Source organism: Balaenoptera physalus, assembly GCF_965194825.1.
Source record: "Balaenoptera physalus genome assembly, chromosome: 9".
NCBI classification, from domain to species: Eukaryota; Metazoa; Chordata; class Mammalia; order Artiodactyla; family Balaenopteridae; genus Balaenoptera; species Balaenoptera physalus.
The window spans coordinates 9,522,001-9,666,179 of record NC_138888.1 but is presented as its reverse complement, the minus strand read 5'-3'; the positions used below and the strand labels follow the sequence as shown (position 1 = coordinate 9,666,179).

Genomic DNA, 144,179 nt, shown 5'->3' with positions numbered 1-144,179 from the left:
ATTTTTCTTGTATTTTACTCTGAAAAATCAGTTTTACTTTTATCTAATTTTGCCTTTTTTTTTTTTAATGAGGAAACTTCTCTGAGGAATGAATGAGAAAAGTCTTAATTCTGAGAGAAGGCCATTACACTTAAAGATTTATAATAAAAGAGAGTTTCTTTTTCGGACCCAGATGAACTTTGCAAACATGAAAAACATAAAACTAAGTCATACATCCTCCAAAATTTTGCTCTTACTCTCTAGCTCCATAGTAGCTATTTTCAATGATTTACTTTAGAACAATAGTGTTTGGCTAGTATATATATATATATATATATTTTTAAAGACCAGGTATATTGAGATACTTAAAAAAGATGCTAGATTTTCCCAGATGCAAGGTGAGAATATTGTCTTGCTCAAACTTCCCCCACCAAAAAAAAGAAAAAAAAAGAAAAAAAAAAGATTTGGCAAAGTAGAATTAGAAAAATAGAAGAAAAGTAAAAGGAAATAAATCAAGATAAATTTTTAAATAAAGTAAATTAGCAGAGACTAGAAGCTGAACAATCAAATGCAATATGTGACCTAGTTTAGATCCCAAATCAAACTAAATATAAAATGAAATATAAAAATACATCTTGGGTACACTTGGGATAATTTGCATTTGGGCTGGGTATTAGATATTATGAAGGAATATTGTTATTTTTTACAGATGTGCAGTGAAATATTTAAGGGTGAAATATTGGGGGGACGAAAAAGTTTTCATTTTTTTTTTGGAGACTGGTTTTTAAATACTTTAGCAAAGGGAAAAAAATAAATAAAGCACGCATGACAAAATGTTTACTGCAAAATCGAACTGACAGTTTTAGGAGAATTTGTTATATTATTCTCTCTACTTTTATACATAAAATTGTTATAATAAGTTTTCATATGAATAATGTTAAAAAGCACATTAGATGAAGGAAATCGCCTTCCTAATTCAACCTTAAATACCATTTCAGTGTTGGGACAACTTTTGGTATTAGCATAACAGTAAAAATATCTTTAATGTGGAAATACTAAGCTAACTGGTTGCTGGACAAAAGTTGTACTTCTCACCTTCCTTTCAGTGGAAAAGATGTTAGAACTTAAAACAAAAACAACAAAAATAATACTATGAACAAAATCAGTATTTTCTTTAAAGAGGAAGTGTGACGTGGAGGATTGGCATAGTAGGAAGACAGGAAGTTATATATGAAATCACTGTCAAAAATGATTCAGAGGAGATTACAAGGCAAGTAGCTCTGCCGGTATGCCTTGAATTTCAGGAATTCCAGCCCTCTTTTTTTTTTTTAAACCGATGCTCCTGTGCTCCTGAATGCTCCCTTTTTTCCCTGAATATCCTTGCAACAGTGTTTCTATGAATAAATCTCACAACTGGCATTTTCTCACACTGACAACTCAATTGTGTTTGAACTATTCGTTGAGAATATAAATTGGGAATATAACGTTTTTTTCTATTTAACTTGTAACTCTGAAACTAGGAAAGAGAGATATAAGTCAGGATAGGCAAGATTATGCTGCAGAAATAAGTTAACCTCAAAATCTCAGTGGCTTCAAAGGTTCATTTCTCACAAAAGATCTCCTGTGGGTCAGCAAAGCAGTGGGGGGTGAAGGGGAGCTAGAACTGGGTGCAAGAAGCTTCCCAGCCTTGTAGCTTTGCCATCTGGAACTTGGCCTCTGCAGGATAAGAGTGACCAGGGCAAACCACAGGGGCTTTTCACCAGTCACTTCTGCTCACATTCCTTTAACCAGAACTGGTCACAGGATTCCAAGGGGGCAGGGGAGGGTGGCTTTCTAGATGTCAGCGAAGGAAAAGAGGCTGTGTTTCGGTGAACACTGTTTCTACCTCATTATCACTCATGCTTTGTAGTCGTACAGATTGTTCATTCACCCGTGCAAAAGCCACTGCTTGACTACCTGCTATGTGCAGGCACCATGCTAGGCATTGGTGATGTTCAGAGAGTTAATTAAATGACCACACTCCTGGGGCTTCCCTGGTGGTGCAGTGGTTAGGAATCCGCCTGCCAATGCAGGGGACACGGGTTCGAGCCCTGGTCCAGGAAGATCCCACATTCCATAGAACAATTAAACCCCTGCGCCACAGCTACTGAGCCTGCGCTCTAGAGCCTGCGCTCTAGAGCCCGTGCTCCACAACAAAGAAAAGCCACCGCAATGAGGAGCCCGCGTATTGCAACAAAGACTCAATGCAGCCAAAAATTTTTAAAAATAATAAATAAAATAAAATTTTAAAACATTTATAAAAAATAAATAAGTAAATGACTACACTCCATGAAGGAATTCTGTTATCTTGAGAAGACATTAAGCTCTGCTTTTTTTTATTGCTACCAGAATATAAAATATAAACTCAAAGAACAGAAATAAGACTGTTTCACGACATGTACCTAGAAGGTGTTATATATTGGAAATACTTAACTTTTTTTTTTTTAAATTAATTTATTTATTTATATTTTTGGCTGTGTTGGGTCTTCGTTTCTGTGTGAGGGCTTTCTCTAGTTGTGGCAAGCGGGGGCCACTCTTCATCGCGGTGCACGGGCCTCTCACTATCGCGGCTTCTCTTGTTGCGGAGCACAGGCTCCAGACGCGCAGGCTCAGTAGTTGTGGCTCACGGGCCCAGCTGCTCCGCGGCATGTGGGATCTTCCCAGACCAGGGCTCGAACCCGTGTCCCCTGCATCGGCAGGCAGACTCCCAACCACTGCGCCACCAGGGAAGCCCCGAAAACACTTAACTTTTAAAAAATTTGTATCGAGGATGATCTTTGGAGTGCTACACATTAGGTTCTCTCCTAGCAGTTTCACCCACCGTGAAACTCTCTAAGCCTCAGTTGCCTCCTTTGTAAAATGAATAAAAGAATAATATCATGTACCTCAGAGAATGGTTGCAAGGATTAAATGAGCTGTTGGGTCTAAGTGCACACAGTATCTGGCACACCGCAGGTGCTCTGTAGTGTGAAGCACATAAATAATATCTAATGAAAGTTAAATAATTTTAAATGACACAAAAAATGGAATTAAAATTGTTAGGAAGCCTCCTCTCTGTTTATCTCGTTCCAGCTTTCCTTCCTGAATGATTTGGTATGAAAGTCACTACGTGGGGGGCAAGCAAGGCAGCCCTCCATGTCTGGGAGCCTGGAGCCCAGGCAGGATGAAGAATGGAACTAGGGGGTAGCAAGTTGTTACTTACGGAGAACATTGATGCGATAAGTAAACATTTTGAGGAGAATGGGAGCCAGGTTTCACACTGTGAGAGAAGGAAGTTACAAATATAGAAAATAAACTAGAATGAACTGAGGTGTTGGATCTGGAATTGGAAGTATTCATATGAACTCATGGTTTGTATCATATAGAGATAAAGAAATATATATAAATGTAAATATCTGATATATACATGGTGTGTGTGTGTAGATAGCTAGATAGACGATAGATAGGTAGATAGAGATAGAGCCCTAGCTCTGTCTAAAAGCAGTGATACCCCATTAACAATGTGCAAACCTAGAGTCTAGATCCTGGTTTCTAAATACCATTCTCTACTAAGAGGAATCAAGGATTCTTGGAGAAATGGCTGATTCCAGGATTGGGGCAGGGAAAGTACAAGATGGGCCTAAAATATCTTGTGCCACAAAATCAGGAAGGGCTCAATGAACGATAGGGATATTTTAAAAAGACATAGAAACCAGTTCAGTGGACCTCACACTGGATAAATCCAGGACAAAATAAAAAATTTGGCATCAAAATAAGTAATTATGGTAAGTGATGATAAGCCCCTTGAAAAAATAGGCATCCATGAGTCTATACTGATACAATGAAATTGCATAATAAGTTAATGGGGTGGGAAAAAAAAGCTTTTCCTTATAGTGAAGTGCAAACTAATAAATGTACAAGGAATGATGGAATTAGAAAATCACTGCTTGACAACATAGTAAGTATTAATGCAGGCAGCAGACATTAATGGATACTAAAACCAGTGGGTGAAAATTTGACGAGGAATGGAACATTTTCATAATCTCAAAGTATCTCCTCACAAAAGGCTTATTGATTGCAGAAGAAAAAAGAAGAACTCTACCTTGGAGAAACCTGGAAGACAACATTTTAATCAAATGATCAAAATTAACGCCGTCCATAATGAAATGAATTGCAATGTTGTATCATGTGAGAGGGTACAATGAGAAAAATTCATCATGACTTGTGTAATATCCCTGCCAAAAAGCATAGCCTGAATCTCATTGTGAGGCAACACTGGACAAACAAATTGAGGGACATTCTAGAAAATAACTGGCTTGTAATCTGTGAAAATGTCAAGATCCCGAAAATCAAGGATAAACTGAGAAACTGATTGACCAAGACTAAATGGACAGATGAGATAGTTGCCCTTTCCTGCTTTCTGGCACAAGACGTTCCAGGTCCATCTTGTACTTTCCCTGCCCCGACTAAACACAGTGACTCATCCTAGACTGGGTCCTTTTCTATAAAGGATATTATTGGAACCATTAGTGAAACCTGTATGGGGTCCAAGGACTAGACGTTGGTGCATGGTCAATGTCAATCTCCTGATTTTGATGGTTGTGTTGGGGTTATTTAGGAGAATGTCCTTGTTCTTAGGAATTTCACACCAAAGTATTCAGGGGTGATAGGATATTATAGCAGCAACTTACTTAACTTACTCTTAAATGGTTCAGGAGAAAAAGTTCTTTGTGCTATTTTTACAACTTTTCTCTAAATTTAAATAAATCTCAAATATAAAAAAGCTAGAGACGGATGGTGGTGATGGTTGCACAACAATGTGAATGTCCTTAATACCACTGAACTGTACACTTACAACAGGTAACTTTTATGTTATATGTATTTTATCATATTTTTTTTTAAAGCTAGGAAAATGGTAAATGAAAAATAGAGACTAAAATGTTTGCTCAGGCCACACACTGGGAACTAGTTTGTCCTCCACACCAAAATTGCACGTGTGTGTGTGTGTGTGTGTGTAAGGATTTGTTCACGCTGGTGCTTGCCGGTGTCCTACAGAAGGGAATTAAATCAACTCCCCTACATAGTGGTTATCCTTGGAGCAGCATCACACTTGAGGGCTGTTTGGAATTTTGTGGAGACGTTTTTCTGTTGTCACTATTACTGGGGAAGGGGTGCACTACCAGCATTCAGGAGGGAGGGCTGGAGATGCTAGACTTCCTGCCGTGCGGGGACCACACCCTGAAATAAAGAATTGCCCCCATGTCTCCGTGAATCTCAAGTGTCCCACCAGATGTTCATGAGGGGAAAAAAGCTTTTTGTAAATATCTGAGCCTAGAACTCCATTTTGCACATAAACACAAAGTACTTTTTCCCCACAGTTTCCACATTCACTGAATTTTCCAGTAATGCATCCACCGTATAAATTAAGAGAAGACTGTGCATGTTTTGTTTGAAACTTTACCAAGAAGCTGCTTGCTATTTGGGAAAAATGAAGTCACCTATATCAATGCTGCCTGCCCATGGTATTGGAGTAGCCAATATACACACCTCCATCACTCTGCTTTTGCCATTTTCATATGCAGCTATGTCACTGAGCTGTCTTGAGTCTCCTTTTAACTGCCTTACAACCAAAGCATTATTAAATGAGAGACATTAATTCAAAGATCTGGTTTAATTTCTCTAAAAGAATTCTTTTAGAATATTTCATGTGATTTTTATCATATGTATTTTGATTTTTTTTCACTCAGTGATAATAAACACACTGTGAATTTGCATACTGAGATTATTTATTCTTTAGCTGCCCATATTTTTCAGTCTCCCTCTCCCACTGTCCCCAGGGGTCTACCTCAGGGCCTCTCTGTCCCCTCTACTGCTTCTCTTTCCAATCCAGTCTCCCTACCCGTTGTCTACTGAAGCCTGAGTTCTCCAAGGCTCAGTTACTACAGAGTGAATTTTTTTTGAAGTATAATTGATTCACAATGTTGTGTTAGTTTTAGGTGTACAGCAAAGTGATTCAGTTACATATATATATATATATATATTCTTTTTCAGATTCTTTTCCATTACAGGTTATTATAAGATATTGAATATAGAACCCTGTGCTATACAGTAGGATACCTTGTTTATCTCTTTTTTATAAAGTAGTGTGTATCTGTTAATCCCAAACTCCTAATTTATCCCTCCCCCCTCCTTTCCCCTTTGGTAACAATGTTTCCTTTCTATGTCCTACAGAGCAAATTTAAGGAGATCAAAATAGGAGATTTGTTTTTGGCAATTCACTGTCCCATGTCAAAAGGCAGGACTTTATTTTGATAGTACACTTACAGGCAAATTCACAGCTTGCCTGTGAGATTATCATACTTCCTCATTTTCACCTGTCTATAATTTGTTATGCCACATATCATGACTTTAAATAAGGCTTTTCCCTCTTTCTTTCATCATATTTAAATAATTTTGGCCTTTATTTGTCTAGTGCATTCTTGTCCCTTTACTTTTTCATTTTCTGTACTTGTTCTGCAGAGGGTCTTCTAATCTTCTCACTCCTTATGAATACAAACACTGATTATAAGCAGGTGCAAATAACCATTTCATTATGTCTTCTAATGTAGCTATGCCTGAATATGTACATGTTATTCTTTCAAAAATTGCTTTCCTTTTATTCCTCCTTAATTTTAATTTAAGTAGGACATTATATTTGTTTTAATTATGTGTGTAGATAGCTGCATATATATATTCATATATACATCTGTATATTATATATATACAGATGTATATATGAACTTTATTTCTTGAGAGTAGGGGAGGTGTTACAAAATATTTGTGGTGAGAAGGAGGTGGGTATTGGGTCTGATAAAGATCAGATTTTGTGCTCTACCATAAATAACTGATTGTCACATCAAAGATGGCTCACACGATCTGAGGCACATTGTTAAGATGGGAAGCAGGATGATGGGGACACTTAAAAAACTGGGGGGACAGTTGAGGGAATTGAGGGTGCCTAATCCAAAGCAGCCACAACATTGGATCCTCAAATACATCAAAGGTAGTTGCGCAGACTGAGGTTTAGATGGGCTCAGGGTGGCCGCAGGGGACAGAAGACTGACCAGTGGGAAAACTGTCAGAGGCAGATTTGAGCCCAATATACAGAATGATTTGCTTAGTTAAGGCTGCCCAAATGGGATCACCTTCCCCCTCCAGCCACATCTGAAGATGTTCACATAGATGCTGGAGGCCGTAGCGAGGGTGACCCCTGAGACATCGTCTTAATCTGGATGACTGAGTATGGTACAGGTTAGGGGTATCAGCTCTGGAACCAGGCTGCTGAGGTCCAGATTCTGTGCCTGCAACCTCCAAATGGGGTGACAATGGGACAACTTAACTTCTGTCTCAGTTTCCTCATAGGTATAGTGTAGATGATAAAAAATAACTTTCTCCAAGGGCTCTTGTAGCATAGACTAAGTAATCAGTAGACATCAACAATTTCTATTAATCTTTATGAATCACTGCATCGAGAAATAGAAATAAGAAACGGAGAGTCCTAAGAACTCTCCAGTTCCGTATTAAAACCCAGTTACCTTTTTACTCTTGGGTTCCATGAAACTCCTGTATTCTATGATAGTTCCTTTTTTTTGTTGTTTATGCTAAGTCAAGTTAGTTTTAGTTACCTGCAACCAAAGAAGCTTGACTAATACAGATGAAGAAAGTCTAAGAATCTAAAATAGCCTCTGAAAATAAGGCTAAGAAATTCAGAAAAGCGGACTAACACAGTGACAGCAGTTGGGGGCAATATGGTGGCAGATCCCAGTGCTTACTTGTGAGACCCTTTCTGAACTTCCCACTAGAATATTTATGAATGTACCCAAAAATATGTGAACTGGCAACACCACTGGACATTAAGGGAGAAAACCATGGGCCAGATGTGGGGGAATTTCCACTATCTTCAGAGTGGATGAGGTTGGGTTGAAAATTACCCCTTTGAATCATACCTCTGTGGCCTCTAAACCAGCACAGTAACGGATGGCTGGAAAAAAAGTGGGGAGGGTCTGACTCACCTCCATTAGGAGTTCCTATTAATAGCTTGAGAACATTTCTCTGAGCAAGCCAGCTTGTCATTCCTGTGTGAAAGTAGCAAAGGTGGCCTCCAATAGACGCGGGCTCAAGAAATACACTATCACATACCTTCCTGAAAACATCATTCAAGGAACATACATCAGTATTGGGGTAAGACTCTTAAGTGTCTGCGGTAATAGACACCCAGCTCACTGGTAGTCTGTGAGTTGAAATTTGTGATGTAAACATTTTATTGGAACTCCACACACACAAAATTAATAAAGGCATGTTTATCTCTTTCGTCTGACAATTAAGACAGATAAACAGCCAAAACAGTGTGGGCCTAAAATTGAGCTACTCTGTAACTATTCATCATTTTCAAAAGAAAAAAACAAAAGGCATCTCTTTCTCTTGGCTTCCTTTTCTGCTCAGTGTGGTAAATCCATCATGTAGGCTTTTTTCTGTCTCCTTATTTTCATTTCTCCATTTCTACATATGCCCTAGGTTACTGAGTCACTTGTCTTCAACAGATGTAGCCGTTACTCAAGCTCTCCAAAATATCTGATAATTGTGGAGACAAGCACATTTGTGAAACATTATTCCATGGGTATAATCTTGACTGTGTGACTTTTAGAGGGAAAAATAAAGAAAATATCCTAAAGTTTCTGTCTAGACACCCAACAATCTCCCTTTTGGAAATATAAAGCAAACCAAACATCCATCTCTACTAAATATTCTTTTTTTTTTTTTTTACATTTTTTATTTCTTTAATGTTGTATCTATTTTATTTATTTATTTTTGGCTGCATTGGGCCTTTGTTGCTACGTGCGGGCTTTCTCTAGTTGCAGAGAATGGGGACTACTCTTCGTTGCGGTGCGCAGGTTTCTCATTGCGGTGGCTTCTCTTGTTGTGGAGCACGGACTCTAGGTGTGCAGGCTTAAGTAGTTGTGGCATGTGGGCTTAGTAGTTGTGGCGCACGTGCTTAGTTGCTCTGTGGCATGTGGGATCTTCCCAGACCAGGGCTTGAACCCGTGTCCCCTACATTGGCAGCCGGATTCTTAACCACTCTGCCACCAGGGAAGCCCCTCTACTAAATATTCTTAAAATCAAGTGAAAAATGGCAGCTGGTAGCAACTACACCAACACTTTGTTTGTTTTGATGTAGTCGGAAGTGGATTATTTGAATCAGTTGCCAAACATTTATTTTCTTTCTGAAATTTAAACTCAGATTGTGATGGCAACAGAACATTTGGATGATCTGAAAATTGGGACAACTAAATTTTTGGACCCAATTGCCTTCATATGTTAATCTAAACAAAACATCCTTTTTGTCTTCTGCACTGGCAGAGCCCAGTACAATGTTTGCAAAAATGTTGTTAATAATCACCAACAATGAGAATTTCTATAGAGAATTAAACAGCCTTTCCAATCGGGTTCCTTTACGGTTGTTCCAAATACGTTCCACTGCTCCCTGCTTTCCCCCTTGTATGGTCAGGCTATTCAAGATGGCTGTTTTCTTGCGCTCTGTCTGTCCTGCCTGAAGCAGTGCCTACTTCACCTACACCTACTCACATGACTGATCTTCTCACATATTTGCCCCAAGCCCCAGCTAATGATTGTTCTAGCTTTAGATCAGAACATCTCCACTATGATAGCTTATCAAAGGGGTGGTGAGGGGCATACCCCTCTGCTGGTTTCCCTGGTAACTAATGAGCCAACTTGACATCAATTCCCCTTATAACTGATAACTTTCCACCCCCCACCCCCTACCAACTTTCCAGAATCCTTCTCACTGGAATTTACAATACCTCCATTGTGTGGGAATTTCCATGCTAAATTTTTAGTATGAAAATTAGTCTCAGACTGGTTAAATCTCCAGTTGCCTAGAAGAAGAAATACAAACTGCTCTCCAGGGATATTTTCTTAGTCAAAAATGCAAGTGACATCATTAGAAACAAAATCTTAAAGAAATGAACTCATAAACAAAAATTATAAACCACAGGAGGAAATGACTCACCACAGACATGGATATCCTCATGACATAGCAGCTGGAATCCAAAAGAGAGAGAGAGAGCTATAGAGCATCCAAGATGGAAGCCACAGACTTTTTATAACCTAACTGTCATGGTGGCATCTATCCCTTTGGTCCTCTTCTGTTCAGTAAAAGCAAATCAATAAATTCAGCCCACATTCAAGGGGAGGGGATTATACAGGGGAATGAACACTAGGAGGAGGGGATCACTGGGGGCTATTTTAGAGGTCTAGTGGATTCTCCATGAATATGTGTTCAATGAATGAACAAGGTAGGAAATAGAGAAAGGGGAGTAAAATTGGGAGAAATTTTTGTAAGATGGGTTATGTATTCAGTTTTGGCATATACTATTTTGGTCCCAGTGTGTGATTATGACAGAGGCTATGAGTTTACCAAACCCATTTCCTTTTTCCTTGGGCACACAGCTAGACTGCATTTCCAGCCTTGCTTGCAATTACATGAGGCCAAGTGCTTGAATTTGGCCAATATAAAGTGGGTGTAAATGTTTTCCCTCCTCCCCCTACATGCCAGGCAGATGCAGAGGACCCGGTGGGTATGGTAAAACCAATCAGTTGAAGAGCCTGAGTCCCTGACAGACTATGAAGAAGAGATGCGCCCCAAACTCCCAACTAACCCATATCTTGGTGAGTGGGGAAAGTAAACTGTGTTAATCCACTGAAATTTGGGGGTTATTTGCTACAATAGATGAGATGATATTGTAAAAATAGAGTAGCTAAGACAATGTGGCATTGAAATAGAGGTAGAAAGTACACCAAGAGAATGGAATAGAGAAGCCAGAAACACACCCATGCATGTAGTGTGATGGAGCTGGCACTGCAGATCAGAGCGGAAATGATCTCCTAGTCAATGAATGGTGATTAACCATATTTAAGAAATTGAAAATGAATTCCTGCCACCATGCACAAAAGCAATCCCACAATGACCTAAATGTTAGCACAGCTATTGTTTGTTAGGGATCACAATGATCTGTGTGCTCATCTACTCTTCCAAGTCTTCCTTGCAATTAGATAGACCATATAATTATTTCTGGCCAATGGAACATGAGCAGAAGTAATATGTCACTCCTAACAAGATGGTTGAGTATTTGGTGGGCATCCCCAACAATTGTTCTCCCCATCAATTAGATGGATGATAGTGACCTCAAAGCGACAAGACGGAGAAACCCCGATATGAGAGCAGCCTGGGTCCCTGAGTCACACTTTGAGCAGATATGCCTTGGAGAGCTAGCCAATCAGGAACTTTCACACTGGGCTTTGGGTGAGCAATACATAAACTTTTATTGTGGTAAATGCCTAAAATATTGGGGCTTATTTGTTATTACAGTGGAGCATAGGCTACCCTGACAAACACAAATATGAGAGGCAAAACTTTAAAGCTTTTAGGAGAAAGTACAAATTATGACCTCAGAGTAAGGAAGAATTTCTCAAACAAGACACAAAAATCATAAACTGTAAATGAAAAAGCCAGATAATTGGAGCACATTAAAATTAAGAAATTTTATTCAAACACGGGTATAGAGTGAGAAACAAGCCCACCTTGGGACGAGATCTGTAACACATGTGACTAAGAAATGATTCCCAGAATAGAAAGATCTAGTATGAATCAATAAGAAAAAAGCAAATATCCCAGCAGAAAAATGGGCCAAAGATATAAACAGGAATTTCACAGAAGAGAAAATATGAATGGCCCATAAACAAATAAAAAACATGGTTATCCTGATTTGTATGAGGGAAAAATTAAAAACACAGTTATAATACTGTATTACACCTATCACATTGACAAAAATCAAGTAACTGGACAATACTAAGTGTCAGAGGCAATAAGAACTCATACAATCCTTTTCAGAAAAAAAATTATTTCCTGGTAAAATTGAAAATATACATATTCTGGAACCCAACAGTACCAGGCCTAAGTATATACATGTACAAGAAAGTTCAAAATAGTACTGTTTATTACAGCAAAAACTAGAGACAACCCTTGTCCATTCACAGTAAAGTTAATAAGTACATTGCGGTATATTCAATGGAACAGCATATAGTAGTGAAAATGAATAAGATATAGCTATGAATGAATTTTAAAAACATGTTAAAAAAATAGTCACATTAGAAAACATATATTTCATTTATTTAAAGTACAAAAACCAGGCAAAACTAAACAATATATTGTTTAGAGATACCTACATAGAGTGAGACTATAAAAAGCACACATGTTTACAAAATTGAGGAGAGTGGTCACCCCAGAGAGGGAAAGCAGAGGATGTACTTGGGATGAAGCACATAGCTTCAGAGTGCTGGGAACGCTCTGTTCTTAAGCTGCATGGTGTTAGCTTTTAAGCATTTTTTAATTTCCTTTTTTTTATTGTGGCAAAATACACATAACATAGAATTAGCTGTCTTAATCATTTTTAATTGTACAGTTCAGTGCTATTAAACACATTCACATTGTTGTGCAACCACCACTGCCATTCATTTCCATAACTCTTTAGGTTTTTAAAATATTTTAAATTAAAATGCACATACATATTATACTCACTCTTTTGCATACTGACATGGTTCTCATTTTTAAAAGGCAAAAAAAAAAATCATTGTAGAACTATATTTATTGTTCTGAAACTACCTCCATTGTATATTCTAAAGATAAAATGGAATGATGTGGTGGTATATACATACAATAAAATGTTATCCAGCCATAAAAAAGAATGAAATTCTGATACGCACTATAACTTGGGCAGACCTTAAAAATATTACGCTGAGTGAAATAAACCAGACACAAAAGGACAAATATTGTATAATAACTACACTTATATAAAATATCTAGAATAGGCAAATGTATAGAGACAGAAAGTAGATAAGCATTTACAAGGGTCTGAGGGGGAGAAGAAAATGTGGAGAGATTGCTTAATGGGTACAGTTTCTCTTTAAGGTTAGGAAAGGGTTTTGTAAACAGATAGTGGTGATGGTTGCACAGCATTGTGAATGTAATTGATGACACTGAATCAAACAAGTAAAAATAGTTAAAATGGAAATATTATACTATACAGTATTGCTGCTGGGTATTGAATTCTGTTTTAACAGGAGATTTCTTTGCCACTTTAAAAATGGCACTCCACTGATAGCTGTCTTATTCATGTTGAGACCTTAGGTATCAGCTTTTTTCTTGTTTATTTACCCTCCGTAGTCTCTAAAGTCCTTCTTGTTATCTTCGATTTTTAGACCATAGTTTGTGTAGCTCATTACTGTTTCCTGTGTATTTACTTTGCTTAGGGGATGCTGAGTTACTTGAATCTGTGGATTGATGTCTTTCATCAGTTTGGACCATGCTTGTGATTTTCACTTCTAATATCAAATGCTCTCTACAGTCTCTCTACTGCCTTTTTAATCACATCCCACTTTTCTTTTAAATCTGTCCTGAATTTTCTGATGTTGTTCACCCTGTGCTTTTGTTGAGAGATTTGCTCTTTTTTTTTTAGCTTTATTTTTAAATTAAAATTTTTTTCCCAGCTTTATTGAGGTGTAATTGACAAATAGAAATTATTTACATTTAGGATGTACAACATAATGATTTAATATATGTATACATTGTGAATTAGTGCTGCAATCAAGTTAATTAACACATTCATCACCCCACACAGTTACCATTTGTGTGTGTGTGTTGAGAACACTTAAGATCTACTCTATTTGCAAATTTCAAGTATACAATACAGTATCATTAACTGTAGTCACCATGCTGTACATTAGATCACAACAGAACACATTCATCTTATAACTAAAACATCTCCTCATTCTCCATCCCAACCCCTCCCCAGCCCCTGGCAACCACCATTTTACTCTGTGGTTCTATGAGCTCAACTTTGTTAGATTCCACATGTAAGTGAGATCATACAGTATTTTTTTTCTGTGTCTGGCTTATTTTACATAGTATAATGTCCTCCAAGTTCATCCATGTTGTTGCACATGTCAGGGTTTCCTTCTTTTTTATGGCTGAATAATATTCCTTCATATCACATTTCACATGTCAAAGAACATTTGGGTTATTTTCATATCTTGGTTATTTAGAATAATGCTACAATGAACATGGAAGTGCAGATATCTCTTTGGGATCGTGATTTCATTTCCTCTGAATATATATTCAGAAGTGGGATTGCTGGATCACATGGTAGTTCTAATTTTAATTTTTTGAGGTGCTTCCATACCATTTCACATAATGGCTGAACCAATTTACAGTCTCATCAACAGTGCACAAGGGTTCCCTTTTCTTTACACCTTCACCAGCAGTTGTTATTTCTTATCTTTTTGATAATAGCCACCCTAAACAGTGTGAGGTGATATCTCATTGCAGTTTTGATTTAAATTTACCCAATGATTAGCAATGCTGAACACCTTTGCATATACCTGTTGGCCACTTGTATGTCTTCTTTGGAAAAATGTCTATTTAGATCCTTTGTCCATTTTAAAATCAGGTTATTTGGATTTTTGCTATTGAGTTGCATGAATTCCTTATATATTTTGAATATTAACCCCTTATCAGATATGTACAGTTTGCAAATATTTTCTCCCATTTCATAGGTTGCCTTTTTCATTTTGTTGGTAGATTCCTTGGCTGTACAGAGCTTTTCAGTTTGATATAGTCCCTGTTCTTTATTTTATTTTATTTTATTTTTTTGGCCATGCCGCAAAGCTTGTGGGATTTTAGTTCCCCAACCAGGGACTGAACCCACGCCCCCTGCATTGGAAGTGTGGAGTCTTAACCACTGGACCGCCAGGGAAGTCCCTCTTTTGAAATTCATAATCATTTTTGAACATTTTCCTTTTGATCTTGGACCTGCAAATTATGTAGCCAGGCCTGAGAACAGTGCCCACTGAGAAAGAATTTGGATCCCTGTTTCAGGTGACCCGGTCCTGCTCAGAGCACAGACGCCTGATTTCTAGCAGAGTTACTAACCATGTTACAAAATCATTCACTTCCCCTTCATTTAAATGAATTCTATCCACTGAATATTTATCAGGTTGGTTTTACCCAAGTTACCAATAGTTCCTTAATCCTCCCCCAAAACAATTATATTTTCAAAACAACGTGCTAAATTAGTCCCAGTGGGAGACATTTGAGACAGGGGATGATTGCAAAGCACACCAGCCCTGGAGTGAGAGTATTAGGGTTTGAGGTCGGAGCAGTGTGGTTTGACTGACTCCCCTAAATTGTTCTGCTTTTCACAACTTTTCCCCTCTTTTTACTTCTGAAACCACAGCTTCTCTAAAACACAGGCATTTCTCCCAGTGGTTCTCATGGCAATAACATGAGAGTTTTGTTTCTAGGAAGGAGCAGAGGACATATGTCCAGTAAGAGAGAATAGAGAGCCGGGACTATGTTAGGGCCTCAAGAGTGTGGTAGCACTTGTGATATTTCTTGTGGTGTATCCTTGTGGTATTTCAAATTCTAGGGGAGCACAAAATGCATTTTCCATAACTTTGAGTTTATCTACCTCAGCTCTTTGCACATAGCTCTCAATAAATATTTTGTGAATGAAATAAAAAGCAGCTAATAGACCAAACTAGCTCTAAAAAGAGCCACTGCTTCTTGAACACCTAGCATGTGCCATGCACTGGGCCGGGCCTCTTGTGTGCATTACTCCAGTCAACGACCTGACAATCGCCCCCTGAAAGCCACACCGTTACTTTACAGATGTTGGCATGGACAGGTGGCCGGTAGATAGCGACTATTTATGAGAACCACATGTGTTTCCGAACAATTCTTTATTTAATACTTAAAAAATTTAAGCTTGGAATGTCTCCATTCCTACAAAGTATAACATAAAACTGGTTACTTATTTTGAAACTAATGCAGAGCTTATAAGAATTGTTTTTCTGTGCACTTATTTACTTAAAAGAATATTTTGCATTTTGACATTTCCTGGCTTAACCAGAGATTAATGATCTTAAGAAGCAGAAAATTGCTGAGGTGCCTGTAAAAATTCTGAGAAACTAGGGTAGAGATGCTAGACACAGTAGGGAAGAGATTAAATGTATCCCATGACTAAGTGAAACACAGTGAGGATGAAGAAAGAGGATGCTGAAGAAAGAGAAGAATGACGGGGAAGGCAAAGGAGACAGAAGTGCCATAGGGGTAGACAAAGACAGGTACTGGATGTGACTGATAAAACAGCCGTAATCATTGTGGGTCAGCGTATTAGAGTATTTGTTATAGATCTGAGAACCACAGTAAGAAATTGACACCCAGGAGTGAAGCCCACCAAATGCATAGGTATTGATAACTATTCCACGGAATCTGCTAAGTAAGCCGCAGGGCAGTAACAGTATAAATGAGAAAATTCAGGATCAAGATGAAATAACCTGCTCAAAGTCACACAGCTAGTGAGCAGCAGAAATGAGCTTCAAGCCAAGGACTGTCCAAGTCCAGGGCCATGGGCTCACCATTCAGCACTCAGCAGCGGTGGCCTTTCTGGTCAAAGGCCTGGGGGAGAACAGGACTCCGAGGGACAGAGGCTGTAATTCACAGTACCCGACTCTAAATAAGGGTAGTAGTGGCAAATGTCCTGCACTCGTGTCTCACAACCACTGTCACTAGAGTTGCCTTTCACAAAGAAGGAATATAAGAGTGTGTGTTTGTGTGTGCTAGCGTGTTAGGTGGGACTTTAGCTTTAAAGTAACTAAAGTAACTCTGCATAGCCCGTGATTTGAGCAATGACACATGAGCTAGCAAAATGTCCTTTGCCACCCAGCTCTTCCTCCTCCCACTATTGTCCACTTTGCGCCCAGTCACTGAGCGTAAGTGTGTTTCTGAGGATTCACGCAAGAGTCTGTGTGTAACAGGTCAGAAAATCAAAGCGACATCCTAGGGTAAGGTTTTAGGGAACACCATTGATGCTGGAGGCTAGGAGCTCATTTGGGAAGCCAACTGGTTCGCCAGTCTTACCATTACTACCCTGATTTCATTCTTCTGTCCCAACCTTCCTTCTGGGAATCAGAGCTACCCAAACTGAGCAAACAGTCTTTTATAGATCCCAGAGCAAACAGTCCCTGCTGCGGCCCAACCCTGGCTGCCCGTGCCACCCCTGCCACCTGTGCAGCCTCACCGACCTCCAGCCTCTTCCCGCCATTACCTCCCGCCCTTTCCTGCCTGCTCAGATCTTAGCAATCCGATTCCCGCTAAATCTTCAGTTCTGGACACTATGTCCCATTATTATAGCATGGATTGAGTCTTCCGAACAGTGAAGAGACAGAAGTGACGTAGTCAAAATGAAACAAAAATTAAAACCAACCAATCAGCCAACCAGCCAAAACAAAAACCCCAACATTTTTATTCATACCTTGGGCTACCCTAACACCAAAGGAAAGCCTTCTATCAATGTAGAATAACCTCTCCCACTTCTCTTTATACCCTTGCCTGGCTTGCTGTTTCTTCAAAGGACTTGCTAAAGCACCTGACATGTTGTATACTTATTTGTAGTTTACTGTTTTCCCCGACCCTCTGCAGACTGTAAGTTCTAAGGGAGCAGGGACTTTTATCTCTAACACCTGTAGCAGTGCCCAATGCTGGGTACAAGGCGAAGGCTTAAAACATTTATTGTGATTGGAAAAGCACCTGTTGCACCCCTTTCTGCTGTTTATTTTCAAGGCCACCCCTGAGGTTCACTTGAACCTCATTTAACTCATAAAGCGGGAGAAGATATACCCGTGTGCCGGACCCAGGCTGACTCTGCGGTCCGTACTATTCTCCACTCATCCCACTCTTCCTCCAACATGCATAGTAGGTCACCATCCTGTTCACATTACTTTTCACAGTTTCATATTCCCACATTAGTTTCACATGATTTGACTGTCGGCTGAAGAAAATTGCACAACCAGAAAGTTGTGAGTTAAGTTTTATTTGGGACCTTACTGAGGACAATAGCCTGGAAGAGAGCCTCTCAGATAGATCTGAGGAACTGCTCCGAAGAGGTAAGAGAGGCGCTGGGACGGAACCGAGCAGAACCCTGTGCCCCTCCCCCCACGAGTACAAAGGCCCTCCGTGTCCCCTGCCTCTTGTCTGTAGAAAAGCTGAAGCCTCCCAGGCCTCCCTGAGTCACAAAGGAGCAGGCTCAAGCAGCTAATGATTAGGACAATAGAGTCACAGACTCAGTGTCTGATGCACACTCCTGAGCTGTTTTATAGATACTGTAACTGCCACCACAGGAAAATAACTAACTGCATGATGACCAGACTGCAGCCATGACATAAGCTGCTCCATCTTGAGCAGTACTGAGTCTATGGGTAGCACAATTCCAAGAACTGGCCTTAAGAGGATGGGATTGGGCTTCCCTCGTGGCGCAGTGGTTAAGAATGCACCTGCCAATGCAGGGGACACGGGTTCAACCCCTGGTCCGGGAAGATCCCACATGCCGTGGAGCAACTAAGCGCGTGCACCACAACTACTGAGTCCGTGAGCCACAACTATTGAGCCCACGTGCCACAACTACTGAAGCCCACATGCCTAGAGTCCGTGCTCTGCAACAAGAGAAGCCACCGCAGTGAGAAGCCCACGCACCGCAATGAAGAGTAGCCCCCGCTCACCACAACTAGAGAAAGCCCGCACGCAGCAATGAAGACCCAACTCAGCCAAAAATTGATTAATTAATTTTTTTAAAAAAGAGTATGGGATTAACACTATTGCTCATAATAATCTCTTTGTGAGCATCAAAGTAATTGTAGCTTGTTCTGCCTGTATTTGTAAGCAAGCAGGCAACTAAAACTGTCGGCAAAGAGATGCTTCAACTCCATTTCTATATCTCACTCTGAGACCTCCACGCTCTTTCTCAGCATGAAGCAGTTACAGAAGAGGGACCTTCATCCCTAATCCCAGAGAAATGGAATGATATCTGATGGGGGGGATTTGTAAGCAGCTCTTTGCAGGAAACCGCTCTCAGAAGGAAGCCCCTTTTCTTGTCACTTCAGCAAAGCTATATTGTAACTAGCCTCAAACCAGGCGCTCCCGTGCTCTGCTCATCTCTGGCCCAAGCACACTTTTCAAATATTATGATCACACAATACCTTGCCTAACCTGTTGGTCCTTTCCGTAGATCAAAGAAGTAGAAGTGAAGAATAAGTAATTAACAGATGACCAGATCTCTTCCCTAGCTTCCCCTTCAGTAATATCAGGAACAGACTGTGTGAACAAGGTAACATCTAAAGAAACATCCTGAGGAGTCGACAAGCCCGCACGCAGTGGGAGATGGCTAGGAGTCTAATCCCCCGTCTCACTGATTAACTGAGATTACTTCCCCTTTCCCATTTAAAAACTTTCATGGCTCAGCAGAATCTTCAGAGTTGGTTTTTGGGGGACATGAGTCTGCCTTCTCCTCAGATTGTTGGCTTTCTGGTTAAAAGCAACTTTCCTTTCTACCAACATTTGTCCCTCAGGTATTGATTTTTGAGTGGCGAGCGGCTGGACCTGAGTTCGGTTACAAGGATATATAGGAGTTTTTGCTGGGAAAAAAAAATGTAGTCAAACATCAAAAGATAACTGCCAAAAAGAAAAAAAATTACTGCTAATCACAAATAACAGATGTTAATAATTAACATCTGTTAATCAAGTTAATGATTTTAGTGCTTTTCTGTGTATGGGAAGATGCAAGAGTCTGGATTCATTGAAATTATTCCTTAGATATGTGTCTTATCTAGGGCCAGTATCCAGGGCATAGAATGCTTCCTGTTGTTCTCCATCCTGAATTCCCACCAGGGCGCACTGTGGAGGGGTGAGGGCAGCTGCAGTGGCTGAAGGCTTGATGGCGGTAACATTCCTTGTTTAGTGGAAGGGCAGGCAACATTCTTTGTTTACTGGAATGGCAGGCAACATTCCCTTTCCACATGACCTAGCACTTAATTGGGCTCTGAGCTATTGGAACATAAGGACAATCTAATTATGACTTAAGAAAGAAACAAGAAGAATTATAACTAACATTTCTTGAGAGCTTATCCTGCTAAGTCCTATGAGCTCATCAGCTAGTTTAACCCACACAACAAAGCCATGCAGTAGGTACTACTATTACCCCCATTTTATAGTTCAGGAAACTGAGGATGAGAGAAGTTAAGTAATGTACCTAAGGTCACACGGTGTGTAAGTAACAGAATCCAGATCTGTTGACACCGAAGTCTGGGGTTCTAAGGAAAAAAGAGAGGAGGGAAGTGGGATGGGGACTGTACTTCTGGTTTGCTGAATCATCATAGTTGTATCTAAGAAACTTGAAGTTCTTGAAAGATTAATTTTAAAAACAATCGTTTCAATGTGAAAAACAATGAGTTTGGGGCTAGAGAGTTTCTGAGCCTCAACAAGGAAATTAATATTAATTTCTGCAGTTAAAACAAAGTGCTTTAACTTCCTAAGTGTATAGTCATAACATACAACCGTTACTGAACAAACCCATCACCACCAGCTGTGTCACTAGCACAGGCTTCCCAGGAATACTTATCACTCCCTTTTCCTGGGCATAATAAAAAGAGTGCAAAGCCCAAACAGAGCGGCTCTGTTACTCTGGCTACAGCTCTTTTTTCTTTCGATAGTGCAATCTAGTTATAACTGAAAGCGTCTGCAGATGCAAATCAAATTTCTTAACTAATCAATTGTGTTCTCATCCATAGGAGTAGAGGAAATAACTGAACTTGGCTGTAAAGGAAATAACTGAACTTGGCCTGTGCCAGGCTCAACGCCAGGGTTCTGGGATCTGAGGGCCAGGATGTAAGGCACCACCTCTGAGGAAGCTTGTCTAGGGAGGAGGAAGGGAGAGAAGAAAGAGGTATGAATGGGTGATCAAGGTAAGCAGAAGAGGAAACCACCTACTTCCCAACTTGGCCCAGGGCTCTTCATGATGATCCTGAGTGAAGTCAGCTTTCTAGTTTGGGAGAAGCCCCTGTTCCACTGGGTGGCTGGGCTCCACGAGATGAGAGGAAAAGATGCCACACCTCCTCTGTCCTTCTAGTGTGGGTGGGTGGCTCCTACCACAGCTCAGGACAGGAGTCCTTGTCCTGTTATTAGCAGTGACTGTCTTGACTGTCACAAAACGCCCTTCAAACGTCTTACCTAAAATATTTTTAATTTGAAAATGACACGTTTTGGAGACCTGTGATAAGAGAATTGGGCTCTTGTCTCCGCTCTGGCTTAATTTGTGGCCATGGGTAAGTCATTTAACCACGATGGTCTCATTTTTACACCCATAAGTGAGAGGATTGCCATTTTATCATTTCATGTACGTGGTAATTACATCCAAGACAAATGCCAAGCAATAACTAGAAAGTACACAGGAGATGTGCACTTCAATGATGTCACACTAAAGAGTATCTAAAGAGTATTATCTTGAATACAATTTAATCTTTATTTATTGCATTTTAAATAATGAATTGGGTACTCAATCTCCAGTAAATACTACTAAATTTAGCATTTTCATTTTCAGTTATAGCAATCAAAATCAACATTACCTCATAAAACATTGTCGTAGAGGAATAACACTTCTGAAGAGTATTTTTTCTTTTTCTTTTTTTTAATGAATTTATTTATTTTATTTATTTTTATTTTTGGCTATGTTGGCTCTTCACTGCTGCACACGGGCTTTCTCTAGTTGTGAGGAGAGGGGGCTGCTCTTCGTTGCGGTGTGCGGGCTTCTCATTGCAGTGGCTTCTCTTGTTGCGGAGCATGGGCTCTAGGTGTGTAGGCTTCAGTAGTTGTAGTGCATGGGCTCAGTAGTTGTGGCATGCGGGCTCTAGAGCGCAGGCTCAGTAGTTGTGGCGCATGGGCTTAGCTGCTCCGCGGCATGTGGGATCTTCCCGGACCAGGGCTCGAACCCATGTCCCCTGCATTGGCAGGTGGATTCTTAACCACTGTGCCACCAGGGAAGCCCTATTTTTTCAAAAAACACGATATCGAGTAATAAAACTTTCAGAAAACTTGTATCGTGTAATGTTTCACATTAACTTAGGTAATGATAGAGATGGTGGTTTTCAAACATGTTTCGCAGAATTCTGAGTTGCTTGAAAGTAAATGCAGGCAAATGGTATACTGCTTAATTTGTGATTTGCAACCCCTCTCATCCATTCATTTATTCATTCATTTCACAAAGTATTAGTGGGGGCTTACTCTGAGCTTGCTGTGATGCTAGAGGCAGGTGCAAGACAGGGGCACAGGGCCTCCTCTCCTTAACTTACAGTCTGATGGGGGAGGCAGGCAAATGGTCGCTCTAATGAATTACAGACTGAGATGTTTCCAAAGGCAAGGAAACCAGTACCATGAAAACTTATATCAGAAAACTTATATCAACAGAACTTAACTTAGACTTGGGACAGGGAAGATGTCCCTGACAAATTTTAACTGCTGTGACAGTTCTGGGGAGCTCTGAAGGATGAGTGGAAGGCTAGCAAGGCGTGTGGGTGTGGGGGAGGGGGAGTGGATGGTGGGTGGGTGGCAGGTATTTCAGACAAAGAAACAACATCAGCAACATAATCTGAGAGTCCCAGTGCAAAATGAAAATGTGAAGCCCCTTGTTCAAAACTATTAAGAATTTAAAGATGGCACAGGCAGAGCATTAAAGCAAGGATGGGGCCCTGCGAGACGGCACAGGTCACACGCCCCAAAGCCAGTCCTGGTCCTCTCCGTGGAAGGGAGTGTGAAGATCAGGAGTCAGGAGGAAGTGAGAGGCCAGTGCGTTGGAGCAGAGCCCCAGGAGGGTGGTATGAGATGGAGCTGGAGATCAGGTTCACTTGAGGATTACGTCAGTGACTACACCTCAGTAACACAGGTAGTGATCTCACCTTTATTTAAATACTTACATTAATTTGCATTGGTCATTCTGAGTTTGATGTCAACCTGGTTACTTCTAAAAATGAAGCCGGGGTTACAGAAATTGTTCAAGTAGGGAAAGCTTGGACTCTGCTCCTGCTTTCTTTCTTTCTTTTTCTTTTCTTTTTTTTTTTTGCCGCACCACGTGCAGCATGTGGGATCGTAGTTCCCAGCCAGGGATCAAACCCTGGCCCCCTGCATTGGAAGCTCAGAGCTTTAACCACTGGACCGCCAGGGATGTCCCTGGTCCTGCTTTCTTGGTGCTGGGTGCCTAGGCTGACTGGTTGTCTAGAACTTGCATGCAGAAAGGCATAGGTCACAGGAGTGAACCTGACTTCGCACCTTCCTATCAAAATATGCATTGTTGAACTGCTGCAGGGAGCTGTAGCCAGCTTTCAAATGTAAAAGAATAAGGAAAATTCATTACTTACACTATTACCCAAGTTCAGATCCTGGCTTTCCCACATACCACTGTGTACTCTTAGTCAAGATATCTATTTAGTTGTTAAAATATAAACTTGTTTTTTAAGATAAAGTAACACATATACATATTCAAAAATTCTGACATTAGCTTCTGGTCAATCTTTTCAGCAATTTCCTAGGCATATACAATGTATTTTCATATGTTTTACACCAATGGATTGTACTATACCTAATGTTCTTTTTACTTTTATTAATACCTCTTAAAATATTAGCATTTTTATGGACTTCCTAGTATTTTACTTGTATGGATATACCATATTTATTGAAACAGTCAGATTAATAAACATATAGGTTACTTTCTGATTGGGGTTATTACAGAACAATGCTTTACTGAAAGCACCTTTGCTTACTTAGACAAGTGTGCTGGCAGAATAAATTCCTAGAAGTAGAGCTGCTAGTTCCAAGGTTATGGTCATTTCTAATTTTGTTAAGTATTACCAAATCAGCCAAGTTATTTAAGTGAGCCTTGATTTCTTCATGTCTGTAAATAGTGGCCAACAACGACTTTCTCAAAGGTTTCCTATAAGGATCAAGTGAGATTAAGGCATGTTAAAAGCCTACTACATAGCAAGTAGGTTGTCAATGAATGTCAGTCTGCAACTTTACTTTTACTTAGAAAGACAACTATTTATGAATATTAGGATGATTATAGCTGTGGCCCTCAGCTCAGCAAACAAAAATTCACAGAAAACACTGTAGTATCATATCCATTTTAAACCCCATTGTTGAACATAACCAGTGAAATCTCTGGAAGTCAGAGTATTTTCGAGAGGACACAATTTGACATTAAATACCGCTTTCCTGGCCTGAAGTTGAATTTTGATAGTTGCCTATTTAAAAAAATATATATATATATTCCTGATGATAAAAACAAGATTTACTGTGCTAATATATCCATCAAGATATGTCTTCCAGTCATGGCTTTTGTACTTGAGTGAAAATCTTGCTGCTCAATTTAAGTCATTCATTTATTAATAAAGCCCATACATCCAACTCTGAAGAAAAACCTTTTGATAAGAAAATGGAAAATTTTAGACCTCTCGTTTCCATTTCGAGAAACCTGTTGTGTCTCCCCCAAACCTCTGGGGCCCGGAGACGTTTTTAAATTTATCAAGAGCCCAGAAGGAGGTTAATGGGGCGCCTCAGAACGATATCCCCAAGCGTCCGGGCCCAGCAGCCCCAGCCGGGACCACAGCCCGCGGTCAACTCCAGGCTGGAGGCAGATCCTCCTCGGAGGGCCAGTCGGACCAGGAAGCCATTGCTCCGCTCCGTGCCGGCTGTTTATTGAACACTCCACTTAGCCCAGAGCTCGACCGGCCCCACGGCCATCCCGACGCGGGACAAAGATCCCGTCGGTGACTCGTGCCCGCCGGGGGACGCAGAGCTCTGGTCGCACCCCCGTGCATCTCGCACCGAAACTTCAGCCGCGGCGGACGGCTGGAGGCGGTCGGGACTCGGCTCCCCGGGCAGGCGTTCCCTCAAAGCGTGTCCCCAGTCCCCTTCACCGTCCCCACGGGCGGCCAGGCGGGAAGCGGCCGGGGGCCGTGACCCGGCCGCCGACCCCCGGCCCCGGCCGCCACTCGCGGACGCGGCCCGGAGTGCTGCAACAAAGAGCGCCCGGAGGCGCGGCCCGGGGCGGAGGCTCCGGGCGGGGGCGGAAAGTGGGAGAGGAGGCCGGGCCGGCCGAGGGCACCGGGCGCGCTTCCGCCGGCCGCGCCGCGCACGCCGCGGTAAATGGGAGGCTCGGCCGGCGGGGGCGGGGGCCGCGCAGCCGGGGAGTTTCAGGAACTGGAGGAGCGGGCGGCGGCTGGAGTCGCCCAGAGCCGAGACTCGGGGCCCAGGCGGAGCCGCCGCCGCCGCCGCCGCCGCCGCGCCGGGGCCCAGCCGTAACCGCCGCCGCCTTCGCCCTCGTCCGGCCGACTCGGGCCGACAGACGCGGCGCGGGAGAGGAGCCGGCCGTCCCGGGCCAGGGATCCGCCCGCCATGGCCACCAAGGTGAGGGGCGCGCGGCCCAGGCCCGGCCGGCCGCTCGGCCCAGCAGCGGCGCGGGGAGGGTCGGGCCCGGGGGCGCGGGCGGCGGCGCCGCCGGGGAGGCCGAGGGGTCGCGCCGGGGCCCACCCGGCCCCCGCAGGGCTCGGGTTACGCGGAGCGGGCGGGTGGCCGGGGCTCGGGCCGGGGGCTCGGCTGGCGGCGCGGGAGGGTCTCGGGGCGGGACCCCGGCCGCTCGCGGCTCCGTCTGCAAAGTTTGCGCCTGAGCGTGGGCCGCGGCCGCCGGGAGAGAGAGGAGAAGTTCCCGCAGCCCCGGCGCCCGCTCCGAGGAGCCGCCTGACCGCCGGGAGCCCCGACTCTTTCCCGAGTGGAGTCCACTCCTCACCTCCCCGCGCGTCCGGCCGCTGCGGGAGCAGCGTCCCCTCCTTCCGCAGAGGGTGGGACCCCGGCGCCACGGGCCGCTTTCGGGGGCCCGACCCCCGCCGGGGAGGACTGAGAATTTAAAATCCAGGCCTGTGAACGAGGGTTCCCGGGGAGGGAAAACGCCAGTGGAACGCCCCGCTCCTCCACTTCCCTCAGTTTTCCTGTTTTTTTCTTTTGTTTTGCTACCTTTTTGGTTTGAATGTTATTTCCAGCATGAATAAAATGCAAAGAGGGAAATGACTCTGCTTTCAATTACGTGTTTGCTTAAAAAAAGGTCCAGGCCCGAATTACGTGGTGGAACTTTGACTCGCGCTTGGTAATTGGCCAGGAGTGGTGATTTGCTTATTTTACAGTATTGTCGGTGGAATTAGCGGTCACCCTTTGCTACCTGAGTCTGCAGGAGCCTCCATCTCCCTCTCCCTGGGGTGGGGCGTTTTCTTTAGTTCTAGATGTCACCTAGTAATGGGAAGGCCACGCTCTCCTCCACGAGCCAGGGATGGGGTTTGAGTTGACTTTTTTATTTGATTGATGTTTGCAAATAGTTTTAGTAGTGTCCCCTTTATAAACATCAGCACCCTCTACCATATTTACTTTTGAAACCTCGAAGCTTCTCTTGGGTTGGTGAAAACCTTAGATTGTTGTTGTTGGGTTTTTGTTTTTGGTAGAAAGAGAACTTTGAAAACTGAGAAATTTCAAATCCCTTTGAAAGATCAGATTGATATTTCAGTCCGTGAAATTTTGTGTTCTGTATCTGCCTAGGTGTAGTGTTTATTTTTTTAAAAAGTGGAGATTCTTCAGGGAACCTGTTGCCTGCTGTTACTGAAATAATTACCTTCTTGTTAATATATTATTGGCTGCGCTCTTCCTTGGTTTATATTAGGTGTGATAGAACTTTGCTACCTTTTTAGCATATATCATTTTGTGTTGATCTTTTTAAAAACAAAACTTAAGCCAGGCATTTCTAAGGAAATTTGATTTTGAGGTTTGTTGCCAAACATTCCAGAAATTACCAGTTACACGTCCTATTTTATACTCATCTTGCAACCTTAAAAGCTGTTGTGGTCGATACCTATTCAGAGGTGGTCAGCGTTTTGGTATTTTGCACCGTGATCTACCGATGCATGTTAGATATACTGTCTTTTAAGTGGGACCCAGCTTAGCAACTAGTGCTGGTATATTTAATGAAAATTTTATCTGATACTTAAACCTGAACTTAGTTTTTCTATAAAATTAGAAAGGAGAATAGTTCTTGTACTAAACTTGAATTGCGTCTGTCCTCACTAAGCACAAGCCTTAAAGCGTGTGTAAGCACTTCCTACTTTATTGTCTACCCCTCCGAAGGCAAATTCCAGTAATTCTGAGTCTTGGTTTCTTTCACCTTTCCAATGACTATTCCACACAGTACTCCTTTCCATGTTTACATTGTGACAAACCACTTCTGTTTTAAAAAAAAAAAAGGAAGAGCAGAGAAGCACTTATATAGGAACCTTCCTCAGTTCTCTGGTTTTCCTACTTCCTGATGATTCTTACATCAAACCAAAGTCTCATTTTTTAAATTGTTCCCAGAGAGTAAATTTGTCCTTGTTTTGTTACACACCCACCCCCCACTTCCCACCCATGCCCTTACCAACATCTGAGTAGTTTGGGGTTTTTTCTTTCCTTTAATTTAATCGGGTAGGTACTTTTTAGTAAGAGAGGATATACATATAGTAAGTAATAACATCTAACTTTTTTTAAAATTGAAGACTCCTATGGCACTCAGGCTCCTGCTACAAGCATTAAGTGATAAGAAATAAATACAATATCTGGATATTTTATGTAGTGTTTGTTGGGTTTCCCTTTGAATTGACCAGAAAATACCTTCAGTTCTCTTCAGATATAATTTTCTTATGTATTGCTCTTACATATTTTCTTAAGATGCAGTTATCTTTGAACTATCATCCTTTTTAAAAAACTGCACTGGTATATTCACAATAGAAAGAAATGACCTTTTAGAAGAAAAATGAATTAGGTAGTTCTTCACTGCCAAAGAAAGTTAATCAGTAACTGCACATTTTAAAGAAATTATCTGTTCTTTGTTTCTAATCATTACTCAGGAGAATGCTGAATTCGCTTTGAGTCCCAGTCTTGTCTCATTTAGTAAATACAACAAAAGCCTAATATGAGTGTGTAGCCTTGACTTCTAATAGGAACTCCAGGTTATATTTTTACACAGTCATATGGTGGACTTAGGAATAAATTATTTATTTATTTATTAAGTCTTGGGAAAGGAATTCTTTTTTTTTTGGCCTGGATATAGCAAAAGGGACATGAAAAAACTAGTTAACGAAGTTAATCCATAGCTATATAATTTAGGTGTAATTTCCATGTCACAGTTAACCTTTGGTAACTAATTTAAATCCTTTTGCGCTTATGTAGTCACTTTTAGGAGTAATCATTAGAACCAGATTCTAGGAGTCCCTGATGCTTTTTTTTTTTTTTAACTTTTCTTTCCATCTCCGATGTCTAAAGTTGTATATTTGTGTTATAGTGCTTGTCTGGTTGAATGAAGTGAGTGTGGAATGTTGAAATTAGCGGTAGGGAAATGAGTGAATTGCTCAGGACTGTTCCATGATATACATTAGCGAGAAGAGTTTAGAAAGCATACTTTGTAGTCTCTCCTGAGCAAAAACCTCTGTTTTGAAGAGGTTTATTGAAGAAAAGAGTAGAAATATCTTTCTAAAGTGTCTTAAAGATTAAGTTGTTTTTGATAGTTTTTTTTAACAGTATGGAAAATGGTAACCATTCAGTTTAGCTTAACAGTAATATTTTTTTAAAGTGTCTTCATAAATAGAATATCTAGACAGTATTTCTGTAATCACAGAAAAATTCTATGACAGTAGGAACGTCAACCGATTTCTTATTAAAGAAAGAATAGATGAGAAAGCATATAAAATTTTGTGAAGTTTTCTACTATACCCTGCTTCTGTATTGACCATCTGAAAATGTAATTAGTTTTTTTTATTAACTTTTTTATAAATTAATTAATTTATTTTTGGCTGTGTTGGGTCTTCATTTCTGTGCGAGGGCTTTCTCTAGTTGCAACGAGTGGGGGCCACTCTTCATCGCGGTGCGCGGGCCTCTCACTGTCGCGGCCTCTCTTGTTGCGGAGCACAGGCTCCAGACGCGCAGGCTCAGTAGTTGTGGCTCAGGGGCCCAGTTGCTCCGCGGCATGTGGGATCTTCCCAGACCAGGGCTCGAACCCATGTCCCCTGCATTGGCAGGCAGACTCTCAACCACTGCGCCACCAGGGAAGCCCTGTAATTAGTTTTTTACTCTGATTGCCCACCAAAAACTTTGTAACTTTGCATATGCTGTTCCTCTTTTCTGGAATGCTGTTCTCTGGCCTTTTCCCCTACGTACCTTCTTTTACACATTATGTCTCAGCTCAAAGCATTACTTCCTACAGAAAGCTTTCTGATCTCCCCGACCCCTGTTACAGGGTCACATCATACGTGCAGACTGCCGTTTTACATGTGTTTCTCTGCCCAGTGGCTGTCTCCTTTAGGGTGCTGTCAGCCCCAGGAGGATGGCCTGTGTGTTTGCTCCTCTGTGTATCTTCTGTGACAGGCACAGACCAGGCTCTTGATAAACTGTTATTCCATGAATGAATGTTGAATTTTCTTGTCTCGATTCCTCCCTCTACAGTTTGAAAGAGCAAAAAGATTTTCCATTGAGATAGGTGGCTGTTAAAACTATTTAGCTCCACCTGTAAGCTTGTTTCTTTTAATTGTGCATTTTAGTAAAAATTTTTTAGAAGTGTGCATGCACAATGGAAAATAGACATCTACAGCTCAGTTATTGGCAATGTTTTTTAAATAAATCAGCTTTACTAATTATTACATGAGAAATTGGTTATGTTTTAAGGTAATTGGAACAAACTTCATACTTCTGAGATTTTAAAAAGAGTTATCTTTAACCCATGAATTGTTAGAAATGTGTTTAATTTCCAAAAGTATAGGGTTTTTCTATTTATCTTTTTGTTAATGATTTCAAACTTAATTTCATCATGATCAGGGAGTCTGATTGTTACTAATAACCGTACCTGAAAATTTGTTGAGGCTAACTTTGTACCCAGTATATAGTCAGTTTTTATAAATGTTCCACCTGTGCATAAAAAGAATGTATGTATTCCCTAATCAATGTATGTATTCCCTAATCAGTGTATGTATTCCCTAATCAATGTATGCATGTTTTCTGTATATGTCCATACAAACTTATTAACTATGCTGTTCCCATCTGTATCCTTAATAATTCTATTTGATCTGTTGTATCTTAATGTCTTTTGGTCTACTTGACAGAGGTGTTAAAATGGTGGACTTAAAAAATTTCTCTAGGGTTAGGATTAGTATTATCTTCCAGGTGAACTGAACTTTTTATCATTATGAAATTACCCTCTTTATAGTACATTTTTTCTTAAAGACAGTTCTGTCTAAAAGTTAATGTGGTTTCACTAGCTTTCTTTTGGTAAATATTTTCCTGGTATATAAAAGCCTGTAACTGAATTTTACCTTTTCATCTTGCTTGGCAATCTTTGTGGCTAGAGGGTTTTGTTTGCTTTATTTGTGTTTATTGATGTGTTTGGATTTCTGGCTACCATCTTATAGATTCACTGAGGATTCCCCTCCCCGCCGCCCCTCAACTTTTTAGTAGGTTTATTCCTTACAGGCATACCTCGGAGATGTTGTGGGTTGGTTCCAGACTACTGCAGTAAAGCAAGTCGCACGGACTTTTTGCCCCCCAGTGCGTTTGAAAGTGATGTTTACACTATATGGTAGTCTGTTAAGTGTGCAATAGCATTATGTCTATAAAACAATGTATATACCTTGATTAAATAGTACTTTATTGATAAAAATGTTAAGAGTCACAGTAGTAACACCAAAGTTTGCTGGTCACCATAACATATATAATAATAATGAAAAAGTTTGTAGTATTGGGAGAATTACCAAAAGGTGACAGAGACACGAAGTGAGCAGGTACTGTGGGAAAAATGGTGTGTTAGTGGACTTGCTCTGCTCAGGGTTGCCACAGACCTTCAATTTGTAAACATTGCAGTATCTGCAAAGTGCAATAATGCAAAGCAAATAAAAGGAGGTATGCCTGTATGTCACTTTTTTCAACTGGTTGTCCTAAGCGTATACGTTACTATTTGTACGTTAAAGTCCAGAAGTCCTCAGTATCATTACCCTCCTCCTAGATTACAGGGACCTTAAGAAGCTCAGCTCCAGTCATCTCTCCCAACACAGTTACTGCCCAGGATTTTCATTCTGTCTTTTCTACCACAAATTAGACATTATTTTTGTTTTTTATACAGTTAATGTTTACTTAGATTTAATCAACTTTTACCATATCTTTGCTTACTATTCCTTTTTACATTTCAGTTCTTTCTGGGATAATTTTTCTTTTGCCTTAAATGAATTCTTTGGAATTTCCATTAAGGAGAGTTTTTTGTTGGTAAATCTCTTATATGAAAATGTGTTTTGCCCTGTGCTTGAAAGATAGTTTTCCAGGTATGGAGTTCTGTTATTTCCCCTGTTTCCTACCGTCTTTCAGAGTTACTGCTCACAAGTCAGCCATCTAATATTGTTCCTGAATAGTCTGATTCTTCCCTCTGCCTGTTTTTAAGACCTTCCCTGTGTCTTTAGTATTTTGCAGTTTCACCTTAGTGTGTTCATGTGTGGATTTTATTTATATAGCCTGGGATTTATGGGCAGCTTGGATTTTAGGATGGGTGTTTCAGTACTTCTGCACCAGTGCAGTTCCGTAAACTTCCTGTGATGATGGAAATATCCTACATCTGTGCAGTCCCGTGTGGTAGCCACCTGCCACGCATGGCTAAGGAGAACTTGCAGTGTGGTTAGTGTGACTGAGGAACTGTGTTTTTAATTTTAGTTTAAATAGTCACACGTGGCTGCTGGCTATCATAGTGGGGAGTGCAGTTGTAGAAAATTCCCAGTGATTGTATTTCATGAATATTGCCTCTTCCCTGTTCTCTCTTTCTGGAACCCTAATTAGCATGAAAAGGTCCAGCAGACATCTAACTTTCTAACTTTCAATCTGCCGTGTTTTCTTTGTGCTGCATTCTAGATAATTTCTTTGACTCCTACCTTCAGTTTACTATTCTTTCTTTAGTTGGGCCTAATCTGTTCTTTTATCCATCTAATTTTCAATTATATTCTATTTTTAGAAATTATGTTATTTGGTTTTGTTTCAAATCTGCTTGATCATTCTTTATATTCTCTAATTGCTCATATTTTTAAGCTTCTCTTAAGCATATTAAACATTGATTGTTTGTGTCTGTTAGTTCTAATATCTGAGGTCTAATTCAGCAGTCATTTCCGCTCATTCTCACTCATGGTGCCTTGTTTTCTTGTGTGTTTTGTGATTTTATTTTCTTCTGTGAGTTGCTCATTTTCCTTGGAACTTCATCTAAGGGTTTTGATCCCTAAATTGAGTTATATTCGTCCACAGAGAATTTGTCTTTGCTTATGCCAGTCTCTTGGGGACACTACATCCTTGGGATCACTGTAACTTTAATTCCTGGCTTAATGTTTTTCCAGCCATACTCTGTAGCATAAATATGGACCTCAGATCTCAGGGGAAATCTCCCTTATTCTACTACTCTCGGTCAAAGGTGAGACAGGTTTCCTTGCTGTTCCCTTCTGTACAGTGGGTTCTTTTTTCCTTATGTTGAGGTCCTTTTGGGGTCCAGCTTTGAGCTTAATACAGGAGTGTTCATCTGTCACCTCCTGCCTCCTCCAGGACAGCCTGCAGAGCAGGACCCAAACTCAGGCTCTCCAGGGCATAGAGGAGACTGCTGGGGTGGAATCCTGTCTCAACATTTTCCTCCCAGGGTTTCTGCTCTCATGTCCTCTGACCTCTCTAGATCCTTTCCTTTTGTGCTGAGTCAGCAGTGTGTGTTAAAAGGTGTTTGTGTGCTTGGGTGTGTCTTTGCTTTTAATATTTTATTCAGCACTTCAGTGTTTCAGTCTGGTGGTGGTTCATGGTATCAGCCTGCCACGCATGCCGGAACAAAATCCAAGTCAGAGCATCTTTATAACAGACTGTAAAGTGAAGGAATGGAATATCTCCACACAAAGTGTTAATCTGTTTTTTGGAGGGAAAAAGGAGGAAAAGCAAAGTTGTTATGCATTTTAGTTGAAACCAGACCTTAAGCCATCGAACTAACAGGCTGGGCATTTCAGTTTCCAATTGGTATTTTTCTTTTTTCTCCCCCTTTGATTATCAAAAACACGTGATAGATTTAGCCCATCTTATTCATTTTTAGGTGTTGTAAATACAGTGCTTGAGGATGTTATTCAGTATGACTCAATTTTTCTAAGCTATTTTTAGCATCTGAAAACTGAGTCATAGAGTAAGTAGTATTACCTGCAGAGGCAGGATTCAGAAGTCACCTCTTTGTGTCACGGGGGACATGTAAGTCAAAGGGACATGGGACTTTAGACATTCGTTAACTAGGCGAAAAATGCACTTTGTTCTGGGAACCGTTACCCATCATCGTTCACCGACCGCTTCATGTGAGTGTCGCATGAGCTCAGTGCCGGGTCTTCTCCTCCACGTTGGGGTGTCAGTCTGAAAGGCCTGTCCTTACCCTGAAGCTCTGTTGTTCTAGCGGAGGGTAGGCCTGCTGCAGGGCGCAGGGGGCTCCTGCTGCAGCTTCTCAAGCCAGCAGGGCTTTCCAAGGAGCTGAGTCTTGAAATGTATATTTTTCTCTTTAATTCACTGAGTGAATTTTAACCCTTATTTGATCACGTCAGTCATTTAAAAAATACATTGTACATCTTGACAGTCTGCAAGTCCAGACTTTGTCTTGTAGGATCCCAGATAATCAGTTTGGCAGACAGTTTTAGCGGTCCCGATGTGCTTCTCTTACGCTGGAAGTAAGGCTAAGATTTGGATCCTTGCCTAAGAGAGTAGACATTCAAAAATTAATGAGCTATTTAAAATGTACCAGTTAAATGCCAGTTTTAATGTATTTCTAATGCAAATTCACAGAAGAGGACTTAAAAATGTAAATTTGTGTGTTAATAGTAGTTGTCTATCTCACACTTAGGAACTTCTTTTTCATCTTTAAGCCTGTTTTATATTCTCAAGATTTTGAGTAATGAATATTTATTGCTTTTGTAATAAGGAAGAAAACAAGTTAATTTTTTTAAACTTAAAAACTTATGGTCATTAGCCAGGCCTCTAAAGCAGACTCCCAAATTTATCCATCTTCTGTTAATTTGTTTTGAATTACGCTAAGATGAAAAAAAGGTTTTAATTAATGCTTATACATAGTAAATGGCACTTTAATAGAAAAATGCTATTCAGTATTACAAATAGAAACTTAAAATTTATTTTTCTTCCCTCAGCACCATATTTTCTTCTTCCAAAGGAGAAAAAGTATGTTTCTTAAACTTTTAAAAATACCTAAAAACTTACCGAATAATAACCAGCACTGAACCTGGAGTTCTTGAAAATTGCTCTTTTTAAACACATTTATGTTTTACCTGCCTCTCTGCGCGCGTTCCCCCAGGAGCTCAGGGGACTCCTTCGTGAGTCAGCAGCAGTTTCGTCACTCTTGTACTTTCCCCACCTTCATAAGATTTTAAAGTCAGGAGTTGAATTTAAGATTTTACAGCCTTTTTGTTGATGTGTCAGACTTACTTTGTCTCGTGATTGCCATTACCAATAAGTATATTCAATTTCTTACAACCAAAAAAACCTAGGAAATCGATAGGCTTTAGACTGCTGAGATCTGTAGTTACGTCAGATTGATCCATCTTAATCATTTAAAGCCATGATGATACCAAAAAATATGGAGATTGTTTTTTAAAATTCTAATATTTAAAGCTACTTCTGGTTCTGGTCTTTACTACTATATTTATAGTTTTTTAAAACCCATTCCCCTTTGTGATAAGTAAAAACATCCCATGCTTTTCCTGTAGTTTGTATTTAACAAGTGATAGATGGTTGTTCTCTAAAATTTGAGTACGAAATATTTTCCCCCAAACTCCCCTCTTCTCTGACTCGTTAGGAATCTCTGCTATAAAGAAGATGATGGCAGTGGTAATAAGCTTCCATCTAAGAGAGAAATTGGACTCTTACTAAAGTGCATAACTATTTTATGAGTGGTGATCACGTTTCCCGAGTTTAGGCATTGATGGTAGAGCTGAGGTACCCCAGCTGCACCACAGTCCCCCACCTGGAGAGCTCGTTAAATCACAATTGCTGTGCAGTTCCTGAGTCTCTAGTTCAGGAGGTGGGGCCGGAACATGCATTTCTGCCAGTTTCAAGGTGATGCTGAGGCTGCTAGTCTAGGGACTGCACTTCGAGAACCAATGTTGCAGGAGATTGAAAAAGAGAGTAAGAACCTGGGTTCTGTCCTAGGTTCATCTCTGGAATCTGTGGACTGTAAAATGGGTGGGCTCTAACACACTGTGTGCAGTGAATGCTTCATTCTTGCTTAAAGTATTCTAATCTAACTGAGTTCAAGTGATGTGGAAAAATTTTTTTTTTTTTTAACTTTTTGGGTTTATTTATTTATTTATTTATTTATTTATTTATGGCTGTGTTGGGTCTTCGTTTCTGTGCGAGGGCTTTCTCTAGTTGCGGCAAGTGGGGGCCACTCTTCATCGTTGTGCGCGGGCCTCTCATTATTACGGCCTCTCTTGCAGCGGAGCACAGGCTCCAGATGCACAGGCTCAGTAGTTGTGGCTCACGGGCCCAGTTGCTCCGCGGCATGTGGGATCTTCCCAGACCGGGGCTCGAACCCGTGTCCCCTGCATTGGCAGGCAGATTCTCAACCACTGCGCCACCAGGGAAGCTCAATGCGGAAAATTTTAAAAGTTGGTATTCTCAAAAACTGTTAAGCTTCTCATCAACTTGTGGTTTTCAGTGTTGTATTGATTGGTTATTTGTGTTATGTGCAAAATGGCTTAATCTAGTAGAGTCTGATTATTACGGTGGTGAGGTGACTGTGACTCGTTATTACTTTTCCTGTTGCTTTTTGGTTAGCCAGAAAACATGCCGTACAATTTTGAATATCATTATAGTTCACAGTAATCAGTCCAGACTTATGTGCTTTGTATCACATGTTCCTAAAGTGGTTGTATAATGAGAACAATGTTAATTCACTAGGGGGGATTACTATGTAAAAGAATCCTGTTTTTTAATTATTTTGTAATTGAGATAATCTATGATATTTGTGTAAATCCAGTTTTTTATCTTACTTGTGTGGTATGCACCTATACTTAATTTCAATGAATTTAAATTTCACCAGATTAAACTTTCCTGTTTGCCCACTTAGATGCCTCAAAGAAGTTAAAATGACAAGATGTTTTTAAAGCCAGAGAAAACAGTGAATATAGTCCCTAAACTAGAAGAACCTACCTTTGAATAATTAAGTTGATCTAGGACTCATATGTATGAAGGCAAGGGTGTGCTTTAGAAAATAGCCTGTATTCATGTAACTTGCCTATGCACTATCAATAAGAATTAATGTATGTCTATATATGAACAGTGTAGAAAAATATTTTGAAATCCTTGTTGGCATTTATACCATTCAGAGTCTTTTTGTTGGTCTATAAATGGCATACACTATTAGTTATGGAAGGAATACATTTGATTTTCACATTCTGTGGTTAACATCAGAATATTATTATACATAAATATCAAGGGTTATTTATGGGAAATGTTAAGTATGCTACCAAAAATCAAAAGCATGTTTTTTCATTCAACAGTCTCTCTCCAGAACTTATAAATACTGTAAGTGAACAGTGCACACATATTTCTACTCTGAAAGAATTTATAGTCTAATGGGGGAAACAGGCACTTTCATCTGTTCAGTTCAGAGTTCTCGTTGCTGTGGTAGAAGTACATGCTATGTCCAGTTGATGGCACAGAATCTAGGGTTGGAAATGAGACCCTTTCGTCTATTTTGCTGCATTTACTGTCATTGGAAACTTAAGAGTAAAACTGAGTTTATGTCAGTAAAGAGGCCACAGTTTGAAAAACTTATGTAAAAATAAGAACTAGTTAATTACTGTGGCAGACGTCAGTCATAGTGTAGAAGATCATTTCTCTGCTTGAGATGAGGGAGTAGTGTTACCTAAGTGAGGGCACATTTAGTTTGAGGTCTTTTAAACAGTTCCTTATCGAAGTTACTGCCCTTGCAGGACAGAAAGTACATTTCAAAGAGGCATACATTTCCAGTATGCCTAGTTGTGATCTAAAATTTTATCTGGGACTAGACACTAAGCCACTTTTGGGAACCAGTGAACAACACGTGCCATGTAGATAATGTTTCTGTGACGTGGCTCCTTCTAAATCCCTGTGGCCTTGGACACAGCGTCTGCGAATGGTTAAAACGGATCTGCTCCTTTTGATTTCCCCGTTAGCAGTTCAGTTAAAGTATTTGGAGTGTTTCATGTGCCTGGCTTGCAACACCTAGAGTTTATTCTAGATTAGAGATTCCCAGCTGGTGAATTTTCAGGGGATCTTTAAATCTAAATGAGCAAACATTGTTACAGACTGCTTATCTTCCTCATATTTGCAATACTGTTTTTAAAATATATGTAGATTTTGTTAGTAATAAAATACAGATACATTTCAAAATGCTAATGACTTCATACTACCTCTTTGGCATTAAGTATTTCTCAATACATTGTACTTTTATATGTTTACTGTTGTTTGTGGGGCGACATATGTATGTATGTAATGAATTGATCTTGAGGTTGTTGGCATTCTTCTATGATCGAAGTTAGCTATTACATAAAAGCTATTACAGTTCCGTTATTGCTGTTTGATTTGCCTTGAATTTTACATTTGGAAAAGAAATTTTGTCATGTCTTCTATTAGAGATGCAATGAATGAAAAAATTAGTTCTATGTGATTATGAAATTTATGTATTTCAGTGCAGTAGTGGTGGAATAGCAGAGAGGATTGGGAGTCTGGGTTCAAATCCCAATCAAATCCAACTGTTATCACTTCGGAAAGTTACTTAATGCTTCGTTTTCCTCATCTGTAAAATACAAGTAATAATAGGAACTCAGGTGTGATTTCCATTGCACAATCCAGGTAGGGCCAAAAAACAGAATTTCATTTTTCTGTAACAATTTACAACGAATTATGTCCTTACCCTACTGGGAAAGTCAGCTGTAACCTGCAGCTCACCGCCTCCTCCTCGTGCCCAGGGTTAGGTATAACTTGAAGGTGGGGATCCTTACATAATGCCTTGGGCGGAGGGTCGTGTCTTGCCCTCCAGCCACCTCCCCGGCAGTCTGCACCCTCAGGTGGGGAGTTCTGTCCCACTCCCTCGCTGTGCCTGAGGGAACCGGAGCCATTTTGCTGTTGTCCTGCTCTAGTGGGGCACAAAGCTGCAAAACCCAGACACGTTCCATCCTAATGCAGTACAAGCTCTGTCCCCTTCTGTCGATTTGTTGTTTCACTGGGGTTCTGGCACCGGGCTGAGGGCTCTCTCCAGGTCTCGCCATTGCCTCTGGCCTCCGCTCTGCACTCCCCCACTGTCTTTTCCCCCAGCTCAGGTCCTCTGGTCCAGGCTTTGAGAGTGGAGGTGGGGGTGGGAGAAACAGAGGCCGCGCTGTGTCTCCCCATTGCAGTATTTCTCACCAGTGCTTTCTGTCTGGAGCCCAGAGTTCTCTCCATTCTCAGGGCCTTTGGAACTCACAGCCAAGAACCCTTTACAGTGTTCTTTCATGTCATAGCCTCTCCTGGGACAGTGGACACAGTGGGCACTGCTGGTTCGGGTTGGGGAGGTGGGAGAAAAGATAAGGGGAAAAAAAACCCTGAAAATGAAAAAATAACATTTCAAAAATATTATCTCTACCAGATTATCTCAAGGAGTAAGTAAAAATTTATGTAAAGGGCTTACCAATATGTCTGACTTTACAACAGGGGATAGTAGCTATGGTTGGATGGTGTTATTTGTATTATTATAAAAATAAACTATAAACTGGGACCTGTTAGACCCCAAGATCTAAGGTCTACCTTAACTGTGTTCAGGGAGTTGTAACAAGTTTCTCTAATTTCAAGTTACTCTTGCGGAGGTGATGAACTTTCTATCTGCTTCTTACTTATCCCAAACTTTAACCTACTTTTCCAAATCTGGGTGTCTGGCAATTTGAGTTTGATTCTTTCTGCCATTGCCTCAGTGTGCCTTGTTTATTCTGGTAAATTACCTTTCATACATGAAAACAAGATAAAAACAAGGCAGAATGTTAGAGGTGTAGAGGACAAAAGAATGAGATTAAAAAGCACCTTGGCATTGCTGGAAAGTCTATGTTATAAAACGACTACATGTGTTTAGCAGATCTGTTTACTGAGGTCACAGATAGTACATCTCATTGGATCCTCATGTGGTAGATCATTGTGTTATTTTGTTACCTTCAGTAAATCGTTGAGCCCCTATCATGGGCCAGAAACTGTTGGACCATTAGGAATACAGCATTAAAGAAAATAATTTTAAATCCCTGCACTCAGACAAAAATCCCTGCTCTCATGGGCCTTGCATTCTAGTGGAGGAGATGGCAGTAAACAAGGTCAATAAGGAGAAAAATAAAATAAGGAGAAAAATACAGCTGGGAGAAGAGACCTTGCTGAGGGGTGCATGCATGTGTGTGCATGCATGTGTGTGCATGCGTGTGCATGCGCATGTGTGTGCGCGTGTGCGCACATGTGTGTGTGCACGTGTGCGTGTGTGTGCGCGTGCATGTGTGCGTGCATGCGTGTGTGTGTGTGTGCGTGCATGTGTGTGTGTGTGTGCACATGTGCTCGCACACACAGTGTTAGATGGGGTGGCCAAGGAGGCCTCTGAGAAGGTGACCCTCGAGTCCAGACCTGAGGGAAGGTTTGTAAGTTGCATCTCTGAGGAAAGAGCATTGCCCTCAGGGAGAGTGTGCCTGGAGGTCAGTGAGGTCATCGAGGCCAGCTGAGCTGTGGGAGTGGCGAGGACCCTCAGGTCCACACTCACTGAGTGTGCCTGATGAGGAGGGCTTTGACATTTATTCTGAGATGCGAGACCACTGGAGGGCTTCCAACACATCAAGAACAACTGACTTTTTTCTTTCCTTTCTCTCTCTCTTCCTTCCTTCCTTTCTTTTCTTTTCTTTTTTTTTCTTTTTTTTTTTGAGTTGAGCTGACCTTTATTAAGCCAAAGCTAGCTGCAGGGAGTTAATGCTGTATTCACTTTTATATCAGACTTAAGTCTTATTTGATTCCTTCTTGAAACTTAATTGATTTTATCTAATTAAAATCATGCTAGGAAAATCCTGTGCTCCACTTAAGCCAATCAGTGCACAAAAGGATCAGTAGATTATCCTTTTATATATGTATGTGGAATATCCCAATCCAGTCGTTTGAAAATAATTTTTAAATAAAATTTAAAGCATCTCTAACATACTGAATTTTCAATTCTATCTTGTCTCCTGGTTATACTGAAAGTAAATACATATACCTATCAGGCCATTTGCCCCTTTGGGCTATAAAGCAGTTGGTTTGGCTTTCACCATCCTGTTGACTTGACCGGTGTTCACCCAGAGACTAAGTAAAATAGTTCCAGACTGGCAGATTTTAAGCAGGTATAAAAATATTCATAACCAATTACAGCCAACTTCATTCCTTTTCTAACTGGAATCACTGCTTGCTAAAGCAGTTTCTTATGTAAACTTTCTGAAGCCTCAGCAATTTTGGGAACAGTAGTGTAAGAAAGCAACTGGTACACTGAGAATTGGGTCAGAATGTTCTCACGGGCTTAGAAGAAACGGCATCGCCCTGGCCTAGGATTTCGAGATTCAGTGAATCTTTATTCTTTTCCTGGTTCCGTTAAGTGCTTCTGTTTTTTGTGATTTTTTTTTTTGGTATGAAATATGAAATTTCATATTATTTGGGCTTAAAAACTCCATGTCTGGGAGGTTTAAAGATGGTATCTAGATAGCTTGGCATAATTCAATATTTTTTATTTTAACTTTTATTTATAAAAATTCCAAACATAGACAAAAGAAGAATAGTACAGTAAACCCCCTATGTACCCATCACCAGCCTCAGCAATTACCAGCTCCTGGCCAATTTTGTTTCCTCTAACCTTCCTCCCCCATTTTCCCCTTCCAGACATACTGTTTCATGATAAATATTTCAGTATATATCTCCAAAAACAAGATTTTAAAAACATCAATACATAACAATTCCTGTTATCCTACTTAAAAATTCAGAATAAATCTTTAATATCTTGAAATATCCAGTCTGGTGGTATGCAGTGTAAACATTTTCATCAATTAATAGTTTGCTGTATTTATGTGGCTTGGTATGCATTAAGGTAAAGACAGTGCCATCTAGTTTAGTTAGATGCTTAGTTGATGATATTTAAAACTGTTAATAATTGGCATTTGTATGAATCTGCCAGTGTTGATTTAAAACGAATTTCGCCATAGGTAGTATGACTACAGCTAACGTATCTAAAGGTTTTAGGGTATGTGTGTGTTGCTTTCCTCTTGCCAACTACACGCTTAACCAGAATCCTCAGCAGACAAGGCCCTTCTGAAGCCTGTCTGTACAGTGTGGTTGGTGTGGGCAATAGCAGGACGCTTAGAACTAGAGCTGAGAAGAATGGGGTCACATACGCATTTATCAGAGGTGAGAAGGACGTGCCTGGCCTTTAGCCTCCAGATGGTACCTGTAGTTGGTTAAAAAGTTGATGAAAATCAAGACTGAAAAGGAAATACTAACCATCTTATTTTAACTTAAAATATGTAAATATACATTTATTTATCAATCCTTTGATAGGAAGCCAAGGTCTTTTTGTTGAGTATGTACCTCTGACTGTAGTTCAGAGTGATCCATGTTGTATACTATAAGGCACTGTCTGTGGTTTCCATTTCTTTTAAAGAGCGTAAACAATTTAAAAACAATTTCAAAGTACTGTGAATACAAAATCTTAGATTCAAAAAAATTGTTGCTTCCCGTTTATCTCAACTGTTGTCTCAGCTGCGCCTACTTTGACAGTAAGCTTTTGAGCAACTTATTTTTTTATCAAGGCTCCTCAAAACATTCAATTTAGTTTTCTTAGAAATAATTACTCTTTTTTTCACACTCTTGTTTCATTGGCTTATGTAATAATTCAGTTGCTTAGCTACAGCAGTTAAGTACAGCTGCAACTAGTGGGATCTGAACTGCCCCTGTATATTAGGGAGTAGCTTGCTCAGTGCAAGAGCTCATTCAGCATGCCACATGTTTTATACGGAGCACAGAGTGTGTCAATAAACCTGGCAAATGGGTTGTGTGGAATACAAGCTGCATGATACTCTCCTGTTAATAAGTCAGATTGTTGGTATTTGTGGCTGGTTACCTGGGATTGCTTAGGTTAGAATATGGTTCTCATGGACCCATCTGGCTTTGAGGAGAATTGATGGTGAGTGATGAATTCAGTATTTGTTCCTTACCATTTTAACTTGGTCAGCTGCCTTTAGTAAATCAGTATCCTAGTGCCATATCATGATTTAAACAATTATCAGAAGTACTTTTGTAACATTTTCAGTGAATATGGATATTAGACAATTATCTAAAAGATAACAAAATGTAGTTTACTGAAGTAATGTACCATTTTCTACTTTACAAAAGAAAATGGTATCATAACTCTTTAAATTTAGAAGATCTTACAAGAATGGGGAACTTAAAAGTTTCTTTGTTAATCTTTCCTTCTACCCTAGAAGTAGGGAAGACGTAATCCTTCGAAACCAATATATTCTGCTGGTGGTGATGGGACATGATCTTTCTCTGCATTTCAATTTAGCCGATGTTCAGTGCTTATTATAATTTGCAACTAAAGTAACTAGGTTTATCATAGAGCATGTAAAAGAAATAAAGACAAACGTAGCTTCTGTTCTTGAGGCCCTCGTGGTTTTAGTATTTTAAAAAACAACTGTACATACTCAATGGGAAAATAAAATATATTGGCCAAATCATTTAAGGCTCAGAATACCCTCTCCCTGGCTTTCTCGGATTTGTGCCTCCCTGCCGACACCTCCTTCCCTGCCCACAGCTGAGTTCTCTGCCCGCTGTGCTTCTGTCCTGCTTGTGCGTCCTCTTTATCACACTGCGTGCTGTTGTAACTGTGGCTCTTTCTCACTCGCCTTTGAGGGCAGTGGCTCTTCCTTGCTTGTTTTCATATCCTCCCGGAGTGATCGGTAGTGGATATTCAGTAGATGATTTTTTGAGCAAGAGCTGGGAGCCTGCAGCGTGTACTGGAAAGGACAGTCCTGGGCTGCAGTCCCAGCTCTGCTATTTTCTGGCTCTGTGACCGTAAGCAAATCAACCATTCCGGGCTATGGTTCCTCATCTGTAATTATGCCAGAGCCTGTCTCATCCCTTGCAGGGGTATTAAACTTTCTATGACTTGCAGGATAGTCCCAATGTGAAGAATTGTCCTCCCCTTGCCCCCGTGCTAACTGCACCACTGTTGAGAAACACTGGCTTCGGCTCATCAGGCCTAGATCGGTCCCTACAGCTAGACATAGGGTTACCTTACCTGACTCACAAGAGGGAGGGATGAAACCCTGATCCAAATGGGGGTTTTTAACCCCCCAGGGAAGAGGGCAGAGGAGGGCGTGACTGTTGCGAGCACTCCACAGGGCTGATTCCAGCGACGTCTTACTGGGTGAGAGGAGAGAGCTGACTGGCGCGGGTTTGGTGTTGCAGAGTGGGAGACACGGGTAGCTTTTTAGGGTGGAGCTAGATTATGGAGGATGGTGAACGCCAGGGAAATGGATCTGAACTTGATCCTGGGGAACAGGAAATCATTGGGACTTCCTGATATGTGATGTGACGCCAGTTTTATCGAGAGAGCCTCCGGCAGCGTGAGCAGGATTGACTGGCTGAGAGGAAAGATCGGGGCAGGAAGATCAGTTAAGGGGCGGATCCGACCTGCCCCAGGGTGACTGACATCACAGAAGGTGCAGGGCAGAGTGCTGGGTTAAAACTCCATTTCTTCCATTTGTCGGGCATTCTGCCTCAAGACAGGTTACTTGATGTATGTGATTGGTATGAGCTGCCGTTTCTCCTGCAAAACTGAGTGATGCCACCATTGAGGGTTGCTTTGAAAATTAAGGAAGGATGTCTGTGAAGTGCCTCCTGCCTCGAAACAGTTAGCCCCACTTCACCTTTCTCATCTGCCCGGTTTTCTCTTTTTGTAGTGTTTTTTTTTTTTTTTAAGGAATTCCTTTATTTTTATTTTTTAAAATTTGTCTATTTATTTATTTTTGGCTGTGTTGGGTCTTCGTTTCTGTGCGAGGGCTTTCTCTAGTTGCGGCGAGCGGGGGCCACTCTTCATCGCGGTGCGCGGGCCTCTCACTATCGCGGCCTCTCTTGTTGTGGAGCACAGGCTCCAGACGTGCAGGCTCAGTAATTGTGGCTCACGGGCCTAGTTGCTCCGCAGCATGTGGGATCTTCCCAGACCAGGGCTCGAACCCGTGTTCCCTGCATTGGCAGGCAGATTCTCAACCACTGCGCCACCAGGGAAGCCCTGTAGTGTTTTTTAGGTTGCAGGAAGGACCACCTAGAAAGAGAAAAGAGGATGCTAGCAAAAATCTGGTTGGAGGTACATTTCCTGTGTCCTAGAAGGTGTCTGGGTAGAAGGTTTCTGGCTTCTCCATTTTCGCGTGTGATGACTCCCTCCTTGTGCATTTTTCCCATCTCTTGGTCGCTGCTTAGTCTAAATCTCTCCATTTGACTAAGTTTGATTCATTCCTCCGTTTTTTGGTGTGATAAACACTGTCAGCTCTTCAAATACATTGTATCTCCCTAACTTAATTCTCCTTGGCAGTCTTGCTTTACTGTATCTTTAACTTTACACTTGTGATCCGATGAAAACCAGCTGTAGTTCTGTGGTGAGTTGTGTATTAGCTGTATGAATTTAGAAGAGAAATTGCCCTGAAGAGGAACCACTGATGAAAATAAATCATAGTTAAGAGTACTGGCCTTCATCCAAGTGTCAGTTAAAAGCAGACACCCATGTTCCTCCTGTAACCCAGTTGTATGTGTACTTATGTAGATGACTTTAAGGGGAAACATCATTTTGAGGAGTTTAAAGATATGTACATTTCACTTAAGTATAGTAGTGTCCTTTAAATAGATTAATGTAAGATACTTAATTTAAATTCTTTAAATAGGCCCAAAGGGACTTGCAGGTTATCCTGTCATTTTTCGTGTGTGAAAGGTGAGACCTAGAACTAGAAAATAAGTATCCAGTGTCTTCTGTCTTATCCAATAATACATGGTTAGGATGGAGACTCTGAGTCATTAAGAAAAGACTTTTCTTAATGAATTATACTTTCAGGGTAATCTTTGAAACCAGGAAAATGTATCATACTTATAAAAGAAAGACCATGAGGCATACATTCTTCAGTAGTTTTCTAACTTAAAAAATTTTTTTTAAATTTTATCCATTTTGGTTATTGAACTTTTAGGACAGAGATGGCAAGCAGAAGCTGCTAGGAGGGCATTGCTGAGAGGGACTGAGGCCCTGTACAGACTGTGCTGATAGATTAGTCATTTGTACCAAGGGCCCAGGGAGAAGGAGGGAAGCCTACATAATATACTACACGGCTTCTGCTCTGGTTTTAGTAGTGCTTAATTCCTGTAACTCTTTTTCAGTATATTTTATTCATAGGTTATACAAATTATGTACTCTTTTTTTTTTCTCTCCTGAATGCTAGTTTATTTACGTAGACACAGCAGAGAAGCCCTGCTAAAAACAAAGCGTTAAGTTTTAAAACTTTTTGTAAATGTACCCTTGTATTATTTGACCTCTGATTTGTATTTTTACCCTTGGCTTTGCACGGTGCTTCCTTGGGGCCTTTGCACTCGCTGCTCCTCCCGCCGTACCTGGCCTTGCGTCCTCCCGCGGTCCCTGTTCTTCACCAGCTGGCACCCTCATTCATAGGTCTCAGGTCACATGATGCCTCCTCAAGGTGACCTTCCCCAGCAACCTCATTTAAAGTAACCTCCACCAGCCCGTTACTCTATCACATCACCTGACTAAGCTCTTTACCAGCACCTGCCACCACCTGCAAGTACCTTGTGTGTTGAGTGGCTGTCTCCTCCTCCTAAAACAAACACTTCTGAGGGAAGGTAGGTGCCTTTAGGCTTTTCACCACTGTGTCCACCTAGGACGGAGCCCGGTGGTAGTAACTGCCTGTTACATATCTGTTGACAAAATGAATGCGTACCTGCCCCCTAGCTTTGGTCTGGTATCCGGCCGTCAGCTTTAGCGACCACAGAGCATCCCAGGAGAGTGCAGACTCTAAACATGGCCTCTGTCTGATGGCTTTAAGCAGAAAAACCTAGGATGCTAGAGGGAAATTCTTCCCCAAAGTCATGGTAGAGATTTAGGAAAAGTATAATTAAGAAATGTTCAGGATAAGCATTGGCATTTTGCAAAACAGCGTTTAGTTTATAAACTTAAGAGATGTATGATTGCCTGTTAAGTGGTTTTTGGTTCTTTAGCTGGGGCAGTAAACCTAGACTAAATGAAGTTTTTCATCCCAAGAAAACTATGATTTCTATAATTTCAAAACTGAAATAGTGAGATGAAATTTATTTGGAAATGGCAATGAATTCATTACCTTGAACATCAGACACCTAGTAGGTAGTAGATACCATACTGTGTGGTAAATGGATTAATAATTCATTCATTTAACAAATATGCATTTGAGTGATTGCTGTGTCAGGCACTGCACTGAACACGACAGAGAAGGAACTTACAGTTTAGTAGAGAATGCACCACAGGTAAACAAGCAAAAATAACACCGTGTAAATACAGTGATGGGGAAGTACGACGTAGGCCCAAAGGCAGGCTGTAGGAGAGATCCACGGCAGACGTCGGAGGTCACAGAATGTTTCCCACATGTGAAATCTAAGTGAATTAAGGGGCATGAAACATAAATAGGATTTGATCAGGTGAAGAAAGAGGGAAGGTATGTACAGGTCTGGGATTCATCAGTGTGAAGATGGCAAGTGGAAGTTGTCAGGGTGAATATCATGCAGGAAGAGTGTGTCCAGTAAGAAGAGCACAGGATCCTGGGGAACATAAACTTTTATAGGGTGGCCTGTCTCCAAAAAGAAGCCTGAGAAAGGAGAGAAGGCAGAAAACCAGAAGAGGTCACGTGTGGCGAAACAAAGGGAAGAGTGTTTCGAGAAGAAGTGGATGGCGGTGTCCTTTGCAGCCAGGAGGTGGAGTGAGCTGAGGGCCGTGTAGGTCCACTGGGTTGGCCCCCACAGGAGGGTTGCTAGTGGCCTCGGCAGAGCCATTCCAGCAGGGTAACGCGGGCGAAGCTCAGCTACTGTGGGGTGACGAGTGAGTAGCGGATGAGGTCGACACAGTGAATGCGGACAGCGCTTCTTCACATTTAAATTTCTTTTGAATGGATAAAGAAGATGTGGTACATACATACAATGGAATACTACTCAGCCATGAAAAAGAAAGAAAGAATGCCAATTATAGCAACATGGATGGTTGGGATAGAGATGATCATACTAAATGAAGTCAGTCAGAAAGAGAAAGACAAAGACCATATGCTATCACTTACATGTGGAATCTAAAATAAGACACAAATGAACTTATCTACAAAACAGAAACAGACTCACAGACAGAGAGAACAGACTTGCAGTTGCCAAGGGGGTGGGGGGGTAGGAGGGATGGATTGGGAGTTTGGGGTTAGCAGATGCAAACTATTACATACAGGATGGATAAACAACAAGGTCCTTCTGTATAGCACAGGGAACTATATCCAGTATCCTGTGATAAGCCATAATGGAAAAGAATATTAAAATATTATATATATGTATAACTAAATCATGTATAACTGAATTTTGCTGTACAGCAGAAATTAACATTGTAAATCAACTATACTTCAATAAAAAATAAAATAAATTGAAGTAAAAAAATTCAAATTTCTTAGAGATGTTAAGAGAAGGCATTGGTCAAAGGAATATTTGGGGTTGAGGTAGGAATTTTTTCTTTTTAAAGATGTGATGGACATGAGTGGTTTAAATGCTAATGGGAAGGAAAGAGCAGAGAAGTTTAAAATCATGGAGTAGTTAGAAAGTATGTGGCTGAGAGCCTCCCAGTATACAGTGTAGGGTATGGTTATCTTTGTAGTTTGCTGAGGGAGTTTTCTCCTGGCCTCTCCTTTCTTTCTCTTTTTTTTGTTTTGTTTTTGTTTTGGCCACACTGCAGCTTGTGGGATCTTAGTTCCCGGACCAGGGATTGGACCCACGCCCTCAGCAGTGAGAGCTTGGAGTCCTAACCACTGGACCGCTAGGGAAGTTTCTATTTTGTTTTTTGAAGTTAGAGCCAAGGTCATGTGCTTACATGTAACTCCCAAAAGCGCCCTAAAGCAAAAAATTTAAAGTGGTTTTACAATGTGAAGCTCATCATGTCTGCTCTGTGTGCTTGGTGTCTATATTTAAAGTATTTTACTTTGTTTAAGGCTTCTGGCAGACCACTTTTGAGATCATATATTTGTTTCTTTGACTTTTCAACCCGTGTTACGCTAGCTATTGGTGGCTGTGAATGTGTTTGAGTGTACCATCAGCCACAGAAGGCTAATTCCGTAGAAGGAAGCCGGTGCAGTTAGCGTACCATTATTATTATTTTTTCCACAATTGTACTATTTATTTGTATAGACTTTTAAAAATTATGGTAAAATATATATAACATAAACTTACTATTTTACAGGCAATCATAAATCTCTTGAATTTATAAACTAAACTCTATTTTGCAAAATGCTAATGTTATCCCAAATATTTCTTAATTATACTCTTGGAGATTGTCCTACCTGCTCCTTCTGGCGGTTCTTCCTTGGGCAGTTTATTTGCTGCATGTGCTGATCAGTTCTCAGTTGGAGACTCTGAGGGAGGGTCCCTCTGCAGACCCCCAGAACAGTCTCTCTGCAGCTCTTTCCTCTCCCACACTCTTATCTTGTGAGCGCTGACCTCTCGGGCCTCCCCTCACTCCCATCTTTGCGTCCTCAGTGCCGAGGTTGACAGCCTTTGCCTGCGTTTCCCTCCCCTGAGCTTTCGGGAGGCTGTGGCAGTTCTTGGGCTCGCCTGGTTCCCCCATCTCTCAGGGATCACTGTCCTGTGCTGCCTCTTGTCCGTTGCCTGAAAACTGTTGTTTCATAGATTTTGGTCAGTGTTTGAGGTATTTGAAGTTGGAGAGGATATCCAATACCTGGTGTACCATTTTTTTCTGGCATTGAAGTTTTGCCCACTATTTATTATGAAATTTTTGTCTACTTCCTGAAGTATATATATTTTGTTAACTGGTTCCAGAAAAAGGCCAATTTATCTTCAGAAAAAAAGGGCCCCAGTATCCTTCTTTCGTCTTCACTGCTCACCCTTTCCTGTCTCTCGTGTGGGGTAGTTTCGTAGTGACATCTACCTGCCTGCTTCTTCCACGCACATCCAGAGTCAACTGTGCAGGCGTTCAGACATCCTGAATCTTGGTTCTACTATTAGGCCTGTATTTGATGCAGTCACCCTGCCAGCTGGTGGTTCAGTCCTGGTGGAAAGTCTGCGTCCACTTCCTTCTGCTGCCCCGTCCTGTATCCTAATGTGAGCTAGAGCCCCAGCAATAGTACTGCCATCTGTTCTCACCTTTCATTCCTTTACTTTTAAGTCTTCTATCTCCTTATACTTAAAGTGCATTTCTCATAGATAACATATAAGTAGGGTCTTGTTTTTTATCAAGTTGACAATCTCTCTTTTAATTGGAGTGTTTAGACTGCATTTAATATAATTGTTGATTTGATTTCGTGCAAGTGTACCCTCTTGCTGTTTGTTTTTTATTTATTTGCCCCATCTATTCTTTGTTCCTTTTTTTTTTTCTTTTCCTGCCTTCTTTTAGATTATTTAATAGTATTCCTTTTTGTCGTCACCATTGGCTTACACATACATGTTTCTTTCCTCCCTCCCTCCCTTCCTTCCTATGAGTGCCCTGAGGTTCATTGAATAAACTGGTATCTTAACACATTCTGACTTCAATAACATTACAGCACTTTGCATATAAGAACTCTGTAACAGTATATTTCTATATCTCTTTCTTGTCCTTTGTGCTGTTTTTTTGTTGTACATTTTATTTCTCAATATTATAAACCCCACAATAGACCATTGTTATTCTTGTTTCAAAAGTCAGTTATCCTTTTAAAGTCAGTTATCTTTTAGGGAAATTAAACGAGAATTTTTTTTTATATGGCCCACGTACTTTCATTTCTGATGCTCTTCTTTCTTTTGTGTAGATTCAGGGTTTTATCTAGTATAATTTTCCTTCTGGTTAAAGAGCTTCCTTTAACATTTCTTGTAGTGTCCGTTTGCTGGTGACAAATTCTCTCAGCTTCTGTTTGTCTGAAAATGTCTTTATATCACCTTTAGTTTTGAAGGATGTTTTTGATGGATGTAGAATTCTAGGTTGACATTTTTGCTGTTTTTCACCACTTTAAAGGTGGATTTTGACTGCATTGTTTCGGATGAGAAGTCTGCAGTCGTTCTTTGTTCATGTAGCCAGCTCCCGCCCCCCACCTTTGGATGCTTTTAACATATTTCTCTTTATCGCTGATGTTCTGCAATTTCATTAGATCTCTTTGCGTCGTTTTTTTGTTGTGTTTTGTGGGATTCAGCTTCTTGGATCTGTGGGTTGTGTTCTCATGGAATTGAAAACATTCTGCCATTTTACTTCTTTCTTCTGTTCTGCCTCCCCACCCCGCTGGCATTGCAGTTGCATGTATGTTAGACTGCTTGCTGTTGTCTCACAGGTCACTGCCCAGGTTTTTATCCTCTTTTCTTTCTGCTAATAGTTTCAACTGCTATATCTTCAAGTTCACTGATCATTTCTTATGGAGTATCTAATCATCTGTTAAGCCCATCCAGTAAATTTCTTTCATTTGAGAAATTACAGTTTACAATTCTGGTCATTCCATTTGGTTCTTTTTTATAACATGCATTTTTCTCCTTACTATGATCATGTGTTCCTTTGAGTCCCTGAATATATTTATCATAGTTATTCTCAAGTGTCTGCTGATTTTCTTATGTCTGTCATTTCTTGGTTTGTTTCTATTGACTGATATTTTTGTCCTGCATTACATTTTTCTGTTTATTGGCTTGTCTATTAATTTTTTGTTGATACTAGACGTTGTGTTGGCATGTTGCTGAGTGTCTGGATTTTGCTGTCTCCCTTTAAAGGGTGTTAAAGTGTGTTTTGGTAGGCAATTAAGTTACTTATGAATCAGGTCGATTCTTTCAAGGCTTACTTTTAAGTTTTGTTAGGGTGGGTCCAGAGTAGCCTTATCCTGAGGTACATTTTGCCCTACCCCAGCCTGAATGGGGTCTCTACCTTGAATGCTTTGGGTGTATTCAGTGGAATTTGCCCACTCTGGCTAGTCAGAGCTCTAGTGTCTTGCAGTTCTGCCTGACCTCTGAGAATTTTTTCAGCCTGCAGCTCCCCTGGAGTTGTTCTTTGCTCAGGCTTAAAGCAGTTTGTCCAACTGTGTGCAGTTCAGTATTTATCAGCAGACTCAAGGAGACCTTTGTGCAGGTTTCTAGAGCTTTTTCTCTGAGTAGCTCCTTTCTGGTAGTTTGTCCTCAGGTTTCAGCTGCCTTAGCCTCCTGGAATTCTGGTCTCTGTCTCTTCAACTTAGCAGGACCTATGCTTTCTGCTTGGAGCTCCCTGCTTCTCCCAGCATTTGTGTCAGAAAGTGCCACCAAGCAGAAAGTTGGAGCCATCATGGGGCTCATCTCATGTTTCCCTTCTCTCAGCATTCCCTCTCCTGTGCGGCCCTTTTGCCCAGTATCTGGAGCCTGTTATTTTGTGTATTTTTCCCAGTTTCCTAGAGGTTTTTGTCTGTATGTGGTAACGGAGCAAGTCTAATACCAGTTACTCCATTGTGGCTTTTGCTCTTTGATTTTAATTAGTTGTTTTCTTTGTTGTTTTGGCTGCGCTGTGAGGCTTGTGGGATCTTAGCTCCCTGACCAGGGCTCGAGCCTGGGCCCTTGGCAGTGAAAGCACCGAGTCCTAACCACTGGACCGCCAGGGAGTTCCCTTGATTAGTTGTTTTCACTACTAGATCTTGATGTATCACTTATTCATTTTATGTTCTAGTTTTTCTCTTCTCTTTTTATTTTAGTTGGTCTGTACTATAGCCTTTTTAACCCCTCCTTTTAATAGTTTTATCCTAAAAGGCCCTCGGTTGGTTCAGGTTACACGAGGAAAATGATGAAGGTCAAGGGCACAAGTTTATTTTTTTGCCATTTTGCGTATGTTCAGTGTTTCACAGTTTACCCACAGGGTCTCCAAATAGCAATAAAGACTGCGCTATAGCTTGGATCCCCCTTCCTGTGCTTTCCCCAGCACACGAGTGAGCTTTCTGAGACTCTGTATTGTTTGAAAAATATGGATTTAGGGGAAATTTCAGTCCATGTAAGGAATTTGAAGCACTGAGTATAATAGAATATTTTGATAGATTCCTTTGTGAGGACTTATTTCTCTTTTATGAGATAATGTATTTTTTTCTAAATGGAATTGTTGGAATGTTCAGTACAAAGTAATCAGTGTAGTAAAGGGCTAAGTAGTACTTGCTGGTGATCACTAGCATAAGAAAAAGGAGACTAATAGCTAAAGCAGGAATTTGTTTTATGGGACAGTTTAATCTTCCAACCTAATGAGGAAAATAAGTAAGGTACTTTGTGCCATTTTGGAAACTATGCTGAGTTTGTATTAAAGGGCTGGATGAAAATGTTAAAAATCTTTAACATATGGTCTCTGGCTATTGATTTTTGTTTGTGGCCTTAAAGTGCTAAAAATGAAGTTTTGTCATTCTTTGTTTTTCAAGTCATGGTGTGTTTCAGGTACCCTTTTTTAAGTGAGCAGAGTACATTTGGGACAAGTTCATTCACAATTTCTCAGAAAAAAAATCCCCTTGGGATTTTAGATGAAACAGCATTATATTTATAGACAGACATCTTTATGGTGTTTTACCTTTGTTCTCAGGAACACGGTGTGATTTATTGATAAGATTTTCTTTACTAAGGTTCTTCATGCTTTTGGTTATCGCTTCTGCTTTGTATTTTTTTGTTGTGGTTGCTCTTGGGAATAACCCCCAATTATTTATATATTTTTATATATATGTTTTTAAAAATCAAGTTATTATTTATAGAGAAACTATTGATTTTTGCCACTTTATTTTAATATTGGTCTCCTGATTAAATTTCATTATTCTAATATTTTTTCAAATGCTCGGGGTTGAGGGGTTCCCTGTGGACCACCATCAGCATTGCAGGATCGCCCCTACCTTCATACACGTATTACACATGAGGTGGGGGGGAGTGTGTGTTTCTGGTTGACCCTCCTCAGGTGGGTCTGGTTCTCATATAATCTGGTGCAGTAACAGACTCTAGAACCACCTTTTGTGGGAAAAAGTAACCCGACACTCAGCTCTTTCCTTTGAGCTTTCAGGCCAGTTTCAGAATCCTTGGTGGGCTGGAGAGAAGACACAGTTAGGCAACAATTTTTAGCACATGCAGAATGTATATATGACGTTCAAAAAAGCCAAAGGTCATGATAGCTAACATTAATTGAGCCCTTTGTGTCACAAGGCACATGCTGTTGGCCTTATCATATTCTTGAGGAATCTGAGACAGAGACTTTAAGGAATTGAGCCAAGTTTACAAGGCTGGTGAAACGGTACAGTGGGGAGTTGAACCCACGTGGTCTGGCTCCAGAGCCAGCTCATAATCACTGTGTTGCCAATAATTACATTTCATCCCCCTTTTGGGGGAGAAATGAAAAACATTGTCAACACACAGTGTTGGGGGGCAGGGGTGGCAGGGACAGACACAGTTCCTGGGAATGTTTATGTTTCCTACCTGTTGTCTCTGAGGTTTGGGATTTGGGGTACTGTTTGCTGTTAAACTTTTATCTTTTTTTTTTTACAAGGCACATGTCATTTTATAATCAGGAAAAACAGTAAAGCTATTTTAATTTGGAGTGGGGGTGAGGTTATTTTCTTAACCAGCTAAGTAGGTTTTCCTGTGCTTTGCCCTGGAGGTTGAGTAGTAGTAGATTAGTAACCTTGCAGCTGTGATAAAGAACAAGGTAGGGGACTTCCCTGGTGGCGCAGTGGTTAAGAATCTGCCTGCCAATGCAGGGGACACGGGTTCAAGCCCTGGTCTGGGAAGATCCCACATGCCGCAGAGCAGCTAAGCCCATGCGCCACAACTACTGAGCCTGTGCTCTACAGCCCGTAAGCCACAACTACTGAGCCCTCGTGCCACAACTACTGAAGCCCACGTGCCTGGATCCCGTGCTCTACAACAAGAGAAGTCACCACAATGAGAAGCCCGCGCACCGCAACGCAACCCCGCTCACTGCAACTAGAGAAAGCCTGTGTGCAGCAACGAAGACCCAACGCAGCCAAAAATAAATTAAAAAAAAAAAAAAAAGAACAAGGTAGATGTGCTGATATGAAGAATACTAAGATTGAATAAAACATGAAATGTAGAGACGTACGTGGACTATGGTTCTGATGGGTTCTGTGTGTATGTGTGTGTGTGTGTGCAAATGCACGTGTCAAATGCAGAACATTTTGAAGGATACTTTCAAATCTATTAGCAGTTGTGCCCTTTGGGGAGAAGAGGAACATTTTCTAACTTTTCCTTTTTTAACTTCATTATATATATTTTTTGTTGTAAAAGTGCCTGTGTGTGTATGTGTGTGTGTATCTATATATATAGTGAAATAACAGTACTCAGAATGAGAACTCCAGAAATGTGTAGATTTTAATACAGATTCGAATTGCCTTTTTTTGAGTTAAACTCTGGAGCATTTTGTGTTCTATTGTAACTGGGGAAACATTCTCAAATAGACTGTGGTATTTTCAACAAGATTCTGAGCTTCCTGGGTAAAGATACAAGACAGTGCTTTTAATTTTTAATTTTTTTTGGCTAAACAATAAGTTCATGTTAAGAAAACACACACTTAGGGCTTCCCTGGTGGCGCAGTGGTTGAGAATCTGCCTGCCAATGCAGGGGACACGGGTTCGAGCCCTGGTTTGGGAAGATCCCACATGCCGCGGAGCAACTAGGCCCGTGAGCCACAATTACTGAGCCTGCGCGATTGGAGCCTGTGCTCGGCAACAAGAGAGGCCGCGATAATGAGAGGCCCGCGCACCGCGATGAAGAGTGGCCCCCGCTCGCAACTAGAGAAAGCCCTCGCACAGAAACGAAGACCCAACACAGCCATAAATAAATAAATAAATAAATTAATTAAATAAACCCAAAGTTTAAAACAAAAAAAAAGTAAGCTGAAATATTAAAAAAAAAAAAAGTTGTTTAAAAAAGAAAAAAGAAAAGAAAACACACACTTAAAAAGGTATTGATACAAAAGGGATAACGCTGAAAATTCCTCTCCTGTTCCTCCCTTACCTCAGCCAGCTGTCTTCTCAGAGGCAGTGTTATCAATTTCTTCTATATCCTTACAGAGATATCCTATACATACACAAGCAGGTGCATTTTCTTCCTTTTTTTTTTAACACAATGGTTATACCTTGCTTTATTTTCTCACTTAATATATATACATTAGAGAGGATTCCACATGTGAAAAATAAGCAAACCCTTCTTCTTTTTTGTTGGAGTACATGGTATTCCATTCCATGGAGGTGCCCTACTTGACTGACCAGTCCCTACCTTTCAGGCTGGGCCTGGTCCTTTGCTCTTGTAAACAGTGCTGCAGTGAATAACCTTTTGCAAATGGGTGAGTATTTCTAGAGGAAGAATTCCTGGAGGTAGAGTCTCTGAGTAAGAGAGTTTGCGTGTTTGTGATTTGATAGGCGTTACCAGGCTGCCTCTCACTGCCATCAGCACTACGTAAGAATTCCTGTTTCTCTGCACCTGCACCCTCACCCACACAGTGTTGTGATCAGAGTTTTGTTTTTGTTTTTTTGCCAATTGATAGATGGAAAATATTTGTTTTATAAGTGAGGTTTTACATTTTTAAGAGCCTTTTATTTCTTACTGATTTGTAGTTACCCTTCATAGAGTAGGAGAACCAACCTTTAGTCTGTGATAAAAACTGTAAATATTTTTCCTGGTTTGTCATTTGTTTCTTATCTTGTTCATAATGGCTTTTGCCAGGCAAGGCAGGTATGTGTTATTTTGGGAGAAGAGAAGTTTCTCCGTCTCTCTCTTTTAAGGACTTCAGGATTTTGTTCTGTACTTAAAGTACTCCTCCACTGCAAGATTATTTTAAAAACTCACTTAAGATTTCCTTTGGTTCTTTTTATAGTTTTCTTAAAAGCCTTTTTATTATGGAGAAAGTCAAACATACTCAAAAGTAGAGTAGTATAAATGAAACCTCTGTACCCATCACCCAGCTTTGGCAACTGTTGACTCGCCTTGTTTTGTCTAGACCCCATCAGCTTCCTTTGCTCTTGCATTACGTTTGAAGAAATGCCAGATACTTTATATCACTTCATCTGTAAATATTTTAATGGCTATCTCTAAAGATGGGAAGTCCTTTAAAGATATAACCACAATACTATTTTGATACTTGAAAATTGACTACTTTAAAATATCTCAGAGCCCTTAAGTGTTCAAATTTTCAACTGTCTCAAATATTATCATCTTTTTTGCATTTTGTTGGACTTAGAATCCAAATAAGGTGGGGAGGGACAAACTAGGAATTTAGGATTAACAGATACACAACACCATATATAAAATAAACAACAGGACCCACTGTATAACATAAGGAACTATATTTAATATCTTGTAAGAACCTATAATGGAAAATAATATGAAAAAGAATATATATATATATATATATATATATATATATATAACTGAATCACTTTGCTGTACACCTGAAACATTGTAAATCAATGGTATTTCAATTTTAAAAAAATGAAAAAACAAGTACGACGAAGAGAAATAGATTTTAAAAAAAAAAGAATCCAAATGAAGTATATATAGCAGTCATAATCAATTTTCTAAGCCTCTCAATTTATAAGTTCCCTCACTTCCCTCCTCCTTGCCCCCATACCTGGGCTTGTTTTTGTCTTTGAGATTTGTTTGTTAGAGAAAATGGGTTCTGCGATTTCCTACGTCTGGATTTTCTTACTGCATCCTCATTGCAGAGTGTAATATATTCCTTTGTATGTCTTGTCAATTGGTACTAGGATCTAGAGGGTCAATAAGATTCAAATTCTTTTTTCAAGTATGTGACTGGCATTGTATTCCATCAGAAGGCAAGTAATGTCTGGTTGTCTTTTGGATGCACTGTGCTTAGATGCATTAAATTATTAAGGATTGAAAAACGATGTTCTAATTCTATTATTCCTTTTTCATTTATTTCATTTATTAACTATCCTTCAGCATCATCCTTGCTTTTGCATATTGCACTAAATAATAACCTTGTACACACGTGCACAGGTGCAGCTAGAGAATGGATTCGCAAAATGCGACTTCTGGATCTAAGGATAAATGTATCTTGAAAACTGTATTGAAGTAGAATTTCTCACTTATAAGATGAGCAGAAATGCAAAAGTTGGGTAATTGATTCTGTTTGTGAAACTGCAGAGAACCCTTACATTCATGTATATTGCCGGCAGAGGTTTAAATGGTACAATCCCCAGTGGAGGGAAATCTGGCTACATCTACCAGATTAATTTGTCTTCCTTTATGTGTGGAATTGAGCATTTTTTTTCACACATAAATGGTGTAAGGGCCATTTATATTTTTCTATGAACTGTGTATTCCTCTGCCCATTTTTTCTGATGGGTTGCTGATCTTTTTCTTGAGTTCTAGATGCTTTTTAAGATTAAAACTTTGTGATACGAATTGCAAAGATTCTTTTGTAGTTCATGTTTTATATATTAGTGATTTTTGGTAATAGTGATGTTATGTGTGATACGCCAGTTTGATGCCACCACATCGAATAACTAATGCTTTCTTCTGATTGTTCTTGTATAAAACTCATAAAGAAGCTTTGATCTGGGTGAGTTTGGGTAGAAGGTTTCTTAAAATCATCCCAGCCTCCAGCTGTTTGGTTACAACATGGCCTCAGTTCAGAGGATTCCCTTGGTCCAAGTATTCCCAGAATTGTTGTGCATGAGTGGAATAGAGGCTGGGAGGAGTGACATGGAAGTGGATGGTACAATTTGATTGGTTTATTGTAAGTATTCAGGATTTCTTCCCCCTTGCGATTGTATAATTGCCCTTTGTTACACACAGATTTAAGATTATTCTAAATGTTTCTTGGAAACATATTCCTACACTCAATGAATTTCTATTTACATTTCTCTTTGCCTTGGAAGTTTCTCAAGCTACTTGTCTGGTTGACCAGTTAGAACATTCCTCTAAGTGCATCATATTTCAGGATGACAGATATAAACCCATTTTAGGAAAAACATTTTTAAAAGAACATATCAATTTTACTGGTAGTTTATTCTTGAAATTTTTACATAAGAAAATTAATTTTCAGCCATTCTCGATGGGTGCTACCAGTTCTTTTTAGAAAATTCTTCTACTGGGAAAAGATCTTTTACTAGAACAACTGTTAAAATAAAACCTTCACAGAACTCAATCATCTTCACTCTAATCCTGAATAGATTATCAAGCACATTTCTTGTAAACATTTAAGGAAACAAACCAAGTTTATTTCCTCACTTGGAAATTTTAAGAGCAACATGCCCAAAACATAATTAATTGATCCATGTCTCCTTGGAAAGAGTTGTTTTATCATGTGCAGCTGTCTTGGACCTCAGCCATGCCATATTTTAACAATTTTACTGATGGCACAGGTGAAACTATGGAAAGCATGTTTATCAGGCTTTCTAATGACTCAGCAGAAAAGGATAAGGGACAATTGGATGATGGTTTAGGAATTCAGAAAACTCTTAATAGGTTGGAGCAATGGGCTGAATCTAACAAGATGAAATTTTACGGGGATAATTTAAGATTCTTTATTTGATTCAAAATAACAAGTGAACAAGCACAGGCCAGGATTTAGCAACAGCTGTTGAAATCACAGATTGATAGAAACTGAAAAGCATTTATGCCTTAACCACTTATAAAAAAGACAAATACATCTACGTATATCAGTGGTATAATAATGCTCTCAGGGTCTGTTAGAGTGAGTTCTGTTTCTTCTGATGATCTTGTGGATTAGGTAGAGACAAGATATAGGAAGTCATTAAATATGTAAATTTTATAAAAAGTCAAGAGTGTGTTTAAGTAAAACAAGCTTGCCATTTAAAAAGATTAATTTTATAGAAATATCACCTACATGCAAAACTTCAGTTCTCAAGGGTGTCAGATTAATAAGATCCTTCAGTCCCTGAATTTCTGAAGGTTTACATATTTTACTCATTTTTTTGATTATCTCTTTTTTGTTTTTTTTTAAATTAATTAATTAATTAATTAATTTATGGCTGTGTTGGGTCTTCGTTTCTGTGCGAGGGCTTTCTCTAGTTGTGGCAAGTGGGGGCCACTCTTCATCGTGGTGCACGGGCCTCTCATTATCGCGGCCTCTCTTGTCGCGGAGCGCAGGCTCAGTAGTTGTGGCTCACGGGCCCAGTTGCTCCGCAGTATGTGGGATCTTCCCAGACCAGGGCTCAAACCCGTGTCCCCTGCATTGGCAGGCAGATTCTCAACCACTGCGCCACCAGGGACGCCCTTGTCTCTGTTTTAAAGATGGGAGAGCTGCATCGCTGAAGGTTTACTGTTTTTTCCCAAGATTTAATTGTGATTTATGTGAAAGAAGCAGATGTGTAAGAATGGGAGCTTGTCTTCTGTGTTCTAACCCCCATATGAAATTTTTTTGCTGCCAGTCTTTTTGTTATTTGGAACTGTTTAATTCTCTATTATTGTACATTTTAGGTTTTGTTTTGCAAAATAGGAAATACAGCAATGAACTTATGTACAGTGTTTTTTTATTTAGGATGTTTTCTTAAAAAATTCTTTGGTTTGGGATTATTGGTTTGTATCAACTTGGACTCTCTAGATTGCAAGTGACAGTCTGAACTCATAAGCACAAAAGGAGATGCACTCGTTCCTGTGAGTGAACCGTCCACAAGGGGAGAAATGGCTTTGGGCTTGTCCTTCAGGTGCTGTCATCAAGGACACTGTTTCTCTTCCTCATTCCACTCTGCATTCCCCCCACTTCATTCTTCAGACTTGCAGCCGCTGGCAACATTTTCAGAGAAAAAGACCCACTCTCCCAGCATCCCTGTCGCATTGTGATTTTCCCTGTTTGGGTTATATGGTCACCAGTCATTTGGAGCCAGGCAGGAAGCTTCCAAAAGGAAGGGATGTGGAGCAGACAAAGTAACAGATATTTACAGCATGGGTCAGAAAGAATGAGGTATGTTCAGGATGATGGGTTCTGCACACATCAGACAGGTGTGTGTGGCACACTTAGAATTCTGGAACGCTTAGCGCCTGGAACACTTAGTTTGAAGCTGTGAATCCACTAATGTTTATCTTACTATATCTAGATAAAAGAACTTATATATAGGATTGCTATCTACCAGCCATTCGCTTCCTCTATAATACTTGTTGAAATTGCTGTTGAAGAGATGAATTGTGGTTGACAGTATGTATTCAGTATACAGTATGAAGTTATCTACTGTGTGGAAATTTAGCTCTTGAATATACTTAGAGTCATTTTTTAATGTACAGCTAACATTGGAAAGGGCGGTGTAGAAAAATGACTTTTTCTTTCAAAGGCCACATCAAAAAATAGTTGGGCAGATTGGCAGTTGAGGTCGAGGTCAGCATCTTTATCTGTGTGGGTCCTGTAGTGGCGGTGAAGGCGGGAAGGTGAGGAGACCTGGAAGCCAAGGAGGGACAGGGGAGAGAAGGAGTGGATAATAGGAGGGGCCCGGAGGTTTCCAGTCTGGCCTCAACTTTGTAAGAAGAGTTACTCTTCTAGGCTGAATGGCCTTTTTTTTCCCCTTCCTGTTGACATTTATGCTCATTTGGGGACGTGCTTTTTAAATCTTTTTGTTTTCCTAAGTTAGTCTCAGTTATAATTCTTAAGAAGCATCTCTAGGTTAAAAAAAAAAAAAGTCCTAAACCAACGTATTAAATAAACCTACAGTGTTTATAGACATTTTCCACTGGTAAATGTTCAGTAATGCTTAAATGTGTAAGGGAGTTTCCATTTTTTTATTTTTGGCTTGTTTCACATTCTGTTTCACCAAGTTGTAACTTTAGTAAACAAGAGGCTTTGGTTTTCTCTATCTGCGGGTTAGTTGGATTTAACCGGATCAAAAAAGTTGTTAACCAGGATTCCTAAGGAACAGGAACAAAAAGCAGGTTCCTCATCTGGCTCTCGTCAGCTTGCCAGGCCCCGCCTCTCCCCGGGAAGCTCCCCGTCCTGGGGGGTGAGTCCTGGCCTGGGGACCCCCCTCTCCCTCCTCAGGCGTTTATCTCCTGTCTGCCCTCATTGCACGAGGGATTGAGGTTGGTGTGGCATGTTTTTAAAAAATAGTCCCCAACGTGGCAAGCAGAATTCTGTCTACTTTTGCAGCTGTGTGAGGCACATACCTCGGCTCGGTGCCGTTGTCCTTTGTAGTGACCTAAGGAAAACTGGAATGCTTTCAGAATTCTCACTGTCCCTGAGCCTGGCTTTCAGTCCCCCTTCCCAGCCTCCCAGCAGTAAAGGATCTAATGCTATTTCTTGACTGACAGACTGTACACTACCATTTGTTTCTTTCCAACATTTTATTATGAAAAATTTCAAGCATGTAGAAAAGTTGAACTCATTTTCCATTGAGCACCGTAAATCCACTATCTATTGTAGATTCTATAAATAGCATTTTACTTACTGTACCTGCTTTATCACATATTCCTCCATCAGTTCATCTTATTATTTTTGATGTATTTCAAAATAAATTAGTATTGGGGATTTTTTTTCCCCTAATCTTTTATCACAGGAGGTGAATCCTTGATTCCTGTTATAAGGATTTCAGGCTCATTAAGCAGGTGTGGAGAAAGAGCCCTGGCCAGCAAAAGGGCCAGCACAGTTCTTGCCATGTGGTCAGTGTGCAGCAAGTATTTGTTAAAGGAATGCAGTTCCATTAGGCTAATTTGTCTAGCCCTGTAGGCAGACTTCATTTTGCCTCATAGGACAATTACTTTTAAAACAAACCGTGTTAACTAGGTTCATGTGGCCTCCAATTTATAAGGTGGACTTGCTTCTATAAGATAGTCCATGAAAGGCAATTATTTAGAATTTGAAATGGATTAAATATATGTAATATATTTATTATATATTATAAAAGTATATATAAAGTATTTGTATTTTTGCAACAGTGGTTGTCTCTCTTGGAATACGTGCATGGCAGTTATTCCAAGGAACCCACATCTCTGGGTTGGTGCCTCAAGGATCCGCTTGAGGAAGACCCTGAAAGAGCAGCCCCACCTCACATCAACCAGAACAGCTTCCCTTTAGTCTGTTTTCTATGAAATTCAGATTCCATTGCAAGGAGAAGTTTGAAAATCACAGCTGCTCAGGTTACCTGACCACTATACCAGAGCCCTAGGTAAGTCGTCGTATAGTAGGAAGTATTCTAGTAGAAGAGTATGAATATATCTTGCTGCCCACATCTTAAATTTCTGCGTTTAGTTGGCTAGGGATGCTGCACTATCAAAATTTATCCTAGATAAAGAACAGTGAGAGTTTTCATAGCAAGGGATTCATCTGAAGATTATGAATCTGACGTGGGTACATATTTGTGTGTCTGTGGAGATCCCTCAGGCCCTGAGATTGAGTGTTCCCAGAAGGAACAGTATCTGTATTTCTACTTCTTACCTCCTAAAAGGAAGGCCATGCTCTTTTCCCCTTGATGAAATGGGTTTATTTTCAGTACTCTGGGGGCCGATGTCTAAATGCAGGGTGGGCAGCTACCAGAAACCTTCCCTGTTTCCAAAGCACAGCAGGGCTCTCACCGTTGGTTTCATTCTTCCTCACAAATAGGGCTGATGAATCATTTTGGTACTATGTCTTCCTTTCTTGCAAAACAACTGCAATCACGTCATGATGTGTTGTTCACACCAGCACACTTACAAAGTGAACGGTATAGGCGGTTCTTTTCTGACTGTTACGTTAACATTTGTAACTTCCTCTTTTCTTCTCTACTTCCAATAGGCTCGGGTTATGTATGATTTTGCTGCTGAACCTGGAAATAATGAACTGACAGTTAATGAAGGAGAAATCATCACAATTACAAATCCGGTAAGAGAACTGTTAGGTTTAAATCGGTCCCTTAAGGGCTTATTTTTAAGATTTTATTTTTTTAACAGGTCGATCATTCAGACCCACATGAATTTCTTTCCTGTTGCTTGTGAAGTATTGATACTGAAGTAATAATCTATTATATAAACACCGAGAACAATTAAGACCCCCTAAAAATAGCTGGATGGGGCTCCATCAGGCAGAACTGGAGCGACATCCGGGACAGATCCCAGCTGGACACAGGTATAGAGATCAGAAAGTGACCAGTGTTGTTCAGCAGCCTCAGCTACCATTTATTCATGGCCTGTGAGCCAAGTGTTTGGCTAAGTACTATGCATATATTTTTTTGATGTATTTTCTCTGTGAACTGTGTGAGGTAGGTATTTTTAATCTCTTTTTCCAAATGAGGGTAATGAGCCTTAGAGAGGTTAAGTAACTTGCCCAAGACACTTCTGCTTGTAAGTGGCAAAACCGGGATTCAAAACCACATCCGCTGGCCTCCAAGCCCTGCTTTTTCTTCTCTGCTGGGGACACTGCAAGTAAACAAGTGTCCCAGGAGTACAGGTATATATACGCCAGTAGGAGACTGGCTGAGAAAACAGGCTCTTAGAGCCAAACCAGACAGGACCTGAAGCCAGGCTACAGCCTTGGATTTCATTTGGGAAGCAGTGGATTCATTTAAGGGTTTCGCTTGGTTTTATTGTTGATATTGTTGTAGGGAGGTGACATGATGAGACCTGCACTTCAAGGAAACTAATCTAGCAGAGGTGTATTGAATGAATTGGTGTGGCTGGAGCCTAGGATCATGACCTTGGGTAGTAGCAATAGGAGTAGAAAGAAGATGGATGCAGGAGGCTCTGGAGAGTCAGACCAGGAGGACTTGGTGCCCGATTAGATACTATTGGTGAGAAATAGTCAAGGATCCCTGAGGTTTTTGGCCTTCACACCTAAGAGAATGGTGCAAATGGATTTATTAAAGTACGTAAGTCAGGAAGAAGAGCTTATTTTTTAAATGTTGAGTTTAAAGACTAATAAATAATCAACCCTGCCCTATAGCTTTGCATCAGTTTAGAAATAGAATTGCAGAGCTAGAGCTGAGGGCTGGAGATTGGCCGGCTCCCTGGACATCTTTGAGGAAGCATGTGAAGGAAGGTACCAGGAAGGCCAAGGAGACTCTGGAAGAGGAAGGAAGGGATGCACCTGTTCCACCAGGTGGGAGGGAGTGGGGACTACGGCAGCACAGAGACCAAGGAAGGAGAACAAGGAATGACTAAGAGGATTGCAGTTTCTTAATGTTGATAGTATTTTTTTAGACCTATTTTGTATGTTTTAGATTAAAAAAAAAAAAATTACTGATTAGAAAAAGTATATGTAGTTTTATATAATATGCCAGGTGTATATAAGTAAATAGGTTCTATTTTTAATCATAGAAGAGATTAAAGATTCTTTTATCTACTGTTGATTTTTTTTTTTTTAATGAAGAGGCATTCTTCATTTCTTGGTAAAATAGTATTTAAGTTGCTGTTGTGGTCAAGAAATGGATGAAGTTGTGGCTTAAAGTGACTTTTAAAAAGAATATGTTATCTAGATTCAGGTAGGTATTAACTAATTAGGGTATGATTTATGAATTTAAGATAACCCTTACTATTTTAAGGGGAAAAAGTAGGACTTTGCTGAGGTAACGTTGAAAAATGGGAATCCTGTTATAGAGTATGTTATTATTGATATTTAGTTTATTAATGTTACTTATCCAGGAGAGCTAAGGGAGTATGGACCAGTTAGTTTTCCTAAACAACAGGCAATCCCAAAGCTTAGTGGCTTAAACAAATAATCGATTGTTGTTGCTTGGGAATCCACAAGTCAGCTGGGTGGTTCTCCTTACCTGGGCTCGCCCGTGGGTCTGCAGTCACCCAGTGCAGGGCTGGGGCAGAACACTCCAACATGGCCTCATCTGTCTGGCATTTCTCCTGCTGGGGGTTAGCTGGCTTTGGGTGGGGCAATGGGGAGATTGGGCCTTGTCTCTGTCATCATCTGGCAACTCAAATTTATCCTCATAGTAGCTCTTTTGGAAAAAAAGAGCTAGCTGAAGTGTACAGAGCTTCTAGAGGCCAGCTCTGAACTCACCCCATATTATCTCCACCTCATTCTGTTGGCCAAAGAGGTCACAAAGGACAGGCCAGATTCTAGAAGTAGGGGGTGTGCATTCTACCTCTTGACAGTCAGAGCTGCAAACCATTTTTGTGACCTACCACAGACCAGTAAATAGAAAGGAATTACAAACTGATGGTATTCTATTAATAGACTGTTTTTCAATCTTTGATCGGTTGTTCAAGTTTGATTTTTCTTTTTAGATTATATCATTTTCTGATGTAAAGAGAAGCCTTAAGAATTAAAAAATTTGAACAACGTTAGCTCTGTAGGAATGAAAAGGTTAATGTTAATTACTTTTTTATGTATAACAATTCCCAGAGCAAAATATCTGCAGGAAATTCCAACTATAATCTTTTTTTTTTTTTTTAACCTTTTTGAGGACGTTGGCGGAGGATGGCTGGAAGGAAGAAACAGCAAAGGAGAACGAGGGCTTGTTCCCACAGACTACGTTGAGGTAAGAACTTACTGTCATTTATTAATTAAACCTGGTCGTTGCCATATATCATTTTATGAATTATCAACTTAAAGGACAGGACTGGAAGATAATGAAAAAATTCCATTGTAAAATTAATACATGCTAATTATATAAAATGTAGAAAATACATTGAAGTAGAACCAAGAAGAAATATTACCTATAGACTTACGCTCCAAAGAGTGACTCCAAATATTTAGATTAAGTTCCTTCCAAGGATAGCAACTTTTAATTATTCTGAATAAAAGTTTCTATTTTTCCCTTTGCTAATATTGTGTGGTAGCTGCTGCCTACAATACTGTTTACTGTAGAATTGATTCACGAAGTTTAAATAGCAGACTGTTTGAAGTAGCTTTCTTCCCCCTGTGCTAATTTAGGACATCTCTCTCAGTTCCTTCTCCCATTCCCTAGGACGGAGGGTCTTGGATGGGCTGCTGTGAGCTATTGCCCGGTTTAAGCTCTGTTGTGATAGATGCCAAGGGTAGTGCACAGCCCCTGAGTGAGCCCTCCCTGCCTGGGACACACCCACTCAGCTGACAAACCCTCTCTGTGTCAGCCTCCTGGCACCCCCTGCTGGTTGTCCATAGGTCACTGAGCTGAGTCCTGGGTACCTGGTGAGCTTGCCTCTCATCCTGGGTGATAGAAAGAAACTAAGGTTGTCTGGTGCCCTGTGAGTAAAGTTGGAGTGAGATCAAGAACAAAGTTGCCTTGGGTTCCCCTCCAGTAGAGAGAAATAGTGCCCTGGGAGGCTGTGTGCTGGGCACCGCCTGCAGAATGGGAAGGCTGTCTGTTGCTCCTGACTGAGAGTTGGCGGGGGGGGAGTTTTGAACACTCTGGAGAATCTGATGAAATCTCAGAAATATGCACATGCAGACACCCCACCTTTTCCAGACCGTTTCAGAGGGTTCCCAGGCCCTGAACCCAGTCCGCGTGTCTCATGTTTATGTCGTGTTTGACCTCTGTGCACTGTGCATTCAGGATCCTAAAAATGAACAGGAATGAGGGAAATGGGAGAATTTAAGTTGATACTGGCATTAGTTGCATTTCTAGAATTCTGCATACTGACAGAAAGGAATTGTTATGACATCTTCTTGGGCTTGCTTACCCTTTTTTTTTTTTTTTAAACATGCAAGCACTTCAACATGAAATTTCTTTTTATTTTATTTATTTATTTATGGCTGTGTTGGGTCTTCGTTTCTGTGCGAGGGCTTTCTCTAGTTGCGGCAAGTGGGGGCCACCCTTCATCGCGGTGCACGGGCCTCCCACCATCGTGGCCTCTCTTGTTGCGGAGCACAGGCTCCAGACGCGCAGGCCCAGCAATTGTGGCTCACGGGCCTAGCTGCTCCGCGGCACGCGGGATCCTCCCAGACCAGGGCCTGAACCCGCGCCCCCTGCACTGGCAGGCAGACTCTCAACCACTGCGCCACCAGGGAAGCCCTTGCTTACCCTTTAAGAATGGAAATCCCTTTTCCATATTAGATGACAGTTCTTGCTTGCCCTCAGGGGCTCTAACTCTGAAGTAACTCTAATCTATGAAGATAACTGTGGTTCTTCCTAATGTTCAGATTTTGCCCAGTGATGGAAAAGATCAGTTTTCTTGTGGAAATTCAGTGGCTGACCAAGCCTTCCTCGATTCCCTCTCAGCAAGTACAGCTCAAGCCAATTCATCAGCTGCCAGCAGTAACAACCAGGTAAATCTTATTCCATCATCCTGCTGGATGCGACTGGCTTTACTGAGAGCAAAGCACGTTTGTGAAAGCTTGTGCTGCGTTATAGCTATTGCCATTCCCTGAAAGCGTAAACAAAATAGCTGTTAGATATTTGTGTGGCATTTCTTGCTGGGTTTTAACAAAGACTGTTTTTAGAGTTGATGATTAACTAGAAGGCGGGGTGTTCATTGAGAGTTGCTTGTAAAAGTCTGGCATGGTATGAATACAGACCCCATAAATTGCGAATATCCTCTCACTTGAGGGCAGGGAAGGAAAAGGGTCCTCTGCTGAGGCGCAGTGGTCAGGGTCAAAGCTCTGGCTGGAACAGGATGTGATTTCTGTGACCTTGGCACATTACTTGTACTCTCAGCTCGAGCCCCCTCCTCTTGCAGATGCAGTGCATATAAAAGTGGCTGTAGATCCAGCGGTTGGTACCGTTATGGTACTACTTCTAGAAAACTTAGAAGAGTGGGATAATTTGAGAAAACTATGCTGCAAGTTCACAGTAATTTTAAGGAATTTGACCAGTTTAGGTGACTCTGCCTGGTTCAGTTATTGCTAAATGATTATCCAGAGCCAGTGTCAGTAAGAAAATTGAGAAGATGGATATGGAAATGTTATTGCTTCCTGCATCTTTAGAAATGAATGGGCTTTAGGATTTGTTACTTCTTGACATTTTTAACTACATAAAAGGCTTTAAATTAGGTAAAGCCTAATAATCACATCACTTATAATTATTTGCTTACATTATATTTATACCTTAACCTTTTAAGAGAGTTTTTCAAAGTACTCTTACCATATGTTAACTGCAGATTTTATTCATTTTTAAATAGCTTTTGTGGACATCCTAAGTTACACATTGTCTGGCTCAGATATTTAAAATTCAGAGGTGAGGTTATCACCAGAGGTGAGCATTCTCCTCTATTTTGTTAATCTGGAATACCTAAGAATATTGGCCAGTTAAAGTTTACTCAAGATAAAGTGTGAAGAAATAGCAGTTAACCCTCACTTGACGTTTCACCAGGGATTCTTAGCCTGGGAGCTGTTAACGTTTGGGGCCTGACACTTCCTCACTGTGGTGACTAGCAGCGTCTCCGGCCTGCCCTCACCGCTCTCCCCGCCTCCCCCTCACCCCCGCCGCAACCCCGGTTCCAGTCACCAAAATTGTCTCCAATTGTTGCCAAATGGGCAAAGTTAACCCAGCTGAGAGTCACTGAGTTTTACAAAAACATCAGTGAAAGGGTTTGCATTAAGTAAAAATGACATTTCAATAAAGGGGAATTATAATGAGGTGATCATAGAATAAGTGAAGAAAACAAAAGATGGGAATATTCATCTTATTTTAATTTGGGGACCTGTTTCACATATCTCAAGATAGACTGAAATACTTTAGCTCATAAACACAAATTCAAAATCAGGCTCAAATTTTATGTTATGAAGAAGACTCCTCAGTATTTAAATGTAACAATATAAACTGATCAGCATAAGTCTAATTTTTTTCTTCCAGGTTATTTTGAAGAAAATATAACCGACTTTTTTTAAAAGTTAGGTTTTACTAATCCAGTCTGACATTAAACCTAATCAGATCCTTTGAAAGCAAAGAAAAAAATGAACCGAAACAAGGAGTAACGAAGTACAGAAAGCATGACCATAATGAATTAATTTAAGCATTTGAATAAAAATATTTTCAACAGCCGTCTATGCTCTCAGTTATCTGGGATGTGAGAACAACTTAAATGGGCCAAAACTGTGGTACGTTTCATAAATACCATTATTAATTGGCAGCTTTTAAAAATGTGGCCGTCAGGTTTGCCCGTTATTTCATTTTCTGAATGTCAGTAAGAAAATACTATTTTTGTTCCAGATATATGCCTCTTGGGCCTTTCTAGTTAGTCTGGCATTGTGTTAGTTCCCGGAGGACAGTTTTATTTGGAGATAAGTGTGTCAGAGGAGCCAGGCCTCTCCCCTCTGCCGTCAGGCAGGCAGGGCCCCCCTTCAGCTCGGTACGCTGTGCACACTCTCTAATCAGCATCCCTTGAGTCTCCTCAGCACCACTTGTTTTCAGTTTGGCCTTCTTCCTGCACAGGCAGGTTAAAGCCTCGCATCCAGCTACTGGTTATCCAACTTTCTGACTGTTGTATCTTTTAAATCATATCGTTTTAGAGAGATATCTCTAAAAGGTTACATCCATCTGCAGATGTTCTTGAATAACTTATTTTGAGCCTGTTATTTTTTAATTTGTCTGAGTCTTCCTTGACTTTGTATTTTTAAGCTATACTGCATATCAGAGTAATTAGTTCATATATTTATAACTTAATATGTAAAATAGCACTTCCTTTTGTTTTTCTTAAAACTCCTAATTTCAGGTTGCTTGGGGTACCTTCTGGTTCTAGCTTCTTACTGAGCAATCACAGAGGTAAGTGCAGTGACTGGTGTAGAGGTAGATAATGTTGATGCATCATCCCAACCCCCATTATGATCTTTTCCTTTCCTTTCTAGTATGTAAGGGAACCCTTTACCTGTACAACACAGTCCAGCCACTTGGCTGAGGTATAGACTAGGACTGTAAATGTCAAAGGAATATAATGCATTATTCTTTAAATGTGTTGGAACAATTTAATTTGAAAAATGATAGAGCTGTTTGTTTTTTTAAGTACTTGGAAAAAATATAGGTAACATTTTTTTTTTCATTAGCTTTGGAATATAGAAGGTCTTTCTAAGCACAGCACAATTTCTAGCAGCCATTAAGGAAAGAATTGATATATTTAAGTCAAAAAGTAAGGGGCTTCCCTGGTGGCACAGTGGTTACGAATCCGCCTGCCAGTGCAGGGGACACGGATTCGGGCCCTGGTCTGGGAAGATCCCACATGCTGCAGAGCAGCTAAGCCTGTACGCCACAACTACTGAGCCTGTGCTCTAGAGCCCGCGAGCCACAACTACTGAGCCCGTGAGCCACAACTACACTGAAGCCCGTGTGCCCTAGAGCCCGTGCTCCACAACGAGACAAGGCACCGCAATGAGAAGCCTGCGCACCGCAACGAAGAGTAGCCCCCGCTTGCCGCAACTAGAGAAAGCCCACATGCAGCAACGAAGACCCAACGCAGCCAAAAATAAAAAAATAAAAATTTTTAACAAAAGTAATATTCAACTAGGAAAAAAATTTCTAACATGCCAGAGATATCAGCTAATTCTGTTAATATACAAAGAACTCTTGTAAATCTGTAGGAAAAAGGTGAACAACTCAGAAGAAATGGGCAAAGGATATGAACAGATTCTTCATTGGAAAAGAAATACGAAGAGCCAATAAACATAGGAAAATGCTCATTTTGAAATTCTTCTATCAAATTAGCAGAGAATTAAAATGTTTTAACTCCTAGTGTGAGGAAAGGCGTGTTCAAATAGGCATTCTGGTATGAAGCTGGTAAAGGATGAATTGATGAAGCTTTTTGGAGGACAGTTTGATAATATATATTAATATTTGAGGTGCATCTACTCTTTGACCCAGCACTTCTGAGTTGATCTTACAGCTCTACTCTCAGAGCACAGCCATCTGGGCAGGAGAAGAGGTTTCCTGCAGCACTGTTGTAACAGCGAAGCCTAGAATGTGTGCGTCCTCAGTAGGGGCTGGTCAGATAGAGTAGAGGACAGCCTCACCATGGGAAGCAGGGCTGCTTTTAGAAGAATGAGGGTAGCTTCAGATATACAGATATGGATGAATGGGCTTTTAAAAAGGCATATCACGATGTGTAATGTTATCTTTACTGTGTTTAAATATATACACACCACAGATGCAAATTGTGTAGAAAAATTACTGAAGGATATCCAAGAAATGAATCAGGTTCTTGTTTTCTTTTTCTATTACAGATTTTAAGTTGGATGAGGACAGCTATTGCAATACCTTTAGAAAAGAAGAATGGTTTTTAGTGGTTAATACTGGTTTCATTATTAGTCATTTATCTGAAATTTTACAGTTTCAGGAGCATTTCCTGTTAGTAGCTGTGCCACTAGAATGAATTAATAACCCACTGGTGGAAACGAATCTCAGACATTATTACCAAACATGTGTTAATAGTTGTCCTCATTTGGGTTTTCTCCCAGCTATTAGTGTTTAAATTATATCATTGATTATAAAAAAGGTTCTCAGTATAGATCTTTTTAAAAACTCTTAGATTACTGCCTCTTTGCAGAACTTACTTTTGAGAAATTAATGCGAAGTTTTTGTTTGTACCTTTAAAAGAGCAATGGGGCTTAAACATTAATTGAAAGTTGTATAAACCTAGATGTTTTATCTGAAGGTTTTTGACTTGAGGGATTGATTTTTCTATCTTTTTTAAGCTAGAAAGGTGTATGTACTTGGAATAAACTGCTTTTCCTTTTGTTAAAATTCTTGTTGCTTTTTATCACACTGTATCCCAGGTGCCCTCGGATGTATCTCTGTTCCTCTGTTTCGCGGTTTCTCATCCGTCCTTCCCCCTCTCCACGTGGGTTGGTGCGGTGGGAAGCCTGGTGTAACGTTCGGTGTTAGAGCTGGGTTGACGGTCTGGCGCTCCACTTCGTAAGAGTCGTGGCTGCTTCCTGAACTGTCGGAGGACCAGGCCACTGGTATAAATTGGTGTCAGACTCACGGAAGACATTTAAGAAATATTTTCCTTCTTTTTTCACCTCTCCAAGGGGCAGTCTCAATCCACTTACCCTTTTTTGTTCCAACCTGTCTCCTTCTTCTGCCCTCTCTAACCGTGCAGAAGATTCCCTTAGCAATCTCTCTCCAGTGTTGAATTTTCTCTTCAGTTCGCTCAGTGTCCAGCTTCTTGTTCAGCATCGCTATCTGCCTGTCTCCTCTGTATCTCAGACTCTGCATGAACAGAATCGCTCATTATTTCCCCACAAATCTAGTTTCTCTTCCTGACTTTCCCATTTCCGTTTCTCTGAAATGTTGCTTTTTTTCTGTGCTCTCTTTTTCATTCCACTTTAAAACCCTGAGTGCCTTTGCGAGCCATAGTTATTGATAGGGGTGTCCTGCATCCTTTAGATGTGTAAGGGCGGGAAAACGCTCGGTTTTAATCCCAGACCTTGCCTAGATTTTATTCCCAGGTCTCACACTTGCTGTGTGACTCACGGTGAGATTCTTAGCTTCCGTGTGCCTCAGTTTCCTCATCGGTAAGTCCTCACAGAATTGTTGGAAAGAGCAAATGGAAAAAAGTTCTAAAGTGTTTAGAACAATACGTGGTACTTAGTAGGTGTTTAATTATTTTTAACAGTTTGGATATTAAACAAATGCTCAAAGTTAAGTGGGTATTTAGGGACATAACATCTTTTTTATTATGTAGAGATTTTCAGTGTGATGGTATTTGTTATGAAGGAACTTTTATTAAGGAATGAGGAAGGAAATAGTAATTTTATGTTGGAACTACATTTTGCTTTCGCATTTCTCAAAAAAAAGTCAATTTTTAGGCCACTTTGTAGTCCATTTAAAAATAAATCAGCAAAAGAAACCTTCACAAAGGCTTATTATTTCATTATCTCAAATAAGGTCTGTAATGCTGTGGACTTCTCATAATTGCTTACTGAGACTTTCTCTTTACAAAACCCCTGTTGCAAAGGTTCTCTACATTTCTTCACCCCCTCTCCCAGCCACACAGGAATCCCTTTTACTCAGTTACAGGGCTTTGTAAGGAGGGTTGTGCACATCTGTTTGCAGGATTTGTTGACATTTTTCTTCACAGCTGCATTAGGCTGGCGATGTTAACCTTCCATGCTTTCCTGATCCCAGACCCTTGCCTTACATAAGACAGCTTTGTGCATCTGGGACACATTCAAAAATACACAGTGGCGAAATTTATTTTTTAGGATGTTTTGTTGCTGTTTGGCTTTATCTAACAGGAAACAAATGACAAAAGCAAAGGGTTTGTTTTGTTTTGTTTTTACCTTATAACTGCCCTGGTGAAGGGCCAGTCAGTATTGTTATACGCCCAACCCGTCATCAGAGGAATGTCTATAAAAGCCCATTTCGCGTGGACCTTTATTAGACAGATCTACCAAATTGTCTTCTGCTCCTTATAGCATCATCCTGTTTGGCACATAAAGCTACCTACTTTAAAACTTTGTGCCAAAAAAATAAGTAAATTCTCTAAGCTAGTACAAGTATTTTCCATTTTTTAAGGCAAATCTTATTCTTTTAATTTTCTCTATTTAAAAAATAAATACCTGGAATTGACATCTGTGGGTTCAGAATGTGAGTTAATAAAGGATCTGTTAAGTCATTTAAGCTTTTTGGGGAGTAATTTCCAGTCAGTAGTATTGATGTGACTGGCTACAAATGGATTTAATCTGTTTTTGTGATCTAGGCTTATTTTTAAAAGAATGTACAAGTTTTATACTTCTGTAAGTGGTTTTTTGAAATCAGTAGAGGTTCATCTGTAGAATTAGATGATGTGCTTTTAGCAAAAGATCTATAAAGAACAAAATAGGAAATTTTACATATTCTATCTGTATTTTGAGCTGAAATAATTAGGCTTTTTACATAAGACAATTTTATACCTTCTGTAGGCCTTTTTGAGAACGAGAAACCTTTGTCAGGAACTGATTGAAATGTTCTTGGTTTATAGAGGAATCATATTATTTGCTTTTTAGTCCCACTTCCTAACACAATTGACACATGGTTATTAAACATTTGATGAATGAGAAATGTCAGATAAAGACATTTATGCCTCAGTCATGCAGGTAAGTTGCAAAAAACAAACAAACAAAAACATAATAACCTCAGCTTTCACAAAACCAGTAACTTTCCATGCATTTTTGTCGTATACCCCTGGCCAGAGTCTTACTCTGGAAGTTCCTTCCCTCCTTCTTTCCTTCCAAGCGTATATATTAGGGTGTGGCAGTGTAATTAGCCATAGCAACATAACCGATAGGGTGTAGATGTATGTGACTGAGGATTTCCTTGTGTGGTAATAAGGTGGGCCCTCGAATGCTTCCAGAGCCTTTCCCCCGAGATGATAATACACAAGGTAGTGAGCCCATGATTAGCGACTCTTCTTACCTGGTAGACTTGTCAAACCGAATGGTCCGTGTTGACCTGTATTGAACTTCGGGCATCCTCTGTAAGGAACCAGGTGGGCAGTGGGAGCTCTGCCTACTCATCAGTACCTTTTGAACATTTATATATTCTTTGTACTCTTGTTTGCTGGTTTGGTAGAACGCCAAACAGAAAGCAACCTTGATGAAATATAAGTTATCTTTTTCATTAATTCTCAGACCTAGATCACCCTTGAAGTTTGAACTAGTTCAAGTGGGCACAGAGAGAAATAAAGGCATCTGTTGCCCATCTCTCCATCTGCCCCCAGCCTCTCCCAGTGTTGTCTCATGATGTGTGCAGTGAAAGTTCTTCTTAGACCATGTCTTGAAGAACTGGGAAACCAGAAGAACTTATTTCCCCTGAAACCAGCAGAACATACTGGGAAACCAGTGAATCAAGTCGATCTAACTGTTGTTTCGAAACAGGCCCTTGCCCAGGTCTTACTGCATTGTCTTTGATGCCGATTGTCAGAAGTAAGAGTTTGATTCTTACTCATCCTGGTGGCCCAAGGATGTCATATAAGAAGCAAAGTAACAACAAAGTAGCAAAATGTAACAAAACCAGACCTGTTATTTTTGTGGTCAGCAGTTGCAGACTAGTGTTTTATTTTGTTTTGTTTTTCTTTAAAAGAAAGTTACTTAGAAACAGTTTAATTCTTTCAGTTTAAGCTTTTTAGAGTGGGACCAGAGCAATGCTCAGTCTAGGGATTTTTTTTTTTTTTTTTTTAGTCTAGGGACATTTTTGCCTCTCTGTTGAGGCAAAAGCCCTTTCAGTGCTGTACCTGCTGTCACCCCCATGAATCATGAGGTTTTCCATTCTGGCTGGTGAGAACCACCCAACTAAGGGGTTGATACTTAACCTTTCACATGGCGGCTCCCTCACGTGCATACGCTGATCAGTACTCAGCCTAAGGCCTGGGGTCCCGTCCCACCCCCCACTCATCTCCGGAGGTCTCTGTGCAGCTTTCTCCTTCTCAGTACTCTGCCCCAGACTCCCAGCTCTGTCTTCTTAATTCACAGAGACCAGTGGTCTTTGCATGGGTTCCCCGTCCCTGATCCATGGCCTGGAAAGTCTCTCTAGGCAGAGGTCAGGTCCTTTATTGCCTGATGTCTAATGATTTGAAGACAGTTTCATATATTTTGTCTTTTTTAGTTTTAAGTGGAAGCGTAAACTGGATCCCAGTTACTCCGTCTCGATTGTCTTCTTTGTGTATTACTAGTTGATTTCCAAAACCAAGTTTATTTACATCTACAAATGGTACAACTTTCTTCACAAGAAAGTTGTACATGAAAAGTGCATTCTCAAAAAAAAAAAAAAAAGTGCATTCTCATAACACTATATAAATGTTAATAGTAATGACTTCCCTACTAGATAGTTGTGGAGCTGGGATTCGAAGCCTGGAAATTGGGCTCCAAGGTTGTCCTCCTAATAGCGATGCTGATTTGGCCATTGCCTGGCTCCGCAGGGTGTATCAGTTATCTCTGTTCTCATGTTGACACTGCACACCAAGCCAGTCAGCTCAGGAGCGCACAGAGTTCACGGCCTCGTGGGCTGTTTTGTGCTCTTAGCCGGTCTTGGTAGGTTCTCCGTGGCTCTGTGGTTCCAGGAAGCTTTGCTCATCTCACATGTCTGGTGGCTTTGAAAGCCCTGGTTCAACATTCTAACATTTTTAAAAGCTTGGCTATGTTTTTCCTCTGGAGTTTTTTTCATTGGCTGTATGACTTGCATGATATTTGTTCCATTCCTTCTGTGCTGCTTATAATTATTTTTAGTGCTTCAGTGATACTGTGTTATGACAGCAAGAGTCTTTAGAATATATACTAATGCATTGAAGACAAACCACTACTATACAGTAGGGGCTTTGCTTTTTGCAAGTAATCTTGGTGCATGAGTGGCATGCTGGAATTTTCTGGTGAACTTAGCCCTGCTATGCATTTGCTGTTGTTAGCTTTGGTATACTCTTTTTTTCCCCTTCATTTACCGAGCACCTTTTTTTATTTTAAGGTGGATATTTTGGCTCAGATTGGTTGTATTGAAAGTTTCAGCCAATCACCACCTTCTTCATCTTCTCCTTCTCCTTCTTCTTCCATAAATAAGGTAAAATTCAAACTTGAATGAAAGAGGAAATAAACATTTAAAACCCCTAGAAGTAATCCTTTTTTTCCCAAGTGAGGTGATTGTTTCAGCTAAAGTATCTTACTAAAGCTCTTCTTGGGAGCATGGCAACATAGACTGTGGGACATACAGGAGTTGGAAGGGCAATTGGGATTTATACTTTGGAGACCTTTTAGCTGAGACTTTTGATGAGACTCGATTGATGGATTTATTCCATGGACAGCAAGGTCTAATGAAGGATTTTTAATCACGGAGTTGACAGAGTCTGGATGGCTTTGGTACCGTAAAGGGTGGGGAAAGAAGAGAAGGATGACATTGCTCAGTAGAAAGGAGAGAGGAGGGAGGGCTGGGAGAAAAGGATAGGAGAGGTCCCTCAGAGTTTGAAACCTTAGTGGAGGAACATAGTGCATTGTCGTGCGACCAAATGTCTGCAGGTGAGGGACAAAAGGGGTTCTTGGAATTGACGGCAAAGAAGTCAGAGGCCAAAGGATCATTAAACCAAATCATTGTGTAGCTCAGTTTGTTGCAGTAGGGGTTAGGCTTTGAGGAAAAGCAAGATCTCAGGATTTAGCACACAGAAAATGTGCCAAGACCATCAAGAATTATGAGTTGCTTTGGAACTTTATGGCAAAACAGTTCTGTCTTCTTCCTCTTTCTCTTATGTATCTGAAGGAAACAGATCTTTGGCTAAAATAGAAAGTATCCTAAGTGCCTATAATCACTTATTTAATTAAAAGTTTCTCTATTAATGTGATCTGGCATTGAATCCATTTGGAAATATAACTGATCTTTTCCTCTAAAGCATAAACTAATGGGGATTTACTCAAAGATTACCAGTCTTCATTCTTTTCTTTATACTCTAGATGAGCCCCCATGTAGTAAGATAACCACTACTGAATGCATAACATGTGCCAGATATTGTGTTAGGTGCTTTATATGCATTATGTCATTGAATCCCTACAGAAATCTTATGAGGAAGTTTATGATGTTATATCCATTCTATAAGAGTGGAAACTAAGAGAGATGGAGTACATTGCCCAAGTTCATACAGCTAGTAAATGGTAAAGCTGGGGTTCAAACCCAGATAGACAGCCTCTAGAGCTTTAGCTCTTAACTGCTGCACCCATGAGAAATTTACGTCAGTCAAATTTCTACAGTTTCATAAGGGATTTAAAATTCAACCAGTGGACCAGTGTTCTTATCCTTGCCCCCTTTTACCCCATATTATGTATTTGTAAGATGCACAGCTTTGCTACGATTATCTCAGGAATACCCTTCGCTCCCCACCCCGCCATGGCCACTCAGACTCCATTCTCTGTCTTTCTGCTCTACAGGCTCCGTTCAGCGGATACATTTAGATTGTCTCATGATGTAAAGACAATGTAACTGTATTTCTTTGTTTTGTTTTATGAGGTTAGGATAGCTTTTAAATTTAGAGTGCCAGACGTAGAGAATGGACTTGAGGACACGGTGGGGGGAGGGTAAGCTGGGACGAAGTGGGAGAGTAGCATTGACATATATACGCTACCAAATGTAAAATGGATGGCTAATGGGAAGCAGCCGCATAGCGCAGGGAGATCAGCTTGGTGCTTTGTGACCACCTAGAGGGTTGGGATAGGGAAAGTGGGAGGGAGACGCAAGAGGGAGGGGATCTGGGGACATGGGTATGCATATGGCTGATTTGCTTTGTTATACAGCACAAACTTAACGCAACACTGTAAAGCAATTACACTCCAATAAAGATGTAAAAAAAAAATTTAGATCAGCAAATGTGTTGACTGCATTGCTTCTGGCATCAGGGAGCATTTAATTTAGTTAGAGTGGGAGTTAGGGGGCGAGTCAGACAATCAGCCAGTTCCAGTGCAAGGCAGGTGAAAATCCATTCATAATAGAGATCCAGACAAACATGTGAGTGTTTGTGTTTTAATTTAGCAAGTAATTTACTAAACACTTAATACGTGTAGGCCCCATGTTCATAGGCAACAAGAAATCACTGGTGACCCTGATGGGCACAGACCTTCTCTTGTCCCTTGCGTGCATCCTCATGGAGTTCAGAAGGCGATGTTTGTATGTGCAAGTTTTGTTTGTTGGATTTTCCGACCTTTGCTAGAACTTAAAGCATAGGAAAGTTAAGTGAACTTCATAGTGAATAATCATATACCTGCCTTCTAGATTTTACCATTAGCATTTTACTGTTCTTTATCACACATATGTCCATCCCTCTGTCCATCTGTACCTGTCAGTATCTTCCAGCTTTTCTACAGTGTACTGATACGCTTTTATAACTGGGAAGGCATTGTTATTTTAAGAGCATGGTAGTGCTGAAAATCACTTATTCTGTGGTCGTCCACGGCCAGTTATTTTCCTAGAAGAGACTCAAGTCAGTATACATGAGGAAAATCTGATTTCCCTCTTTGTGAAATAATACTAATGTTATGAAGGTTAGATGAATATCTAGAGAATAATAGATATAATAATCTATTATTATTAGAATAATATCTACTTCATACAAATGACCAAGAAGATCACAGTTAGCCACTTTAAGTAAAATAAAAAATTTGAGTGTTTGCCACTTTATGTAAGGCACTTTGAGAATCTTTTAGGGGAGATGTTTGCCCGTGACTTGCTAGTGGGAATGACTAACTGATACGCCAATGACTCTAACGGAAGACTAACTTTGGGAGAAAGTGGAAGTATGTGACTGAATGTCAGCCAGCAGGCGGAGGCCAGCGCCCTCCGTGGGGTGGGACTGGGCCAGAATCTAGGAAGGTGAGGTAGAAGGCTTTGCATGCAGATGGAGAGCAGAGCCTGAGCAAAGGCAAGGACACAGGAAAGTCTGGGAAACTGCGGGCTGAAGCACAGAGTGAGGGTTAGTGGCAAGTAGTGAGGACAGGGAATGTCATGGAAGGAAAAGTTAGGATCTTAATTGATGGACTAAGGAGTTTGGAATCTATTCTGTGGTCAGTGAGGTCTAATGAACGGTTTTTAATTAAAGGGGTTGATAGAATCGGGAGGGGTTTGGTGCCCTGAAAGGAGGGGAAAGAAGAGGATGAAGACATTGAAGGAAAGCTGGAAGAAAGTACAGAAGAGGCATGGACTATTGTGTGACCAGATGCCTGCAGTTAAGGGACAGAAGGGTTATTGGGAGTTGAAAGCAAAGGAGCCAGAGGCCGAAGTACAGGAAGGGTGGGTTCAGAGAGAAGCAGACCATGAAGGCTTTGTGAGCTGGTTGTTAGTTATTGATATTAAGGAGGGACCCTGGAGGTCACCTGAGAGAGAGAGAGTGAGTAAAAAGTCAATGATAGAAGCTGGAGAGATTGACAGTTGGTCAGGTTTTGAAAGATTTATCAGTAGGAGTCAAGTTGAAACAAGATAGAAGGAATGTTCCAGGAAAAAAAACAGAGAAAAACAAAGTTATTAGATTTGCCAACAAGGATTTCATAACCCAGGTAGAGAGTCCTGGTGGCGCAGTGGTTGAGAATCTGCCTGCCAATGCAGGGGACACGGGTTCGTGCCCCGGTCTGGAAAGATCCCACATGCCGCGGAGCGGCTAGGCCCGTGAGCCACAACTATTGAGCGTGCGCGTCTGGAGCCTGTGCTCCGCAACAAGAGAGGCCGCGACAGTGAGAGGCCCGCGCACCGCCATGAAGAGTGGCCCCCACTTGCCGCAACTAGAGAAAGCCCTCGCACAGAAACGAAGACCCAACACAGCCATAAATAAATAAACAAATAAATAAATAAATATTTGAAATAAATAAATAAAGCAAATAATTTAAAAAAAAGATTGTACACGTAACCAAATAAGATAGCAATTATTGTAAATAATAATATATATATTATTAACAATAATATTATTGTAAACAATAATATATATATTAACAATAATATATATATTATATGTTTGTATAAACAAAGTAGTTTTTAAAAGAACTATCATGTTATGTGTTTCTGTCCTAATAAGTTTTAATTTTTTAAGGATACTTGGCGATGAGTTTCATATCCCATTTCTTCCTCAGTATTGATGAAAACCTTTGACAGTTTGCTAACACGATCTTACTGTCATGGCAGTGCTGAACTTTCACTCATCCTGTTGTTCTAGTTATAACCCTTCTGTTCCTTTTCCTCAGTAGTTTATAGAAATGCTAGACAGTGAATGCCTGTACTTACTGTCATCTTACTATCCAAAATTTCTGTACCTTTTGAAGTTTTTAATTCTAAAAACAAAACCTCATAGTTTAGTTTGGAGAGCACAGAGTATATGTTGCTGAATAAAACACCCCTACTTAAAGAAAACTATGGAAGGAAGGGCTTCTCTTAAATGAAGTGTGATTGTCAGGCCCTCAGCACGGCAGCCTTCATTTCCAGACTGCACTAGAGTGGCTTGAGAGTAGCTCCGCGTCAGCCGTATGTTCGAGAAATTCACAGTCATAAGGATGAATGTCTTTCTGCTATTAATATTTGACTTCAGGCAGAATCACTAGTAACTTCATTTTTTTTTCTTGAAGGTATAGAGATGTTAGAATGAAATCATAGTTCCTCTTGTAAAACATACACTGTTTTTGATGCTTCTGGTAGGTGGCAGGCAGTTATCCACCCTGTATGTCAATTGATGGAGAGGGAAAAAAAGACCAACCATGATAGCATTCTAAAACATTAGAGAGGTGTATGAGGCCGTTTGGATAATTTTCTTACAAATCTCAATCTCTCTCTCTCTGTCTCTCTCTCTCTCTCTCTAACTAACCCCCAAATTTTTCTGTGAGAAGGAAGACTTGAGTAAAGAGAAAATTTTGCTATTCCATGTTCGTGAATAAATAGATTAAGTATTGAAATTTTTTTAAAGGCACTATTTGTTTTCCCTGAGTTTATCTGTAAATTTAAGGTGATTCAAATGAAAATCAGCACATTTTTTAAACTTGACATGCTAATGCTAAAACTAAAGATTGTTTTAGTTTTAAAACATGAAGCTGATGCTAAAGTTCACGTGTAAAACTAAACCAATAAAAGATGTTATGGTAAAGTACTAACGGTATTCTGTCTAGTGGACTCCAAAGTAGCTTGGTACTAGTATGAATAGATTACTAGGATAGAATAGAGTCCAGAAACAGGCCCAAGTCCAGTATACGATAAAGGTGAATTTCAGATCAGTGGAGGAAAATAGATTATTCATTAAGTGGTGTTAGGACAACAGAATGACTACAGGAAAAAATTAAGCTGGATTCCTATATTTTTTCATATACTGAAGTAAATTCCATACAGGTTGAAGATTTAAAATTTAAAAATTAAGGAAACAAAAAACAAAAAACTGGTTGCCTCAGGGCTGGGTGAGCCAGGGGTGGGAGGTGGGTTATAGGTACTCTTACTGCAGTACTCCTTGATATTGGGTGCCATGTATTGCCCACTCCAAAATTCTGTTTATAATATTAATAATTAAACTATAAAATTATGCTAAGGAATAATGGGAGAAAATATTTTTTAAATAGTTTTGGAGTATGGTAGCCCCATTTTATGCAAGACACCACCCCTTGGCGTGTAGTAGGAGTATAGGAATGTGACTGTACAATCTCTTTGGAAAGCAGTTTGACAGAATCTATCCACTCTAAGTGCACACTTGTATTAGCCCAGCAATTTTTCTTCTGGGAATTTCACATACATCTATTGGACATGTGAGGAAAGATGTACAAGGATGTGCACTGCAGCATTATTTACAGTAGCAAAATACTGCAAACAAGATAAATGAGCATCAGCATATGCTGTTTAGATGATGGGAAATAAATACAGTGGAATTCTATGGAGTCATGTAAAAGAATGATGTCATCCATGTGCTGCTGTACCTAGGAGAATGTTTTAGGCTATTAAATGGAAAAACAAAAGAAAAGTGCAGAGCAGAAAGTATAATTTGGGCTCACATAATATGTTTAAAAGCAAAAAGGCTCTCTCTGCATGGCATGTTTAAGTATAGACAAGGAATTTGTTAGGAGAGAATGACTGGCATTTTAAGGTGGTAGGAATATTTTTAAAATTTCATATCTTTTTATACTATTTGAATTTTTTCTTACTGGGAACATATTACCTTTTCAAATAAAAATTAAAACAGTTAAAAATACAACTGATTACTATCAAGCAGTGAAAGTGAATAGAACATATTCTTACCAGCAAGTATAATCTCAAAAGCGTAATGTTAAGTGAAAGAAAAAGACAGCTTGCAAAGAGATACATACAGTACAGTGTTGTTCAGGTCAGTTTGAAAAATATAAAGCATTTGTTATTTATGAATACGTTACATATTCCGTTACATACGCAGTGGAAGTGTAAGAACGTGCACAGGAATGAGAACAGGTTCAGAAAAGTAGTTACTTGGGGGAAGGAAAAAGAAAGGGAGTTTCTTTGTTATTGGTTGTAAAGTTCCTAAGCAAATATGGCAAACTGTTAACAGTAAAATTCGGTTGATCCTGTCTTTTGTGCTTTCCTACATGTTTCTAAAATTTCATTATTTAAATTTTAAATTGTTTTAAATTTCTATCCGTTTTTTCAGCACCCCAATTCAATTGTTACGTGATTCCTACTGAATTGAGTAATGCTTTCTAGAAGTCACGAATACGCTCTCCTTTTTTACCCCTAACATCAGGTCAGCAGTGGCAATGACCCCTGGTCAGCCTGGAATGCTTCCAAATCTGGAAACTGGGAAAGCTCGGATGGCTGGGGAGCCAAGCCCGAGGGGACTGCAGCCCAAAGAAACACCTCCAACAACTGGGACACTGCCTTTGGTCACCCCCAGGCCTACCAGGGACCAGGTGAGGAAGAGGGCTCTGCTGGTGATGGAGCCCACCCACCCTTAAAGGGCGTCGGAGTTAAAATAGATTTAATCAAAGGAACTGTTCTCAGGTGCTCTTATTCACTAATAGCAAACTTATTTTTCTGGGTCAAAATGTAGGTAGGTTTTAATTATGGTCTTTAGTCCACTCTCAGTTACCTGTCAAGGAGTCACAAATGCAAATGCTTGCAGGGGCCAGGTTCGTAAAGCAGAACAACAGCGCGACCCTGTGGGGCGGGGCTGCAGAAGACGGAGGTGGGCAGCTGTGCTCTAGCCGGTGGGTTGATGCCGTTGCAGGAGAACTGCACTAGTGTTCCTGGACCACCACAGTTCCAGAGAGACTAGAAATCTCGATTTTCGTCTCATCTTGCCACTTTAAAATCTTAGCTACTAACACACATTTGGGCCAAAAAAACGTGCACACGGATTGAATATGGTTCATCGCCACATTCAGTGGTTTATGGTCACATGGTTTATGACCTCTAACGTAGCGGTTCTGTCTTTTCCTTAACTACCTGTTTGACTCCCAGGTTCTTAATGGAAATACTGAGGCAAAAGAGGAATTTCTAAAAGGAGAAACAATTCAGGAATTAAGAAAGGCGATTTATGTCTGTTCTGAAACTAAGAGATCCACCCATTATTTTTTAATGATCCCTGTATGAGCAGATTTTGCCAAGAACTGAATGTGCTAAACAGCAGGAGACTTGCAGGCAGGAGCCATAAAGGGCACAGGTGCTGGTTTCCAGCTCCCACTCATAGACGGGAGCTGGGCCGCTGCAGGACCAGGAGTCGCGGGCTGGGTAGAAACGTTGAGACTAGACTGCTGACATCTGCTTCTGTAGTAACTTGGCGTGGCTCCAGGACTCTTGGCCCAGATCCTTCTAGTACCTTCTATTCTCTTCTTTTTTTCGTTTTGGCATTTGTCTCTGGGCCTCTCGTGGTGGCACTCTTAGGGTGGAGATCCCAGGGCAATTTCCTGCCTAATGCTAAAGGGACTTCTCAGGCCATCAGAGGTGGAGACAGAGGCACAGAACAGTGGAAGAGGAAGGGAGGGAGGGAGGAAAGCCGGCAGCACCTCATCTGACACAGAGATTATTGTTAGAATGTTAGGCTCCTGATGCTGGTCAGTTACTACTTCTCTCTCGTTTCTTTCTCTTTCTCCTCCACCCCCTTGTCCTTCTCTCACCTTTATTATTATTAGTGTTAAACAATTCCTTTTTAAAACTCTGGGAAAACCATAATTCAAAAAGAGTCATGTACCAAAATGTTCATTGCAGCTCTATTTACAATAGCCAGGACAGGGAAGCAACCTAAGTGTCCATCGACAGGTGAATGGATAAAGAAGATGTGGCACATATATACAATGGAATATTACTCAGCCATAAAAAGAAATGAAACTGAGTTATTTGTAGTGAGGTGGATGGACCTAGAGTCTGTCATACACAGTGAAGTAAGTCAGAAAGAGAAAAACAAATACCGTATGCTAACACATATATATGGAATCTAAGGAAAAAAAAAAAAAGGTCATGAAGAACCTAGGGGCAAGACAGGAGGAATAAAGGCACACACCTACTAGAGAATGGACTTGAGGATATGGGGAGGGGGAAGGGTAAGCTGTGACAAAGTGAGAGAGTGGCACGGACATACATACACTACCAAACGTAAAATAGATAGCTAGTGGGAAGCAGCCGCATAGCACAGGGAGATCAGCTCAGTGCTTTGTGACCACCTAGAGGGGTGGGATAGGAAGGGTGGGAGGGAGGGAGACGCAACAGGGAAGAGATATGGGAACATATGTATATGTATAACTGATTCACTTTGTTATAAAGCAGAAACTAACACACCATTGTAAAGCAATTATACTCCAATAAAGATGTTAAAAAAAAAAACAAAACAACTCTATCATCCTTTTGTCCTCCCCAGTCTTTTGGCTTAAAGGGTATTTGATCTGCTTATTTGCAAGTTTATAAAGCTAGATTTATCAACGTATAGGCCTCTAGAAGGCCTTCCCTATATACCACAGAGTGTTTTTATAGTTGGCATTTATCTGAAGTTACTTGGACTAACAGCCCTTTTGAAGTTGTTTCTAACTTGTCTTTTGTGCTAAAAGGCCGAATCTTCAAGCCCCAAAACCGTCTGACTACAGAGCCTATACTCCTCACATCTTTAGTATAATTCTGACCCCCCCCAGAAGATGAAGTCCTCCCATCTTTCTTCTGTCTTTCTCTACTGACGACCCTCTGTGCCCACCTCCAGCAACTGGCGACGACGATGACTGGGATGAAGACTGGGATGAGCCCAAGGCGTCGTCTCCCTACTTCAAGGATTCAGAGGCCGCGGAAGCAGGCGGGGCCCCGCGAGGAGGCAGCCGCGCCGGCGCCTCCTCCATGAAGCTGCCGCTTAACAAGTAGGTGTAAGGGGGTTGGGGCAGCGTGCGCTCTCTGTGGAAACGGGTACAAGATACAGAGAGGCTTTTTCTCTTTTCAGTGGTCTACAAAGTTTTGGGTGCAGTTTGATCATGCTTATTTTTTATTTGGCTCTTAGCTTGGAAGCTTCCTTTTTAAAAGTTTTTTTTTCATTTTAAAGTGAAATATATGTTCCATTTAATGATCTGCTAAATACTGTTTTTTACCTTTATTAACTCATGACATATTAAGGTTTTTATTGCTGTTGTCACAGGAAAGCTAAAAATAATCATGATAGCTTCCTTTTAAACGTTTTACTGTTTATTGCTCTTTTACCACGTGCCAGGCTTTGTGCAAAGCAGTTTGTGTGTATTCTCTCATGCGACCCTCGACCCTCGTATCCCTTTTGTGGTACATATAATCTCTGTTTTCTCTGGGAAAATGAAGCCCAGAGAGGTTAAGTAACTGCCCAAGTTCACACAGGTGGTAAGTGACCTAGTCGGGACTCCAGTCCAGTCCCTCAGCTTCCTGAGCACACTCTCAACTACTATGTTTAATGAGTTTAAGACTTTGTTTTCACTTAGATTATTCTTATATTTTTTTAAAAAATGTTTTGAACGGTCCTTGTAGAAACAGTGCTTAGCAGGAAAGCATGTGGGAAAGGGTGAATATGGACACAGCCCTATGGAATTCCCTAGTAGAGAGTTCTGGATGAGTCTGTAGTTTACACCGGTGTAGCTTGAAGGAGATGTAGTTCTGTGACTTCCATATGATTTATCTTCAAGTACTCTTCTTACAGCAGTTACATTTAAAATAGTTTTTCTAAAATTACTCATACTTTTTCTCGGTGTTCCAAGTTCATGATTCCAAGCAGATATCAAGGAATGTTAATCTATGTCTGGAAAAAAATTGTAAACATGTTTGATATATATCTAGATACCAAGTTTCTAGGTCTCGATGTACATGTGTATACGTTTAATGAGCCCTGCAAGTTCTCCTTTGTATTTAAATACCATCTGGTAATTAAATGAGTTATCTTTTAGCTCACACTTTTCCTGCATTTCTGTCCAGTTTCTTCCATTGTGTATTTTCATACTGAGTTGCATGCATAATACAATCAGTCATTATTGACTGTATCCTATTTCTTAGAGTGAGATTTGAAGTTCCCAATATGGCCTGTAGTGACGTACCTTACCCTCAGTTGTTCTTTAAACCTAAATACGAAGTATGTTTAAAACCCATTTTAATATAATGTATCCCTCAGCCCCATTTTGAAAATGAGGAAGCAGAACCTGTGAGACAAACATGACTCGCTGAATTTTTGAGTTTTCGTAGCTAGTTCGTGAGGTTCTGGCTCGTGCCAGGCCTCTGACTCCGCTTTCCCGTGGTTTCCACTGCTCCGTGCTTGCCCTCTGGCTTGCTATATGATCGTGGGGAAGCTGGATGACCTGTTTCAAACTCAACTTTCTTCATCTCTAAAGTGAAGGATTGGCTTTAATTAAGAATTCTTTCTGCTCTAAAATTTCAGTCTAGGTTGAAACCAAATTGAAGGAGTCCTAATATGCACCTGCACCTTTGAGGAATCCCTCGCTTTCTGTGGTGCTGGGAGCCGTTTAAACCCTACATATTTTTATTTAACTAGACTAATGTATAAATGACTTACTTATAACAGTTGTAAACATTTTTTTGTTGTTGCTAGCACTTGTATGGTTTTATTTTTCTACTTAGATGTCTAGTCCACTTGGAATTTATTCTTGTGTACGGATCTTATTTTTTTTCCCCAAGTAGCTATATAATTGTTGTAACACTATTAATAAGACCACTTTTTTGCGCCAGTAATTCTAAATATCCCCTTTATCATACATGAGATTTCTGCGTGTAGTTGGGTGTATTTCTGGAGTTTAAATTCTATTCCTTTGGATGATCTGTTTGTTACATACCAACACCACATACTTTTAATTATAGAGGCTTTGTAATGTTTAGTATGTTAATATCTCGTAGGACTAGTCCCTCTTCACTGCTTGTTCGTTTTCATCATTTTCCTAGATGTTCTGTTATGAACTTTTGTCTAGCTCTATAAAAAAGTATTTTTATTGAGATTTTTGATGATGCTGAGATGTCCTAACCAAGAACAAGGGATATTTAAGTCTTATTTTGTGTCTTTTCGGGAATTATAGGAATTATAGGTTCATGTAGGTTTTTGAATATTTCTTTTTTTTTTTTCCACACACACGCACTGTATTTTATTTTTACAAGAGATAGACTGACACCAAGCATTGTAAATGGATGACCACAACAAAAGCAACAATGATTGCAATTACCAAACACAAAACACACTCATGCTATGTCATAATGTTGACACTTTTCAGCGGTTAATCCATTTTATGTGACAGCTATATTCCAGTCATGGAGCATAAACCTTGTGCTAGAAACAGAGGTGAGACATTTAAGTATACTCGAGCGCTACAAGAACACATCTTGATAATACTGAAAGAATTAGTCAATTGCACTGCTGTTCAGTAAGTATTAAATGCGTGCATAGTCAGCTCTAGAGTTTTGCTGTGGTCACTAAGATACCAAAAGAAGCATGACTTGTGCTCTCTGCACTCAGAAGCTTACAGTCTAGTCAAGGAATTGTTGCTATGTGTAATGCCCCAATTTCTCCATCAGCGTTTTCTAGCAAAAGTGTAGGTTCTTTAATGAAAGTGTTCCGGGTTAGCCCATTAATTCATTAAGCATTTAGTATATTCCCATAATTCCTCTAGGTCCTGGAAATACAAATGCTTTCTCTAAGGTACTTCTAGTCTGCTGTGATGTGCAAACGGATGATGGCAATTGCAGCACAATAAGCTGAAGAGCAAAAATATGCTCAGAACATCGAAGCAGCACAGAGAAAGCTCCACCTGAGGCTGTAGGGAATACTTCCAAAGAGCTGATGGCGTCATTAGAAATCATTTTAATTTCTGAGTACGTACTAGGGTCTTTAGATTTATATAGATAACTCTTTATTTAAATCTTTTCATTTAATTCCCTTACCACCTTAAAGCTAAGTCGTATTGGTCCCATTCTTCACATAAGGAGACACGCTCTAAAAGTCACATAGCTATTAAGTGTTGCACTTGAAATTCAAACCCAAGGCCATCAAGCTCCTAGACACCTCTTTTACTCTGTTGTATGAGCTGTGTTTTAAAGCAGGTCCAGGGAAAAGAGAATGGAGGGAGGTCAGTCTGGAATGAAGGAAAAGATGTGAGCCCCTGAGAGCATCACATTGGCCTTTAACTTGGTATAGGAATGAAATCATAAGTAAGACAGCTGGTTTTTGTAGAAATAAGATTTCTTTTCCTATTTTAGGTATTTTGCTTTCTGAGGATTTTTTCCCCGTTTATTAAAAAAAAAAAAAATCTAAAACCCAGATTAATCTTGTCTTCTTTAGAAGTAGCCCTTTGGATGGCCATGCATTTATTCCAGCTTTTCTTCAGTTTTAGAACTTTGCTTCGGATGTAGATTTGATTTCTGGAAATAGCCAAGTTTATTATATTTAGAGTGTCTTTACTAAGGAGACTGTTTTTTTGTGTGTGTCTCGTAAACTGGTTCTGAAGGCAGTTCCCAAAGAAAATGGCACAAGTACTTATGAACAGTGTCGGTTTCTTTGGGATAATTGTGGCCTCCCGAGGGAGAATGTTGAAAGGCAGCTTTAATTTGAATATGAAAATGCCAGCATGTGGCCTTCACCCCATGTGGTCATCTCAAATTGATGTGCTCAGTACTTTCTACCTCTGTACCTGGGGGACATTTTCTAGTCTGCCCTTCACTCTGTGTGGTGATAGAGTGTCTCAGATCAAGCAAATAGAGTGCCTATAAATATCACACCTTCTGGAGTCAAACTGTCCTCTTACCAGATAAAGCTTAATTAAATGACTAATTGGCCATTGAACAATCTGATTACATCAGGTTTCATTTACCATAGTTTCCTAGTTCTAGTACATCTGAAAGACAGAACAAGTTCAAACTGTCGTATTAAGTAAATGTGGATGAGAGCTGTAGAATTCTTATAAGGAAAAGCATAAGACTCACAAGCATTTATCCTCATGATTAGATTTCCTGGATTTGCAAAACCTGGAATGGAACAGTATTTGTTGGCCAAGCAACTAGCAAAACCCAAAGAGAAAATTCCTATCATTGTAAGTTTGTTCTTTTTTTTTTTTTTTTTTGCTTTGTTTCTGATTAAGCTCTTTTATAATACCTTAAAGCTAAGAGGGTTATTAGTCATTTGGAAAGTATTTTTAAACACGTTTAATGCTCGAAGTAAGTAACTGACAGTGTGTATTAGTATTTTAAGAGTACTAAAAATAATTGGCATGAATTAATGCCCATTATTATATTGTTTAGATATTCTTTACTTTTATCTTTCAGAATGTTAGTAATTGAACAAACAACACCCATAGTACATACGTATTTTTAATAATTTTTCTAAAGTATCTTGAAGTATCTTTTACATGCTCTTTTTCTACTAGCCATACATATTTAGCTAAAAAACCCAATTCAAATATTTAGGTTTCTACCTTGGCGAAGTACATGCATGTTATCAGAATAAGTTGCCTTTTCCACTATGTTGGTAATAGTTTTCTTTCAATAAACCAGCTGTCGAGTCGTGATAAGGAACTAGTACATAAAAGCTGGGAGTTAATGGCACCATTAAGTTTATCTGTCTTTGAATAGCTTATTGCATAACATGACACAGGCTCTGTGGTTTCACCTAAATGTTGATTGCTGATAGATTTTCTATCTAAATGTTATCTAGCTGTATATTTCCAGATGAAATTCTGGCAAAGAGAACTATAGCTATCTTCTGACCCCGTTGATTTAATCCTGTACTGTAAGTTGAGGGCAGGGCAGGAGGGCAAGCCGCCTTGAATATAATCACCTTGGACTCAAGGAGGAAAGGTCTGGTCTTATTCTATAATCTTTGGGTCCTGGGAAACTCGATAAAATTGCAAGAATGATACTGAATTTTTTATATTACTTGTTCCTACCTCTTTGAAAAGCTTGAAATCCTAGAAAACTCCAGAGAGAAGGGTTGTGACCCAGAGCCCTTTTATCCTTCTTCCCTCAAAGCACACTTGGGATAATTATCTTCTGAGTGGTTAGGTTAGAGATTATTTTAGTTTTTTTCTTTAACTCCACAGAATTAAGAGCCCATGGCCCTGCCCCTCAGATTCTCACAGGGGACTTTGTCATCAGCAGGAGAGTCCTGGAACAGAGCTAGAAGACCCCCGTGTTTGAGTTGTCCCACACGTTTTAGGTGAAACTGGGCCCATAGGCAGGCTTGCCTGTGTGGGCTTCCTATGTGGAAAAGGAAGCTGAGGAAAGCCATTGAGCCTTCAGAAAACCAAGAGAAAGTAGAGACCTGGTCCTTTGCTTTTAAGGTGCAGTACCCTACCCACTAACAAAATGTGACCCTGTGGATATTGGGCCCTAGTTGATCAGAGTCACCTCTCTTGGTCCCAGTCACTAAGGGAAGTTCCCAAGAGGCCCCCTTTAAAGATTCCTGCTCTGCAGCTTTAAGAGAGTTTTCTGGATCTGAGCTCCCTCTTGGAGAATCATAATAACTTGTTGTCAGAGATCTTTAGTCCCTTATTAAAATTCTCTGGGCCCCATTTACCGTCCTGACCTAATAGCCTCTGAACTTTCATACCTCACCTCACTTTTTTCTCCTTTCACCTTTAAAGAGAATTAGAACTATATAAAGAATTAGGGTATACAGAAAATGAGAGTAAGTGTGGAGGAAGTTTGATGGCAATTTGGCATTGCTGAGACATCCAAGTGTGTAATTTTATATTTCACAGAACTCTTAGTCTGCAATAGATTTGAAATTTTTAAAAACTAGCCCCTCATTACATAGAACTAAGACAGCTGGACAGTGTGTTCCATCTCTCTAGAGGAAAGGCAGATCGGCATCTCTCCATGGCCTGCGATGCCCACATGGGAGCAGAAGGGCTTCTCCCATTAAGTGTGTCCTTTAAATATAACCTTAGTAGGAACAGAGAGCATTTATGTAAATAACTGCCCAAAGAAGAGCAAAAATGACCCTCCTAAGGACTTGTAGTCCTAAAAAGAATCATTTGATGCTTTATATCGATTATACTTACTATTTTTCCATGTAACAAAATTAACTCTCCCTGCAATGTTGTGTAGGTTGGAGATTATGGCCCAATGTGGGTTTATCCTACCTCTACATTTGACTGTGTGGTAGCAGATCCCAGGAAAGGCTCCAAAATGTACGGTCTGAAGAGCTACATTGAATATCAGTTAACACCTACTGTAAGTATCCAAGTTATCAAAGCAGAATCATGCTTGCATCACTAGTAACAATTTGCTTTTTTCTTCATTTCCTGTAGTTGGCATTGGTAACGTTTTTCTCTTTCCTTATTTTGTAGAACACTAATCGATCTGTAAACCACAGGTATAAGCACTTTGACTGGTTATATGAGCGTCTACTGGTAAAGTTTGGGTCAGCCATTCCAATCCCTTCTCTTCCAGATAAGCAAGTCACAGGTGAGTGTGTGCGACACTGAACTCAGGACAAGTAAAAAGACTCCGGTTAGAGCGTCCTAATGTAAATCAGAAATGGCATTTTCCATCCTCTAGTGGAACAAGATGTAGGGGTTTGGAAACAGCAGCTAAAGATAGCCATATACATATATATACATTGTACATGTATTTGGAAGTTACCTGAACACCTAACAAGAACATGTCATAAAATTTTCTGTTAGAGTTCCTGTATACGTATGTATCTTGAATTCTGGCAAAGTCACTGTGTCTTTACTGCTACACCCTTTCCAATCATTGTGTCTTTATTTGCTAACCCCTTCCTATAAAGAAATATATGCATTTTTTTAAATGTGAAAAATGACCCTTGAAAAAAATAGAAATAATCCAAATAGTCTAAAATGGAAGTTAAAATGTATGACCCAAATGATGTAAGCACGTTACGTAGTCCAGCTGTGTCATTTTCATTACAGGTCTGTAAACATCAGCTGTAGAAGCCATAGAGCTTCTAAGTGTTAGTGCAGGAAGCTACCAAGTTTTCTACTCCATTATTCTGGTGACTATTGATATTTAAATATTTTTATTTATCATTGATTATTACCCTCTCCCTTTCCTTATTTATTTAAACGCCATGTTCCCCCCACTCCCCCACCCCAAGTAATCTTGTAGTGAGTAACGCACCGTGCTACCAGAGCCCCTCGTAAATGTGCACTTGGAGGGTATTTGTTCCTGTGTCTGTTCTGAGAACTGATTTTTTCAATCTCCAGCCTGATCTAGAAACTGGAATGTTAGTACTCAGGAAGCGTGTATTTGTCGTGGAATAAAAGTTTGTAAAGAAGCTGAGCTTTATGTAGAGATCAGAAAGTTTCCGTATGCAGCTGGAAAACGTTTAGAAGAATGAAACTATACGTATAGAAAGGAAAGGGTTGAAGATGAGAGTAAGACTTAGAAGGTCGGAGCTAGAACAGCCTCTGAGAGAAGTGCAGGGGGCACGGACACACTCACCGGCCCGTGAGGAGACTCGAGGGGCCCGCGGAGGAGGAAGAGCGCGTCCGCGGAGGCCGGGGACCCCGGGGACCGGAGAGGGTTTAGTCCTCACTCAGCAGGAGGTGAAATACATAGTTTAGAGAGGGACTGAGCATCTCACCAGCCGGATGGCAGCGCCCGCTCAGGCGGTCCAGCACGTGGTGAAGTTTGTCCCCACGTGCCAGGCGTCACGTGCGCCCGGGCACGTCGCACACGTGCTCTCTCAACTCAGAGACACGCGCCAGCCCCCATTCAGCTCTGCTAAGAAGGGATGTGAATGTGATTCCAGAGCTCGCCGTGCTCACGTGATGAGATGCGGACTAACTCATCCTCAGCCAGGATTAGCAACCTTAGGATGAGAGAGTTATTCTCCTTAAAACTTTATTTTGTGCTTTGCTTTGTTTTATGTTTGTGTTTCTCTGAAACTTTTTGAGGAGATGGGAACTTTGTTTTTAAAGAACTTGTTTTGATTTTGATTTTGGGGAGAGAACGTTTCAAAACTTCCAAATTGTCGGAGCAGAACGGAGAGTGGGGACTGCGTAGCCAGGTTGGCAGACACGTCCTCGCCCTCAGCCGGGCTGACTCCCAGGCAGCCCCTCTTGGAGCCGGGGCAGCTGAGGGGCGGCCCTGTCGGGGCGGCCAGGTTGGCGTAGACGGCTGCTTCCTGCCACTCACGTGTCACCCCAGCCCTGGTTCCGTGCCCAGTTCAGACACTCACTCTCCCTCCTTTCTGTCATCCTTATTGTTAAGTCACAGCTTTCTTTTTAAAAATTTAGACTTCTTTCTGTGAAAACTTAAGTTCTGCCTTTCTCCACATTTTCAAATTTCAGGCTGTCTCCTGAATTTTAAGCTCTCCTTGATCAACTTGATTAGCATAATATGTTCCCCATGGTGTTTTAAGACAGCTCATTAATCCATTTATTTAGAGTCGTGGAGTTTTCTCCTATTTTTTAGGTTTTAATACGTTGTTTATTCGGAATCAAATAACCCATGACTGTCTTAAAGCATCATAGAGTCACGGTTCTCCCATTGTAAGGTTTGTATTTTTTTTAAAAGAAAGGTCAGGCCTGAAGGCAGGAGGGTGTCACAGAAAAGCACGGAAGCAGCAGCTCCTCAGTCTGAAGGAAGCTGAGCTTTGGCTCACTGGCTGGGACGTGTGCCGAGGAAACTGAAAAGCCCAGGAGCCATTGTATTTCCCCCTTCTCTTGTTAGCCTCCTGCCTGAGATGCCCACAGGATCATTATTATACAGGTTCCTGTCTCATTTAAATCCTGGAGAAAAGAAAAAGGAATGCCAAATAGATGATGTCATGACATTTCTGTGGACTTGATAATCCATCCATGAAAAGCTTACAGCTAAGATTTTTTATTTGTTTATAGATTTTGTTCTTTGTGGAATAATAATGAATGAATCTGGTTTTATTTCTGGCTGCCAAACTGATATATTCCCATACTTAGTGAAAACGCAAGTAAGTGTCCTAGAAAATGGGGAAATGGAAATCCCTCTTCTCCTTTTTTAATTTATTTTTATGTATTTACTTATTTATTTTACTAATTTTTTTTGGCTGCGTTGGATCTTCGTTGCAGCGCGTGGGCTTTCTCTAGTTGCAGTGAGCAGGGGCTACTCTTCGTTGCAGTGCGCGGGCTTCTCATTGCGGTGGCTTCTCTTGTTGCAGAGCACGGGCTCTAGGCACACAGGCTTCAGTAGTTGTGGCTTGCGGGCTTAGTTGCTCCGTGGCATGTGGGATCTTCCCAGACCAGGGCTCAATCCCGTGTCCCCTGCACTGGCAGGTGGATTCTTAACCACTGCACCACCAGGGAAAAATCTCCTCCTCTCCCTTTTTTTAATTCTCTGGAACCTGATAGGAAATTCCTAACAAGCACAAGGTAACATCTGAAGTCACAGTTTGTAAATAAACCAGCTGTGTCAGAAAAAATTTCAGGAGGAATAAGAGTCAGTAATTAATTAATTCCAACCAATGAGTAGGTTATAAACTCTTGGTATAATTTACTTGCTCATAATGGGGAATTCAGTATAGCCCTTAGGTCCGTGCTGACTTACAGGGTCTTTTCTGTCCATGAGGTGGGCCATCTTCTGCAAAGCTTACGCTTCTGTAGTGCTTAATCTCTACCCCTAGTAAGTGTAGAATTTGAAGTGTTTTAGTATACAGGAGGGTCTAGACCCATCAAGCTGTCCAATGGCCACTTTTTAGGAGTTTTTGACTTATGTGGATTTATAATACTCTTCTCATTAAAGGAAACTTGTACTTATTTGTACTTGCAGTTTCTTAGGGAAAGTCCAGGCTGCTTTTTTTTGTTACTTATATATAGTAAATTCACTCCTTTTGGTGTACAGTTCTAAGAGTTTTAACAGGTACCACTACAGTCCTATCACTACATTCAAGATACAGAAAGTTCCATCACCTCCCCCAAATTTCCTTGTGCTGTTCCTTTATATTCAACCCCTCCCCCTAGTCCTAACCCATGGCAACACTGATCTGCTCTTTGTCTCTATAACTTTGCCTTGTCTAGAATATCATTATAAATGGAAGCATATAGTGTGTATGTCGTCGGGCTTTTGGGTCTTTTGAGTCTGGCTTCTTTCACTTAGCATAATGCATTTGAAATTCATCTCTCGTTGTGAGTATCAATAGTTTGTTTCTCTTCATTGCTGAGTAGTATTTCACTGTATTGGCTATACCATGGTCTGCTTATCTACTCACTCTTTGAAGGATGTTTGGGTTTCCAGTTTTGGCCGTTTATAAGTCTGCTATAAACATTTACATACAGGTTTTTGTATAAATATAAGTTTTCATTTCTCTTGGATAAATTCCTAGGAGTGGAATGACTGGGTCATATGGTAGGTATATATTATTTAATGTTTAAGAAATTGCCAGGCTGCTTTCCAGAGTGGCTGTACAACTTTGGAATCCCTACCAGCAATGGATGGGATTGTCAGGGGCTCCACATCCTTACTTGCACTTTTGATAGTGTCTGTTTTTCTTTATTTTAGTAAGTATAATAGTCTAATGTAGTCATGTTGTCTCCTCATGGTTTCAATTTGCATTTCCCTAATGACTGGTGGTGTAGAGCATCTTTTCATTGGCTTATTTCCTTTCCATAAATTTTCTCTAGTAAAGTATCTTTTCAAATCTTTTGCCCATTTTTTTATTAGGTTGTTTTCTTATCATTGAATTTTGAAACAAGATTCTTTATATATTCTGGAAACATGTCCTCTGACAAATAATGTGATTTGCAAATAATTTGTCCCAGGTGTGGCCTTTCTTTTAACAGTGTCTTTTGCATAACAACACCTTTTAATTTTAATGAAGTCCAGTGTGTCCGTTGTTTCTTTTATGGATTGTGCTTTAAGTATCATGATTAAGACCTCTTTGCCTAACCCAAGTTTACAATGATATTTTCTTCTAAAAGTTTTATAGTTTTAGGTCTATGATACATTTTGAGTTAGGGTTTTTCTAAGATGTGAGGTGGTAGAGGTATATGTTATAATACATCTGGTTATCTAGTGGTTCTTGCACTATCTGTTGAAGAGCGTATCCTTTCTTTATTGAGTTTACTTTGCATTTTGTCAAAAAATCAGTTGAACACATTTGTGTGGGTTTATTTCTGGACTCTATTCTGTTCCATTGATACATGTGTCCGTCCTTTTGCCAGTACCACACAGTCTTGATTAGTGTAGCTTTATAGTACAGTAAGTCTTGAAATCAGGTGGTGTAAATCCTCCAACTTGGTTCTATTTCAAAATCATTTTTGGCTATTCTTTTTCTTATGCCTTTCCATGTAAATTTAAGAGTCAGCATGATTATTTCTAGTCAGATATCTATAAATAATCATGCTGGGATTTTTATTGGAGTTGCATTGATTCTATAGACCAATTTTGGGAGAATTGAAAACAATGTGTAATCTTCTAATCCAAGAACATACATGTATCATATTTGATTTTCATATAGGGTTTTGTAGTTTTCAGCATACAGATTCTGCACGTGTTTTCCTAGATTAATATGTAAGAATTTCATGGGGAGGGTTCTACTGTAAATGGAATAGAATGGAGTAGAGGGAGAGGGGTGCAGCCCCAGGCCAGAACGCCACGGATTTCCACTGTTCTGGCCTGAAGTTCAGCAGCTTGGGAGCATAAACACTTCTCACATGGCTGTTTGCCTTTGGTTGATTTCCAGAGCCCTTATTTTTGTGGATTTTGTCCAGCTTTATAGTTGCTTCTGGGGACTAGGTTTAGCAGTTAGCTAAATTAGTTTTTGTTTTGTTGTTTCAAAAAAATTATTATTATTATTTTTTTTGTTTAAAAGCAAGGCATGCTTGTGATGACTCTGTAACAGACTAATTTGGGTTGTTGAAGCTGTTCCCGGGTTCCACTCTGTTGAGTAATCTGGGATATCTAGGTTTGTTTTTTTTCCTTTTTTTTTGGGCAGGGGAGTGTGTGTGGGATTTGTTTTCATTTAGTCGTTTTTTTTAATTCATTAACCATTGGACAGCCCTTAAGGGGAGGAGGACAGATTGATTCCACCACATTCCACTTCCTAGATCTAGTTTAGAAAATGTGTTCCCCACCTGGTGCTCTTAGGAAGGAGTGTAGTAAACGCCTCATTTAATAATATACTCCTTTTTTTTTTTTCTTCAACATCTTTATTGGAGTATAATTGCTTTACAACGGTGTGTTAGTTTCTGCTGTATAACAAAGTGAATCAGCTATACATATACATATATCCCCATATCTCCTCCCTCTTGCGTCTCCCTCCCACCCTCGCTATCCCACCCCTCTAAGTGGTCACAAAGCACTGAGCTGATCTCTCTGTGCAATGCGGCTGCTTCCCACTAGCTATCTATTTTACATTTGGTAGTGAATATACTCCTTTTTGAAAGTTGCCTTTTCTCTCTACCCTTGAGTAGGTCCAGTATTTGATGAAACTCATGAAAGTGGGTGGAACCTGTCTTGCCCCTCCTCTGCACTCAGCTGTAGCCAGAATTTCCACCTCCAGAAGCCTTTTAACTGATAGTGATTTTGTTTGTTAGGCTTATAAAAATTCTCATTGTTCACTTGATGTTTGGTATGTCAGGTTTGTTAAGCCGATTTTCCACTTTTAGAACAGAAATATCACCCATTAAGCTCTGTTTTTACGATGGTCATTAAGTTCTGGGATCACTTTCATTATTGCATTCGTGGAAAAATTGCTTTTTCTGTTTTTCATTTAAGTAGTTTAAAAAACAAAACAGGAAAAAAAAACTACAGTTCTGAGTTACTTTTCAGAAATACTAAATTTAAATTTGTATATCTGAGATTATGTTGCATTTAGACACATTTTTATAAATATAGAAATTTCACATACTTTGTAAGAATTGCTTATTAATTTCCATTTTTATCACCCCTTTCTTGCCTATAAGGCTTCATATGGCCACATAGGCACTGACTTGTTAGTTTATAAGAAAGAGAAAAGTTTTCATATTGAGATAAAATTTTCTTTCAAATTTGTTGAGTACCTTTCCTGTGGGTCTTTGAGCATCCACTATGTTGTGTGTTTTTAGGTTAGTGAAAAACTACCATGATTTATCTTTTACTGAATAACTCTCTACAAGTAGCCAGTAGCTACATAAACAGTCTTTCAGTTGGGGTAACAGTGATTCATCTTTGACAGAGTTGCACATCACTCTCGGCATGTCTCTTGCAGGTCGCTTTGAAGAAGAGTTTATCAAGATGCGCATGGAGAGACTTCAGGCGTGGATGACCAGGATGTGTCGTCACCCAGTAATCTCAGAAAGTGAGGTTTTCCAGCAATTTCTAAATTTCCGAGATGAAAAGGTAGGACACTTTGTTATGATAATCTTAGAGGATATTGAGAATTATCCCATTCACACCAATTTTTTGTCTAAAAGGAGTTAAGTTGTGTTGGTTAGTTGGTTGTTTCTAAATAATAGGAAATCAGTCACAGCACGTGAGAGAAGCGCTTGCCAAAATGGTTTTCCATAACCCGGGAGTGGATTGGCCCAGTGAAGGCAGGGCTGAAGGATATGATAGAATAGGGGACTTTTTCCTAGATGCTTTTAAAAATAGGATAGACCCCAAACTGTGTAGGATATTATCAGCGTGAAGTCAGAGAAGTAGTGTGAATGATTTCTTATGATCACATTTTGACCTTACGGTGTAAATAGTGTGATGAAGGGAAAGGTAGATTCGGAATTGAACGGGCTTTCTCAGAGCCACGTTGTTTTTCCACTCCAGGTCTGCCCCTGCCCCTGCCCCGCCCCTGCCCCACGGGCAGTCATTCTGCCAGCAGTTATCTGTTCTTTTCTGCAAATCAACAAGAAATTGGCTGCTTGTCACCTCACTGTTGTTGTCTGCTTTGGAAATAGCCGTTTGTCACCTTAGTCTTCCACTGTATGTGATCATTTGTTTGGTCATGCCTGGTGTAATTTATAGGTTAGAGATCATTCCACTTAAACATGTGTAGTCTTTTTGCATTTCGTGGTGAATGATACATGTGAAAAGCTAATAGAGTTACAAGAACGACGGGGAACCCTGTCCAAGTCGGTGCCTTACTGCTTACCCATAGCACTTTAACAGGGGCTTGTTCGATTGATTTGTCAAGGATTCTATTTAGGAAGCACTTCTAAAGGTTGTGTTTTATGCAGAATGTTATTCTTAAAAATAATAACTCTAGACCTTTTTTGGTGTTTTTGATACAAGAGAAGAAAGAAAGGACTTGGGGCCAGGGCACTCAGTTTTAGTCTTGGGTTTGCTTCTAACTACCTCTGTGGCCTTGACCAAAGCATTTAATTTCTTTGGGCCACAATTTCCTCATCTGCTAAATGACAGTATAAAACTAGAAAGTTATTAAAAATTGTGATTCTCTGGGCAACAGTAGCTCACATAGATGGTTGGACATAGAAAATCCCAAAGAATCTACAGGAAAATGTAGATCTACATAAAAAACTATGGAACACTGTTGAGAGAAATAAAAGAAGACCTAAATAAGTGTTCCAATACTATGTTTCATGGATTGAAGAACTGAAAAGATGTCATATGTAGAAAATTAAAGCTCCAAGAATAGCCAAGATACTCTTAAAAATGGATGAAGTGGGAAGAGGACCTTTTTGGATATTAAGACTCATTATAAAGCTAAAATAATTTTAAAAGCAGACCAGTAGAACCAAATAGAATGGACACTTGATTTATGACAAAGATGGTGCTGAGTACAGTGGGGGAAGAGAAAAGAGCTAGTATTTCCGAAGCCCCTGTCATGTCCCTTCCCAATCACTGCCCCTTCCGTCCCCTACAAGGGTAACCATGATCCACTCCTTTATGGTTATCATTTCCTCACTTTATAGAGTGTCACCGTCTGAGTCCCTACACCATGGTTTTGCTAGTTTTGTGAACTAGCTAAGAACCTACCCTAAGCATTCTTGCGTGTCTGGCCTCTTTTGCTCAGCCTGTTCAGTCAGTGGTGCTCAGTCAATTGGATGGCATCACTGGGAAGAATGAAATGCGGTCACTACCTCACAAGAATCTGTTGATTTTGTTAGGTTTGATATTGGTATTGTGGTTATGTTTTTAAAACATGGCCTTATCTGTTAAAGATATATAATGAAGTATTTACAGGTGAAATGATATTATATCTGAGATTTCCATTAAAATAAACAAGAAAAAAAAGTAGGATGGGGGAGACTAGATAAAACAAGATTGGTAAAAAGTTGATAATTTTTGAAGCTGAATCTATAGGGGTTTATTAAAGTACTTTTCTTTCTACTTTTCTTCTGGAAAGTTTCCATTGTATTAAGTTAAAAAAAAATTAATTCCAGGTGGTTCACAAGTCTAAATGTGAAAGACAACACAATAGAGCTTCTAGAAGGTAACGTAGGAGAAAATCTTCATACCCCTAGCGTGGGGAAGGATTTCTGAAATAAGGCACAAAACTGACTAACCGTACAAGAAGAGATTGACAAATTAGACTACATTAAAATTAGGAACTTCTGTTTATCACAATAAGTCATTAAAAAAGAAAAACAAGTCAAAGATATGAACATGTATAACGAACAAAGGGCTGGATTTTAGAAGATGGGCAAACCCATACAAACTGATAAGGAAGGTAAAACAGTAGAAAAATAGGGGATTTGGTAACATACCTCACAAAAGAATCTGAATCACCAATAAATGTATAGAAAAGTACCTAATCTCATGAGTAATAAGAAATGCAAATTAAAACCACAGTGAATACACTTGCCAGAAGGCTAAAATTAGAAAGACTGACTATACCAATTGTCTTCTTGGTGAGATGAGGAGTTTCTGGGACTCACACACACTGCTGGTGGGTGTGAAAGCTGATGAGACCAGTTTGGAAAACAGTTTGGCGTTATCTATTTAAACTTGAACAACTTTCCACTCCTGGGTAAATGCCTACAGAAACGCATGCACATATGCGCCAGGAGACATGTACACAGCAGCTTAATCCGTAACTTGGCCAGGACTGGGGGTGGCTACCAGTAGTAGAATGGGGTAAATAAATTTATTGTATCAATAAATTGTTACAGTGTAACAACAGTGTGAATGTAGCTTCTCAGCATAGGTTGAGCAAAAGAGGCCAGACACAAAAGAATGCTTAGGGTAGGGTCTTAGCTCATTAATAAAACTAGCAAAACCATGGTGTAGGGACTCAGATGGTGACACTCTATAAAGCGAGGAAATGATAACCATAAAGGAGTGGATCGTGGTTACCCTTGTAGGGGACGGAAGGGGTAGTGATTGGGAAGGGACATGACAGGGGCTTCGGAAATGCTAGCTCTTTTCTCTTTCTTGGCTTTGGTGGCAGTTACACAGGAATTCACTTTGTGAGAATTCATTGCACTGCATATTTCTGCTTTGAGTACTTTCGTGTGTGTGTGTGTGTGTGTGTGTGTGTGTATAACTTGCAATAATTTTTTAATAGTTTATAATATTGGTTCCTGTCTTATCTTTTAGAAAAGCTTTAATCTTTTTAAGAAAACAACCTAAAAACTTGAGGCACTTTGTCACATTCGTGGGTGTGTTTATATGGGTGGGGCTTGGGAAAGGAAAGGTGCTGGGTCACCTCACTCTGGAAGGACTTGGGTTCATAAGGACCGTTCTGTGCAGTGACACTGTTTACGTATGAGATGACGTTGGAGATGTATAGGTGCCTGGCGCGTTTGCAGAGGGAGGTCGTGTGGGCACTGCTTCCTGAAAGTTAGAAGGATAAAGATGACAGTGAGCCGATTCTAGGAGGGAAGTTTGAAAGACCAGTTTGGCTCTGCTCTCCACTTTAACATTATAATGTTCCTATTTACAGGAATGGAAAACTGGGAAAAGGAAGGCTGAGAAAGATGAGCTGGTGGGAGTTATGATATTTTCCACCATGGAACCAGAAGCACCTGACCTGGACTTAGTAGAAATGTAAGAGATGCAGCCAAACTTACCTTCTCCCCAAACTGAGTCCGCCTCCATTGCTTACAGGTCTCGGCCAGTCATCAGACTGGAGTGTGTAAAATGAGTGGGGCTTGTAGTCAGATGACAGGAGAACATCGTTTGTACATGAAACACTGTCTCTCTAACCATAACATCAGTTAAAGTCTGCTTCCTTTTTACCTTGAAGTCAGTGATTTCACACTTGACATTGTGGTTAGTAGTTGTTTCCAGTAAAGGATGATGAGACAGGGCGGCGCCCACAGAATGGTCCATGAGACAGAAATCTCTCTGAACATCGCCTTGAAGGGGACAATCCCAAGCCTGATTTTCCTGTTTTTTTCATATCCTGTTTTTAATCTTGTCATCTTCTTTTTAACGTAGGCTTGGTTGAAAATCTGGAGTAGTTCCTTTGCTGCATAAAGACTAATAAGAAATCTTAGGCTTTTTTTTTTAATTTTAAGAAGCTTTTTTCTTAACGTAAAATCATTGCTTATGTGTTACCAAATATATAGATAGTCTTATAACTACCCAGAGAGAAAAATCAATGTTAATATGTTGACCTAGGTCTGTGGTCTTCCAAACCTTCCTCTGTTCATTTGTATCTGAAGGAAAAATTGTCTGTTTAAACGAAAGTGATCTCACACTATGCATTCTCTTTTATAATCTGCTTTTTTCATTTAAAAGTATATTGTGATGATTTTTTCAAGTTGGTGAAAACTTTTTACATCCTTAAGTAGCTGGTATGTTCAGTATCGCTTAGATGCTATGCGTCTAGGGTATTTTCTCTGATTCATTAAAGTACTTGTTGGAATGAATGAACAACTACCATTAGCAACCTGTACTACGTTTTTATAGATTCAGTGGTACCTGCAGTGATTGAATTTCACTAAGAAAGATATTCAAGAAATGAAGATTTTATTTACTTTAGATTAATTTTAGTTAAAATTCGCAAGGAATTGAGAGGGGAAGGAAGCAGACTTAAAATATAAATGGCAGATTTTGAAGTAGTTCTTTAAAAACCCGAATCCAGCCTGTTTTGAAGACTAATTTAGTTAAAGTGCAGTTGTCATAAAGCAAGAAACAAGTACCTGTGGTCACGTTTGGTGTGAACTCCCCTGGCCACACGGACTTTTCTCCTTACACCTCATACTGTTCGGATGTTTGATAGTGAAGTCAAGGACCCACCTCCTCATGTTTTTGCCCCACAGAGAACAGAAGTGTGATGCTGTCGGTAAATTCACCAAAGCCATGGATGATGGTGTGAAGGAGCTGCTGACCGTGGGGCAGGAGCACTGGAAGCGGTGCACAGGCCGTAAGTGCCATCCTTGGCCGCTGCTGGCTTTTGTAGGCGGCAGTGCAGCCTCCGCTGTGGCCTTTGTCACCCTGGGGAACCGAACCACCTCAAACAGAAGTGCGCTTAGTGAACCAAAGTAATGTCCTACCCACAGCTCTTGGAGGAACCTCACTTCTCAACCCTCGTTAAACGACAGAAAATTGGCTCAAACAAAGCCAGTTCAAGAACTTCTGTGAGAAACACCGTGTTCACTTAAATATTTCCAGTTATTTGGGGTTTGTCATCTGTGGAAGATTAATCTTTTCTGCATGTTTGGAAAGTGCCTGTGGTTATTTTTAATCTCATGATTTTATTTTTTAATATTCATCCGTTTGGTAAGATGGATGAATATTAGTAAGTTGTATACTTGACTAAAGCTCTAATTTTTAGGCAAAATCAGTGGTAGGTGATAGCGGAACGTGTGTCCATGGGTCAGACTCGCACACTGCTGAGAAGAAAGTGGCGCTGTCACCCTTGCGTTCTGCCTGCTGTTCTACATCCTCAGGAACTTGCTGTCCTCCCTCCCTTCCCTTTGTTTGCAGACCGTCATTCTGCTGAACTGTTTTCCTGTATTCCCCAAACCCACGCCACTCTGGCGTCAGATGGGCCGGGAGAGAAGCACACACAGTCCAGTGTCCAGCTGTGGGGATCAGGCCTTGGCTACTGTCAGGGTGAGGGTGGCTGAGTTGAGTACTTTCAACAGAAACCTGCCACCTGACAAAGCCTAAAATGTTTCCTATCTGGCCCTTTGGAGGATAAAGCCAGGCCTTACACTGAATGGCCCTCCACCATTCACATGACATTTTATATCAACAGAACCATTTGTCGTGTACCAGCTGTTCCTGCTTGAGGGGCAGACACCAGGAGTAATAACAGTTGCTCCTTTCCCAAGGCAAAGAAATACTAAAAATAGAACTGAGCCTGAAAACATAACGTATACAAATGCAACATCAGAAAACAAAATCCGTTTCAAGCCTTTGGTCACAGGGCATACATAACTCATGGACAAAAAGGGGAGTGGCACTTCTCGAAAATGTAAATGAAGTAATTTAATTTTTTAAATAATTAATTTTAACTGTAAACTCAGCTGTTTCCCTTTTTTTAAGCAAAGTTTAAGTGAGTACAAATATTACAATAAGATTTTTTAAGGAGATCACAAAAAATCTGGGATTATGGCTTCTTTTAAAGAATCAAATCCTATATGTCTAACATCTGGTCAGCTCCATGTCCTGTAAAATCCATGGGCCAAGTTTATGAAATAGTAGTAACTCTAGGCTGCTCTCTTTTGTGGGGAAAGGGGGTTGAAGTATTTTGTTTAGAATTTGATTCAGGCATAATTTCTTTCTTCTCACAGAAGAATTTTTTTAAATTCCTAATCTGTGAAGTGAGAGATCTAGCACACACTCCACATGGTGAAGCACATGACAAGTATTTTTAACCCCTGGTATAGAGGCAAAAACTGAGTTACAAAAGGGTGAACAATTTATTAAAATTAAGCTAATATAGTTTGAATTCGTGTTTCCTGATTATTACAGCTTATAGACCATATGTCAAGTTTCTCTGGCCTAGATTTTTTTAAAGAAACATTTGAAGCATTTTTCTTTATTAATATAACACTATCTTCAAATGAAAGTAATGGTTTCTTTTGAAAGGCAGCAGATGTGTTTCAGGGGACTTATGTATAGATGCAAAAAAGGTAGCCTAAGATATGAGACTCTTTTCTCGAAAGTTCTCCAAAGTGATCCCAGAAGCCTAGAATTTTAGCGCTAGAAGGAGCCTTAGAGATGATTTAGTTAATCTTATTATTATACAGATGAGAAAACTAAAATCCCTCCTCCCTGATCCTGTGAGGTGCCACTGCCATTTTTCTGCACACCCCATTGCTTTCAGTTTTGTTTTTGTTTTGCAAATAATCATTCATACGTACATAGCAGAGTGGGAAAAGCAGTGGATTAGGAATCACAAGTGCCAGATGCACCATTTAGCCATGTGACCCTTATTTTCCTAACCCATGAAATGAAGATGGGGCGCCTGCGTTTGTAGAGGGGGTGGTTGTGACGATCAAGTTGGGGTGGTGTACTTGGAAGGCCTCTAACCTAGACGTCATCTTCTAAGTGAGCTCCTGGTGCACTTAGAGTTCATTCAGTGAATGAGAATGTGGGTGGTGGTGGTGTTCATAATAATAGTGTCCGCCATTAATTGAACAGTTGATTAATGTAAAACTAAAAATCATTAATTGAAGAAACAATCATTAATTTTTAAAAACAATCATTTTACATCAATATTTTATTAAGAATATAGACTATTTTGAATCGTTTCAAATTTCTTTTATTGTAATAGTACTTTTAGAAAATAATTGGATGCATTTCATTTTGCTCAGAGGACTAGTTAATGATTTATTCCTTTTGCTCTTTCAGCATTACCCAAGGAATATCAGAAGATAGGCAAGGCCTTGCAGAGCTTAGCAACAGTCTTCAGCTCTAGTGGTTATCAAGGTACATCTTTATTTATTTATTCTTTGGGCCTTGAGTGTCTTCTCCACACAGACCGGCCTCCTCAGGCTCTTGTAAACAAACAATAACTGCAGTTAAGCACCCTCTTCAGTGAGGTTTAATCTGCTCCACTGAGGACTTTTGCAGCCTCACCTTACTACTTTTGAGAAAAGTGGTGGGTTGTTACAATTTGTTTTTTCTTGCTAGCTTCTTTGCCTTTCTTGGGCTCAGATAGCTCTTGTGTTTTAGTAAAACAGGCCGCTATGGTATGTGACACTCTGCCCTTGCTTCGTCTCTCTGCCAAACTCTGAAGTCAAGTCTGACTGTCAAAAGCCAGATCTTATCAAGGTCATTTGGAGGAAAAATTTTTACTAAGTAACAAGTTCATGTTGCTTTATGTCTCTCCATAACTCATAATTGCTTTCAACTTATCCCATATCGTATGTCGTACTTGTGGTATTTTGAGTTCATTGTGCATTTCAATTGACAACACTTACAAGAAGAAGTTAGCTGTTTTCTTTTATATTTTGGTTTATGTTTTCTTAATTTGGCTTATGGAGCAGATAGGAAGTAAAAGTATTTGCCAGGTGAGTGGCACCTATTCAATTTGAGGGCATCCTATCACTTACAGAAATGATAGACTTAGTGTTTTCACCGTAGTGTTTATCCTGATACCCAGGGAAGGCATGTCTTTGGAGGTCAGTGTCTGAGTATTTTCAGGAAGAAGAAATTAGTCTCTAACCAGAATGTAAGATCTGGGGCTCCCATATATGAATATTTCTTGTTGGCCTGGCTGAATTGTGTCTTATAATCAGAACTTTTAGTCTGGGCGGGAGTTTAGAGGATTCGTTAGTCTGGCCCCTCATTTTCGAGATGAGGAACCCCAGGCCTGGAAAGATAAGCATCTTGTGGCCCACAGGCACATGAAAAGATGTTCAACATCACTAATTAGAGAAATGCAAATCAAAACTACAATGAGGTATCACCTCACACCAGTCAGAATGGCCGTCATCAAAAAGTCTACAAATAATAAATGCTGGAGAGGGTGTGGAGAAAAGGGAACCCTCTTGCACTGTTGGTGGGAATGTAAATTGGTGCAGCCACTATGGAGAACAGTATGGAGGTTCCTTAAAAAACTAGAAATAGAGTTACCATATGATCCAGCAATCCCACTACTGAGCATATATGCAGAAAAGATGAAAATTCTAGTTCAAAAAGATACATGCGCCCCAGTGTTCATAGCAGCAGTGTTTATAGCAGCACTGTTTACAATAGCCAGGTCATGGGAGCAACCTAAGTGTCCATCGACAGATGAATGGATAAAGAAGATGTGGTACATATATACAATGGAATATTACTCAGCCATAAAAAAGAATGAAATAATGCCATTTGCAGCAACATGGATGGCCCTAGAGATTATCATACTAAGTCAGACAGACAAAGACAAATATCCTATGATATCACTTATATGTGGAATCTAAGAAAGCAATACAAACGAACTTATTCACAAAACGGAAACGGACTCACACACATAGAAATCAAATTTACGGTTACCAAAGGGGAGAGGTGAGGGGATAAATTAGGACTTTGGGATTAACAGATACACGCTTGGCTCTGTTCACTGGAAAGGCTTAGAAACAATTATCCAGTCCAGTAACAAGAAGCACCCCCAGCACCACCTGCATGGCGGTTTCTAAACATTATGTTCCCCTGAAACAAACGAGAGCTCCTAGCAGAAGAACTCGGATGTCAATTTGAAGAGCCTTCCACTGTCCAGTGAAGAGAAAATTTGAGCATTAGTGAAAATAATAACTGCTGTGGAATGTAGCATATCAAATATGTTTAAATTCAGACTTTGCAATGATACTTTTTTAAAATGTTAATCTCAGTTACATTTGGAGGATAGGAGAGAATCAACTTATTATTCTGAAAACTGTAGAGAGAGAAAAAAGCATTGAACCTGCTCTTCCTATTCCTATACCTCAAGGTAACCAAAAAGTTGATAAAGGGAAGTTTCTCTTTATAGAAGTATTTCAGCTAATAAAGAAGGAGTGATAGAAGTAGAATAGCACCAATTTGCAAACCTGTACTAAAATAAAAGAGCTAGACAATACAGGGAGCAGAGGATTGTGTTATCACCGCCGAGACTCAGTCAGCAAAACCCAGACTGTGGTACCAAGGTACATGACCTGGTTTATACACCTCCCAAAAAGAAACTTGCAAGAAAAAAGGATGGAGGAGAAAGAACTTATGGAGGAAACACATCAGCTCTATGCCATGTGGGCTGTCTTTGCGTCTTGATTCAAGCAGCCAACTTGATTGGAGATACCAAGCAGCTACACACTGGCTGGACAGTTTATACGAGGAACAATTTTCTTTTCTTAGGTGTGAGGTTGGTATTGTCCTTATTTTTTAAAGAGTCCTTATCTTTTAGGTAAAATGTATGGATGAAGTGTTAAATGACCAGTGAAAGGGAGAGGTAGGGAGGAGACTAAAAGATTGGCCATGAGCGGTTAATTGGGACGTCGGGTGATGGGTAAATGGGGGCTCGTTATACTATTCTGTAGATTTTAAAAGTTGGAAGTTTTCCATAATAAATTTTTAAAATAAAATAAATGAAAAGGAAATATAAATTATAACCACTCATATAACTGTAATGATTTTCAGGTGAAACAGATCTCAATGACGCAATAACAGAAGCAGGAAAGACTTACGAAGAAATTGCCAGTCTTGTGGCAGAACAGGTATTAACATAACCACACAATTCCAGTTAAGACTTTATGCTACCTCATCCACATATTTAATTTAAAACCTGTTTGAAGACAAAGTTTCCAAATGGCTATTCTCTTCTATCCCTGTGTATCTTTGTTAATTACATTGGGTAATAGTATTTCTTAGGCTAAGCTCAAGTGGTGGGTAAATTCATCATCAGGAAACCTAAATACCTTCCAGTGTCGATGGTTTGAATCCATTCTCAGCCATGAGGGGATTAAAACGTACAGGAAAGCTTTGCTCAAGTCCCTGTTTGGACTCTTGCTCAGCCTATCTGAGCCTTGGTTTCCTGGTCTGGTAAATGGCGATGGTAGCACCTACCTGGAAAGGATCTCAGGATCCAACAGCTAATAAAGAGAGAAAGCCCTTGGTGTGGTTCCCGGCATGGAGCAGGTTTTTGTTAGAGCCACATGGCTTTTACTGGAGCCTTTAGTAGCCTGATTCCAATTATGTTCATAGTAACAGATAACAAGTTTCCTTAAGGGGAATAACCATCTAAGTTGTTTCAAATCCCTAAATTTAAAAACCTTTTTTTCAGATGATGACTTGAAATACGTGTTTGTATGCACGTACATTCATGTGGTCATTAGCTACTCTCCTGATACTTGTAAAAAAAAAAAAAAAAGATACATTTTTAGAATTGTGCATACCATAACTATTAAAAATTATAATCTAGAAAAATAGAAAAATTTAAAGTTGCCACTTTTAATGGTTACCACATTTTTCATAATTTTTTTTATTCTCTGCTAAAATTTAGACATTAAACTATATAAGGTCTTATTTGCTTGTATGTAAACGTACCGTATTAACCATTTTTTTTTTTTTCTCACAGTGTTGTATTTTGGGCCACCTCAAAATAGCTAATTTACCAACCAACCTAAAAAATTTCTGTTTTATCATTTTCTTCACAACCTATGATGAGAGTATAGTTCTTGGGGATTATTTTCTTATAGGAAAACTAGGCTGAATGCTTGACACTCAGTAACTTAATGTAGTGCCTGGTGGATTTGGCTGATACAGTCCTCAGATATAACAGTTTTCTCTTCCCTGATTGTCTGAATTCCTCCGCCAATAATAACCAGTCTGTGTCTTGTTACAGCCAAAGAAAGATCTCCATTTCCTGATGGAATGTAATCATGAATATAAAGGTTTCCTTGGCTGCTTCCCTGACATTATTGGCGCTCACAAGGTAACTTGATCATAGAAGTTCACAGACGACATCCCAGGTGAATCAGAACCCAGGCGCACCACCACCTGCGTGAGCCTGACCCTTCAGTGCCCCCCAGTCAGGAGCTGGTCTCTGAACCCAGCTGGCACGGCTTGGAGTGTTTATCAATAGTGAGGTCCTAACACGTTTAGACACATGGATAGTTTTTTAGTTTCTTTTATTCCGTAAAAAGATTATTTTGAGAGAACCTAAAGTATGATAAATACTCCTTTATGGATATACTTAGGTCAGGTATCAAGCATAATCATCGTGGTGTTTGGTATTCAAGTCAGTGTCAGGAATGGTACTTGCCCTCATCAGTGAGACCCTGTGTGCTGCGTGGGCAGGTCCTCAGAGGTCCTTTCCTGTCCAGATGAAGTAAGTTGTTCTGTCCCCGAGCCTGACGAAGGGTCTCCCAATTAAAATCAAAATGGTCAATATCAATTTTATATGTTTATATTAATAAAAAGGAAACTATATAATTCCCATCATAAAGTTTTTTCAGCTAAATAAGACATTGGTTTGGGGTGTCTTCAGAGTTTGATTCTTGTTAATTTTTCTCTCTTTCAAAATCTGTGTACTGCTTCATTACTGTGGGTATCTTATCAACGGTAGTACTCTAGAGTACTGTGATATACTTGGGTTTATTAAGAGAATCTCTACAAAGGCCCGGTCTGTGATCCTAACGGTCCTGGCAAGTGGGCATTTTAGCATTTGGCTTTATAACTGAAGTATCATGAAGGGGTAGCATAGGTAAGTAAGCTTTGTGCAACTTCAAATAGCTTAGTACAGAACTCAGAACATCTTCTTTATCCACTCATTCATCAGCGGACACTTAGGTTGTTCCCATATCTTGGCTATTGTGAGTAATGCTGCCATGACCATGGGAGTGCAAGATATCTCTTTGAGATAGTGATTTTGTTTTCTTTGGATATATACCCAGAAGTGGAGTTGCTGGGAAAGTAGATCTTAAAAGTTCTCATCACAAGAAAAAAAATAGTTTGTGACTCGGGGAGGAGATGGATGTTACCATACTTACCATAGTAATCATTTTGCATTATAAATATGTATCAAATTCATTATGCTGTGCACCTTAAACTAATACAGTGTTATCTGTCAATTATACTGCAGTAAAACTGGCGGCGGGGGGAGGGGGGGATAAAATAAATAAAATGAAAATGAAAATCTCAGGAAAAATCTGAGAACAGTTAGCATGTGGTAGGAGTTTGTGCCTGCCACCCGAGTTCTAGGCGGGGAGCCTGATTAATGCTCTGCAGACAGTGCCAGCGAGCAGCGCGATGAGACTGGCGTGGGAAACGTTCGGCAATTTTTACACCTGTTTCCGTCTAAGTATTAATTTAAAATTAATTCAGCGCCTCTTACAGAAATCACAGTAAAGCTTATGATCAGCGCACTTAGGCACCAGCTTATGAAATACTCTACTTTGTAACAGAGACACAGTGCCCCGGCGTATATGCTAGACTCAACCTGGATCAGATGACTTCCTGAACCTAGTGCCTGTTTTCCCATCATGTACTACTCGTATCATGGCAATGGCTTATACGTATTACAGAAAGAGAGCGCTGTTTAGTTTTCTGCTCTGTGGTAGCATAAAATTGTAGCTTTTAGCTAAGTTATATGTGGCAAGAATAGCAACATTTTTGTTTCCAAGTGACTTACAGGAAGTTACATATAGATGCTTACCTTATGTTCTTATTTTGTGGGGACATTTTCCTATTCAGTAGCAAGTCAATTATAGACTATGTTAGCTTTGTTATATTTTAAACTAATAATTGATCTTTTTAGATTTGTTTTATTGATACCACTGCGTTTTGTATTTCACAGGGAGCGATAGAAAAAGTGAAAGAAAGTGATAAACTTGTTGCAACTAGTAAGATCACCCCACAGGACAAACAGAACATGGTGAAACGTGTTGGGACAATGTCTTATGCTTTGCAAGGTAAGAAGGAAAGGTCTGTGGCTAACTAGTGGAGGTTTTTTTCTCAGCAAATTTTCTGTCTTCCTTGCTGGAGAGAAACTCAAATGTGAACAGCAGTTAAATTAATAAGAACTGATTCAAAATATCTTCATAAGCCTGTTGTTTGCAGGATCCCAGTGTTAATGAAAAGCTGTAATATTTATTTACTTTTTCACGCATTTACGTGACATAACTATGAATGACAGCTTGATTAAACCTGTACATTTTTATTATTTCTTGGAGACCTTGAAGATTCCTTTCATAACCTTTAATATCAGCCCCTATCCAGATTAGATTCCAGCGTTCAGCTTTCAGCAGCATGTAACTTCCAGGCCCCAAGACCATAGACTGTGAAGGGAGTTTGAACATAGCATTTTTGGCATGGTTTGACTGTTAATAAAGAGAAAATATTAATGTTTTGAGTGTTTTCCAGCAGATAGGAGCAATGAAAGGATTTTTCCTCTTTTGGTGGATGGATAGAACATACATGGGCAAAGGAGGAAGGGGAAGGATGTTCCAGTATGAACAAAAGAACACAAAATAATGGTACCAGATTAGGTCATTGGCCTTTGGGAATAAAACACACTTGGAGAGTATTAGGGGAAAAATTCTGGTGATTGTGGAGGGCCTCGAAAGCCAGGCAGAAGAGTCTAGACTTGCTGTGGACATTAAGAAGACATTAAAAGGTTTTGATGGAAAAACGAAACAAACAAAAAAGCACTGCTCAAGGGAGAGGGTTTGCTAGTGACCGGGGCCAGGGGAGGGCGGGTGCAAATTGGGGACTGACGTTAGTCGGACAGCCCGACCAGAGACCTGGCTCCTGCCGTCTGAGATTTTGAGAACCTGAAGAAGATGAGGTGCTAGGGGAGAGAATGAGGGGTATTTGCGGGCTTTTCTAAAGGACATCCTTCGGGACTAGGGAAGGTGTGGGAGAAGGGAAGAATGTGTGAAAGGCATCCAGAAGTAAACAGGGAAGCCTGACTGAAGCTTTGGGCTTTGAAGGGTTTTAAACGGGGAAGTTGGTTTTGAACTTGTGTTTGGGGTTATCCAAATAGATAAGCGAGAAGCTTTGTACAACTTCAGATAACAACATAAAACTCAGAACAGTGAGCTTTTTGTAGGAATTTATGCAGGCAGTTGGCTTTGTAGGTGTGGAGTATAAGGGAAAAGGCGGGGTGCGAGGGGGGGAGGCGATGAGGAGCCCTGATAAGGAGGCGTCTCCAGAGTTGGTGATGGGGTGAGGGTGCTGAGAGGCAACGTAAGAGACGGGATTCATTTGCTGAATCGGTACGTTCAGCAAACAGGAAGGATGGGCGTGTGACCCTCTGCCTGGAAAGAGCCTGAGTTCTGGCAGCCCTGGGGCTCAGCGGCACCAGGCTCCACTCTGAAGAGGGCCTTGCTCACGTGTCACTCCTCTGCCCAGCTTTTCAGAGTCCCTCAGGAGGCCTGCCTGGGCAGTCTCTGTGCGGGAGGGGACGTGGCAGCCCGCGGGCGCCTCGCTAGGTCCACAGTAAACAGACTTGACGTTCTGAGCTGCAGTCGTCTGTAGACGGTGAGACCAAGTCGGTGTCCTGCTCACACAGCCCTCGCCGTTTGGGTGATCATCTGTATTGGGCTTCCTAGGATTTAACATGCCAGTCAGCAGTAATCGTCCATCTACTGGAAAGCGTTGTTTGCCATTAACCGTTCAGATTGTTTTTCTAGGCTCTTTCTAGCATTTTGTCAGGAACTGGCACGGGCCAACCAGATTAAATCTGGTTGATGATTAATCATAACCGAGCAGAGACACCAGTTGTGGTCGTTTGAAGTCCGGGGGGCACTGACTGATGTCTTGGTTTTGGTTGTAGCTGAGATGAATCACTTCCACAGTAACCGGATCTACGACTACAACAGCGTCATCCGCCTGTACCTGGAGCAGCAGGTGCAGTTCTACGAGACGGTGAGTGGGCGCTGCTGCCGGGCCTCCGTGCGCACGGGCAGGGCAGGGTTCCTGCTCACGTACGCTGACCCTGTGAAGTTAGTCTGCGTGTATTTTTGTTTGTTTGTTTTTTAATTTATTTATTTATTTTTGGCTGCATTGGGTCTTTGTTGCTGTACGTGGGCTTTCTCTAGTTGTGACGAGTGGGGGCCCCTCTTCATTGCGGTGCACGGGCTTCTCATTGCAGTGGCTTCTCTTGTTGCGGAGCACGGGCTCTAGGCACGCGGACTTCAGTAGTTGTAGCATGTGGGCTCAGTAGTTGTGGCTCGCGGGCTCAGTAGTTGTGGCGCCCGGGCTTAGTTGCTCCGCAGCATGTGGGATCTTCCTGGACCAGGGCTCAAACCCGTGTCCCCTGCATTGGCAGGCGGTTATTTAACCACTGCACCACCAGGGAAGTCCCTGCATGTATTTTTTAACCCTAACTAATAAACCAAAGGAGGCTAAATATTGAGCAGGGGTTTTTCCAATCTCTTTTAATCAAATCCGCCTTTTCCTTTGAATAACACTGGGTTAAAAGGGGGGTTGTTTTTTTAAGAAGAAGAGTATTAGATGCTGGTTGTGAGGCCCCAAGAAGCCCTTATTGTGTGGTCCCTTTCCCTCCCTCCAGCCCCTCTGTGCGCAGGGAACACTGTGAATGCGATGAGGTCACCCTGCCGTCCCTGCTGGCTCTCAGCTGGGGAAGGAGCCTGGCACCATGCAGGGCAGCACAGACTGGCTTTGTTTGTGAGTGAGGTTTTTGCAGAGGAATTTCAGAAAGAAAACGAAAACGAGAGGGAGGGCGAAACCTTAGATATTTTCACTCAGGAACCAGTAATGAAAATGTTAACTTTTGTACCTCTGCATAGCAATTTTGTTATTTACCAGAGTGTATAGAAAACAAAGATCTAGCATGTATTGAATAAATGGAAACTCAGACATCCGAAGACAAGTTCTGTAACTTACACAATGACCATGTGTTGGCTGCCATGTTTCTTACTAAGTTTTCCACTGTTGCCATGGTGTCATCTCATGTATGTTCAGGGATAATGATAGGCCAGCCCCAGGCCCACATCCACGCACGCGTCATCTTATCTTTGGGTGGACACTGCCACACGTGTCTCTCCAATGGTCATTCTTGGAAGGGAGCTGTGGCTGACGTGCTCTGTGCGTATTATCCATTGCGTGTCGGAAACAGTTGGTTTCAGAGACGGGCTGAAGGTGCATCCTGTCTCCACACTGTGTAGCAGCAGCGGGGCCTCGTGGGGAGCCGCTCGTCCTCCGAGTCTCAGGAGTTCACAGGTGTCCGCGAGGGCAGGGGCGTCTGGGCCAGCGCGGAGACCGGATCCCCCGGATGCCTGGAGGACAGGCGAATGGTCTAGGAATGACGCTGCACAGCGTGGCAGCAGCTGCGCTGTGGGAAGGAAGGAGCGGGGCTTCCTGCAAGCCGGGCACCACCGCGACCGGGGTTCAGGAAGGCCTCTCCACTGCCCGGAGGCTGGGTTGGTGTGGGAGAGACTAGGAGCGTCGACCCATTCAAGGATTTGAAACTTCTGCCATGTTTAACTCAGAAGACATGGAAATAATAGAGTGCCATGAAGTCACGGTGGGAGAGATGTCTCACAGTTGTTCTGTTTTTCACCAGATTGCGGAAAAGCTGAGGCAGGCCCTCGGTCGCTTCCCGGTGATGTAGGACAGAACGAACGAGAAGAAACGCCGAAGTGCTTCCTTCTGACTTGGGGCAACGCAATTTAATTTTTTCCCTCCATCATCCAAAAAGAAAGAAAGAAAACCAAAAAGAAATAGAGTTGGAAAAAACTGCATTTCCTTTATTAAGCGCCTAAATGCATCAGTTCTTTAGGGATAGTCTTTTGTTCATTTCCACATCCATTAGTTAAACCAGTGGAAGGAAATTGTCTATTTTTGGAAAGTACTTAAAGTTGTCAGAATTTTGAATGGAAAATTAGGGGTTTCCCCCACTGATATTTTACATAAAAATGTAATTTATGAGTCACCCACGATCTTCCAGTTCTTACCCAATGTCAGATAATTACTAATTGCTTTCTTAAAAATATGAAATACGCCAGAGTAAAAAATATATATGTTTGTATATTTTTATAACTCTTTTCAGCCCTTTGGGATTCCTGTCTATTTAGGAAGATCTACATGCCTTTCGCTGAGATATTTATGACTCAAGTGCTTACATTTCCTGGAGAGAGAAAGCAAAGAGGGGCTCCCGGGGCTGCGGCCCCTCATGTGCCCGTGACGCACGTGTCCCTTCAGAGGACAAAGCTTGGCCGAACCCCGGGATCAGAGCCTCTGCGCCCACTACCCTGAAGTGCCGTCTGCTGGGAGGAGTTCCTCCCTCCTCGGCTTCTTCCCGAGCCCCAGTAGGGCTGGAAGAATTCACCGAGAAAGCTGGGGACGCGCTCTGCCTCTGCTCCCAGGGAAGGAGCGGCCACGCTGACCCTGGGCCCGGGAGGGCCGGCCCTGTGGGCAGACGCTCCTCCCGAGCTTTCCACTCGTTTTTAAGTCTCTCGAGGTGTTCAGTGAGACCTCGTGAGAAATGCTGGGGAAAGCGTGATTTGCCGCTTGATCTGATTTAGACTAGTGGGCCAGTGGGAATTATCTGAAAAGATGAAACACAGGTTAGCAAACCTCTCCCGGCCCCCGAAATGGAAGGAGTTTAGGGGCTGAGGAGGGTGGCAGCCCGCATAATGTGCGGTCATCCCGAGCTTTTACGTTTGAGAAAAAGCGCAGAGCGATGTTATTCCTGACTGTACCCTAAACTTCAGACAGAATTTTCCTGATCACTAGTACTTCCCTTAATGGCAGGCATAAAGCCAAACAGGATCTTTGCAAACCGTCAGCTTTAAATCTGGACACTCGCGGACACGGTCTCACTCCCGCAGATGTCGGCGTCCTGCACAGCTGCCTTACTGCATCCTCTCCCCCTGCTTTCACTCTTCTGACCTGATAGTTACATGATAGAAAATGGAAATTTCGGGCCAGCACAAATAAAGTGAAACCAAAAAATAAATAGCAGAGGAAATCAAATGAACATGAATATGAGAACTTCTTGTTCTTCAATATCACGGGTTTTTTGTTAATGTTTTATAAGAAATTTTCCCTACTTGATTTTTCTTTTATAAAATCTCATAGAACAGTGTTTATGTTACAGCCATTTAATATATGTACAAATTGTAAAGAATATGTATAAATGTTTTACACAAATGTAAGAGCATGTAGAAGCCAACATATAAATAAATTGTTAAAAAACTGTACAGTAAATTCTCAAGCACTTTTTCAAAACACTTTTTGGTGTTTTCGTGTGGTTTTTTTTTGATAATTGTTTCTTGTTGCCGGCTGCTGAAAAGAGTGCAGGTAATGAGTTTTGCCCCAAAACTTATTTCTCTTGACATGAATTAATAATGCTAGTTCCTTAAATCAGAGTTATCAACCCGGGAAGCATGTCACAGTCACCTGGAGAGCAGTAAGAACAAATACTGCTGCCCAGTGTGCTAGGGTTCTCTAGAGACACAGCACCTACAGGGTGTGTGTATTCATTCTTTACGTGAGGTTTACTTCTCTTGATACTCCATATCTTAATTCTGTGATGTAAATTCCGTCACCTTGTCCTTCAGGGGTGTCCAGGGAGGGGCTGTGGCTCTGCAGCTGTCCACTGGGGGGCGGTGTCCGCACATCGGGCAGAACCCAGGCCCCGTCTTCCCTTCCCCGGCCGCTCATCTCGGAGAGCTCCCCGTGAGGCCATAGGTGCGGGCTGGGAGGAGGAGGCAGTGTCGCGGGAGTGGGGACCGCAGCATTTGGCCACTTCCTCGTGTAACTTGAGCCTTCAGGGCCTTTAGCTATCACAGAAGAGCTTTAATTATAGAATAATTTATAATTTTTATAAATCTTGACAACGTGAAACTAGTAGATAAATGTTTGGAGAGAAGAGGTAAAGGCATGGTGGAGGAAAAGGTCAGTCCAGTTGTTGATCGTGTGACACTGGTTGCCCGTCCCCAGAAGCACCAAGTCCAGGACGTCAACCCCCTGTAAGGTTTGCACGTGTTGAGGTCACCAAGAAACACACAACTCACACAGGCTCTGGATGGAATGTAAAGAAGAGACAGAGTAAGACCAGCCTCAGTAATGAGCGTTGGTCCCCATGACCAGTGGGAGATGGTCTGTACCCGCCCCTCTCCTGCAGCAGGTGACGGACTCCAACGCTCCTCACTGGGAACAGATGGGGCAGTGGGACCGGCCAGGCGATTAAGCAGAACAAAGGAGTACACGCCAAGCCCGGAACAGGCTAAGATACTCCTGAATAAAGAGGTGGGCTTGCCCAGGCCGTGAGGGCTCTTCATCTCCATGTATGGAGATGTTCCAGGCTCACGCTTTCATGGCCATGCAGGAGTGGAAAGACTGTGCCCGGGAGACTGCCTTTCCCCACACTCCTGGTCCACATCCTCAGTGGAGGGACTCGAGAGATCCTGTCTTAAAGGTTGGGAATCCAAACTATGAATGTCCATTACTTAAAGCAGTAAAAGCACTCAAGTAACTATGTTTATGGTTGAGTAATTGCTGAGTGGAACTAATGACAATAATGAGGAAGGAAGGTACTTTTTTCCTATGTGTGTTTCTTACTTTTTTTCAGCCTGTTTGATTTAAAATCCTTTTCTCCAAGAAAGTAAGAAGAATTTGAGTTCCTTTCCCAAGGTTCTCTTGCTCTCCAGCTGGCTTTGCCAGCTATGCCAAGAATGCAGAGTCCTCACTGCTTTTTACCCAGGCTGATTGTCACCACTGTTTGCAGCAAACAGCCTTGGTGGATGAGGTAAAGGTCTTCTAGGAAGAAGAGCAGGTGTTCCCTCTGCTTGCTATAAAATGCGGGTTTCCCAAGCTCCAGGTTCCTTTCCACGAGAAGGCATCCCTCGGGCGCCCCCTAGTAGCCCCTGATGGACTTGCAAGGCAGGGAGGGGAGAACCAGCCCGTGAGCTGAAGCTCCCCCGCCGGCTGTGCCGCTGGAAATTGAGTTACCCATTGTCTCTGACTCGGGTTTCATTCTCCTGCGGGCATCCATGAAACAGCAACAGACTAACTAATTTGCTTGTAAATAGAACAAAATTAAATCCCAGACCCAGCAGTTACTTCTGTAAGAAAACTTTTTTTTTAATTTATTGAAGTATAGTTGATTTACAATGTTGTGTTAATTTCTGCTGAACGGCAAAGTGATTCAGTTATACATATATACATTCTTTTTCATATTCTTTTCCATTATGGTTTATCACAGGATATTGAATATAGTTCCCTGTGCTGTACAGTAGGACCTTGTTGTTAATATATTTTATATACAGTAGTTGGCATCTGCTAACCCCAAACTCCCAGTCCATCCCTCCCCCACCCCACCTCCCCCTTGGCAACCACAAGTCTGTTCTCTATGTGAGTCTGTTTCTGTTTTGTAGATAAATTCATTTGTGTCATATTTTAGATTCCACATATAAATGATATCGTATGGTATTTGTCTTTCTGACTTACTTCACTTAGTATGATCATCTCTAGGTCCATCCATGTTGCTGCAAATGGCATTATTTCATTCTTTTTATGGCTGAGTAATATTCCATTGTATATATATAACACATCTTCTTTATCCGTTCATCTGTCGATGGACATTTAGGTTGTTTCCATGTTTTGACTATTGTGAATAGTGCTGCTATGAACATAGGGGTGCATGTATCTTTTTGAATTATAGATTTGTCCAGATATATGCCCAGGAGTGGGATTGCTGGATCATATGGCAACTCTATTTTTAGCTTTTTGAGGAACCTCCATACTGTTTTCCATAGTGGCTGCACCAATGTAAAAAACATTTTTAAAAACAAAGAATAAGAAACCCAATCAAACAATGGGCAAAAGACCTAAACAGACATTTCTCCAAAGAAGACATGTAGATGACCAATAGGCACATGAAAAGATGTTCATCATCGCTAATTATTAGAGAAATGCAAATCAGAACTACAATGAGGTATCACCTCACACTGGTCAGAATGGCCATCATTAAAAAGTCTACAAATAATAAATGCTGGAGAGGGTATGGAGAAAAGGGAACCCTCCTACACTGTTGGTGGGAATGTAAATTGGTGCAGTTGGGAACAAACTAAAGTTTTAGGAAAGCAGAAGGAGATTTTTTCCCCAGCTTTATTGAGCTATAATTGACATATAACCTTGTGTGAGCTTAAGGTATACAACGTCATGATTTGATATGTGTATATATTTGCAAATGATTGCCAAGCTTAATAAGGTTAGTGAACACATCGATCACCTCACATCGTTACAATTTTGTGTGTGTGAGGTGAGAAGTTTTAAGATCTACCCTCTTACATAGCTTTCATATATATAACACAGTATTTTAACTGTACCCATGCTGTTTGAATGCTGTTGACAATTTAAAGGCCAACAGTGGGCGAGGTTGTCTGAAGGCCATTAAACCTCTGTGGAGAAGATTTTTTAGCTTCTGAGTCAAGAGTAAGTTCAAAGGTCTTTAGGTGGGAATACACATCCATATCTTAAGCCAAAAAAAAAAGTTGTAAAGTTCAATTAAGCAATTGGTTTGTAGGATTTGCAGAACTCTTTGAGGGGGAGAGAGAGAGAAATGTGTGTACCATGAACCAGGAACCTGGGCCATGCACGACCAACTGCTTTTAAGTTTGAAGCACTGGTGTTTTTGGTTTTGGGGGTTTTTTTGTTTTTTTTAATATATTGGTTGTATTTCTTTTTTTTTTAATTTTATTTATTTATTTATGGCTGTGTTGGGTCTTCGTTTCTGTGTGGGGGCTTTCTCCAGTTGTGGCAAGCGGGGGCCTCTCACTATCGCGGCCTCTCTTGTTGCGGAGCACAGGCTCCAGACGCGCAGGCTCAGTAGTTGTGGCTCACGGGCCCAGTTGCTCCGCGGCATGTGGGATCTTCCCAGACCAGGGCTCGAACCAGTGTCCCCTGCATTGGCAGGCAGATTCTCAACCACTGTGCCACCAGGGAAGCCCCGTTTTGGGGTTTTTTTAATGGTGAGGGCTTCTTACCTGGCTCATGTCTGGGAGCTGCCCTGCAGAGGGGGTGCCTGGAGCAAAGTTGGGGAGGCCCGGGGGGTGGGGTTGGTGGTGAGTCATCAGTTCCAGAGAAAAGCCACTGACATAACTGAAAATGATGTTGGTTCACCAGAAAGCCAGAGTCCTGCACTTCTCTGGGTATAAAAGTGTCGGGGCATGTGGTGATGAGCATGGACACGGCGGCCGCCCATGTTCAGATGCCTGGGCCCAGAGGGAGCACGTAGCCCTGCCACTTGTCCTGAGAGCATCGGTTCTCAGTCATAGGTAACATTGCCCTCGGGAGACATTGGCAGTGCCTGGGGACATTTACTGAGGACTTACTGTCATCTGGTGGGTAGAAGCCAGAGCGACTGCTGAACACCCTCCGATGCACAGAACAGCCCCCGTGAAAAATTATCCACCCAAAGTGTCAACAGTACCCAAACTGAGAGACGCTGCTTTAAAGCAGACAGACAACTGTGATTTGCCTTGGGACCGATAGGCGTTTTCAGGACACACAGAAGGCACTCAACAAATGCATGTGGATGAGGATAAAAACCTATTATCAATAAAACCTAGGAGTGCCCAGGGTAGTGCTGGAGTAGAGCGTGCCCAGAGAGGCTTTAAGGCCGAGAACGCAAAACCTGGACCAGGAAGCAGCACATGGGCTAAGACTGAGCTTCTCCAGTGGTTCTTTGCGGGTAAGACAATGAGTGATCTTTATATAAGATTATATTTTTCTGAGTTTTTTAACAATGATCTTGTATTATAATTCAAAAAAATGTAATGAACCACATGGTGGCTCTAGCTAACACTGCTGTACGATATACAGGAAGGCTGTCAAGAGAGGAGATCCAGAGAGTTCTCATCACAAGGAGAAAATTATTTTCCTTTTTTCTTTTCTTTTCTTTTTATCGTATCCATATGAGATGATGGATGTTAGCTGAACCTATTATAGTCATTTCATAATATGTGTAAATCAGGCTGTATACGTCAAACTTATACAGTGATGTGGATCAATTATTTTTCTATAAAACTGGGAAAATGAATAAAAATTTATTTGACATTACTAAAAAAAATTTTTTTAAAGCTGTTGGAATGATCTAGTTTCCCAAATCATCTGTTTCCTGGGCATTATTAGTACCACCCATTAGCACTGGGCTGATTCTCGCTGTATGTACAGACCTCAGTTCATCTGCTGGTTCAACCTTGTGAGGGAATCATCACAAATCTGAAGACCTTCCTCCTGGTGAAGGAAACCCTTGGTAACGTAAAGAGGTCTGACTTGTGAGTCGGATCCCTGGGCTGTGGTCCCAAGTCTGACACCGACATCGGTCACCTTGAACAAGTCATGTGAGCTCTCTGGACCCTAGTGCCCTCAGCCACGGAGTGGCCGGGCTAAGAACAGATGTGTCCCAGAGCCCTTCCCAGCCCTGGGCCCTTCTTGAGTCGCCCACACGAGGGCAGGGTGCAGGCGTGGGGGCCACAACCCCGTGCCTTCCCAGAGCCCTTCCCAGCCCTGGGCCCTTCTTGAGCCGCCCACACGAGGGCAGGGTGCGGGCGTGGGGGCCACAACCCTGTGCCTTCAGTGGGGGCAGCCACCCCTGGACTGGCTCCCGAGTGACCCTTTGGGACCCAGTCCCAGTGAGTTTAAGGGCAGAGCAGCGTGTGTCCCAAACTTCATCCCTCATCAACCCTGCCAATTCGAAAGCAGGACCTGGCCCCAACTTCCACCTGCTGCTCTAGGCACATCTCACCTGGCAGGAGACAGGTGAGCTCATGAGCAGATGCGATCCAGGGTGAGTGTCGGATTACCCTCTTTTTTCCTACAAACCTTCTTGATCTCAAAGTGGTCAGCCAGCGCGAATCGACTCCACAGCAGTTGGTGAGGGGAGGTGCAGATGTCGATTCTCTCTTCCGTAATGGTCGTTGTCACTGTTGTCACAAATGGGTACCTTGAAGTGCAGGAGTGACCCCCCTCTGCTCCATACCTGCCAAGCACTTTCTGAGTTCCAAGCATCAGTCAGCACTCACTCGTGCCCTTTGCCTTGACAAACTCTGAGCCTTCATAAAGTGATGAGCCTCTAAACTAATGAGGGAGTTCTGTAATCTTTCTGCTTCCTAGTGTGGGCGTTAGTTTGGCGTCGGGAGAGGAGACTGGTTGTCTCCAAGGCTTTGAAAGTTACTGCTGGCCGTTCGGCATGCAGCTTCCTTCTAAGCAGCACGGTCTCTCAGAGGGTCTTGGAGACACTGTGAGCTTATTATTTGAACATTAAATCCAGTATCATGTGATGCACTTTGGCTGGAAAGCTAACGTGAGGCATGTGACAGGCCCAGAGTGAGGCCTGGGGCCTCGTTGAAATTGAGCCCGGGTCTGGGGGCAGGGCCCATCCCTCCTCCGGGCTGAGCAGGCAGCTCACCGCTTCTCACTCCTGCTGCCTAATGTGGATTATTCTTTAAATCGATTCTGTTCTCCGAGTGGCACCCATATGTTTTTGGCTAATAGTGGCTTTCTATTTTGCTTTTTAGCCATCAGATGTAGCTAATTCTCAAGTGAAGAGGGGAAGGGGGGCGGTTAATAACGGAAAGTCTGGACTCAGGGCTGCCCCTGGAGTTGCACGTAGGATGTTCCCTCGGCCCAGGTCATCCGGCTCCTTCCCACGCAGATACAGAAACATCTCAGACTGCATTCAGTTCACTTCTTCATTCAATAACGTTGGCTGTTACGATTACTGATTCACCTGGACCTCGAGGAGATGCTGTGCCTTAGCCATAGAGGACCTCGGTCAGCCCAAGGGGCAGCAAGCAGAGAGGCCACAGGCAGGAAAAGCGGGCTGGACGCACAGAACTGAAAGGCCGTGAGCAGGAGGGACGACCCACGGCCCGGCTCCGGGCTGACCATCCCGGCCTTGCTTCTGGGGTGACCAGAGCTCTGACTGGCCTCCCTCCAGTGCAGACGGGAGACTGGTCGTGGAGGGCGCGCGTGAGCCCCCGGTCGTGGAGGGCGCGCGTGAGCCCCGGGTCGTGGAGGGCGCGCGTGAGCCCCCGGTCGTGGAGGGCGCGCGTGAGCCCCCGGTCGTGGAGGGCACGCGTGAGCCCCTGGTTGTGGAGGGCGCGCGTGAGCCCCTGGTCCCCAGTCGTGGAGGGCACGCGTGAGCCCCTGGTCGTGGAGGGCATGCGTGAGCGCCCGGTCGTGGAGGGCACGCGTGAGCGCCCGGTTGTGGAGGGCACGTGTGAGCCCCCGGTCGTGGAGGGCACGCGTGAGCCCCTGGTCGTGGAGGGCACGCGTGAGCCCCTGGTCCCCAGTCGTGGAGGGCACGCGTGAGCCCCCGGTCGTGGAGGGCACGCGTGAGCTCCCGGTCGTGGAGGGCACGCGTGAGCCCCCGGTCGTGGAGGGCACGCGTGAGCCCCCGGTCGTGGAGGGCACGCGTGAGCCCCGGGTCGTGGAGGGCACGCGTGAGCCCCTGGTCGTGGAGGGCATGCGTGAGCCCCTGGTCCCCAGTCGTGGAGGGCACGCGTGAGCCCCTGGTCGTGGAGGGCACACGTGAGCCCCTGGTCGTGGAGGGCATGCGTGAGCCCCTGGTCGTGGAGGGCACGCGTGAGCCCCTGGTCGTGGAGGGCACGCGTGAGCCCCTGGTCGTGGAGGGCACGCGTGAGCCCCTGGTCCCCAGTCGTGGAGGGCACGCGTGAGCCCCTGGTCGTGGAGGGCACACGTGAGCCCCTGGTCGTGGAGGGCACGCGTGAGCCCCTGGTCGTGGAGGGCACGCGTGAGCCCCTGGTCCCCAGTCGTGGAGGGCACGCGTGAGCCCCTGGTCGTGGAGGGCACGCGTGAGCCCCTGGTCGTGGAGGGCACGCGTGAGCCCCTGGTCGTGGAGGGCATGCGTGAGCCCCTGGTCCCCAGTCGTGGAGGGCACGCGTGAGCCCCTGGTCGTGGAGGGCACACGTGAGCCCCTGGTCGTGGAGGGCACACGTGAGCCCCTGGTCGTGGAGGGCACGCGTGAGCCCCTGGTCGTGGAGGGCACGCGTGAGCCCCTGGTCGTGGAGGGCACGCGTGAGCCCCTGGTCCCCGGTCGTGGAGGGCACGCGTGAGCCCCCGGTCGTGGAGGGCACGCGTGAGCCCCCGGTCGTGGAGGGCACGCGTGAGCCCCCGGTCGTGGAGGGCACGCGTGAGCCCCCGGTCGTGGAGGGCACGCGTGAGCCCCCGGTCGTGGAGGGCGCGCGTGAGCCCCCAGTCGTGGAGGGCGTGCGTGAGCCCCGACGGAGGGGCCGCCTTTCTGAGGACCCTGCCAGATGCCTGAAGCAGGAGGTCACCCCTCTCCAGCTGCGGACTCTGTGACCTATTCCCAGCCCCGTGTGAGTCCTGGGAATTGTTTGGCCCATTGATTTCTGCTGGCTGCGTCACTGTCCTCACGTGGTGTCCTCACAGGGGCGCGTGGGGCAGTGTTCAGCGAAAGCCTTGTCTCTAGGCGTTAGAGACAGCTAACAGCTGCAGCTGTTCTGCAGCTCTCCAGAACAGTCTCTCTCTCTGTAGCTCCCTTCTCTCCTGAGCTCTGCCCATCTGATCCTAGCTGCCTTCATCTCCCAGAACTCTGATCTGTCTCCTCAACTCAGCGAGACCACAGAACTCTGTGTGGTTTCCCCCCCCCCTGTACTGAGCCTGGAATCTGCATTCAGGCAGAGTTTGGGGCCATAAGGGGGCTCACCTGTTTCTCTTCTCTCAGTGGTCAGAGTCCTGTGATGCCTGTTGTCTAAAGTCTGAACCCATTTTTCATATATTCTGTTTTTCTCTATTTAAGGAGAGGTAACCTGCCCTCTGTTACTTCATCAAGGCTGGAAGTGGAAAGCCTATCATTTATTTATTTTTTTTAATTAATTTATTTATTTATTTATTTTTGTCTGTGTTGGGTCCTCGTTTCTGCGCTAGGGCTTTCTCCAGTTGCGACAAGCGGGGGTCACTCTTCATCGCGGCGCGCGAGCCTCTCACTATCGCGGCCTCTCTTGCTGGGAGCACAGGCTCCAGACGCGCAGGCTCAGTAGTTGTGGCTCACGGGCCCAGTTGCTCCGCGGCACGTGGGGTCGACCAGACCAGGGCTCGAACCCGTGTCCCCTGCATTGGCAGGCAGACTCTCAACCACTGCGCCACCAGGGAAGCCCCTATCATTTATTTTTAAAGTCTGAGATGGGGGTAGTTCCCCATCCACAGAGAACATCTCAGCACACGTTCCTCAAAACGCACTTTAATTTTCAGCCATGTTCTCGCGGTCCCTGCAGCAGACGTCACACCTTCATCATCATTTTGTTCTCATCTTCCTCTGCGCCCACTGAGGGGTCATGCTTCCCCATCTCCATAGAATTAGGCATCACTGTGTGACTTGCTTCGGCCACAGAAACGTAGTTGGGAGCATCGAGTCCACTTCCTAGTGCTCGTCTCTCAGCCCCTCTTTTCCGTCACGCGATGACAGCGGGAGTAAGCGTTGACATAAGGGGGCTGAAGAGTTGAAGCACATAGAGGAGAGGTGGCCTGGAGAGCGGCTGGGACCCACAGCAGAGTTTGCACAAGCAAGGAGGAGACTCCTGCCACACTGAGCCACCGAGGGCTGGGGCTGTTTTTTGTGCAGCATGAACTACACCAGCGTGTCCTGCCTGGGACAACCCCTCTTTACTGAGCCGGAGTATGCGTTCACCCTGACCCTAGACACGTGTCTACAAATACGTTGGTTTAATGAAGCAGGAGTTTTTGAAAATGTACCGTTTGGAAAACCATCAATCCGCCGGAAAATGAGGACCCAGAGGAAGCAAAACCAAGCAGAACTTGACAGAAGGAAACAGACCATTTTTTTGAGATTGAGTTCTTTTGTTGATGTGTTTAAATCACTTCCAGACGGATCAATCCATTGTAATTCAGAAGGATTTATACTTCCCTTGCCACAAATCTAAACAGAATGGAAAACGAACTAGCATAAACAATAGGTGTTTGTCTACAACAGGAGACTTGACCCTGGTGAACTGAAATTTTTCTTTGAGGAGCCATCTGTCCTCCGTCCTCTTCTATTACATGAGGTTTGCTTTGCTTTTTTCAGGCGCCAGAGGAAATGCCTTCGTGGTTAAGATTTACTTCCCAACCACCTGTAGAGGTGCTTTTCCCCCCAGTTATATTGAGATATAATTGACATAGAACATCGTATGAGTTTAAGGTGTACAGCAGAGTGATTGATACATGTGTATATTGTGAAACGATCACCACAGTACGTTTAGCTAACATCCATCACCTCACGTAGTTACCAATTTGTTTTTTATTTCTCTTGTGATGAGAACTTTCTAAGAGATACTTTTGACAGCCGCTTCTTCTAACTTGCTTCCAAAAGAGGAATTCTTAACCTTTGGTCCATATATTACTGGGGTGCGTGTGTCAATGAATCACACGCGATTGTAGGCAAATTATGTGCATATTTTACATTTTTTCTGGGGAACAGGATTTGCACCTTTCATCAGATTCTTAAAGGTCTAGGTGACTCACTTTAAAGATAAAGTCAATTTCCTCACCCAAACAGAATCTCATCTCACATTTCATCGGCCGAGTCCTGTTCTTTTTCTTGTAATTGCTTCTCCTTCTCTTTCATTTTTCTTATAATACAGGAACTGAAGGAATGTCCTGAAGAGGGAGGGATGAGTGATTTCACAAGTGGACGGGAGGTAGTTTCCACTTAGCCCTCGAGGTTCTGGCTGATCACCCAGGTCAGCTGTCTGAGCGGGACACAGGATTTTAATCCGAGCCATCGTTGGGCAAAGTCCTCAGGGGCTCTCGAAACTCAGAACCACCGTGGTAAGTGATGGCAGAGCAAAGACCTCCTGTCACCCTTTGGCCAAAGGAGGGGAGAAATGGAACGTCACTGAGCCTTGAGGAGAGAGGAGAGAAAGTCCTTCCTCTCACAGCTGACTGCCCTATTTGGCTCAGTGTGGAGTTTTAGATTTTTGTATAAAGCGTTTTGGAATGGGCGGGAAAAGTTGTGGCAGAGAGAATGAAAAGAGAGGGGAGAGGAAGTTATAAATATATCCTCACTACTTCCCGGTGAGTCCTGGCACTGAGAGGCAGAGAAAGCTTATTAGACTAACTGTGAGCAAACTTCCGGATAGAAAGAGACTGAAAAAAGTCTGGCTGTCCAGTCAATATTATTGTCTAAATAACTACGTGCAGGCCCCTGGGGGTCCGCTGGGCATCAGGAGGCAGCAGGCAAGTCAAGATGAAAAGAGCCACTGTGACTGAAGATCCTCTGCTCCCTTGGAGGTGACTTCGGAGGCTTCTGCCTTCACATCACAAATATGCCTAAAAACACAAACACTGGGACATTTTCGTAGTACAAAAGCCATGTCCTCATGGAGAATCAAGCAGAATACCTCTTCTAATCTTAAAGTCATATAATGTTATATGCCAATTCCATCTCAATAAAATAGTGGTGGGGAAAGGTGGTTGGGAAACTTAACTACAAAGACATTTCCTCTGGCACTAAAAAAATGCAAAGCTAACCTCATGTAAAAGAAGAGGATCAGGGCTTCCCTGGTGGCGCAGTGGTTGAGAATCTGCCTGCCGATGCAGGGGACACGGGTTCGAGCCCTGGTCTGGGAAGATCCCACATGCCGCGGAGCAACTAAGCCCGTGAGCCACAACTACTGAGCCTGCGCATCTGGAGCCTGTGCTCCGCAACGGGAGAGGCCGCGAAAGTGAGAGGCCCGTGCACCGCGATGAAGAGTGGCCCCTGCTCGCCACAACTGGAGAAAGCCCTCGCACAGAAACGAAGACCCAACACATCCAAAAATAAATAAATAAATAAATAAATTTATTAAAAAAAAAAAAAAAGAAGAGGATCAAAGACAGGTGGTGCCTCACAGAAAAATTTCAACTCACCAGGAAGCCACAGAAGTAAGGACTCGTAAGATGGGTATGAGCCAGGTGACCTGAGGTGACAGCTCCTTTATTCTTTTTATTGTGCTCACTAAACCGTGGCAGGTCCATTTTTAGTTACCTTTTTTTGTTATGTCTTACGTAGATTCGTGTTCACTTCTGTGGTTGAAATAGTCACATAGCTTGATCTGCAAAAAATGCTGTAATATTTTTTCGGTCGTGCTCAGCTTTTTATGTGACTCCCCCTTTTTCTTCTACGCTCCCTGTGGAAACCTGCCCATGGGGACAGCGACAAGCTGGCCTCCAGAGCTAAGCTGAAAACACCGGTGATCTGTGCGTGTCTCAGCAGACGAGGAAAACCACCTAAGCCTGCTAAATTTGTCAGCAGCCTAGTGGAAAAACAAGTTCTCTCAAATAGATAAAATATGAAATTAGAGTCAGAGGCAGTGTAGCCAACAGAAAAAATTGTGGGTGAGAAGTCTGGAGACCTGGTATCTTATAGCAAGTCCTATCGGGACTTCAGTAGTCAGTGAGCAAGTCAGAAATCTTTCCTGTCCTTTCTGTTTCACCATGATTGCCTTGGGAGGAGATACATTACATAAGGAAAAATTAAAATAATTAATAACTTTCTAGGCAGCATTAAGCCTCGTGCTAAAATCACAAGACAATCAGATGCTGGCTGTGCTAGACATGGCAGACATTGCTGGTCATCCAACCCAAAACCTGTTCCTTCCCAACCCCTTTCTCTCTTGTCCATTTCAACTGAAGAGACTGGAAAAGTCTCTGTTGTAGCTAATGGGGTTCATGTGACACAGCTCTGACCAATGAGTCTTAAGTGGAAATTTATTCAGGGTGTCTGAGAAGCTTTTGCCATTTTTGTTTTTTGTTTTTTTTCAATAAAAGGGACACATACAGCTGACCTAGATTCCTCTCTTCTTTCTACCTTGAATATTGGTGTAATGCCTGGAGCTGAAGCAACCATTTTGTGATCATGAGACAACAGGGCAACACGTTAAGAATGATGGAAGAGAAAGAAGGACCTTGCTTTGATCTTTGATGACATTGCTGAGCTGCTACCCCAGCTCTAGATGACCTACCTTGAGACTTCTTGTTTATTTAAGACTTTTATAGTTGAGTTTTCTCTTACTTCCAGCCAAAACATTCCTAAGTACCTATGATACACTGGCTATAATATGTTGTTACTGAGAGATTTAACTAAGTTAATTTTATTCAGAAGGGAATCACCATGTAGTAATCTGTAATTTCACTTTAATTTTTAAAACTATAGGGCTTCCCTGGTGGCGCAGTGGTTGAGAGTCTGCCTGCCAATACAGGGGACGTGGGTTCGAGCCCTGGTCTGGGAGGGTCCCGCATGCCATGGAGCGGCTGGGCCCGTGAGCCACAATTACTGAGCCTGCGCATCTGGAGCCTGTGCTCCGCAATGGGGGGGCCGCGATAGTGGGAGGACCGCGCACTGTGATGAAGAGTGGCCCCCGCTTGCCGCAGCTAGAGAAAGCCCTCGCACAGAGGCGGGGACCCAACACAGCCATAAAAAAAAAAAAAATAATAATTAATTAATTAATTTAAAAAAAATTAAAAACTATATAAAAAAGCAAAATTTAAGAGCAAATATTTTTAAATTTGTATTTTGATAATTTTTAAGCATTCAGAAAAGTTGAAAGAACATAGTTTATTTTAGATGTATATTTTATTTGTAAAATTTTTATTTTATTTAAAATTTATATTTTATTATATTTTAAATTCCATTAAAAATTTATATTTTGAAAGTTTTCTGGAGAAAACTGGAGATATTTCTGGAGAAGAGTCAAGGATAGAAGGGGAAACAGGCCTCCCCATCCTGAAGTGGGAGCCCATTCGGGAGGCCTGCTCTTCCTCTCGTGCGGTAACACTGGGGAGGAGGGGCTTGGCAGCCATGCCCTACCCCCGTCCCCCCCGCCCATCTATTGGCCCAGCTCTTGTGCAGGGCTGGGGCGTGCAGGGAACAGACCTTCGTCGTCAGAGCTTCTTTAGTTGGCTGAACAGCCAGATTATTCATTAGTCTGAACAATCATCCCATCCCTGGTAGGTTCTCCCTGAGTGTGGAATTGAACTGAACATCGGACCAGCAGGCCCTAACTGTTCTTGGCATGGGAAAGGCCCCACCCCCGACCTGTGACAGGTGTACCTTGGGTTGTTTCTACAGTTGGGGCGCTGGGTGCGGCCCAAGGCCCGGCTGGCAGCTGACACACCTGTGTGTGGAGCTTGGTCTTGGCCACAGGAGTGAATAAAGCTCCCCTGACCCCCAGGGCCACAGGTGCCCCCACGAACCATCTTTGTATCGACCCATCTAACACCAGGGGTCGCTGGCTTTCAGTAGGAGACCAGGAGGAAGGGCAGGCGCCACACAGACACGCGTGAGATCCTGCATCACTGCGGCTGCTGGAGCTGCTGAGCTCACCACGTCTGCGGCTAGCCCAGCTGCTGGGCACACTCTGATGGGCGTTCAGTTGGTGCCTGGGAGGCTCGGGGGCAGCCCTCCAACAGGTCATGGTCTTGGGTTGTGAGGAAAGCTGATGAGAGCCTGGACCCAGTTATCCCTACCTGAGGTCGTAAGTCCAGTCGTGCGTGTGTGTGTGTAGATACACAGATCGGTGCCTCATGCACCTTGTTTACAAAAGAAAATACCTTAAGAAAATGAACTTGGAGGCCACCCCTCCTATTAACGGTGCCCAACACCCGCCGTGCAGCAAGGCCAGCAGAGCCAGGCAAGCTTCCCCAGGGAGCTGAGCCCGGTGACTGCAGACCTCACCTGCACCGTGGGGCTTCCCAACCCCGGCAGGATGGACAGCGGCCAACACACAGCTGTTTCTGTGACGGTGACACCAGAGAGCTAGAAAGGACCGCACAGCTGGGCGGCCCTGTTCTCCTGGGCTGGGGGCTGCCCCCCACTCCTCCCGTGACTGTGGCTTGCTCTGTCTTTCTCTTGTGTATTTCAGTTCTAGCCTCTGGGAACGAAAGACGAAGGCCTGTATCACCCAAGCTGCCGCTGGCCCAGCGTCTACGTAAGAGGCTCAGTTTCCCGGCCGGCCCCACACGGGTGTCCACGTGTCCTTCATTCCCTCGCTCAACAAGGACTCCAGGATGCCAGGCGCTGGGCGTCCAACAGTAACTGTACAGACGTGGCCCTGAAGCCTGCGGGACAGTGGGGGACGCGGGGCGGTGACTAACACCAGCGGAGCCCCGCTGTGGGGCAGGCACTGCTCCACGCCCTTTACGTGTATCTTAATGCTCACAGTGTCCTTCATTCTCACATATAAAAGGTGAGGAATCTGAGGCAGCAAGTTACGTATTAAACTGCTCAAGGTCGCCCAGCGTGGAAAGCGTGGCTCCAGGATTCAAACCCAGGCCGTCAGGCTGCCGAGTCCTGGCATTTAACTCCTGCAGAGTCTATCCGAGTGACAGTACCCAAGTAAAGCACAGATGCGTGAAGGATTCGGACATGAACCCCTGCTACCGAGGGAGGAACCGGGACACCTGGCAGGGAGGGCAATAGTGTGGAGGGCTCCTCCTGAGGGGTCCCGTGTAGGCTGGAGAAAGCAAGCTGAGAAGGACGCAGCCAGTGGACGACAGTTCACACCGGCTCCTTGACTTGGGGCTTGGCATGGTCGGGGGACCACTCGAGGGTGAGGGGAGGAGGGGCATGGGTGGGAGGACAGCAGGGGCAGAGGGGGGACCACACCCAAGTGCCGTCGGAAGCCGGGACGAGGGGGGTGACACGCCTCACCCTGCATGCTGGAGGTGGGGCAAGGAAGCAGGCCAGTTACTGCCATAGTCCAGTGAAGGGTGGTCGCAGTGGTCCAGAGGAGAGGTGGGCCCAGGCGAGACTTACCTGTCCAAGCTGGACAGCTCCAGCTTGCTTCAACACCCCTGAACCGTGCTGGGAACCACCCCCCCTCACCGCCCAAATCCTGCAGACTGGCTTCGTTCTAAGTTCATGACCTCTGAGAAGGGCCGTGGTGAGGGAGACGTGGGGTGGAGAGAGGGTCTCCTCTTTACAGTGGGAGACACTGGAGCTCATTTGTACCCTGCGGGGAACAATCCAGGAGAGAAGGGGAGATGGGTGACCTGGGACAGTAGGGCTAAGAGAAGGAACAGAGTCCTTGGGAAGGGAAGGTGGACAGGGTCTGAGCACATGGAGGGAAGCAGGGACTTGTACTGATGTAGAAACTCTATTTTCCCCCCAAGACACTATTTTTTGCAGCTGTGTGAAGTTCGTATATTTTCTGTACTGCAGAGCTTACACAAAATTGAGAAGAATGTAATGTTCAAGTTTTCCTCCCTGTCACTGCAGGAAAGAAGACGATGGGGAAGCTTCGGTGATGGAAGATGAGGGAATTCTCTTCTCGTGGCTCTACTTTCTCAGGGAAGTATTGAGGCCTAAACTGCTGAGAGTAGGGGGTGAAGGAGATGGGGTGTGTGAGGGAGGAGAAGGTTGAAACAATTGTCTTAGAGGAAATGAGCTTAACTGGGTGAAACTGTCCTGGATTAACAGGCAGTTAAGTTCTGAGATCATGAGGCTAAAATTTATAAATGACCAACTGTGGTCTTGAGATTCCTTTTTCCACCAAAAAGAATCAGGGCTTCTTGAAGAAGCGATTAATTCCAGGTCTTAGGAGTAAAAAATGTACAAGATGAGCTTGATATTGTCACACTGGAAGGCAAGGAACCAATCAATCCCAGCCAACTGGGGTCCTATCAAGAGGACCCTGGAACCAACTCAAAGATGCTCCCACTGGCCAAAGAGGGAACATTTTGAGCATCAATAAAGATAAGACTGCAATGGACTGGAACACATCAAGTCCGTTTAAACTCAAATATGAGTTCATAATGAAAGTGAAAAATAAAAAAACTAATTGGTCACCATTGGAGGATGTTAATGGACCAATTCACTGAGTTCAAAATGACTCATTATTTTGAACACTAGTAAATAAAGGAAAAGAATCCTATTCTACCTCTCTTGTTTGTGTTACCATCAGGTAACACAAATAGTAGATGGGAATTTTCTGGTTTTTTAGAAGAATTTTAGCTACAAATGAAGAAAATGATAGAATAGAGCATGACTGTTTTGCAAGGACTATGGCACTGAGGCTCAATGGCTGCTACATCACAAAGAGAAAAAATCAGACCTGTGCTTCCTGATGGGAAGAACACACCCCACCCAGGAGACAGAATCTGCTAGAGCTTCTGTCTCCAACCACTGAGCTATATTATAGGTCATGCAGAGAGCAAGGGAACACGCTAAACGATACCACAGGGACGCTCAGCGGAATGCACTTTGTGAGGGCTGCTGGGCATGCTACCTAGTTTTCTCAGCAAATAAATTGCAAGGGAAAAAAGAAATGGAAGGGAAACCTATGTATTTAAAGGAGGGTAAGAGACACATCAGTCTCATTGCGTAAACATTACTTGTGTGATGCACACAAACTATGGAAAGCGATTGATGACATTTACAAGACACTCAGAAACGTGAACACTAACAGAATATCTGATGATATTAAATAATTACTGTTTAGAAAAATGACACCAGTCTGCAAGCTTATGCAATTTCTTTGGTGACGTTGAGGATTCAGAGTTAAGGGAGTGAAAGGCCACTAAACAAGTTTATGGGAGATTGCAGTCTGGCTAAATGAATGAATTAATTAATGACTTGAGAATATTAGCTTTTAGCTTTAAATATTCAGTGTCATTAATATGTAATGAAATACTGCATATGAAAAGTACTTTGAAAAACTTTCAAGTTCTACTAAAAATTAGGGCTAGAATCTTTGAAAGCCAGCCTATCAGTACACACAGGGATCAATAAAGCTCAGTTTGCTGATGGGCTGATTTGCTTTGCCGGTATACTTATGGTGATCACATTCTTCTGAAACCCCTAAAAGGGCGTGTGGTCTGACAAAAGGATATTTTCCAATTTGTGAATGCATTTAATTGAAAACTGTTATTAAGGTATCAAATTTAAGTCATATTAGTTGTACGTTTAATGAATCCCTTTTAAGGAAAGTTCAAAGGTACATGAAACTGAAACGAACCCAGAAAAATCCTATTATCATCACCTTAATTATGTGTGAGTCAGTCACTTAATTATTACATGAGTCAGAGCCCTATTAGAGAATGGTGTCCGGTGTGTGCCACACTTTGAGAGGCAGGAAAACTGGAAGACGGTCCAAGTGTAATTAGAGCGATGGAGTGTTCTACGGGGAGAAGCTGAGAGGGTTCAAAATCACGGTCTCAAAGTGTATTGCATGCTTTTAATCACCTGGAGTCAATACCTAGATCCTTGGCTATACAGAGGGGCATGCAAGAAGAAATGGGCTGTAAAAAAGAACTACTTGTACCCCCTCACATGTCCCAAAACTGCTCTCATAAGGGGCAGCCGTGACCTCCACGTGACGAAAGTCAGAGGCCCAGTCCTCGTCCTACTGGACCCAGAGCAGCCTCTGGGGCCCCCTTCCTCCCCTTCAGTGCCCCGGATCGGAGCACCCTGGGCTCAGCCCTCACTCCTCCCTTTCTGACTAGCACTCAGCCCTTGGTGAACTCACCCAGGCCAAGGCTTTAAACACCATCGGGATGCTGATAGCTTCCACATTTACTTCTCTGCCCAGACCTCGCCCTTGGACTCCAGACTTGCGTAAGTGACTGCCCACTCGGCACCTCAACCTGGATTTTTTTTTTTTTAAAAAGGAATTCCTTTATTTTTATTATTTATTTATTTATTTTTGGCTGTGTTGGGTCTTCGTTTCTGCACGAGGGCTTTCTCTAGTTGCGGCAAGCGGGGGCCACTCTTCATCGCGGTGCGCGGGCCTCTCACTATCGCGGCCTCTGCTGTTGCGGAGCACAGGCTCCAGACGCGCAGGTTCAGTAGTTGTGGCTACGGGCCCAGTTGCTCCGTGGCATGTGGGATCTTCCCAGACCAGGGCTCGAACCCGCGTCCCCTCAGGGCCAACTCGCATTGCTGGGGCTCCAAGGCGGCCACAGGTAGGTGTGTCGCCTGCTGCCCTGAGGCTCTGCTAACTCCCAGGTCTCGGGCTGGGCGTCCCTCTCAACCTGGATTTTTAACGGGCATCTCAAAATTAACATGCCCCAGTCTGCCCACCCACCCAGCCACCTGCTCCTCCCACGGCTGCCCTTATCTCAGATGATGGCAATTCCATCCTTCCGGGTGCTCTGGCCAAGATCATGGCATCATCCAAACTCCTGCCTTTTCCTCTTATGCCACATCTGCTCTAACGGCAAATCCTGTGGGCTCACCCTTCACAGACCTATACCGAACCCAGCCGTTTCTCTCCATCCCACTTCCAACGCCCTTGTCCACGTACCGCCAGCGCCCCCGGGTTTTCACAGCCGCCCCCTCTCTGGCGCCACTGCTCCCTCAAGTTTCAACTCAGCAGCTAGGATGATCTGATATAAACATCATCTAAGCAGGCCTGGTCCGTCTTAGAAAGGTCTCTTGTCCCTTCTGCCCACCATCCAATTTATTTTGTGATTTTCCCAGCCAGGCTTCCAGAGTCAGCAGACTACGCTTACTGCCCCCATTTCTTCCTTAATTCTTTTTTTTTTTTTTTTTTTTTGGCCGTGTTGGGTCTTCATTGCTACGCATGGGTTTTCTCTAGTTGCAGCGTACTCTTTGCTGCGGTGCACAGGCTTCTCATTGAAGTGGCTTCTCTTGTTGTGGAGCACGGGCTCTAGGCGCGTGGGCTTCAGTAGTTGTGGCTCGCGGGCTTCAGTAGTTGTGGCTCGCGGGCTGTAGAGCGCAGGCTCAGTAGATGTGGCTCGCGGGCTTAGTCGCTCCGCGGCATGTGGGATCTTCCCGGTCCAGGGCTCGAACCCGTGTCCCCTGCGTTGGCAGGCGGAGTCTTAACCGCTTCGCCACCAGGGAAGCCCTCTTCCTTAATCCTCTGCAAGCTCACCCCCCCTAATTCAGGGGTCGCCATTAGCTCCTCACCAAAGCAAGGCTCCTTCCTGAGTCCTCATTGTTAGGGGCCTTTCTGAGGGTCTCAAACCAGTAACCATCCTGCTTCCCAGAGCATCCCCTGCCACACCTGGGCTTCCCTAATCTCAGGCTACTTCTTTCTAGTCCTTTCTTCCTGCCCCTCCCACACTCAGACTGGCCTTCACCCCCCCCCCCCAACCCCCTTTCAGAGAGCTGTTCCCCTCACAGCCTCCACTCTTCATTTCTGGCCTTTCCCACTGGCTGACCCTCCTCATCTTAAACTCAGCACAAGCCAGACCAGGCCCACTTCCCACACCCCCCGTCTCTGGTCACACTGGCTTCCTCCCTCATTCTGCTGTCTCTGTCGATGGGGCCACCACCACCCCATTCTCTCAACGCTGGGCTCCCTTCTGACTTCTCGCTGTCCTTTTGCCTCTCATGCAATAGGCACCAGGTACAGCCTTTCATGTATCTCTCCCCTATTTCTCGCTCTGCTTTGATAACTTGCTGGGCTCCCTGGCTCCCCAGGTCCTGGCTGACTCCCCGGGCCACAGCCCCGTTGCATTCCCTGCCGTTGTCTACTCCAGGGGTGACGGAGCTGGCTTTTCCTTCTGGCCTCACCTCCTCCCCCTCCACTCATAGACCTCCAAGGGCTCTGCATCTCAGGAGTGGGGTGTGCCCAAGCTTTCCCCACTCACGTGGGTCCACTGGTCTTCCCAGGTTCCACTCATGGTTTAGGTATCAGAGCTGACCTTTTTCTCGAGTGTCTCAAGATCTGATACTTTCTCCATCTGCTGAACGTGCCAGTGCCTGAGTGACCCTCAGCCTATCAAGGCAGTGTGTATGTAAGGATGGGGCTTCCTCTGCTGCCCCTGTGGACCATCCCATTCCAAACCATGACCTGAAAACACAGCAGGTGCCAATTCTCAGAGGTAGGGGAACAGCCATGATTGGTGTCTAAGGTGCACGTTATAGCATTGCTGAAATCAGGGCATTGCTAACGATTTAATTACATGGTTTAATTGGCACCATTTTTTCTTTCTCAGTGGTGCATAAAATAGTGGTTCATCTTACAGTTGATTGTGTCTTAGATTCCATAAGCTGTAAAGCTCAAGTGCTGGTCTGGACTATAGGAAATTTTCTAAAATATGTTCAGCATGCCACTCTGCAGAGCTGTAAATTATGTGATACTAGGAAAGGCAGGAAAGAAGAGGAGAGAGAAAATTTTAAAAGACTTGGTCCCCTTCCTAAGATCTTATGACCTAATTTGTGAAACAGGGCTAAGAGAAATCTGAAAACACTTCTCAAGCAACAGATGAGCAGGTGAGAGCTGAAGTGAACATCTGTGAATCTGAGGGTACATAAACAATGTTGTCTGGAACCTCAGCATCCCAGGAAGGCTTCCTGGAAGAAGTGAGCTTTGCATCTAAAAGGAAAGAAAAAGTGGGCCAAAGGCTACTCTGCCTCATTTAATGGGCACACTGTTCTCAGGAGGAAATAATGTCTCCATTTTACAAATGTTTGGATAGCGTATGAGCATCATACCCGGGATATCCACCACATAATTGAATTTGTGACAAGGGAGCAGAAGGCTCAGGAATGACTTGAATCTCTGCTGTTCACATTTCCTTTATTTCCCAAATCACCCCCTGAGAGGGTATCCACAGAGGATGGAACGTCTGGTGGTTCCTGGTCATTTTTTTTGGGGGGGGGGCACCCCAAAGGGCAAACAGGTTTATTGCAGCTGTGGCCAGGCAATCAGCGGTTGAACTTGGCCACATGTTCCAGCTCATCCTTCTTCTTGATAGTGTAGGAGCTGGAGGAGCCCTTGGCAGCGCTGATGAGCTCGTCTGCCAGGCACTTGGCAATGGTCTTGATGTTCCGGAAGGTGGCCTCACGGGCACCTGTGCACAGCAGCCAGATGGCCTGATTCACACGGCACAGCGGGGACACGTCCACGGCCTGCCGCCTCACTGTTCCAGCTCGCCCAATGCGGGTCGAGTCTTCCCGGGGGCCACTGTTGATGTCGGCATTCACCAGGACCTGCAGGGGGTTCTCGCCTGTGAGCAGATGTATGATCTCAAAGGCGTGCTTGACGATGCACGCAGTCACGAGCTTCTTGCCATTGTTGCGGCCATGCATCACCATGGCGTTGGTGAGGCGCTCCACGATGGGGCGCTGCGCCTTGTGGAAGCACTTGGCCGCGTAGCACCCTGCACTGTGGGGCAGGTATTTGGCATACTTCTCCTTCACTGCGATGTAATCCTGCAGGGAAATGCCATTGATCTGCACATCATCGGTGCTCCACTTCCCAAAGAGCTTGATGTCGGGGGTCTCTGCTACTGCAGGTGCAGCTGTCTCCCACTCCGTCATCCTGAAGGCGCAGCCGAGGCATCTCGGCCGCTCGGCATGGACCACGCGTGCCCTGGCACAGACAGGAAGCGTTCCTGGTCATTCTTGAGTGTTCTGCAAGGGCGCCACCATCCTGCTTGCCACCGGGGGCTCTGCTCCTTCTGGAACTTGCCCGAGAGACAAATGGCTTAACCCTCAGCCTTCTCCATGTGAGCAGAATGGGTGTGAGAGGAACCAACTGGGCGTGGGGCCTGATGGGAACATCCTGACGGAGGTCTCAGGGCCATCCATACACATCCCTTACAGGAGAAGGAAACGAGGCCCCCCAAACCCACCCAAAGGGCGATTCCAGGGAAGCCCTCTCCTTCCTTCTCTCTCCCCTCCCCTGCAGACCAGTCCCGACATCCTGGCTAAAACCCAGTGCCAAGAGGGGCCCTGCCTAGCTGCCAGGTCCTCGTACTCCAGCGGAGGGTGCACGGATATGTGCTGCTGTCCACATGTCTGAGTACAAACTGGCTTGTTGTAGTATCTACCCTTAAGTCAAGGACTGTACACACTCACCAGAGTGGGAGGAGGGATTGCAAGATGGAGGGAAAGGGCGCAGGCAGGGAGAGGGAAGAGCCCCGGCACTGGCGCACCCACACCCATCAAGCATGTCACAGTTGGCCCTGCGCGTTACTCCCCGAGCAAGCGTTCGGCTCCTCCGACTCCACACCCATCCTGTAAGCCGGTGGGGCAGGTTCCGGTCACCATCTGACAAAGGAGAAAAGCGGGCTCAGAGAAGTCAAGGTCACAAGGTAAGTGGCAGGTCTAGAGATCAGGGTCTCAGTTCTCTCCGAGAAAACACACCTTTGATCCTCCCAAATTCTACCTGGGGGTGGACAGTGGACCGCAGTACCCTGCGTACAGAGAGCTAGAAGGCAACACTTAGGGAACACTTTCCACTCGCCAGGCACTCACCAAGCCCTCTACACGAATTAACTCCATCCTCACCGCAACTTTACGAAGTAGCTACAGTTACTAATCCCGCTTCACCCGTAGGGCTACTGAGGCACAGAGAACAAGGGACTCGTCCAGGGTCGCAGAAGTAGACAAGAGAGGGAGGCGTGAGCGGGACCGGGAGGACCAGGGAGGGCAGCGGAGGGCCGGGTGGACTTCGGAGGGCCCGGCCCCGGTGGTTTCCAGCCTCGCGGCGCCGGCCAGGCCCCGGCTGCCCATATAAGGCCGCGGGCGTCCTGTAACGTTTCAGGCGCATTAGGGCGCCCCGCGGCCTGCAGCCTCCTCCGCGCCGAGGAATGTGTGGAATCTTCCTTCCTGGCTGCCGCCCCCCGCAGGAGGACTTCCCCTCCGCACCCGGACCCCGGATTAGCCCCCGAGCGAGCCCGGAGGCCTCCCACCGCTGCCTGGCCGCTGGGGGGAGCGCGGCGCCTCGGCGGAGCCGGCCGGGAGGCGGGGAGGCGACCGCGCGCCCTCACCTGCCCGGGGCGGCGCGCGCGGGCGCAGAGGAGGCGGCGGGGCGGAGGCCGCCGAGGAGCCGGGGAGGAGCCTGCGCCGGGCGGCGGCGTGGGCGCGAAGTGAAACTCCTGGAAGTCGCGGGAGCGCGGGGAGCCGCGGCGGCGGGCCGCGCGCCCATGGCGTTGAGCAAAGGGCTGCGGCTGCTCGGGCGGCTGGAGGCCTCGGGGGAGAGCAGCATCCTGCTGGAGGCGCGCGGCCGCGGGGACTGCTTGCTCTTCGAGGCCGGCACGGTGGCCACGCTCGGTGAGTGCGGCAGGCGGCGCCGCCCGGGGCTCCGGGCCGGCGACTCCGCAGCGGCGCCGGGGCTCGGGCCGCGCCCTGGTCCCCTGTCCCGGGGAGGATGCCTGGAGGGGAGGTCGCCTGCCTTTGCTGAGACCTAGACAAACGGGCACCTCCCGTCCCCGAGGTGACCGGTCCCGGGCGGCGCGGAGGTGGCCAAGGCGTGGGGGTCGCACGCGCAGGGTGGCGGGTGGCCAGTTTGAATGAATTGACGCTGGGGACGCCAGAAGACACGTGTGGCTGCTCCCGGGTGCACAGGCGGCCCACAGAGGTCTGCGGTCTGCGCGCCTGCCGGCGGGGTCCGTTCTTGGAGAGCCGCCTCTGGTCTCTTCTGCCCCGCGCTCCCCCGGAACCCGTTACAGATTCAAGACCATCCAGGAGGGGTGACTTAGGAGGCAGCCCGACCAAGTGCCTGGCGCTGTTTTTCTTTGGCACCTGTTGATGAAACCAGTGAATGCCCGTTCCCTTGTGATGGCCTCCTTCACTCCCGGGGGGGATGGGGACAAAAGCACCGTAACATAGACTCCGGAGAAAGCGCTGATGGCACCTTTGCCTCATGTAAATACTTGGCTGAGAAGCGTCAGTACTGCAAAGTATAGAACTTGGAGACAAAAAAACAAAAACAAAAAACCTGGTGACTCTGTGCTGGGTGTATTTGACATTAGCCAGTTGCCAAGTCAGTGTATTTCACCTATGAGCTCCAGGAAGCCTTGACACTAACATTGTGTCAAGGGCTTTACAGACCATCTCATTTAATTTTCACAATTCTACAAAAGGACTAGTATTATCCCCATATTACAGAGGAGTAAACTGAGGCCTGAAGAGGCTAAGAAACGTGCTTGCCTAAGGTGACAAACAGCTCTACCTGACTTCCAGTGACTATTTCTGTATTGTTGTACAGTGTGCGGCTTCTTGGAATCACCTTGTTTTGTGGCTAACATTCATGAGGAAGGCCAGGTAACAAAGAGAGTGAAACCAGGTAGAATTGTTAGAACTTTAACCTGAACACTAGAGAGTAGGCTTACAACTGGTGTCCAGCATCTCCCCTGTTTGTAGCTAAACAAAGCTCAGAGGAGGGTCACCAGTCCTTTAGGTAGATGACCTGTGCACTCATGCCCACCACATTTTATAATTGAATCATCTTATTTTTCAGATTGTATGCATCAATTCTTCAATTAGATTCTTCGGTATACATCTTGGAAGGACCATCTCTTCTATTTCTGCTTCCCTAATCATTTCATTAGCATATAGTTATCTGGCTTGTTTTCAGTCACTTGGTTACTAAAACAACATCTCCAGTATTGTCAGCACCATAAGTGTGCAGTAGTCATGGATTAAATTATTATCAGATTATTCCAATTTGTGCTCTGTCCCGAAAAGTCCAAATTTGGTCATTTGCTAAGGTCTTGAAAGAAAACCACAGAAATCTCCATTCCATTTTAGATGTCTACTTCATACCACATGTATCAGAGCTGAGAGATTAAATTGCATGGTACAAAACTACTGCTTCATCAAAGAGATTAAAATATTATTCAGTTGGATGACAGCAACTTTAAGCAAGGTTCCTATATATTTGAGTTCCTTTCAAGCCACTGGGATAAAAAGACTTTATTTTTTCAAAAGTGAAGATTTTAAAATGATTAATGAAAGTAATACAATGCATATTTTCCACTGGAAATTAGATTTGGGCTGAAATCATGTATATTATGTTGGTGATTACAGTAGTCTGGATTCTAGAACAGAGGGTGTAATGACAGGAATGGGCCTCAGCTCACGTGCAGTCCACATTTGTCACTTAACCTAGCATTCATTTCTCAGTAGACTTTGGGCTGAATACTTAACTTGTGAAGTCTTCTTAAATTAAGCGAAACTATTTTTATTTTTATTTATTTATTTTTTTAAACATCTTTATTGGAGTATAATTGCTTTACAATGGTGTGTTAGTTTCTGCTTTATAACAAAGTGAAGCAGCTATACACATACTTATATCCCCATATCTCCTTCCTCTTGCATCTCCCTCCCACCCTCCCTATCCCACCCCTCTAGGTGGTCACAAAGCACCGAGCTGATCTCCCTGTGCTATGGGCTGCTTCCCACTAGCTATCTATTTTATATTTGGTAGTGTATTTATGTCCATGCCACTCTCTCACTTCATCGCAGCTTACCCTTCCCCCTCCCCGTGTCCTCAAGTCCTTTCTCTATGTCTGCGTCTTTATTCCTGTCCTGCCCCTAGGTTCTTCAGAACCTTTTTTTTCTTTTTTTTTTTAGATTCCATATATATGTGTTAGCATACGGTATTTGTTTTTCTCTCTCTGACTTACTTCACTCTGTATGACAGACTCTAGGTCCATCCACCTCACTACAAATCACTTAATTTCGTTTCTTTCTATGGCTGAGTAATATTCCACGTATATATGTA

General features: G+C 42.3%; 3 protein-coding genes across 13 annotated transcripts in view; 2 read left to right on the top strand and 1 right to left on the bottom strand.

The window, feature by feature from the left end:
- The first annotated feature begins 25,120 nt into the window (after window positions 1-25,120).
- Window positions 25,121-117,959, top strand: SNX9 (sorting nexin 9). The gene is given in 20 exon segments (XM_082475558.1): window positions 25,121-25,196; window positions 25,199-25,368; window positions 25,370-25,396; window positions 63,063-63,149; window positions 65,680-65,754; window positions 67,338-67,463; window positions 83,297-83,462; window positions 85,739-85,889; window positions 89,984-90,068; window positions 92,083-92,208; window positions 92,325-92,442; window positions 99,164-99,294; window positions 102,794-102,897; window positions 104,118-104,221; window positions 106,660-106,737; window positions 109,402-109,478; window positions 110,606-110,695; window positions 112,559-112,673; window positions 114,539-114,630; window positions 116,291-117,959. Coding segments are annotated over 20 exon segments (2,031 nt in total). The 5' UTR covers window positions 25,121-25,135; the 3' UTR covers window positions 116,339-117,959.
- Window positions 117,960-139,227: 21,268 nt separating this feature from the next.
- LOC309667290 (small ribosomal subunit protein uS7-like) lies at window positions 139,228-141,363 on the bottom strand. Of its 2 annotated transcripts, XM_082475672.1 has the most exons (3): window positions 140,927-141,363; window positions 140,627-140,719; window positions 139,228-140,039 (listed from the first exon to the last, which is right to left on the bottom strand). In XM_082475672.1, exons 2-3 carry the CDS (start codon window positions 140,683-140,685, stop codon window positions 139,373-139,375), a joined length of 726 nt encoding a protein of 241 aa, XP_082331798.1. In that variant the 5' UTR covers window positions 140,686-140,719; window positions 140,927-141,363; the 3' UTR covers window positions 139,228-139,372. The 2 variants fall into 2 exon arrangements, with proteins under 2 accessions (XP_082331798.1, XP_082331799.1); XM_082475673.1 differs by lacking the exon at window positions 140,927-141,363 and having other exon boundaries at window positions 140,528-140,645.
- Window positions 141,364-141,466: 103 nt separating this feature from the next.
- The window catches only part of SYNJ2 (synaptojanin 2), a 99,500-nt gene continuing 96,787 nt past the window's right edge, over window positions 141,467-144,179 (top strand). For 6 of the 10 annotated variants that reach the window (XM_082475541.1, XM_082475540.1, XM_082475544.1 and 3 more), the window contains exon 1: window positions 141,467-141,724. In XM_082475541.1, the coding sequence (XP_082331667.1) occupies window positions 141,598-141,724 (127 nt within the window). In that variant the 5' untranslated portion in view covers window positions 141,467-141,597. The remainder of the gene's footprint in view (window positions 141,725-144,179) is intronic. The other 4 variants (XM_082475545.1, XM_082475543.1, XM_082475542.1 and 1 more) reach the window with 1 other exon arrangement.

Coding starts and splice junctions, on each gene's coding strand:
- LOC309667290 (XM_082475672.1), bottom strand. CDS start 140,685: ATGGGTGTGGAGTCGGAGGAGCCGAACGCTTGCTCGGGGAGTAACGCG. Junction 140,040..140,626: donor AGTAACGCGCAGGGCCAACT/GTGACATGCTTG, acceptor TGTCTGTGCCAG/GGCACGCGTGGTCCATGCCG.